This window comes from Eumetopias jubatus, unplaced genomic scaffold (genome assembly GCF_037043125.1).
Source record: "Eumetopias jubatus isolate StellerSeaLion01/CBP00866 unplaced genomic scaffold, mEumJub1_p1.0 scaffold_7, whole genome shotgun sequence".
NCBI classification, from domain to species: Eukaryota; Metazoa; Chordata; class Mammalia; order Carnivora; family Otariidae; genus Eumetopias; species Eumetopias jubatus.
The window spans coordinates 25,854,016-25,998,194 of NW_028274813.1; the positions used below are offsets into that span (position 1 = coordinate 25,854,016).

The 144,179-nt window shown below is 42.3% G+C and overlaps 1 protein-coding gene across 12 annotated transcripts; it reads right to left on the reverse strand.

Moving 5' to 3' along the window:
• Positions 1 to 23,773: 23,773 nt before the first annotated feature.
• Positions 23,774 to 95,513, reverse strand: GPATCH2L (G-patch domain containing 2 like). Of its 12 annotated transcripts, XM_088024503.1 has the most exons (12): positions 95,443 to 95,513; positions 92,490 to 93,161; positions 76,897 to 76,961; positions 72,090 to 72,266; positions 70,345 to 70,424; positions 67,409 to 67,467; positions 64,427 to 64,481; positions 62,519 to 62,604; positions 50,313 to 50,407; positions 45,991 to 46,087; positions 45,141 to 45,227; positions 44,410 to 44,495 (listed from the first exon to the last, which is right to left on the reverse strand). In XM_088024503.1, the coding sequence occupies exons 2-11, from the start codon at positions 93,149 to 93,151 to the stop codon at positions 45,179 to 45,181; spliced, it is 1,425 nt and encodes a 474-aa protein (XP_087880629.1). In that variant the 5' UTR covers positions 93,152 to 93,161; positions 95,443 to 95,513; the 3' UTR covers positions 44,410 to 44,495; positions 45,141 to 45,178. The 12 variants fall into 12 exon arrangements, 10 of the variants coding, with proteins under 10 accessions (XP_027953204.1, XP_087880627.1, XP_087880625.1 ...); XM_028097403.2 differs by lacking the exons at positions 44,410 to 44,495; positions 45,141 to 45,227; positions 45,991 to 46,087 and adding exons at positions 23,774 to 24,598; positions 36,961 to 37,055; XM_088024501.1 differs by lacking the exons at positions 44,410 to 44,495; positions 45,141 to 45,227; positions 45,991 to 46,087; positions 64,427 to 64,481 and adding exons at positions 23,774 to 24,598; positions 36,961 to 37,055; positions 64,538 to 64,577.
• Between the last annotated feature and the right edge of the window lie 48,666 nt (positions 95,514 to 144,179).

The following is a 144,179-nucleotide window of genomic DNA, read 5'->3' on the forward strand; positions in this document are numbered from 1 at the left end:
TGCCGCTACCACAGGTTGGAATGCTAAAAATTGGTGTTTGGTAGAACATTCTTTAGCAGTTTAAAGAATAAAGACATATCAACCACAGAAATAAAGCGGACTTTCTAAATTTATCTACTTTTGATCCAAGACCAAACTAGATATGTCAATTATGATCCATGCACTAGGCATTTCCTCAGGTCCTGGTGGCCTTTTATTGCTTACTGGGTGTGACAGGTTCATGACACCTAGTTAATACATTGGGCAGGAAATCCTAAACCTACTGGTAGCTAACATAGGATAAACCACAGGTATACCTACCTCTCTAAAACTCAGTCAATAAACACATTTGTAAAAATATTCCACAAAATGAAGACTGATCTGCAGGTTCCAGTGGAAAAACCCAACTACAAAGGTGTGTGTTCTTGTGCCTTCCTCATGCCTCTACCCTATTTAATATTTTCATGGTGAGCACAGAAGGGGTGGCTCATGTCTAATTCTGTCTTTTGATGCCTGGCGGGAGCTCAGGATGTGCAACTATCTTTATAAGCAACCTTCACAAGCACACTTGTTTAAAAAATAATCAACTGGGACTCTGGTTAGAGTAATGCTTAGCTATTGAGGACTAAAGAAAGGCAAAGTGGAGATTAATACAAAATATATTAAGTAGCTAAAATGAAGAGGCAATTGGATAGCTGGCTATCTGAGGACCACCTTTATTTTGAGAAGTGCATAAGATTTGTAGGACAACACACCTTCAAGTGATGATTCAAATGGCATAAATCACCAAATTCACAAATGACAGGATCTGATCTTTGTATGTTTTCTGATCTCTGTATGGTTCTATATATCACACAGGGCTTTGAAGTATATATTTGGAACCAAGCAACATACATAGAAACTGACTTCAGCTAAAAATCAATTTCTGGCTTACTGATCAGTTTTTAAGAAAATTATCTGACACGGGTATATATAAGCTGTAGGAGGTGTAGTAAAAAGAAGACATGATAAAACAGTGTATTGACCTGGCCTTTTCCAACCTCAGCCACCTCCAACACCCACACCTAGCCCTCACCTCAAAATCCTTGCTACTTGATACTCTCAACCAAACTCATTAACTACTAATACTCCCGGTTCTGCATAGCCATGACCAGTGCTACACTCTGTGGTTGCTCCTTCGGAGTATGTCTTTAACTCTTACCATACAACACAAGTCCTGCAGGAAGATTTAAACATCCACACAAAGAGGATTAGGATTTCTATTCCTATTTACTCAAGTAGTCCAGGACTCTGCTTCTTAGCAACTATAGTTCCACTCTTGGGCCAAGAACTAGCATGAGTCCTTTCTTGGTTCTTCAGGGCAAATGATGAGCAACTACAAAGAATTTTTTCATATGACAAGTATTGAAAACGCTGACCAACTCAACACTGATGACTGATGGCACACTGATAATAAATCGCCCTTTCCCAAAGCTGTGGGAATCTTGACTCTGTGCATGCGTGTTCAGGAGTTACCCTGCAATGTGGCCAAGGACTGTGCAGATACCAGATAGCTTAGCACTTCTAGGCCCTGGACTAGAAGTCCCCAGTGAACCCTGGGAATGTGCTAATGGAAGCTTATGAATATGAAATTTCAGTAATCCTTAATAACCTTCTTAGGACCAATCAAGATTGAAACAAACTGTAGTACACATTTTAGTGCGTAATCCTGTGATTAAAAAAAAAAATTTTTTTTTCCCTGGGGTGCCTGGCTGCCTCCGTTTCAGTGGAGCATTGCGACTCTTCATCTCAGGGTTGTGAGTTCAAGCCCCACGCTCGGTATGGAGCCTACTGAGCATTAGGAGGTTAACTAATTAATCAGTTAGCTAATTAGTTTTAACTTAATTAGTTTAATTTAGTTAATTAGTTTTAAATTAATTAAATTAATTAATTTAAAAAATGAAACACCAAACAAACAAAAATAAATTCCCCAACACTGTAATGTTTCCCTTTACAGAAATTCCGAAATTTGTTTCTAGTTTGGGGAGACAGTTCACAGAAGAGCAGCATTAATATCACTTTGCAAACCAATTTCTTTCTAAAGTTTGAATGAGGAAAAGCATGCAGGAAAAGGTAGTTTGTTGAAAACAGAAATGATTCTAGGAAAATCAATACCACATCTAAGAGCCTTGGCCTGGCAGCTTTTACTGGACTGTTCTCACACAAAAATCTTGTTTTTCTTCTCCAATCATCCTAACCTGGCTCATCTTCCCCCATTCCAGCACTATGGAAGAAAGAAACCCCTTTCTTTATTAAGGACTCTTCCTTACAAAGGCCTGCTTCCATTTTGTCAACTACCATGAGAAAGAATTCCAGAACTTCCAGAATTCAGACCAAGGGCAACTGAACTACACCCATGGATGAATCCATTGTTGACCCAAATTCCAAATGGGAATTGGGATCCCCAGCCACTCCCAGCTGGCCTCATACCCTTTGTGACCCCAGCATAGCATGTTTGACAGTTGGCTTGCTATATTTAGTTCCATTACATACAGTATGGAGATATATAAGTACACACACGTATGTGTATATGTGTATGTACATACATATAATTATATAATGATTATTTGTTAAGTACCCATTATGTGCAAAGTAGGAGAGGACAGGGACAAGAGAGTATACAAGAGAATATGAGCATAAGAGTAGGGATACAAAGATGAATTTAAAAGACAACAGCTGTGGGGCTGGCTGGCTCAGTTGGAGGAGCCTGCAACTCTTGATCTTGGGGTTGTAAGTTCGAGCCCCACACTGGGTATAGAGATTACTTAAAAATAAATAAATAAAACTTAAAAAAAAAGACAACAGCTGAAAAACCATTTGGCAATATATGTATCAAAATTGAGTACATACTCGGCTCTGTGACCCATCACTCCAACCCCTAGGTATGTGTACGTTCACTAAAAGAATGTACGAGAATGTTCAAATAGCTACACTATTTGTAATAGCCACAAACTGTACACAACCTAGATATCCATCAACAGTATAATGAACATATTAATTGTGGGCTATTTATACAATAGAATATATATCTCAGTGGTGAACAACTGATACATACAACAAAATGGATGAATCTCACAGACATAATAATAAGCAAAAGAAGCCAGACTAAAAGGGTATGTGCTATGTTTCCATTTGCACAAAGTTTAAAAACAGGCAAAACTGTTCCATGTTGTCAGAAATAAGAATAGTGGTTACCCTGGGAGGAAGGGACGAGGGATTAAATTGGAGCAGGCACAAGAATGGCTTCCAGGGTGCTGATTAATGTACCTTTTCTTTCTTTTATTTTTTTGTGGTTTTATACCTTTATTTGACAATCAGCGATTAGTTCTCATCCACATTAACTGTCTGTAGATTTTTGAAAGTGGTGACAGGTACATAGGTAACCAGTATGTAGAGCTTGTCTGGTGAATCTTCATCCTCATTACGTTTTCTGGACAACCACACACAGATATGGTATGGAACATTCCTTATTCCTTTGGCCCAGACAGCTTTGTTGAGCCTGGTGTCAATGCGCACCGTCTCCAATGTACCATTTCTTGATCTGGGTGCTGGTTATTCAGAGGTGTTACTTTGTGAACATTCATTAAGCTAGAACTTGGACTTCATGTATTTTTATTAAAAAGATTTTATTTTTTTACTTTTTAAAATAAAAATAGTATACATCTAAGATGTACAACATGATGTTTCATATACATATCCATAGTGAAATGATTACTGGCTAAGCTAATTAACATATTCATCTCCTCACAGTTACCATTTTTTAATGGGTGGTGAAAGCATCTGAAATCTATTGTCTTAGCAAATTTCCAGTATATAATACAGTATTATTAAGTATAGTCATCATGCTGTACACTAGATCTCTAAACTTACTCATCTTTTATAACTGAAGCTTTGTAACCTTTGATCAATATCTCTCCCTTTCCCCCATCTTCCCACTCCTGATAACCATGGTTCTACTCTCTACCTCAGTATATTTGAACTAAAAGATTCCACTTAGAAGTGAGATCATGAGACATTTGTCTTTCTGTGTCTGGCTTATTTCACTTAGCATAATGTCCTTCAGTTTCATAAATGTCGTTGCAAATGTTGCAAAAGAAAGATCTTCTTTTTAAGGCTGCATAATATTCCGTCATGTGTGTGTGTGTGTGTGTGTGTGTGTGATCATTTATCTACTCAACTGTTGACGAACACTTAGGTTGTTTCCATATCTTGGCTATTGTGAATAATGCTGCAATAAACATGGGGGTGCAGATATCTCTCCAAGGTACCGATTTCATTTACTTTTGGTACATACCCTAAAGAGGGACTGCTGATCATATTGTAGTTCTATTTTAAATTTTTGAGGAATCTCTACACAGTTTTCAATAATGGCTGTACTAATTTACATCTCCACCAACAGTGCACAAGCGTTCCCTTTTCTCCACATCTGCACCAGTACTTACCATCTTTTTTTTTTTTCATAACAACTTTCCTAACAGATGTGAGGTGATATTTCATTGTGGTTTTTATTCAAATTTCCCTGATGATTAGTGATGTTGAGAATCTTTTCAAATGTCTGTCGGCCATTTGATGTCTTCTTTGGAAAAATGTCTATTAAGGTCCCTTGTCCATTTTTTAATCAAGTTGGGGTTTTTTGCTACTGAGTTGTATGAATTCTTTATAAATTTGAGATATTAACCCCATTTAGATATATGATTTGTGGGGTGCCTGGCTGACTCAATAAGTAGAGCATGTGACTCTCAATCTCAGGGTCATGAGTTCAAGCCCCATGTTGGACATGGAGCCTACTTAAAGAAATAGATATATGATTTGTAAATATTTTCTTTCAATCTATATGTTGCCTTTTCATTTTGTTGATTGTTTCCTTTGCTGGGCAGACACATGTTAGTTTGATGTAGTCCCACTTGTTTATTGTTGCCTATGTTGCCTGAGCTTTAGGTGTCATGTCCAAAAAATCATTACCAAGGCTGATGTCAAGGAAATTTTTCCCTGTATTTTCTTTTAGAAGTTTTATGGTTTCAGGTCTTATATTTAAGTCTTTAATCTATTTTGAGTTTATTTTTGTGTATGGTGTAAGATGAGGGTCCAATTTCATTCTTTTGCATGTGGATATCCAGTTTTTCCAACAGCATTTGTTGAAGAAACCATCCTTTCCCCATTGTGGCCTTGTCAAAAATCAGTTGACCATAAAACTTGGGTTTATTTCTGGGCTCTCTAGTCTGTTCCAATGTTCTATGTGTCTGGTGTTATGCCGGTACCATATTGTCTGGATTACTATAGTTTTGTAGTATAATTTGAAATCAGGAAGTATGCTGCCACCAACTTAGTTCTTCCTTCTTGAGATTGTTTCAGCTATTCAGAGCCTTTTGTGATTCCATACAAATTTTAGAATTGTTTTTCTATTTCTGTGAAAAATGTCACTGGAATTTTGATAGGGATTGCATTGAATGCTTGTATCACTTTGGGTGGTACAGGCATTTTAACAATATTAATTCTTCCAATCCATGAACCCAGGATATCTTTCCATTTATCTATGACTTCAGTTTCTTTCATCATCTTATAGTTTTCAGTGTACAGATCTTTTACTCCCTTGGTTAAATTTGTTCCTAAGTATTTCACTCTTTCTTTTGCTTTTTTTTTTTTAATTATGTTCAGTTAGTTAACATATAGTAAGTACATCATTACTTTTTGATGTAGTGTTCAGCGATTCATTAGTTGTATATAACACCCAGTGCTCATCACAACACATGCCCTCCTTGATACCCATCTACGTATTTTACTCTTGATGCTATCATAAATGGGATTATTTTCTTGATTTCCTTTCTAGATCATTGTTGGTATAAAGAAATGCAACTGATTTTTGTATGTTGATTTTGTATTCTGTAATTTTACTGAATTTATTTATTAGTTCTAGCCATTGTTTTTTTTTTTATGGGGTCTTCAGGGTTTTCTACATATAGGATCATGTCATCTGCAAATAAAAGCAGTTTTAATTTTTCCTTTCTGACCCAGATGCCTTTTATTTCTTTTTCTTGCTTGATTGCTCTTGCTAGTACTTCCAGTGTTGTGTTGAATAAAAATGGCAAGAGTGCATCCTTGCCTTATACTGGAACTAGAAGAAAAGTTTTCAGTTTTCCCCATTGCTTATGATGTCAGTTGTGGGCTTTTCATAAATGGCCTTTATTATGTTGAGGAAACTTTCCTTCTATATCTATTTTGTTGAGAGTTTTTATCATAATTGGATGCTGAATTTTGTCAAATGCTTTTTCTTAACATACTGAGATGACCGTGTGGTTTTTATCTTTCATTCTGTTAATGTGGTATATCACATCATTTGATTTGCATATGTTAAACAAATCTTGCATCTCAGGGATAAATCTCATTTGGTCATGTTTATAATCTTTTTTATGTGTTGTTAAATTTGGTTTGCTAGTATTTTATTGAATATTTTACATCTATATTTATCAGAGATAGTGGTCTATAGTGCTTTTTTCTTGTGGTGTCTTCATCTGGCTTTGGTATCAGAGTGATGCTGGCCTCATAAAATGAGTTTGGTAGTATTCCCTCTACTTCTATTTTTTAGAAGAGTTTAAGAAGGATTAGTATTCATTCTTTGAATGTTTGGTAGAATTCAGCCATGAAGCCATCTAGCCCTGGGTTTTTCTTTATTGGGAGTAGGAATGTGTATTCTGCTGCTGGAAGAAAAGTTCTGTATATGTCTATTAGGTCCGTTTGGTCTATAGTGTTGTTCAAGTCCATTGTTTCATTCTTGATTTTCTGTCTTGATATTCTGTGCATTATTGAAAGTGGGGTATTGGAAGTCTCTTATTATTATTGTACTGCCGTCAATTTCTCTTTTCAGATCTATCAATATTTGTTTTTATACACTTAGGTGTATAAAAACACTTAGGTGCTCTGATGTTGGGTGTATATATATATTTACAATTGTTATATCTTTCTGTTGAAATGATCCTTTTATCATTATATAATGGCCTTCTTTTCCTCTAAAGACAATTTTTGTTTTTTTTTAACTTTTAATTTTTTTAATTAACATATAATGTATTATTTGTTTCAGGGTACAGGTCTGTGATTCATCAGTCTTGCACAATTCACAGCGCTCACCATAGCACATACCCTCCCCAATGTCCATCACCCAGCCACCCCATCCCTCCCACCCCCACCACTCCAGCAGCCCTCAGTTTGTTTCCTGAGATTAAGACTCTCTTATGGTTTGTGTCCCTACTTTGTCTGATATAAGTATAACCACTCCTGCTTACTTTTTGTTACTGCCGCGTGGACTATCCTTTCTATTCCTTCACTTTCAGTTTATGTGTGTCTTTAAATCTAAAGTGAGTTTCTTATAAACAGTATACATTTGGATATTGGTTTTTTATCTATTCAAACATTCTGTATCTTTTTATTGAGGAGTTTAGTCCATTTCCAATTAAAGTAATTAGTGATAAGAAAGGATTTACAATTGCCATTTTTATTTTTTTATTGTTTTAAAGATTTTATTTATTTATTTGAGAGAGAGAGAATGAGAGAGAGAGAGAGAGCACAAGAGGGGGGAGGGTCAGAGGGAGAAGCAGGCTCCCCACCGAGCAGAGAACCCAATGTGGGACTCGATCCTGGGACTCCAGGATCATGACCTGAGCTGAAGGCAGTTGCCCAACCAACTGAGCCACCCAGGTGCCCCTACTATTGCTATTTTTAAAACAATTTTCTGTTTGTCTTATAGTTCTTTTGTCCCTCTTTCTCTCATGCTGCCTTCCTTTTAAAGCAAAATATTTTATTATTATTATTATTGATAGGTTTCAATTCCTTCCTCTTTTTCTTTTGTGTAACTTCTATAGATATTTTCTCTGTGGTTTCCAAGGGGCTCTTTATCTTTTTCTGTATGTATGTCTTACTTCCATAAAAATATAATCTCTTCACTCCAGATTATAACAGAATACAAGGAAAAATGAGTACAGTGATAATTTTAATATTGGTCGTAAAGAGTATCATCACCAAGTTTTTGTACTAATCAGGGCATTTTCAGCTGCAAGTGACAACAAAACCAATCTAACTGATTTAATCTAGAATATCTAAAAGAGGACTTCATATACCATGAAGTTCAGAGATAGGGCAATAACAAGATGGCCAATTCATGGTCTGACAAAATCATAAAGGACACAGGTTCTTCCTATCTTGTGTTCATCCATCCTTGGGCTAGCTCCCTTTATGTTTATAAGATAGTTGCCATGATTCTGGAAATCATACCCATACAGATAATGTCCAGCAGAACTGTTCCTTCCATAATATCTTTTTATTTTAAAATATTTATTTTAATCTTTATTTTAAAAAGCCTTTCCCAGAATGCAGACATTGCCTCCTTATTCATTGGCCAGAATTTTATCACATGACTACTCCTGCATTAGTCACTGAAAAGGGCGTTGGGACCACTATGGATGGCTTCAACTAATCAGGGTTTGCAAGAGTCAAAATGAGAAATGATAAGGGAAACTAAACCAGGACTCTGCCAGCATGAGCAAAGAGGAAAGACTACCGGGTAGGCAGCAAACAGAGGCACAAAGCACAGTGGAGGTTTGGATGATGGGAGAAACATCTGGTTGAGACTAAAAATAGTTTCATGAAGAAGGTGACTTTAGGGATAGGACCTGGAGGATACAGGACTTTTAAAGGTGGAGATAAGAGCTAGGGAGTAATTTCAGACTAGTTGGCAAAGGTATGGAAGTCTGAGGGGTGTTTGAGGCACAGCAAATAATGCAGTTGGGTCTGTTTAGGAGATTTGTGGGAGATAATGTAGAAGGGTCTTGGTCACCTAACTGAGCGATGAGAACTTAATATGAGGTAATGAAGAGTCACTGAAAGTTTCTTTTAAGGAATGTGACAGGATCAGAATCTCAGCAGTGGTGTTATAAAGGTCTGCCTTATTGTAATGTACTAGTTTTACATCATTGTGTAACAAATTATCTCAAATTGTAGTGCCCTAAAATAACAAATTTTTGCATACTACCCAGAGAATCTATAGATTCAATGTAATCTCTATCAAAATACCAACAGCATTTTTCACAGATTTAGAACAAATAATCCCCAAATTTGTATGGAACCACAAGACTCCAAATAGCCAATGCAATCTTGAGAAAGGACAAAACTGGAGGTATCACAATCCCAGATTTCAAGATATACTTCAAAGTTGTAGTAATCAAAATAGTATTGTACTGGTGCAAAAACAGAACAGAATAGAGACCCAGAAATAAACCTATGCTTATATGGTCAATTAATCTATAACAAAGGAGGCAAGAATATACAATGATGGAAAAGACAGTCTCCTCAACAAATGGTGTTGGAAAATTGGACAGCTACATGTAAAAGAATGAAACTGGACTTTCTTATACCACACACAAAAATAAACTCAAAATGGATTTAGGGCCTAAATGTGAGACCTGAAGCCATAAAACTCCTAGAAGAAAATATAGGCAGAAATTTCTTTGACATTGGCCTTGCAACATTTTTCTAGATATGTTTCCTTGAGCAAGGGAAACAGAAGCAAACATAAACTATGGGACTACAACAAAATAAAAAGCTTTTGCACAGTGAAAGAAACCATCAACAAAATGAAAAGGCAACCTATTAAAGGGGAGAAGATACTCACAAACAAACTTTTATTATCTCACAGTTTCTGTGGGTCAAGAATTTGGAAAGAGCTTACCTGGGCAGTTGTGTCTCGTGGTCTCTCACTGAGGTTGCGGTCAAAACATTTTCTGGAATTGTAGTCATTTGAAGGTTTGACTGGGGCCGGAGGGCCCATTTCCAATGGTGGCTCACTCACAGGCTGTTGGCAGGAAACTTGAGTTCCTTGCCACATAAGGCTGCTTGAGCGTCCTCACAACACGGCAGCTGGCTTCCCCCAGACTGAATGATCCTAGGAGGTGGGGAAGGAGGAAGGAAGCTGCAAAGTTTTTATAACTCACCTTCAAAAGTTATCAAGTTTCAGGTAAAATATTACTTCTGCCATGTTCTGCTCATTGTAAGAGAGTCACTACGTAGAGCCTACACCCAAAGAATGGCAAATTAAGCTTCATTCTCTGAAGGGCGAGTATCAAAGAATTTAGTGGACATATTTTAAAACCACCACAGGTAGGTATTGATTCCCTGCTCTTGACTTGACTGGCACCAGTAGCAGAACCACAGAAGATTTATCAGTAAAGATGGCAAAGTAGTCCAAAGACTGCAAGGTGTTATGGGGCTAAGAAATTTCATCCCTGCTTGCTCTTTGTCCTCCCGAAACCCTATTTGGTTGGTGACAGTGGCCAGACTCTGTCCAAAATGGACTCTGACTAGCAAGTGATTTTAGTTTCAGATGACAGTGTTGGGAAAGGAGCCTGAATCTTTACCCAACAAAATAGATTTTTTAGTCTGCCACCTGCCTTGATATACTTATTTTTAACACACACATGAATAATGTTATCTCTCTAATTTTCAGGACATTCTCAAGCATTTGAGTGGCACCACATGTTACTTTGCCCAAATGAGAACTGTGGAAAAACCCAAGAGTAGTCAGTATAGAATAGTATGGTATAGTATAGTGTAGGGAATCGTACAGAATAGTATAGTTTAGTATAGAATGGTATAGTGTGGTATGGGATGGTATAGGATAGAATAGTATGTGCACGCTCACAGTCTAAACTTTTACTTCCTTATAACTCCAGTGTGAGCTCCTTTGAACCCCACCCAGCCAGATCTCTAGTTTGGGTTCAGATTATTCATATTATTAGCCAAAAGACAAAGCTACTTCTGCCTGGCTTGGGATGAAAAATCAGATGGGAACTCCCGGTGGACAACAACTGGTTCCTCAACCTAGGATGGTTTAGGGGAAAGGAAATGAAAGGAAGTCTCTTTAAAGCAGTGGTTCTCAAAGTGTGCTCCCTAGACAAATAGCGACAGCACCACCTAGAAACCTGTAAGAAACACAAAGTCTCAGACCCATCCCAGACCTGCTCAGTCAGAAACTCTGGAGGTGGGGCCCAGCTGTCTTAACAAGGCTTTCAGGAGCTTTTTATGCATGCTTAAATTTGAAAATCACTTCTTAGAAAAATCCTATGCCCAACACACTGCATTTAATTTAATGATAACTTGGTGTGAAAATGAATAAAGGAAACCTGATTTAAAATGGAGTCAGTGGGGTACCTGGGTGGCTCAGTTGGTTAATCGTCTGACTCTTGATTTCAGCTCAGGTCATGACCTCAGGGTGGTGGGATTGAGCCCTGAATCAGGCTCCACACCCAACTTAAGATTCTCTCTCTCCCTCTCCCTCTGCCTCACCCCTCCACCCCATGTGCACACTTTCTCAGTCTCTCTCTCAAAAAAAAATGGAGTCAAGAAGCCATGAAGGGAGAGCTCCCACACACATATCATTCATTTCAACTAACATGACCAGCAGGAAAAAAGATTTCCACATGCCTCAATAACAGCAAACTACCCACCACTTGCAGCTGAGAGAAACCATCACAACCTCAAACTCATTCTCCTCCAGCAAACTTATTTTCAAAACAACCCTCCCCAATCTCCTTCCAGAACCTAATGAAAGCTAGCCTCTCCCCTCTCTGTCTCTTTGGATGTGCCTATGGTTCACCATAGTTTGCTTATCCTGAATTGCAATTCCCTTGCTATTCCCAAATAAACTCATCTTTGTTTAATTAAATTACCGTTTATTTAAGGTTGACATTGGTAAAGTAGTTGGCTGGACACTTTCATTTATTCTTGTTCATGCACAAACACACAATCGCAGAAACACACACAGAGAGATCAGAACACACACAGCACAATGATGCCGATAACCGCTGAGTCAGCTGCAAGAACCCAGGTTCCTTGACTCCAGAAAGTGGAAAATGTCTAGAGTTCTTTCAAGAAGAAGAGTAAGGGTGAGGGAGAAGAGGAGGAGGGGGGGGGAGGAGAAAAAAATGGTGTATTTTTAAACTTGAGTCCATAAGACATCAGTTCTTTCTACAGACAATCACAGAACACAAACACCAGTGATCTTCACAGCAACCTTAAGAAAGTCAAACATTTTAAATAATTTTATGCGCCATAAAACTCAACATTATTGATGGCATTGTTCACATCTTTAAGAGAATAAACATCCCAACAGAGATATGTCTGGTACTTCAGAACTTTCTCCCAAACTACAGATGGTACCCAACTTAGGATGGCTCAACTTATAATTTTTTTGACAACGAAGGTGAGAAAGTGATATGTATTCAGTAGAAACCATGCTTCAGATTTTGAATTTTGATCTTTTCCCAGGCTAGCAACACTTTCTCATGATGCTGGGCAGTGACAGCGAGCCATAGCTGCCGGTCAGCCACAGGATAATTAGGGTTACAAGCAACAGACTGACCATTCTATAACCACACACCATTCTGTGTTTCACTTTCAGTTCATCATTCAATAAATTACGTGAGATATTTGGGGAACCTGGGTGGCTCAGTCAGTTGAGTTTGTGACTTGATTTCAGCTCACCTCATGTGAGATCGAGCCCCACAATGGGCTCCACACTCAGTGGGGAGTCTGCTTCTCTCCCTCTCCTTCTGCCCCTGCCTTCTTCCCCCACCACCTTCACTCTCTCTCTCTCAAATAAATAAATCTTTAAAAAATTACATGAGATATTTAACACCTTGTTATAAAATAGTCGTTGTGTTACATGATTTTGCCCAACTGCAGGCTAATGTAACTGTTCTGAGCACATTTAAGGCAGGCTAGGCTGAGCTATGATGTTTGGTAGGTTGGGTGGATTAAATGCATTTTCAACTTACAATATTTTGAACTTATGAAGGGTTTATTGGGATGTAACCCCATCATAAGTTGAAGGATCTCTGTGGTTTTCTTTTTAACTTGTACACACCATGAAGGGAATTGTTGACTATGCTTCCTTCTTCCAGAGAACTCAAAACCAAATTAGCAAGTGAACATCAATCAGCCTTTAGCATAAGAGCCTCACGAGGCTGTCTCATTTTTCCTGCTTTTGTTTCCTCTGCCTGGCATTCCTCCTTACCATCTACCTTGCTGTAGCATTCATATTTTTGTCAGATATTTCCAATCCTTTTAGGAATGAGGCTGGCAATAAGAAAATAAATTTAAAGTGTGTGTGGGGAGGTGAGGGGGGTATAGTTTCTTTCCTCAAGCAAACTAAAAACCTGAGGGCAGAGGCAGAGTGACAGCCATCAGTCCAGTGGGGCCTTCTCTGCTGAACCACAGCCGGGGTGGGGTAGGCACTGCAGTAAGGGTCAGCTTCTGAAAAAGCAGGAGCGGAGAGGGTAAGAACAGCTGTTCATGGCAGAAAAGCTCTTTGCACAAGTTGTTTCCTGAGGTTAGGAAAGGGGGCGGGAGAGGAAATTGAGGTCTGGCTTCTCTGTCTCATGAGTTGGACCTATTTCTGTCCTCAGTCTTCTCATTTTAAAATGAAATCAGCATCCACACAGAATTGGCAAACCTGATGCGGGCCACCCAGATCCCAGGCATCTCTCCCTTTACGTGTAATAATGCACAAGCTACAGATAGAGATCACCCTGATTCCACTCTGCTCAGAGTTCCCGGGGAGACAGGCCAGCAGTCTGGGGACAGGAAATTATAGAGAGAGTTAGGGACACCTGGTGCAGGCTCATTGCAAAAGTCAGAGAATACTTACTCTTTCGATTTCCTATCTAGTTGGGAATAGATCAAGGGTATTCTTGGGTAGCTACTTTGGAAGGACTTCCTTCAGCTTCAAGGCAGGCTTATTAGAAAGGAATTGGGAATCAGCCACAGAGCAGGGGCTGTGTGGAGCTGCCCACGCCACCAGCCAGCAGTGCCTCCCAGGAAAATTTCCATAAATAGCTCCATCAGGACTGCAGTGTCAACCTTGACCAGTCACTTTTGAGCCCAGTTACATCCATAATGACACTTCTCCACCTTCCCTTTCCCCTCAGAACATGACAGATGAGGGGCTTCATGGAACAAGTCTCTGAGCTGTGATGGGAATCCGTCTCGCTTCATTGCAGGAAAAATATATATCCCTGAACAGCTGTGAGGAATTCTTTCATTATTCATCTGCAATCTTACCACTAGCCCTTGCTTCCTCTTTTTACAGTAAAAAATGAAAACAGATTAAATGGCATACTCTGACAATGATTGCTTTTAAACACCCAGGCTGGAATAAAGGAGGTGGTAGAGAGAACGTGAGAACAGAGGGTTTGTGGAGCCCTGGGCTGTGGAGACAGAGGAGAATGGCCCCTGCTGGCTGGAAGGACAAGGAAGTTTGCCAGGGTGGCCTCTCTGCCTGGTGACCACACAGGGTCAGAAAAAGGCTTCAGGGTTATGTCCCACTCAAAAGCTTTTTGTTTGGAGCAATTTACAACCATCCAGTATATATCCTGGGGATGCTGTGTCTAGACGAGAAGGTAAATTTTATCAAAGGCAGAAACAGCCATGAGGCAAATAAAGTGGAGAAAGACACCCAAAAGCCATCTGTTCAGTGTTGTCCATATTACAGAAGGAACTACTAGGTCTATTGAGAAGATTCAGACCCTTAGGAGGGCTCCCATGAGGGGACTTACCCTCCAGAAACTCACCCTGAGGTCAGCTAAGCAAGTTGAGAGGAGATGATGTGGGAAGGCTCAGGAATGGCTTGAGGTGATGCTGGAGTATACCACAGTTGCCTGGCTAGACAGAGGGCCTGACCAACTCATGTAATGCAGATGTGGGCACAAACCATCTCAAGAGGCATTGGGGTGGTGGTGGAGTTTGGCCATCTGGTCAATGGCTGGAAGACCTACTCAACTAAAAGCAGAATATCTGACCAGTGCCTAACTAGCCTTCTTATGTATTCACTCAATCAATTCAACATTGGTTTAGAGCACAGCTGCTCCCTTCATTTCTATGCCACTTAATTACCACAAACTCAGCAACCCTAAGCAACATACATTCATAATCTGTAGTTTCTGTAGGTTAGAAGGCTACACACAGGTTGGCTGAGTTCTCTGCTTAAGGGTCTCATAATCCAGGTGTTGGCTGGGGCTGCGGTCTCATCAGAGGCTTCACTGAGAAAAGATCTGCTTTCTTTTTTTTAAGATTTTATTTATTTGAGAGAGAGAGAATGAGAGATAGAGAGCACGAGAGGGAAGAGGGTCAGAGGGAGAAGCAGACTCCCCACTGAGCAGGGAGCCCGATGTGGGACTCGATCCCGGGACTCCAGGATCATGACCTGAGCCGAACGCAGTCCCTTAACCAACTGAGCCACCCAGGCGCCCAAGATCTGCTTTCAAGGTCCCACAGATTTTCCTTGTAGTTGCCAGACTGAGGGTTTCAGGTTCTTTTTTTTTTTTTTAAGATTTTATTTGACTGAGAGAAAAAGAGCACAAGCAGGGGGAGTGGCAGGCAGGGGGAGTGGCAGGCAGAGGGAGAAGCAGGCTCCCTGCTAAGTAAGCAAGGAGCCCAATGTGGGGCTCAATCCCAGGACCCTGGGATCATGACCTGAGCTGAAGGCAGATGCTTAACCAACTGAGCCACCCAGATGCCCCGGGTTTCAGGTTCTTGCTGGAATCTACCCTCAGCTTCTAGAGAGTCCTCACTCATAGTTCCTTGCCACATGAGCTTCTCCAACTGGGTCACTTACTTCATAGCAGCCTGTTTCTTCAAAGCCAGCAAAAGGGAGAGGGAGAGGGGGAGGGAGAGAGAGGCTGCTAGCAAGATGGGGTCTTACATAATATAATCATGGATGTGACATCTCATCACCTTTGCCATATTCTATCGGTTAGAAGGAAGTCACAGTCAAGAGGAGGGGATTACATAAAGAAGCAGATACCAGGAGGCAGGGGTCACGGGAACATCTTAGAGCCTGTCTACCACATCTACTGTGAGCCAGACTCAGTTTTAGGCACCAGGCATACAGCAGTGAACAAGTCCTATCTTAAAAGGGAAGTAGTGAGGGGCAGGGAAGGAAGGGAGGGAGGGAGAGGGGGAATCTATCTGTAAATTAAAGGTCACATGTTAAAGATATCTCTACAAATCTCAGTATCTGGACCTCATTTGGATTCTGATTTTTTATTTTATTGTTATGTTAATCACCATACATTACATCATTAGTTTTTTATCTTTTTATTGTTATGTTAATCACCATACATCACTAGTTTTTGAGGTTGTGTTCCATGATTCATTGTTTGTGTATAACACCCAGTGCTCCATTCAATATGTGCCCTCTTTAATACCCATCACAAGGCTAACCCATCCCCCCCACCCCCTCTGATTTCTTTTTAAAGATTTTATTTATTTATTTGAGATAGAGAGAGCACAAGCAGGGGGAAGAGCAGGCAGAGGGAGAAGCAGGCTTCCCGCTGAGGAAGGAGTCCAATGTGGGGCTCGATCCCAGGACCCTGGGATCATAACCTGAGCTGAAGGCAGACGTTTAACCGACTGAGCCACCCAGGCATCCCTGGATTCTGATTTTTTTAACATAAAAAAGTCTCTGATAATTATGAAACCATTGGAAATTTGATTATCAGCTGGATATTTGATGACATTAAGAAATTACTGTTAATTTTAACTGTATGATAATTGTATTTGTGGTCTTTTAATAAAGAGTCCTTAGTTTTTAGAATTTCTTATTGAAATAATAAAGAAAAAATAATATCTCTAGGAGAGTTTCTTTAAAAAACTATGGGAGTGAGGGGTGCTTGAGTGGCTCAGTCGGTTAAACGTCCGACTCTTGATTTCGGCTCAGGTCATGATCCCAGGGGTTGTGAGATGGAGCCCTGCATTGGGCTCTGCACTGGGCGTGGAGCCTGCTTAAGATTCTCTCCTCCTTCTCTCTCTGCCCTTTCCCGCCCACCCCAATCCCCATGCTCTCTCTCTTAAACAAAAAAAACTACAGGAGTGAGAGAAGGTGGAGATATCGATGAGGTAGAATTCCCAGGGGTTGGTGGTGGTGGGGTTGGGATGATGGGCATATGGGAGCTCATAAGCTATTCTGTCAACTTTTGTGGGTGCTCAAAATCCTGTATAACAAAAGCTTTAAAAATAAACATATTGGTATATACCCTTAATAGTAATCATAGAAATGCAAATGAAAACCTTGTGATACCACTTTGTGTCTATCAAATTGCCAGAAAAAAAATTTTTTTTTAGTGACAATATCCATTGCAAGTGAGAATGTGATAAAAAGATATTCTGATGTATTGTTGAAAGGGGGTGGGATATAAATTGGTATGCTCTTCAGAAAGCATTCTGATATGTGTCAAGAGTGTTAAAAATGTTCATATCCTTTGATCCAATAATTCCATTTCTGGAAATGCACTCTAAAGAAATAGCCTTCAAAGTGAACAGCTTATGCACAAAGGTATTTACTACAGAATGTATAATAGAGAATTCACCTTACCCAAAGAACAGTCTAGTCTTTGCCCTCAGCTTTGGGAAGTGATCCCTAGGTGCCTGGAAGGTCCTGCCTGATAAGAATGTCTTTGTTTACCTGGAGTCCTCGGCCACTAGACAGTCTAACATTGTGATTTATGATGGGGGTGTTGGACCATGTTTGTATCCAGTCTATATCTGGAGGGGCTGGAGGCTAAAGATCAGCCACACAGGTAGTCAACCATGGAATTCCAATAAAAACTTTGGACATCAAGGCTTAGGAGAGCTTCCATGGTTAACCATACTTACTTCACACATGTTGTCACACATTATTGCTGGAAAAGTAATGCTGTCTATGACTACATGGGGAAAGAACAACTCCACGTCTGGAACTTCCCTGAAATCTCTTCCCATGGCTGTTTTCATCTGTATCTTTTAACTGTAATAAATAAATCATAGCCATGAATATGATAGCTACCAATGAGTTCTGTGAGTCCCTCTAGTGAATTATCAGAATTCAGGGCAGGCGTGGGAACTCCCAAACTTACAAGTGGTGTCACAAGTGAAGGTAGTCTTGTAAACTGTTCCTAACTTTCTGGAATCAGAAATGAGGGCAGGGTACCTGGGTGGCTCAGTCAGTTAAGCGTCTGACTTTTGATTTCGGCCCAGGTCATGATCTCAGGGTTGTGAAATCAAGCCCCACATCAGAATGCACACTGGGTATGGAGCCTGCTTAAGATTCTCTCTCTCTCTCTCCCTTTCCTGCTGCCCCTCTCCCTCTGCCCTTCCCCCTTGCCCCACTCTCTCTCTCAAAAAAAAAAAAGGCTTAAAAAGAAATGAGGGCAGTCTTATGGATTATGCCCCCTCTAACTTTGCATGGGCTATTTACAAAATAAAAAAAAATTCCTGGGAACAACAGAATAATAGTTCAATAATAGCAGTACTATGTATTTCACATATGCAATGTTATGCAGGCATTAAATACAGTACTTATAAAGAAATTATATATTAATGGCAGAGGCTATGTAACATGTCCAATGCAAAATACTTGATGCATAGTATTATTACTATATATATGTCAATATTGAAATACATGTAGAATAATGTCTAAATGAATTATACCAAAATGCCAATGAGTAGCTGTTTTGGGGTGCTAAAATTAAAAAAATTTTGTATATCTCTAAACTTTTCAAATGGTCTACAGTATGCCAATATGTATAACTTACTTTGATAATCAGAAATGTGTGTGTATGTGTGGGTATGTGTATTTAGTTTCTAAATTTTAGCAAAATTTAGATTTTGCTATCAGCAGCGATGGTTCCATAGCATAAGAAAGATAGCTCTTGATTGGACAACTCTCAAAGGCGCAAACCTATGAAACGAAAGATGTCACCAAAAGGAAAGGGAGATGCAATGCAAGGAGATCTAAGCAGCTGCAGGTGTTCTGACAAGCAAAAATTTAGAGGGTGGAGAGAAGAAACACAGAACCAAGGACCTACAGAGCAGGGAGCAGGAAGCGCAGAGAACAGTGACAGGCAGTGCTAGGGAAGAGATGTTCATGATAGCAGTTCGTGAGTCTCTAACAGTTCAGATGGCCTGGCAAACCCTTCGGATCACTTCCAGGTTAGTACTAACTAAGGCTGTAGTCCTTGATCGAGGCAAAGGGATCTTGAATTGATAAGAGTGCTCAAGACACTTCCCCAAATAATGCACCTATTCTCATGGGATTCTGTCCTCCAAAATCTTGGCAGAGTGGAATGTGAACAAAAACTAATAAACAAGATGGGTTTTGGTTTAAAGAGTGTCAGAAGGCTGAAGCCAGCAATGAGTTGAAGTGTGCAAAAAAAAAAAAAGAGCCAAAAGCATCAAAAATGGCTTCTGCTTTTTATTTTTTTTAAGACTTTATTTTTATTTATTTGACAGGGAGAGATACAGCGAGAGAGGGAACACAAGCAGAGGGGGTGGGAGAGGGAGAAGCAGGCCTCCCGCCGAGCAGGGAGCCCGATGTGGGGCTCAATGTGGGGCTCGATCCCAGGACCCTGGGATCATGACCTGAGCTGAAGGCAGATGCTTAATGACTGAGCCACCCAGGCACCCCAGCTTCTGCTTTTTAAAGTTAAGTTTAGGGCCAGTTGGAAAACAGAGATGATAGGAGCCACTATTTAGGAATGGTGGTGATTTTTATCAGAAAGAAGGCAGAACTTCTACACCCCTAGTTTGCTTCCATCTTTTCTGTCAAATAACATCTTCTACCATGAAATGGGTAACACAAATGTTGATAAGAGTGAATTAAAGTCCTGAGTGAAGAGATTATAAAAAGTGCACCTGTTCCCTAGCTACTCTAATGAATTAAAGTTGCTTACCTCAGTGAATTACTTTCCAGGATGCTGATAACCCTTGCAAATGGGATTGCTAAATTATTGTCAGGGATCTTAGAGGCAGCCAGGAATACAGAAGATTCTAGAAGATGGAGGTTGGGGCTTTTATAACAAAGTGCAGCCTAGATATAATGCATTACATTTCACTAAGCATTTTCACACAAATTCTTGTTTGTTCTTTGCAATAAACAGTATGGGTGGATCAAATTAGAGAATAAATGCTAAATGGTAAAGCCCCAAACAGAGGTTTGGAATTGTAAGTAGGAAAGATACCATTATTCCACCCATCTTATAGATAAAGACACTAAGATTCAAATAGACTTGCCCAAGGTCCCATTGCTAGTTCATTTTGCAAATACAGGGGCTTATTACTGACACCCATGCAAGAGTTTTAAATTCTAAATAGCCTCCAAAAGCACTCAGAAAACAAAATGGCAAACACTAGGATGTTATATGGATTCACTTACAAAACACACACACTTGACATCATTTCTATCTTTGCCATGATTATTAGACTCTTGGATATGGTATATCTGTAATTCAGCAAAGGATTTCCAAATCCCCTCCCATCAGGCACAATGTTGGGCTGTTCCTTAATGGATGGAAGAAGGATGTCAGAAGAGGTGCCAACCAGGAAACCCAGAAAATTGTGTTCATGGGGCTAGAACCTGAGCCAGGATAGGCTGGGTCAGAGCCTGGTAACTCTTAAAATTTGTATCTCATTTTTCTTACAGTTATATTGCTATAAGCGATAGACTCTTCATCCATTGACGGGAAACAGTGGAGTTTCCCAGGAAAGTATCAGTGAACTCGAAGAACTGACAGGAAGGAGGAGTGGCAGGGTAAGGATGGGCAGAACTTAGCTGGCTAGAAGAATGGTCTTGTCAGGGCACCCCCCCCTGGAATGTGTGCATTTGATGTTGTCTCTTGCTGTTGGAGGCTGTCCTAACACCAATCTACTCAAGATTAGAAGTTTGGGACAGTGAATCCCACTGCTTTTTTATTTTAAAAGCATTATTTGAAAACAAGTCCAAGGGATGTCTTCTGAAGCCAGCAAAGTGAGTCTTTGGCTAAGTGGACACAAGTACAGAAAATGGAAGTGGATGCTTCCCACTTATTTCTGAGGTGAAGGGTGGGGGATTGGGCAGGGACAGGGAGGCTACTCAAGGAGTTTGAAAGGGGAAGGGTCACTGGCATGCTTCTAAGCCAGAGCCTTTGATGAATGACCAAATATAAGGGTTAAATCTAAAGGGGCTTAACAGGATTGTGAATGGCAGAGAATCAGGAGATGGGAACCAAGTGGAAACTGGGTCTAAGTGAAAGAAGTGGGAGCATATGGAGAGGGTACTAGGGTAATGGCCATGAGCACCATAACAGATTTTCGTTAATGTAAGGAAATGCCTTCTAAGAGTTGAGCTTTCTGACAATGGATGAACAATATTGGGAGGCAGCAGCATTCAGGCAGCCATTGAGTTTACCGGGAAAATTGTAACAAATTCACATGTCAGATGGGGAATAGGACTGGACCACAGATTTAAGTCCCTGTTAATTCTGAATTTCTGTGATTCTGTTGCAAAACAGTAAACACATAGCCTTCTTTTGACTGCAAGCACAGCATCCATCATGTTAGGGAACATCAATCCATTATGTAACCCAGAAATTAAAGGTCAGTAAAGCCGCAACTAAGCTGCCATGTTGATAGTTAGCCAAGCTCCTGACACAAGAGTTCAAAGACACTGCAGTCTTGTTTTTCTTGATGTGCATGGAGAGTTTGCAATCACCTGGCTGTGGGTTGCAGCCCTCTGGATGGAAAGCATGTCTGAGTCAGTGCCTGTGTCAGGAGACAGATGGAAGCTGACCACATGACCCCTGGTCCCACATCCATTCCACCAAATGGAGAGACATGACAAGCCTTTTATTTTCAGGACAGAACACCATTGATTATTCCCTGTTAATGCTTCCCTGTCGATGGCGGGCAGGGACTAGAGGGAAATGGAAGGATGTGATATCCGGGCCCCCCAAAGGGAAAATCAATGTGATACGGTTTGTATTTCATCCTAGGATAACCTCTTTCTCTGAGTGCCAACCCACAGGCCACTGTTTCTCTCCCCACCAACTCCTCCAGACATTGTCACATCCTCTTACACTCACCAAAGGACAGGGAGGGAGAAGAGAGGACAGGAGGGAAGGACCAGGTGCTCAGAATTATTAAACTCTGCTTTCATTCTCTTTCAGGAATTTACAGTCACTAACAGGCTACAGGATGCACAGAGACTTCCTCAGCAGGTTCAGATCAGAGGGGAAGAGCCTACTAAGTCAGCCGAAGAAACCCTTGTCTGACTTATTACAGATGCATCCAGCAGTCAGCTCATCTCAAAGGATGACCTTGGAAAACCGACAACCTAGAAACTGCATGCCCCCTGGCACAATGCTGAAAGTTACAAGTTCAGAGAAAGAGGCAAAGACTTGTATTGCAGGGAGGTGAGAGGCAGGAAGCAACCTTTGTGTACACACACACACAGACACACACACACACACACACCCCAAACACCGAAAGTGTTTATGTTCCTCCCTCCCCAAAAGGAGCCCAACATTTGAAACAAAATGCTTGAGGATCTTGGATCTAACAGAAAGGGGAATTTTTGTTCCCTCTGGGGTCTCAGGATAAAGTTAAAGCAATACTACTTTATTGTCTTAGAAGTGGGGATGCAACCAGTAATACCTTGATACCTAGAGCCATACTCACTTTTGGTTCCAGACAGGGCATTTTATTAGCATTTTAACTCCTCAGTATTGCAGCCCCATAGACCCACAAAGTGGTGTTGCTTCTGGAAAGCTCTAGGATTATCTATTGCTATAGATAGATAGATAGATAGATATCCCTTCATGTAGGAGTTACCCCAGGAGAAATGAATTGACTTTTCTCCACTTACCTTACTCCCTGGGGCCGAGAATCATGAGCTGAACTCTCTGCCGGGAACGGCTGGACCAGGTGACCGCCAGGGGGCTTTCCAACTCTCTGACTCCGCGTCGGGTCCCTGTGGTACAGACCAGAGTGGCGGGACAGAGGGTCTGTTTTCTGCTTGTAGGGAGAATGGAGCAACTCGTGTTTTGCATACCTACACGGTGTGTATAACCAATTCCACTACAGTTATAGCAGTATGCTTTCCAGTGCCCTGCTATATGTATAGGATTGTAGGTGTTAAAAACATGAGTTAAAAAAAGAAAAAAATAAATACACAAAACAAAACAAACAAAACATGAGCTTTTTCATAACTTAGAGGAAAAGCTTGTATTCGAGCAGAAATGGGATTAATTCTGTTACTCGTTTCACAAATGACTTATAAATTATGCTACCAGTGAGGCTGGGGAACATGAACATCCTAGAAGAGTCTTGAGGCAGTGTCTCTACACATTCTTCTCCGCATGAGGGATCTGCTTCATGCCTTGGACTCTACCCCCCTCAGCTGATCACAGTCATTTGCACCTGGGTCCTTCTCCCCAGCTCCTCTGGGGCTCCATCAGCTTCACTTCCCCGCCACCAGGGCTCATCCTCTACTCCACATTGATCAGACAAGTGCCCAGGACCTTTGAGTTTGGGGGGAGGGGTGCTAAAGACATCTATGGGCAGTCAATTAGTCCCATACCAGGGATATCCTGCAGGGAGGAACATATCCTCATCAGAACAGATACTGGCCAGAAGACTCAGGGGCAGGGTCCCACTGTGGCCTTTGCTGTAGAAGTTCCTTTTCAAACAATGTGGCAAATTATATATGGCCCCATGGCCTATTCAGAAAGAAAATGCCAGGAGTTCTCAAGGATCCCCAAACCGCAGGGAGGGAGGACACTTCAGACAGCCTAGGAGCAAGGGCCTTGTCCAGTACTTCGTGCCCAGGTCCTGAGCTTAATGGGGAAATGAGATATATACATGCCCTGCTCTGGGCTCTCAGACATACCCATCAGACACACAAAAACACCTATGTTCACATACATTTTTGTTTGATTGTTTTGTGTTGTTTTTATTGAATACAACATACTTCCAGAGAAATGCACAGTCATAAATATACAGCTCAATGAATCTTCATAAAGAGAACATACCCACTAAACAAAGGCAAGATTACCAAAACTTCCAGGGGCCCTCTGTCCTTCAGTTAATCACTCACACCTACAGGCAAGCATGCTCCTTACTTCTAACAGCAAATTTCATTTTGCTTGTTCTTCACCTCATATAAATGGAATCACACATATATTCTCATGTATCTGGCTGCTTTGCTCAACCTTTGTTTCTGAGATTCATCCATGTTGTTGCATGTGGTTTGTTAATCCTCATTTCTATACGGCATTCCATTGTATGAATATATCACAGTTTATGAATTCATTCTGTTGATGGGCACTTGTATATTTTTAGTTTGGTCTTATGTGTATAGAGCTGCTATGTGCACTTAAGTATGGTGCACAGAGGTTTACATTTCTATTGAATATATACTGAAGAGTGAAACTGCTAGGTGGTTGGGTTTGCACCTGTTCAGCTTTAAAGGATATTGTCAAATAACTTTCCGAGGCGGCTGTACCAATGTACATCTTGCCAGGTTTAGGGGAGGACCTGTTGCTCCACATCCTTACCAGTACTTGGTGTTGTCAATCTTTTTAATTTTCAGCCATTCTGTTGAGTGTGTCATGGTGGCATTGTGGTTTCAATCTGCAGTTCACGAATGACTAATGACGTTTAACACTTTGTCATACATTTATCGGCCACTTGGATATCCTCTTCTGTGATGTTTCGTCCAGGTCACTTCCCCATTATTCTGTTGGATTACCTGTTTGTTTTAATTGATTTGTAGCAGTTTTAAAAACAGATTCTGGAGGCAAGTCCCTTGTCAGATCTTTGCATTACAGGTATAATCTCCCACCCTGTGGCTGGCTTTTTTATTCTCAAAGGGGTCTTTTAACTGTAATGTAATCCAATGCATCAATATCTTTCTGGGTAACACTTTTTATATTTCAAGAAATCTTACCCTACTTCAAGGTATCGGAGATATTTTCCTTTTTTTTTCTGGATGTTTTATTGTTTTACCTTTCCACCTTTATTTTTTTTAAAAGATTATTTATTTGAGAGTGAGGAAGAGAGCAGGGTGGAGGGGCAGAAAGAGAGGGAGAGAGAGTCTTAAGCAGACTCCATACTGAGCATGGAGCCTGATTCCGGGCTTGATCTCACGACCCTGAGATCACAATCTCAGCCAAAACCAAGAGTCGGTTGCTTAACCAACCGCACCACCCAGGCACCCCACCCTTTCCCCTTTATGATGCAATCTTTATGGAACTGGTTTCATTTAAGTAGTGAAAAGAGGGATTAAGATTTATATTGCAAATGAATATCCAACTGAGTAAGCACCATTTACTGAAAAGGTCATCTACTCCTTACTGCACAATCGAGTCACCTTTGTCCTTAGCCAAATGACTGTATGTGTATGTGTATGAATCTGCTTCTGATCTATTTTGTGCCATTAGTGTATCTATGTCTGCACCAATAATATGACATAGTACTATAGCTTTATAAGAAGTCTTGATACCTAGTGGTGTAAGTCTTCCAGCTTTGTTCCTTCAAGAATGTCTGCTCTATTCTTGGTCTTTAACGTTTTTTTCTTTTTCTTTTTTAAGTAATCTCTATGCCCAACGTGGGGCTTGAACTCACCACCCAAGATCAAGAGTCCCATGCTCTACTAACTGAGCCAGCCAGGTGCCCTGGTCTTTAACCTTTTTACATAAATGTTACAACTAGCTTGTTAGTTGCACCGCCCCACTACCCCAAAAGAAACCCAAAATGCTGTGATTTTGACTAGGATTGCATTCCTTCTATAGACTAATTTGGAAAGAGTTGACATTTGAGCTTTTCAATTCATGAACACAGCAAATCTCTCATTTAGGTCTTTTTAATTTTCTCTCAATAATGTTTTCTCTGTAAAGGCCTTGCACATCTTTCATTAGATATATTCTCAGCTATTTTATATCTTTAATGCTATTGTAAATGGTATTTTAAAATTTCATTTTGTTTATTGTTTATTCATATTCTGTTCATAGTATTTACAAAATACAGTATTATAGTATATATATATATACATAGTAATATATATACCTTGAATTTGGGGACTTTGCTATATTTATATATTTCTAATACTCCTAATAAACATAGATTCTTTAGGATTTTCCACATAAACAATCATATCATCTGCAAATAAAGAGTTTATCTTCTCCTTTTCAGTCTTTATAACCTTTTTTTCTTGCCTTATTACAACAGTTATAGTCTCTAGAACAATACTGAATATAAGTATGATTAGGAGGTATTCCCAATCTCAAGGAGAAAGCCTTCAATATTTTGCTATAACTATGATGTTTTTCTGTAAGATTTTTATAGATGGATCTTTACCAGTTTAAGAACATTTCCTTCCATTTAGGTTTGTTGAGTATTTATCAAGAATAAGTATTTGATTTTATTAAAGGTTTTTTCTACATCATTCTATTGAGATGATCTCATTATTTTTCTCCTTTATTATGCTAATTTGGTTAAATACACTAATTTTTTTTAAAGATTTTATTTATTTGACAGAGAGAGAGACAGCCAGAGAGGGAACACAAGCAGGGGGAGTGGAAGAGGGAGCCCAATGCGGGACTCGCTCCCAGGACCCTGAGATCATGATCTGAGCTGAAGGCAGATGCTTAACGACTGAGCCACCCAGGCGCCCCTACACTAATTTTTAAATTGAGATATAATTCATATACCATAATGTTCATCCTTTTAAAGTGGAATTCAGGGTTTTCAGTATATTCATAAAGCTGTGCAACGGTCATCAGTATCTAATTCCAAAACATTTTAATCAGTCCCAGAAACCCACTCCAATCCCATTGTTAGTCACTCCCTATTACCCTCTTTCCCCAGCCTCTGATAGCCACTAATCTACCTTCTGGCTACATAGATTTGCCTATTCTGGACACTTCATTTATAAGTGGAATCATATAGTATGTGGCTTTTGTGTCAGACTTCCTTCACTTAGCATAATGTTCTTATAGTTCATCCATGTAGCATGAATCAGCATTTCATTCTTTACCATGGCCAAACAATAGTCCTTCATATGGACATACCACATTTTCTTTATCAATTCATTAGTAGGACATCTGAGTTGTTTCCACTTTTTGGCTATTATGAATAATGCTGCTACGAACAAAGGGACATAGATTTTTAATTCTGGGTCATATGATAACCTGCATTTAACTTTTGGAAGAACTATCAAACTGTTTTCCCAAGTGGCTATACCATTTTACATTCCCAACAGCAATTTATGAAAGCTCCAATTTCTTGACATCCTTGTCAACACTTGTTATTGTATTTTTTTAAGGATTTTTTTTTTTTTTAAAGTAATCTCTATACCCAATGTGTGGCTCAAATTTATAACCCGGAGATTAAATGTTGCATGTTCCACTGACCAAGCCAGACAGGCATCCCTGTATTTTTTCTTGTTTTTTTTTGTTTCCTTTTTTTTTTTTATTAGTTTAAGGGTAGAATGTAATGATTCATCAGTTGTGTATACACCCAGTGCTCATTACATCAAGTGCCCTCCTTAATGCCCATCACCCAGTTACACCATCCCCCCGACTCTCCTCCCCTCCAGCAACCCTAAGTTTGTTTCCTAGAGTTAATAGTCTCTTATGGTTCTATTATTGTCTTCTTTGTGGGTGTGAAGTAGTATTTCATTGTGATTTTGATTTGCATTTCCCTAATGAGTAACGATGTTGAACATCTTCTCATGTGCTTATTGGTCATCTGTATCTCTTCTTTGGAGAAATGTTTATTCAAATCCTTTGCCTACCTTTTTTAAAAGATTTAAGAGAGGCAGTGCGCATGCACGTACATATGTGTGCATGCATGCGTGTGCACGCGGTCAGGAAGGGGGCAGAGAAAGAGAGAGAGAGAGAATCCTCAAGCAGATGCCCCGCTGAGGGCGGAGACTGACATGAGGCTGGATCCCAGGATCCAAAGATCATGACCTGAGCCAAAATTAAGAGTTGTACGCTTAACTGGCTGAGCCACCCAGGCGCTCCTCCCTTTGCCTATTTTTTAGTTGGGTTGTTTATCTTCTTGTTGTTTAGTTCTAAAAATTATTCATATATTCTGGATATTAGACTCTTATCAGGTATATGAGTTACAAATATTTTCTCCTACTCTGTGGGTTGTTTTTTCTTTTTCTTGTTATGGTCTTTTGAAGCACAAAAGTTTACATTTTTGATAAGTTCAGTTTATCTATTTTTATTTTGGTTGCTTGTGCTTTTTGTATCATAAGTAAGAAATCATTGCCTAATGAAAGATCATGAAGATTTATACTTGTATTTTCTCCTACTGAGTTTTATATTTTAGTTCTTACATTTAGGTTTTTTATCCATTTTAAATTTTTGCATGTGGAGTATGAAGAGATCCAACCTCATTTTCTTTCATGTGGATATCCAGCTGTCCCAGAACCACCTGTTGAAAACACTGCTTGATTTTTGTAATATTAAGCCAACATTGTATTCCTGAAATAAATTACATCATTGGACTCCACTTACTAATATTCTGTTTAGGGTATTTGTTAAGTATGTTCAGGAGAGGTATTGGTCTATAATTTTCATTTCTTGTAATGTACTTGTCACCCTTTGGCATTAAAATTATGGTGGCCTTAAAATGAGTTGCGAATTGTTTGTTCTTTTTCTATGATTTGAAAGAGTTTGTGTAAGATTAGTTTCATTCCATTAAATGTTTAGAAGAATTTGCTTAGTGAAGAAATCTGGACCTGGAAATTTCTTTATGGGAAAGTTTTAGTTATAGATTCAATTTCTTAGCTATAAAACATTCAGATTTTCAATTTCCTCTTCAGCTGGGAAACTGTTTTCATAGAAATTCCATTTCATGTAGATTTTCAGATTTATTGGTATAAAGTTCTTCATAATATCTACTTAGAATATCAGTAACTTGTACCTTTTTTCTTATTTGTTTGATCTAGTAGTTTTTTTCTTGCTAGCAGTTTATCAATTTTATTAGTTTTTTCAAAAAACCCAGCTCTGGATTTGATTTTTCTTATATACTCTTTTCTTTTTCATTAAGTTCTGCTATTACCTTTATTATTTTCTTTTCTATTTTCAGATTTAATTTCCTATTCTTTCTCTACTTTTTCAGATAGAAACTTAGAATGATTTTTAGCCTTTCTTTTCTTTTATTATATGCAGATTTAAAGAAACAAATTTCCCTTTAAGTACAGCTTTAGCTTTGTTCTTCAAGTTTTGATATATCATTATTTTTATTATAATTTAGTTCAAAATATTGTCAATGTGATTTTTTTTGAATTATTGGTTATATGGAAGTATATTGCTTAATTTCCAAATATTTGAGGAGTTTCTGGTTATCTTTTTGTTATTGATTTCTACCTTAATCCCACTTTGGTCAGAGAACATATTTTGGATGATTTCACTCTTTGGAATGTGTTGGGACTTGTTTTAAGGACGAGCATATGGCAAATTTTGGTAAATGTTCCACAGGCACTTGGAAAGAACACATATCCCGACAATGCTGGTTGTAGTACGCTATGGGCATCAGTTAGATTAAAGGTATTACTTATGTTTAAATCTTCCATATTGTTAATGATTTTTTCACTGTACTATCAATTAGTTACAGTTCTGTATTTTTGCTTTCTGTTTTGAAACTAAAGTACTAGGTGCATCAAAATACAAAATTATTATGCCTTCTTGGTAGATTTTTTTATTTTTAGGAACTGTCCTTCTGTATCTTTAGTAATGCTTCTTGACTTAAATTTATTTTGACTGATATTGTATAGCTACATCTGCCTCCTTTAAGTTAGCCCTTGGTTGGTGTACATTTTTCCATTCTTTTACTTTCAATCTTTGTCTTTACACTTAAAAAGTGTGACTTCTTGGGACGCCTGGGTGGCTCAGTCATTAAGCATCTGCCTTTGGCTCAGGTCATGATTCTAGGATCCTGGGATCGAGCCCCACATCAGGCTCCCCGCATCGGGCTCCCTGCTCAGGCTCCCTGCTCAGCGGGAAGCCTGCTTCTCCCTCTCCCATTCCTCCTACTTGTATTCCCTCTCTCACTGTCTCTCTCTGTGTCAAATAAAATAAAATCTTTAAAAATAGATAAAGTGTGCCTCCTGAAAGCAATATATAGTTAGGTTTTAAAAAATATTTTTCCATGTGGTAAGCAGCCTCTTTAAGAAGATCCCAAATGATCCCTGCCTTCTGTATTCGAGCCCTTATATAATCTCTTCCCCAGAGTGTACACTGAAACTAACTCACCACTAGTGAATTCTAATGATCAGCCACGTTCATAGGTCATTTTGTATGTAATACAAGTTTATTTATATGAAAAATTCCTAGGATTGTTGGGTTAAAAGATGTAATGTACCTTTGTAATTTTGATAGATATTACCAGCCTCCACAGTTTGTACAAATTTATGCAATGTGTGAAAGTGCCTATTTAACCACATGCTCACTGTTATAGTGTGTTATCAAGCTTTATTATTTTTGATAGGTGAGAAATTTATCTTATTACAAGTGAGGCTCAGCATATTTTCATATGCTTAAGAGTCATTTGTATTTTCTCTTCTATGAAATGTCTGTTAATTTCTTTTGCCCATCTAATTTATTAAATTCTTATTTTGTTTCTACATTTTGGTTAGTCCTTTTTAGTTTCTAGGCTGACAATCCAATTATCTTCAGCAAGTTATAATTTTATCCTCTCTTCTTAATTTCTTTACCTTTAATTTCTTTCTCTTGTCTAATTGTTTTGTCTATGTCCTGAAGAACAATTTTAAATAATGGTGATGATTAAGTGGACATCCTTGTCTTGTTTCTGATTTTAATGAAATTGTTTCTCTAATTCTCAATTAAGCATGGTGGTGGCTTTGGATTGAGATAAATATATTTTATCATATTAAGGAAACACCCAGCTAGTCTTAATATTAAATGATCCTTGTGTTCCTAAAATAAACCTCACTTAGTCAAGGTAAATTACTCTTATCTGGAGCAAGCCTGACTGGGTTCAAATCCTAGAACCATAACTGAGTTCAGGCAGAATACTCTCCTTTTGACTCAGTTTCCTTCTCTGAAACATGGGGATGGTAAGAATAACTATCGCATTCGGTTGTTAAAATCAAAAACAAAAAGTTGAGCATCTTTCCACGGTACTACTGTACTACTGGTTTAATATCGTACAATTAAACCGCTGATCAATTTAAAAATTATCCTGGTATATAGTGTGAGGAAGAGATCTGATGGGCTATCCAGTTATCCCAACACCATTCATTCTGAAAATTTAAAAAAATTTTTTTAAAGTAAACTCTACCTCCAACATGGGGCTCGAACTCCCAACCCCAAGATCAAAAGTCACATGCTCTTTCGACTGAGCCAGCCAGGTGCCCCTCCACACCATTCATTTTTATAGTCCATCTTTCGCCCCCCCCCCCACTGATTTCAGACACTACCTTAATTGTATCCTGAATTTCTGTATGCAGTTGGGTCTATTTCTGAATTTTCTATTGTGTTCCATTGGTCAGTTTGTCTATTCAGGTACCCGTACCACACTTTCAGTATTAAAGACTATATGCTTTAATATCCTTTCCCTTCCAGTTTTCTTAGGCTAGTCTTGCTCATTTGGTCTTCCAAATAAACTTTATAAGCCAGAGACATTTCCACCATTGTGGTGGGTCACGCAAAATCTTTCTACGAAGAATATACAGTCTTAGATTTCAAACTACTGACTAGATGATTAGTGTTACAGGACCAATCGAGTTTTCCACTTCTTCTGATTGAGTTTTGATAAATTATCTTTCTGGAAATGTGTCCGTTTTGTTTAAGCTTTCAAATTTACTGGCTAAAGTTTTTCATGGTATTACTTTACTATCTTCTAGATCTCTTCTGTATTTATAACTATGTGTCCCTTTTTTTCCTAATATTGTTAGTGCCTTCTCCATCTTTTCTTAATTATGTTAAAGTTTTGCTTATTTTGTCATAGTTTTTGTTGATTTTTCAATCATATGTTTATTTCATTAAATTTAGATCTTATCACTATTATTTTATTAATTTTACCTTCTCTGGGTTTATTCTGTTGTTCTTTTACTAACTGCAAGTAGAATGTTTAGCTCATCAATTTTCAGTCCTTTCTTCTTCTCTGACTTAAACATTTCAGACCATAGGTTTTCCTCAAATTACCCCGTTAGCTGCATCTCAAGAGGGTTAATGAAAATAGAATTTTCATATAATTCAGTTCTACTTTCCAATATCTGTTAAGACTTTTTCAGTGGTTCATTAGTTTAGATATGCTATGAAATTTCCAAATATATTAGCAAATTCATTTTTTATTACTGACTTAAATTTTTCATCGTGATTACAGAGTGTGGTCTATGTGTCTCTAACCTTTGGAATTCACTGAGGTTTGCTTTATGGCTTAAGAGTCAATTTTTGTAATGTTCAATCTGTGCTTGAAAATAATGTATAATTCTTCAAATTGTTAGGCGTGATATTCTTTTCATGTCTGCTAGACCATAAGATTATACTATTTAAATATTCTGTATTCATAACAATTTCTGTCCACTTGTCATTATCAACAACTAAAGAAGACATTTTAAACTTAGTTTTGCCCATTTTTGTTTATGTATACTGAGGCTCTGTTATCAAGCTTAGTTGAAAATGAGTATGTCTTTCCGGCAAATCGAACCACTTATCAGTTATTGAGCCAACGTTTGTTATTTCATAGAGATTATCTTTACTTTCTCTGATTATCTTCCTCTTATATTTTTTCCATCCTTTCACTTTCAATCTTCCTATGACTAAGTTTTGGATGTATCTCTTATAAACAGCATATAAATGGATATTTAAAATCTAGCATTATTGACCTTATCTTTCAACTGGAGGGTCTAGTTCATTAATGCTTATAACTAATAAAGTTGAATTCTTTTACCATTTTATCTTATTTTGTGCCTTTTCTCACCTTTCCAGTTTATTGTCTTTTTACCATTTCTTTTCCCCCATATTAGCTTCAATGCTGTATTCTCTATATTTATTCTTTTAATGGTTACCCCAAATATTTTACCATGTCTACTTACCTAAGGCCCCAAATTAATAAGATTCTTTAACTCCTCCTGAACAACTGAAGGGCAATAGGACACTGTAACTCTCATCACCCCTTTTCAAAATTACGTGTTTTTGTTGCCTGGTGTTTTGAAGCCTTTCTTTTATTTCGTGAAATATATTTAAAACATTTAGTTTATACTGTGTGCCAATAAGCACCATATCTAATGTGTTTGAGTCTGATTCTCCTGCATGTTGTTTCTAATGATTCTCACTCACAGTTTGTTTCCTTCTTTCGTTTGTGGTTGTGACCTGTGAGCGACCCATATTCTTTATAACTATCTGTGGTAGTTCTTTGATACCGCGACTTAAGTTTCATTCCTCCTGAGAGAATTTGTGTTTGCATCTGCTAGTCATCTAAGGTTACTACCGACCTGGGTCCACTGTAAATTAAATTCCCATTTGCAGTATTTTGGACCACACCAGTAGAATAAACTTAGGCCATAAGCCTCTAGAAGGGACAACTCGTTAAACATTTTTAGGTTAAAACAAACTTTTCCTCCACCCATGGCCAAGGTCAAGAAAGGCCTTGCTGTTATTTCTGCTTGGTGGGTTTACTTAGTATTGATGCTTACGCTGTGAGTGTTGCACTTTGAGGGGCCCCACTTTGTAGGAGATCTTAGGCTAAACTCCCTGCATTGAGCAGGCCCGGCTTTATCTCCTACACTCATCACAGTCACCATGACAGAGGCTCAAGGGGGCCAGGTCTCTGCAGATACTTTCAGAGTGAATAATGGCTTTCATCTCACTTGTTGCCCAAAGTTGAGCTTTCACAGCACTTTTGACCTCTATAGGTTCTTTCATTCCTTGTTACTGTTCAGTGCATTTAGAATTTTTTTTTTACTCTTGAGGATCAATGATAAAACTCACCTAAAAAGTAAAAGAATTCAGTAAGGTAGCAGAATATAAAACTAGTATACAAAAATCAAAAGTCTTCCTATATAAGAACAATAACCAAGTAGAAGACATAATGGCAGAGAAAACCCCATTAGCAGCAACAAAGATGGAATACTAGGAGATAAACCTAACAAGAAATGCATAATACCTATCCAAGGAAAAATTTGAATCAGTCCTGAAAAGGCACAAAAATAGACATGAACAAATGGAAATACATCCCCCATTTGCAGATAATTTGGATAACTCAACATTGTAAAGATGTCAGTTCTCCCTAAGTGCGCTAGTAAATGTAATGCAATCTCAGTTAGACATGTTGATACTAAAGTTTATATGGAAAAACAAACATGTAAGAAGAGCCAGGAAAACACTGGAGAAGAAAAACTGTCAGAGGACTAGCTCTATCAGACATTTAAACATACTATAAAGTTTCAGTTATTGAAAACAATGTGCCACTGTGCACAAGCAAACAGACCAGTGAATAGAATCGAAGGCTCAGAAACAGACCCAAGTACATATGGATCCTGGATTGAATCCTTAACCAGAAAAAGGACATTACAGGGAAAACGGGTGACACTGAACTAAGTAGGTAGTTTAGTTAATAGGATTGTGTCAATGTTAGTTTCCTGGTTTCGATAATCGTACCATGGTTATGTAAGCTGTTAACATTAGAAGCTGAAAGAAGGACATATGGCGACAGTCTATACTATTTTTACAACTTTCCTGTAAGTCTAAACTTATTTCAAACTAAAAGATTTTTTTAAAAAAGGTTTTAAATCAAGAGCTCCAAAGAATGTAGTCAAGAGGCTCTGAGTCACACTAATGTGGAACACCAGAAAAAGGGCCATACATTACCACTGTTGGCCCAAACCACTACATTCGTTCCATTTTACAGAGTTCAGCTACATATAGCATGGTATTAATGAGACCAAAATCATGGGATCAATGCTTTGTATGGGACAGCTGCATTTATTCTATGGACACTTTCTGCAGCATTGAGATTGCAAAGATTTGCAAAGTCCCCCCATCTAAAGAGTATAGATTCATCAACACAAATTTACTGTGGCTACTGAGGAAAAAAAGCCCCAAATGCATAATTTAGAGTGGCAACTCTGCTACTGAAGAACAGTACTAGGGATTAAGACTACCACATTGTGCATTAAATTCTACCAAGATAAGGCGGTTTAAGGGGAATAACCTCAGACTGGCATCATGATAAAACACACGAAGAATTCAGTCAGTCATGGTGCAAACTGATTATTTCCAATTCAGCTTAATCTACTCCTAAGCATGTCAGTAGCTCCTACAAAGAGAGAGATCTGGTTGTATTTCCCAGGGAGGTGATGGAGGAGCTGGAAACCTGTTCACATCTCAGTTCCAGCTTTGTCTGCAAAATGGGCCAGTTGCAGTAGGCTTTCCAGGACTATACAGCAGAGGAATACTGTGACAGCTCTCCGAATCAACAAGCAAGCCAGGTGACACAGGGTCCTTCACTGTCTCCTGCCTGCTTCTCCCTGCTCCTATATGCTGTCAGCCATACCAAAATACTTGCAGTGCCCTGTACAAACCATGCTCTTTATGCTAGGTGGCCTCATCCTCTCTTCTTTACCTAACTTCTGTTCATCCGCCAACACCTGGTCCAGTATTTTTTAAATCCTCCCAAGATACCCTGGTATTCTTTCTCAAAGTTTATCATTCTACGTTGTAATATTTGCTTTGTCTCTTCCTCAGAAGACCATGAATATCATGACAACAGGAATGCCCTCCTCTTTGTACATTCAGCAGCTAGCACGGTGCTTGATATAAAATGTGTTCTACTCACATCTACTGAGTGAAGGGACATTTATAAAGGCCAAAACCATTCAGACGGCTATCTTGCCAGCAGCTCTATAACATGTTTAGCAAGATGTTCAGAACAGTTCATCACTAACATTAAAAATTCACAGTACATGTCCTTCTGGCTTAGGGATCCATTTTGTATTGGCCTACAAAGGACAGTATCTGTTTATTGCCATAGATTTGGTAGACTTTATTGACTTTTGCTCTGGTCACTTCCAAAACCAAGAATAGGTCATTTTAAGAAGATGCCACAGAAACTGCCCATCTTCTTTCAGTGATGTAGGCACAGAGAAGAGATGAGCCCATTCATAGTTGCTTTGATAGAGAAACAGCCCACCAGGAGCTACAGGTAAATGGGGTAAAAGGGTGTCACAAGACACCCAGTTCCAGGCCCAGTGGCACCCAGTTTATTTCAGATACACATGGTCACCAACAGTTCATTTATATTGTGAAAAGGGCAGCACAGGGTGTTACTGGGAACAGAAAGTCTAGCACCAAACAGACTTGGAGCTTGAATGCTGCCTTACACTGATTAGCTATGTAACTTTGAGCAAGTTAATCTCTAACTATAAGCATATTTCATTGCTTTAAAACAGATATAAATTTACCTACCTTAGAGTTGTTGAAGATTGAGATGCTGTTGACAAATGGCATATAATAATAATCACTCAGTATAGTCATTATTACTGTCATTAGGGGCTCTGGAAAGGGTCAGACTGGTTTCATGCAGAGTGTATCTAAGGACCTTAGGCAGCAGCCACCTTCCCCAAAAGGTCCCTGAGGAAGACTGGCTTAGTGAGTGCTTAATACACGTTTGTTGAATCAGTAAATAGGACAATGGCCCTCGTGGACCTTTGTTATTCTTATCAGTTGTCCAGCACCTGAACTGTTCTTCTATGTTTGAGGAATTCATCCAACCCCAACAGAAGCTACACATTCCAGATAACCTCATTCTCACTTCCTGCAGCTCGGACATAAGCACATGGGTACTAATCAGATCCATTCATCCCAGACTCTGAAACAGAAATTAGTGATTCAGGGAAGTCAAGAACACACAGGATCCCTTCTGGTGAGGGTGGAACCCCCACATATAGTTCCAGAGGTACCATGTAATGATAGTAATAAAGTAGAAAATCAAGTTCCACCTTAGTATTAGAGCTAGAGCTTGAAACCCCAGTAAATATTCTCTAATAAAGTAAGATTCAACGCGGTACCAAAGGTCAAAAATTGGTGAGGAAATGAGTCTGTCTCACCCCCTAAACCCAAACTAAACTCTTACCAGCAGCAGAAAGTAAAAAACTGAAGCGAGCACTAGATGGGGGTAGCCTCCTTGCATGTAGAAGTGGGCCCAGGTCTCCTTACCAGTCCAAGATCCTGGATAGGAGAAAGCAGAAGAGGGACCACAGTTCAAGCCTGACTTTTTATGAATGGCAACTCCAAGAGTACATATGGGTGATCCATCTTAGAATCTGACTAATGTGGTTAGCAACCTTCCTATCTCAGTGGACCTAGAGGAGGGACAAACAGAAACAAAGAGAAACAAAGGAAGAAGCAGAAACCTTGAGCATGATTTCCCGTACGTCTACAATGATTAAGGAATGTAAATACTTCACTCTAAGTCCATGCTTTAAGTCAGTGCATTGGGTGGTATGGCAAAGGAACTCATTAGTACACAGGTGTTAACTGATGTATTGGAGGTGAAGAAAGGGACATTCAGTCTGTGTTGGACTGACCTACTAACCAATTTGCCCACCTGTGGAGACTGAAAAAGCAAAGTGGAGGAAAAAATCAGGAGAGAGCAAGGTCAGAACAGGCAGAATTCCAAAAAGGAAGTGGTTATATAGTATGAAGTCATAAGCATCAACCGAAGGGCTGAATTTTGACAACTGGAAATCACTGGTGAACCCAGCAAAAACAACTTTAATGGTTGAGGAGTATAGCAAAACCAGGTTTTGGCATGGTGGTTCTCAGCCCCAGCTGCACCACTGTTTTTAAAAAGAATGAAGCCTGTCCCACCTCCCCATTCTGATGTAATTGGTCTGTAGTTCAGTTGGGGGAATTAGGATTCTTTAAAATCTCCCCAGGTGGTCCTAATGTGCAGCCAGGGCTAAAAACCAATGCTTCAGTGGACTGAGAATTAATGAACAGGAAGTGTAAGTGAGGGCAGTATTTTAGTGGTAGTAAAGGGGTATTTTCGTTTCAAGAGGGAATCTTTAAACATGTTCAAATGCAAGCTGTACGTGCCAGGAGTGAGAAGCTGTAGCTAGACTGAGCAAGGCATCTGATCAAAGGAGAGGGACTGAGGGCATGGAAGGGATTTGTGTTGGGCAGGACAAGCACTTACATGGAAGAGGTGAGGAAGGGTTGTATGTAAGGGTGTACAATGGGAGACTCCTGTCTAATGCTTTATTACCTGTTAGGGGGTGGGGGAGATTAGCTGCTGAGGCTGAGAAGGTGGGGGTAAAAAGAGTTTGAAATGGCCACAGTCTGCAATAGCTACTGACAACAGAATTGGGATATATACTGAGAGCAGTTTAAAGTGTTGGCATGATTTTGGGGTGGTAGAAATTTGCATAATCATGACGTTGTTCATGGAGAAATACATGGCCCAGTGGGAGGAGCAAGTGGTAGAATCTACACATAGTGAAATGGGTTGATTTCAGTCCAAGCCACCAAGGCCATTTGTTAAGTTCTGATATTTCTTTTTCAATTAAAAACATTTAAATGAGGGATCTGCAAGGGTCAGAACTCACTTCTAGAGAAAGAAAACATTAATTTTCATAATTTACATCTTAAAAATCTTTTTACATTCCCATACCTTGAAAGCATCTAGTAACAACATTTTTGGCCAGAGGTATTTTTTAACTGGTTTTCAATATGGAAAAGAAAAATTACATGGTGTTTTAAAAGACTGCAAAAATTGAAAGGAGAGCTTAAGGCTTACACATGTGTTAATCATGTTTTTTGCTTTCTGTAATAATTACGATGTTTTAACATTAAAAAACCTTTCTGGCTGGGAAAAAAACCCACCTCTCCCAGGGCTAGCTGATTCTTAGAAAGATAGCAAAGGACTCAGCCAGCAGCTTGTCTTCGATGTGCAAACTAACCAGGTACGATGAAGCCATACCCCCTCCATCTGACCTGTTACACTCCAGGAAGCAATCATCCCAGGGCCAGGTACCAGGCAACCAGAGACTAGATTATAGCCCAAAGGCCCCAGAATTAGTTGAACTAGCCATTTCTAGACTGTTCACCCTGCCCTGCTTTGCCTTCTTAGAGGAAACCCCAATAAAGGCTCTGGCCTAAACTACTGCTTGCTTCAGTCTTCTGCCTCCTGACCCAAACCTGGTGCCGTCCTGTGGTCCTGCGTGGCAAGCCGTGCCTCATTTCCAGGGGAACTGTAACTACAAACTTTTCTTTCGGTGGCACAGACCTCTCCGTGCCCTCACTTAATCACCTTTATAAATCAAGCCCCGGGCACAAAACAAGATGAACACCTGAGAAATACCAGAGAACTCCTCTTTGGCCACACAAATTCCCAGAGAAAACTTGGGTTTGTGGGCTTAAGTCATAAATTAGAGCCTAGCCCAATTCATACAAATAAAACCTAAAGAAAAAGTGGTTGTGATTTCATTTCAAAGCTTTTAGGATTAGAGTACCATATTCTGAAACACTGAATCCATGAATCAGACAAAAAAAAAACAGAACATGCTGTTGCTATTGGCCACCAAGCCCTGCAGAATCACTGAAATGTAAAACAAAGACAATAGGGTGTGATTAAGTGGATCACTGAAAATTGATTTTTACATGCTCTGAAGTACCGAGATTAAGTCCTAGCAAAAGATCACCAATAACGCAACAAGTATTTATTACACAATACTATGTACTCAGGGTGGTTTTTTCTTCCAATTATTTTCATTTCTGTGAGCCATACCTTAAAGACTTCATCATTATTATGCTGGAAAATACACATTTTCCCAGGAAACGAAGATGTAATGAACAAGTATCATGAAATCATGGATAGCAGTATCTTACACAAATGTTTTACTATCTGTTGTGAAAAATGACTATCACTCACAGACTAAAAATTCATTGTTATATTTTAATCCACTTTAAAGGTTGTTTCCATCCATCTAAATATGGCCTTGATGGCAATTTTCTCCACATCATTCTTTCTCAATATTTCCAGATCTTTTAGGGGCTTTAGGGAAAAAGGATGGGAAATAAAGACATTAACAGTTTCTGCAAAGAATCGTATACAAAACATGTCTATACTTATGGAGGGAAAAGCACCTCAGAGCTTAGGGGGATGCCAATATGTTAAAACACTTAGGTACAGCAAAACCTGTGGTTCTCAAAACATCCGCGTGCATCAGAGTCCCCCGGAGGCCTCGTGAGACTGCCCGGCCCACCCTCAGTTTCCAATTCGGGTGGGGTCTGGTGGGGGCAAGTATGTGCTGCTGCCGGTGGTCGAGGAGCCCCAGCACCCCTGCTCTAAGCCTCTCCCCTTCTCTTCCTCATGCCTTCTCACTTCTGGACTTTGCCAAGATTGCTTTCCCTGGCCAACGTCTTCGGGATCTGCCTCATTCTTCAATACTGTACTTGAAAAGTTTTTATTCCAAAAACTTGGCAATTTTAGAGTTTATCATGTCTATTTGCAGTGGCAGGAAAATTTCTCCTTTTGGCCATAAGTTTATTTTGCCGGGCTTGTTAAGAACCTTTCAATCCACACTCTTCAGCAGGATCATTCATTTTCCTTGCTTCTTTCCCATGTTGCTGTTTCCAGGCATTTGACATTCATCTGTTTGGGGATCTTAATGTAGTTTTGTGAAAGCATCTCTGGGCCACTATAGCAGAACCCACCGATTCCCTCACCTTCTCCCTCTGTGCCATTTCCTGATGGGGTAGGAGCCCATCCTGACTGCTGCCACCATCTGTAACTCTACTAGCTGGCACGACCGGAGCGGGAGATAAGGAAATACTGACAAGTAAGACAGCTCAAGCATTAACAAAGGAAGCAGCTGACACCAAGAGCAAACTGCTTTTACCATCCCTGCCGCCACCCCGTGAATCATGACGTATCCTGTAAACTGTGCCCTGGACCAGACCGCATCCACAGCCGCTAGAGTAAGCACTCTGTTCTCACGCCGGCTCACAGAAGGTGCACCGGACCTACGGAACACTGACCGCGGCTCCTAATGCTGAGATTTCTACAAAGCATTCTCCCCGGGAAACAAAAAGTATATGGCCCACACCACGGTAATGAGGCCAAACTAAAGAAAAGACCTGAAATGAATCAAACATCCCCCGGAGCCCAAGTAAAGAGGCCATCACATGGGCAATGACACTGCGAGCCTAACTCCTTCTCTTGTTCAGCTACAAGTGACCTCTGTGCTAGCTCTGCTCCTGAGGCTCCAGAACCTCCAATGCTGTGGTCTAGACTGCGTTTCTGATGCCGAAATGCAAAAAGATAGATCACAGTCCTCTATGTGGGATTCATAAGTAGTTTAATTACCTATTGTTAGTGTGGAGCTTTACTCATTAGCAAAGGATGCCACAAGCATCACGGAACAAGAAATTTTGTTTCAGCTTTTGGTCATTTTGCTGCCAAAATGGCCTTGTTTGCAGCCTGCTTCACAGCCCAGCAAAACAAAATTTTCAATTGCATTTGATTTCAAAAGAATTCAAGGTTAAATGTGCCTTATTGATCAAGCACGCACCACTCAATAAAGATCACACTCTGCCTCTCCTAAATTTGGCACCATGTAAACAGCTAATTCCCTCTTCTGCACGGTTCTTACCAAAAAGCAACACAAGGGTTTTGATGCAAATGAACTTGTTCCCTTTAAAATGCTGCATCTGAAAAATAATCTCAAATTCCCTGAAACTCATAAGCAAAACTAATTTCTATGAATGATGCTCATGTAAGTGGATAATGTCTTGACTTTTGCTCCTGTGGAAAATACAGAAGATTAGGATTCAGACAGGCAGACTGTGTAGCCAGCTAGGATAAATCAGAAGCCTGAAATAAGTAAGAACTGTGGAACTCGGCTTCAGTTACTACTTCTAGGCAGATCAAATACACACGAGCTCAATGATTATCCTCAAAGGAAGTCATGCTATCAGTTTTTTCAAGAGACTACAAAACCTGATTTTGAAATTGTATCTTTTGTTGAAAGGTAACAGACTTTACTCAATGTATGACATCATACACTTTGCTATATAAAAAAGAAATTTAAAATTTATGATTCAAAAAACACTCAATTCCAAGGTTATTCCTCTGGAACTGACTCATATAGAAAACAAGCAAAGTAAGTTGGTTAATAATTCTGTCAGCATGCTCATGCAGCAGCTTAAAATGAGGAGCACAATTTACAACCCTGTGTTGCAAGGTATTAATAGCTATTTCCTAGGCAATTAATTTTCTTCCCCACTTATTACAGGCAGATATGGCATTTTGGGATAATCCCCATGGGATGTATTCAAAATATGTAGAAAAGCATGCCCAAGAAAGATGATAAACATTCATGACACACTGTTTCAAAATTATGGGTCTCAGAGTGACTCAGGTCTACCAAGGAAAATCAAAAGATTATAACCCAGGGCAGAGGAAGTCCAAAAGTCTGGGATTTTAGTCTTGGCTTGATCATGTGATTTTTGGGCAAGTCGCTAAACTCTGTGACCATTCTTCTCTCTCTAAAATGGCAGTACATCCTAGCGATGTTTAAAATGTAAATAAAGTCATATATATAAATTATTTGTAATCACAGGTAGAAAGGAGAATTGCCAGGCAACAAGATTCTATCTGAACTGTGGAGATCTGAATAGGTCATGATCACAGGACCCATCTCTGCAAGAGCCAGAGCTTAGTGCAAAGAAAATAAAATTATGTCCATGGATTTTTTCCCCTTGAATCCAACAAATATGTTAGAAATGTGTCTTAGGACATGATGGGAACTAGGTAAGAATGCACATATGACAATAAAACCCCCCTTCATCAATAAAACAATTTGGTAGTGCCATTTTATTTTTTTATTTTATTTCAACAGGCACTTTTATTTTCTATACTGCTCTGGATGCAGCCCCAGTGGACAAAAGGAGAACTAGGGGTGGCTCCTGGGGATGCTGGTTTGGCTTTAATGCTACTCCTCATTTCATAATCTCCATGTGCCCCTCCCTCTACCAGACTCCTTGTTATGGACAATTGACGTGTTCTCCCTCTTAAAGAAAGCGCCATTTAAATTAGCTTCAAGTCCCCCCTTCCAACTAGATTCACATCCACCCATCAACAAGGAAATCCTGGAGTTAGCACTGATAGTTAAGGACTATCATTTTTAAAGGGAACACGACAGAGCAGCCGACCCTCACATGGTGTATGAGGAAAAGGGACAGCTGCACTTCAGGGAAAGGAGGCTCTGTCCCACTCGGCACCTAATTCAAGCACAGAAGATATCCAGGGGCAGGGCTGGGAGTTCCTCTGGAACGTTACCAGAGAAGTGGGCACTTAAGAGAACAGTTTCTCTGTATTTCAGAGCAAATGTACTCAATTCGTACAAAAAAGAACCCTTCTGTCAACCAGGCCACAAATGACAGACACTCTGGATAATACTTTTTTAGAAAGGGTGGCTTTTCTCCAGCAGCTCCAGGCAGTCACTTATTCCTCATTTTGACAAAGTAGCATCCAACTTCAGGCATGGCCGTATATATAACGCCACATGCAGCTGAGCCGTCATAAACACGCCAAGTATAAAGGTGTGTCAAAAAGACATTTTTCTCCCCAAAGTATGTCCCCGAGAAGCCATTATTATAATAGAGTGTGAATTTCTGCTGCAGGTTATTGACCTATAAGCTAACAATAAAAAGTCCCATTTCATACATAAAAGCTTACACTGTGACATGAAGTATTAAGACACAATCCACTGACTATTTTAAGTTTGCTGAACAACGAAACCATTTCTTCATTACATTATGAATGTACATATCCTCCTGTGGGAGAACACCAACTCTGGAGATGAGGCAAAGTACAGTCCAGCTGCCGGAGATCCCATGAGGCCATCCAGAAAAATGGAAGAAGCTCCCACTGTTCGTGTTGCTGGTGTCTCCTCCGAGGCTCCCAAATGAGAACTTGGTGAATTTGGCTTATTGGCACTCTCAGTGAATCAAGACCAGGCTCAAAGGCAAACTCTATCTCCTGTAAACACAATTCCACACACAGGTCTCAACTCTGTTTACATCTGTCTAGAACTGGCTACAAATTTGGGACTTCCTCAAATGATATTAAAAGCTCTACATGTAAAGTATGCAAAAGGAGTTACTAGTTTTTCAAGAAAAGAGACATACCTGCAAAAAGCAACAGCTCTGTAAACGGAACTGTAGGTAGCTGTTGGGACAACGACAGCAATGTAACAAATATAGCATAGGATGACCTTTTTTTAAAAAAATTGTTGCTGCAATACTTTACTAACTTTAAAAAAAAAACAGATTTCCACAACATGATTTTCTACGAGAAAGAGTCCACTGCTTTGTTTGAAAGAAGGGTCATCCTGGCAATGAAAGGACTGGGAATGTCAATTACAATACACAAGACTGCGGTACCAAGTCTGGGATGCGTTTCACAACACCCAGTAGCTCCTGGTGGGTGGAATCCTGCTCTCTAGCTGTATCCAGGGCTCTTTTCTGGTGGCATTTTAAAAAACGTAGCTGCAGCTGAGTCAGTAGCTTTCTCTGTGGCAGAGGTCCTGATCAACCACTCAGGGTTTGGAGATTTCTGGACCTGCGATGCTGGTGTAGTTGGTTCCACTACATCCACGTGAACTGGTAAGGTGGTTACAATAAAAGGAAGGAAGAAAAGATCAAGGGGAGACAAATTAGAATCAGAGACACTTCACTGCACAATTCTCTGAATGCTTTTATTTTATAACCTATGAACCCAAGGGGCCACATAAGGTTTTTTTTTTTCTTTCCAAAAAAAAAATAAAGGCAAGATTTCAGTGAGAGTATTTCTCTACCTGAGAAAATGGGTTTAACTGAACAAATAAATAAATGCAGTCGTACAAATTCATAATGCAGTCATGATCACTTATTGAGCACTTATGAGCCAGGCACTGTGCTATGTAAATAAACCAGAATCTGTTTTTTTCTAATGCAAACCCTTCAAGTAGGAACTGTCATCTCCATATTCTGGATCAAAAAAGTGAGGCAGAGAGACAGCAGATACATTGCTCAGGGACACAACAGGGCTGGTTAAGTAGCAAGATTCAAACTGAGATACTAGACTTCAAGCCCTAGGCTCTATTACCACCCCATGCCTCCAGTAACACAGTATTTCCAATAAAAAGCATATCATAAGAAAAATCACACAATCAGGCCCAGTGTTTTTCAACAAGGACACCAAAGACATTCTGGACATGATCACCATTGCTTGTGCAGGGCTGGTCCTGTGTATTTTAGGACACTTACCATTCTGGACCCCATCCACTGAATGCCAAAAGCACTCCTCAGTCATTGTGATGACCAAACACTGTCCTCCCATTTCCAAATGCCCTCCTGAGCAGAGAGGTACAAACCACCATCATGCCCACTCTGTTGAGAGTGAACGAATATACACCAAAAAACAGCAAATCTAGGCAATTTTCGTTTTTACCTTGTCACTCAATTAATTCCACTCCTAGGAATGTAATTAGAATAGTAATTTTCAAGTTGTGGGTCACAAAATCAATTTAGTAGGCCATGACCAGTACTTTTTTTCTTAATGGAAAGGAATAGGATATATCGGAGTGAACCCAAGAATTTATTTCAGATTTACATGTACACTCACATACATATTCGAACATGAATTTCTTACTGAGTTACTGCAAAAAAAAAAAAAAATCTGTAGGCTATTACTGTATGGCACACATATAAGAGCTTCTTGAGGGCAACAGTTTTCAAGCATTTTGGAACCTCAACCACAGCAGCAAAAAATACATTTGACACCACAACCCAAATCTCTGTCTCTCTCCCTCTCACACAAACACGCGCACAAGCACTCACTCACTCATATTTAGCTGAAAATAAGTTTCATAAAACTGTATTTACCATTACTATATGGTATTCAACCACAGTGGGGAAAATCCCTTAACCTAAGAAAACTGGGGTTTTTTTGCTCTATATTTTTTACTATGGTAAAACACACATAACACAAAATTTACCAATTTAATAATTTTTATGTGTACAGTTCCATGGCATTAAGTACATTCACACTGCTGTACAAGCATCACCACCATCCATATCCAGAACTTCTTCACTCTCCCAAAAGGAAATACTGTACCTGTTAAATAGTAACTGCCGCTCTCCTCCTTCCCCAGCCCTGGCAACCATTATTCTGCTGTCTCCACATATTTGACCATTTGAGGTACCTCCTATAACTGGAATCATATAGGATTTATCCTTCCGTGTCTGGCTTATTTCACCTAGTATTATGTCTTCATCCATGCTATAGCATGTCAAAGTTTCCTTCCTTTTCAAGGCCAAATAATACTCCCCTGTATGTATAAACCACATTTTGTTTATTGATTTATCCAGTAATGGACACTTGGGTCACTTCCACTTTTTAGCTCTTGTGAATAATGCTAATAGGAACATGGATGTACAAATATCTGTTTGAATCCATGCTTTCAATTCTTTTGGGTATATACTTAGAAGCGGAATTGCTGGCTCATATGGTAGTTTTATGTTTACAATTGTGAGGCGCCACCACCCTGCGTCCCATAGCGGCTGCACTATTTCACATTCCCACCGCCAATGCCCAAGGGTTCCGATTTCTCTCCATCTTTCCTAACATTTGTTGTTTCCTGGTCCTTGATACAGCCATCCTAAGGACTGTGAAGTGGCCCAGAAACACTTTTGCACATATTCTCCCAAAGACCAATGCAGTATTTTTGAAGGAGCATAAAATGGGATATAATCCAAATGTCCATCAGGAATGTTTAATTATAATATACTCAGCATAGTTATACAATGGAATACCATTTGTATATGGTGGTAAAAAAAAAAAAAAGGATTTTGGCGGGACAAAAACAAATGAATCTCAAAACATAACTGGCTGAAACTTCTAACTTATAAAGTAAGACATTCCATTTACACAAGCCTCCAAAAAATGCTAACTAGACAATGTATTGCTTAGAGAGCTATATGTCTGTTAAAGCTAGCTGAAAAAATCCCCAAAGAATGATAAATGATTAACAAAAAACCATATTCACGTAACCAAAAAACTGTATGAGGACAATGGTTACCTATGAGGACAGTGGGAAAATTTTAAAGGCGATGTCCATGTTCTTAAAGTGGATGGTAGGTACATGGATATTTGCTATATTGTTTTTCTTGACACCTTATCCATCTTCTATAAATGTTCTTTTATAACCATTCAATATTTACTAAAAAACATTTTTAACTTTAAAAGCCATTTGAATTTTAAAAAGGGGCAGTAAGAAAAAAGTAAAAAGGGGCAGTAAGAATCTGCCTTATGACACCTGAGGCAAGGGCTAACCTACAATGGAACTACTGAATCCAATCACAGGGTTAGAATAATTTTTAGAATAACTGTTTCAACTTTAAGATTCCATTCACTTATTCAAACAAGAAATATCTAGTGAGATCATTCTCTGTGCTGAGTACTATTTTAGATGCTCAGGGTACAGAAGTGAGCAAAACAGATAAAAATTTCGGCTCTCACAAACACATCTCTAGCATCACTGGCCTGGTATTTGGAATCTGATGTAACTAACAGATTAACTGCTGAGTACCCTTCCAACTGATGCTCTAAGGACACATACCCTATCCCAGAGACAGGAAGGTCAGAGGAGGCTTGGGGGATGGCCAAAATAGTAAGGGCTCTGAATACAATGTCTTATCATCCCCCAATTCTCCTTTACCTAAAGGCCGTGGGTTTAATTTTTGAAGGAATGGGATTTGTACACCAAACTCCATTCTTGTCATTCTAATCAAGAAAAATCATCTCATGGAAATGAAATCTGGTTTTCATTTGAGTTTCTTATGCTTCTTATAGCCACTTAATCTCAAATCTTAGAGAAAATAACCCATTTTTTCTTTTCCAACTACATTCTTTAAGAGCACATAGAGCCAATTCACTTCAGCAGGAGGTATAGACCTTCCCTGTTCTGGTGTTACTGAAACAGAAGCAGATTTTTACATGGTTACTCGCTAAAATCCAAGGGTGGCTCTGTGTACCAGATACCTGTGTAGGTTATAAAGTCATAGAAGGAAGGGGAGTGGAGATAAAAAGAAGAAAATAAAGGTGCTATGCTTTCAAGAAGGATCTACTTAACGACCCTAATGAAAAGGTCTTTTCCCCTGGCCTTTCCTGAGTGTTAATATAAAAAGACAAGGAAGACAAGCTACTCCTTTCTGCTCTTCACCTCTCTAGCCTTATTAATACCTTTAAATTCAGTCAATCTCAACTCAAAACTTTCCACCGGGGGGGAGGGGAAAAGGGAAAAGATTTGTGGCTGCATGTTTAAGAAAGAAGCTGAATTCATCACAGTGACAGGGGAGAGTGTTGGCAGAGATCTGAGCTATTTATTCTTTTAGGAAAATCCTATAAAGAATGACACAAGGAAGCCTCTATCTGCAGTCTTGTTCATCACACTGGTGAAGAGTCCGATAACAGATGTACGCAGTAGCGTGATTTAGTGCCAGGAGCTGGCCCCTGATGTGTATTAATACAGCGGCAAAGCGGAACGCACCTCTCTTCATCACTCATTTCTATAAAAGAGGTGGAATCCGAGATGGCCCGATGTGAGGCAGAGCAAGCCCATTTGTTCTACTGACTGATGGTGCGGGCTCAGGCTGTGTCCTTCACCTCCATGGGGCACTCAGGTTGTGGATAGAAAAAACAGAAAATGTTCAGTGAGGCAGACCTTAGTCAACAAGTGAGAGGAGGAGCTGGGCTCAGGAGGAGACGTGCTGAATGCCCAAACCGCATTGAATCCCTCCCAGTGACAGTTCCTGCTGTGAGTGTGCAACAAGGTTTTTAAACTCTTCTCAACAGTTCCTGTCTTATGAACAATTAAAAGTTAAAAATAGAAGCTAGATATTGAGGGGGGAAAAAAGAACAAAAGATACAAGAGGGGAGACTGTTGTAATGCTTCCAATACCATAGGCAGGATTTTGATGCAGTCACAGTTCGGAACCAGTGCTATCTTATACAACACAGAACATCTGAAGTGTGTAACAGCGCACCTCTCGAAGTCAGAGGGAAACTGATTTGACCTTGGCTCTGCAATTTATCATCCATGTGACCTTGGAGAAGTGATTTAACCTCAGTAAGCCTCAATTTTGTCATGTGTAAACTGTTAATAAAAACATCTACCTTTTAAAGTTGTTGCAAAGATTAAATGAAATAATGCATGCAAAGTAATAAGCTCAGGCCAGCCATGTCCATGCAGAAATCACTGGAAAAAATTTACTATAATTATCAGACCTGTGATTAAGATTGTCCAGTAAGAACCATTATCAAGCAGTCACCCCAAACAGAAACTGAAAGAGGTCGATTTTAAGGTATGCTGAAACTTACTAAGTTAAGGGAGAGAGAGTTCCCTATCTCTCTGAGGTCTATTCTTCACTCATCAACTGCTTTGATCTATGTAATATATAGTATTTTCTGAAGAAAATAAAATAATCTGTGATATACTCAATTTCCTCAGAGTGAATTCACTATCATCAAGAAAATAACCGTATTTCTGATAGGTCCTACAAACAGATATGATCTTTTCATCCAGAGCAATTTATCCTCAACTGTACTGAAATAACACAAAAATTTCCTGATTACCGATTATGTTTAACTGTCTTCTCCTAACTCCAAAGAAAAATGCCTACAAACATCCAATATTCTTTCTGATATAAATAATGACTACCCCCCATTTTTTAAGGATAAGTAAAGGGCATAAATCATAAGCATACAGCTCAATGAATTTTTACATATGCATATACCCATGTAATTCCTACCCAGTTGATGACAAAGAGCATTTCCCAGAAGACTTCTGATTATGTCGTCTCCTGGTCACTACCCCTCACCAAAGATAACCACTATTTCAGTTTCCAACCAACTGGTTTTAGCCAGAAAACTGAAAGGTTTTAACTTGAAAAACAGTTTTTAATTAGAAATTTCAAGACTAGTAGAGTATTAGTACTCTACTACACATAGTAACAGTGAGAACATATTGTACCATGTGCCAAGTAAAAAAGTAAATAAACCTATGTGGCTCCCTGGCTACTGACTAAAACCGCCACCCTAACTGGATTTTCATGACCACAGACCTAATTTCCTCTCTGTGCTAGAACAAAAGCACAGATGACTGAAGATTGCTGATTATAGAATACCAGGATTCAAACTCAAAAAAGCCACATGACACAGTGAAAAAACACAGACTTCAGGGTTAGAGGGAACTAGGTTTGGATTCTTAAAATGTGTGTGACCTTGGGCAAATTACATCTCACATTCTTATTTTCCCAAGTAAAATGGGAATAAAATGACCTACCTTATCATAAAGGTTAGATGAAAAGGTATATAAAACGTAATTTAGTGCCTGACACACAGTAGGCGCTCAATAAATGGTAACTACATACAGTTACCTGCATTTGGGCTGGACAGAGATGCTGTGGCCACAGGCTTCCGTTTCCTCTTGATGTCACGTGAACATGGGGGTCCCAAGTGTATGTTTGCCTGTCTGCAGATACAAGAAAGAAAAAACATTGTTTTCATCTTGAATTCTTATTGTAAGACATTATGTTCAGCCCAGATAAAATCCTTGACCCATTACAGACATACACTAACAAGACAGGCACCGTTCTTTGTCATCAAGTGTCAAATACAAGTTTATTCAGGATTAATCATAACTCATTCTTTATGCACAATATATACCCATTTTAAACTTTTTACCTAATTTCAGAATAGCAGACACTCAAGATTAATTTCAATAAATGTGTTTCATTACATGCTGATTTTTGTACAATTATTTTTCATAAAAACTTTAACTGCAATTGTTCTACACTCACTAATGAAATACCTACTCCCAAGTGGTAATATATTGAAAAGTTTAATGCTGCATGAACACAGATATTTGCATAGAATTTTAATAGGAATTTAACCCTTCTATCACTATAAATCTGGATTTTTAATAGTGTCTGTGTCACCAGTTAAATAAGTTTGATTTCTGTGATTTTTAAAAGTATTAATTACTTGCTAATAATATATTCCCTCATCTGAATATTCAACTTATTTTAAAAACAGTGGGTGTGCCAAAGCTGGAAAAAAGCAACAGATTGTCTGAAAGACAATGGACTTCACACTGCAACAGCTGGTACGCTATTTTAGTTGCCCACTTCCTCCTTCCTCAAGCTAGACGGATCCTGGGACGGCTGAGTGGCTCAGTCGGTTAAGTGTCTGCCTTCGGCTCAGGTCATGATCCCAGGGTCCTGGGATCGAGTCCAGCATCGGGCTCCTTGCTCAGTGGGGAGCCTGCTTCTCCCTCTGCCTGCCGCTCCCCCTGCTTGTGCTCTCGCTCACTCTCGCCTATGCTCTCTCTCTCTAGCAAATAAATAAATAAAATCTTTAAAAAAAAACAAAAACGAGATGGATCCTACCCCTGATTAAGGACCAAGTTGACTCTCACCTTTACACAAAGCCTTCCTTGAACAGTCAAGGCCTTACTGACCATGAATCATTATTTAACTGCTATACATATATCTTGTTTCCCTAATGAGACTTACTCTTGAGAACAGGGACCATGTTTACACTTCTTTCACAGTTTTCCATTGATCCACCAACCTCAGCACAAGGCACTTACCTGACGGCCATTAAATATCTATTGACAAGAACTGATACAAATGAATGAAAGTTCTACAAACCAAATAGTCAACGGTACACTTAAAAGTGGTTAAAATGGCAAATTCTATGTCATCTATATTTTACCACAATTTTTTTAAAAATAGTGAGAGTATGTACATATAAAAAAGAATCTAGTAAAATTATACCAGATGAACTCCTAATTGGTAGTCTTAGCTGGGGATTAAGTCTCATGGCTTAACGATCTTAAAACTAGAACCTCAGTCAAATCTCAGAGCACCTAGTTAGTGAACAAAGCACCAAGACAACCGCGGAATGGACAAACTTTCCTATTCAGAGGGCCCCTAATCTGGCAACTTCCACGGTTTAAAAGCATACATGTATACACATTATTTTCTCTACATGCAAAAGCTTAAGAATCAATTCACTTTATAAATGAGAAAAGGTAAGAATTTAACTGAAATCATAAGATTTTTGGAATGCAGAGAACACTACAATAGGCAGAGATTTACAGAATATAAAGCCCGTGCTTTGGAAAATTCCATCTAAGTCACTCTGTATTGATATCCCTCTCTTCTATATGGAAAAAGAGTTAACTTTTGAGTATCCCATGAATAGTTAATTCTGAACACCCAAAGTGAAATGTAAATATAAATGTATAAAGGAGAAAACAATTCATTTTTCATACCTTACCAAAGTCCTGGGAATAAATCAGCATGTTGATTTAATAGTAAGAAACACAGATGACAGAATATCAAAGGTAGAGAGGCCTTCAGCCTAAATGGAGAGAAGGTAATTCCCTTTGAAGCCAAAGACACAGACAGAAAAGAGAGTGATCCTACAAAATTTTGGTTTCTGTCAAAACAGAGAAATGTACAGAATAGGGCTTCCATCCTTTCCACAAATAAGCTACTTGAGTACACACAGATCCAAACTCAAAAACTGGCCACTTTGCTCTATTCCAATCATGCTTCTCCTGAAGTTCTTCAGAAAGAAAACAAGCCAAATAAAGGGTAACAGTATACATTCATGCTTCTTTCTTCTTTACCTTAAGCTTATATAATAACAGTATACATTCATGCTTCTTTCTTCTTTACCTTATAAAGGACTCTCCAAAACTTTTTAGATTAAATGTTAACATCCTTTCTTCAAACTAAACTACGTTATTAGATGTCAGGACAGTGGTTACCCTTGCGCTGTGGGGTAGAGGGGAGGAGGAACAGTGGCTAAACAAAGCACCAGGAGCTTTTGGGCTTCTTTCTGATAATGTTCTATTTCTGGATCTAGATGAGATGAGGGTTACTTGAATGTGACTTCATTATCCTTCATTAAGAATGAAGTTCAATTAAGGGGGGCGCCTGGGTGGCTCAGTCGCTGGACGAATGCCTTCGGCTTGGGTCATGATCCCAGGGTCCTGGGCTCGAGCCCCGTGCCGGGCTCCCTGCTCAGCGGGAAGCCTGCTTCTCCCTCTCCCACTCCCCCTGCTTGTGTTCCTGCCCTTGCTCTCTCTCTCTGTGTCAAATGAATAAAATCTTTAAAAAAAAAAAGTTTAATTAAGGGGCGCCTGGGTGGCTAGTCAGTTAAGCCATCTGCCTTTGGCTCAGGTCATGATCTTGGGATCATGAGATCAAGCCCCGCTTTGGGCTCCCTGCTCAGTGGGGAGTCTGCTTCTCCCTCTCCTTCTTCCCCTCCCCCCGCACTCGTGCTCTCTCTCAAATAAAATCTTTAAAAAAAAGTTTAATTTTAAAAAATGCAAAACAAAAAACAAAAACACTGCTTCTTCAAGATCAATGCAAAATGCTGAATTTTATGAGACAGATGCAAATGAAAAGTGTAAGAAAAGTACTCAAAGGAGAGTTTTAAGATATTAATTCTTAGAGCATCCACTTGGGCTGAAGGAAATAAATACTGCCTTTTATTTATACACCATTCATCATTTTCACAACTTTGCATGTTTGATAGAGGTCAGTAAGACAGTTAAGGGCCCTATTATTATCCCTCCTTTACTGACCTAGTCAGTAACATTTATCTCACATTTTTAAGAAATGGCACATTTGGGAATAAAAAGATGAAATCATTTATGTACGAAAATATTTAAATTTTTAATCATTTTAAATGGAAATATGGTGCTTTTTAAAATGTTTATTTATTTTAGTAAAATGGAAGTAAATATTAATTACCTACCATGAGGCATATAGATTATTACACTGCACTCACTACATCCTGCAGCGTCCTTAGGGGGCTGCTATGGACGCAAAGGCTCAGGTGGTCCTTCCCATGCCCCACCCCTCTGGGTCATAGTTCTCACATCCCCACTCTGCCCTGCCCAGTGATGGTAAGGGCTTCAGGGTTAATTGTCCCTACATTAAATGACCCCTGACTGCTAAGTCTCCAGCCTGTTACTTGTTTCTGTGGTAAATGATCTACTTCTACCACCCTATTCCCACTCTTTAATTGTTGGCCTGAACAGTTTAAATCCTTCAAATTTTGTAAATTCCTCTGGTGATAACTTAGGAAAGAACTGAAGGCTTTCTAAGGAACCCACGTAATGAAGCTTATGAAGTCAACCGCCTTATTTTGTCGTAAAAGTATGTATTTTTGTGTGGACTATTTCCTTTCTACTTAAAGAGCTATTTTGCTTCTTTCATTGTTCACTGCTTTTACTGAGGTGCTGAACAAAAGAGACAGTCTCGTCCCTAAAGGACCTCGTAGTCTAGTCCTATTTCCAGCCACACAGCTTTTCTAGTTATAGAATCTGGATAATAGAGAAACTGAGGCAAGGATAAAGAGAAGCCACGTTCATTCCTAAAACTCAGTTTAACGCTCCTTCCCTCTTAACACATTTCTCTTAGGACCGTTTCCAGACTGGAGAGCTATTTCATAAGAAGTTACATAACATCACACCTTAGGTCTGAGTACAGAAAGGATATTTGTCTCTCCCTACGTGCAAAGATCTGGGAAAGGAAGAAGAGAAACAGTTAAGTTATAAAGGACAGTAAGACATTTTCCTTCTTTTTGGTTTTAAGTGAACACTAGTAATGGTAGAGTTCACAGCTTGGGAAAATCTATTTTTCCCTTTGAGGGCTCTGTCTGCCTGGGAAGAACCTTGGAAACCAGAGAGGAAGAAGACCCAGAAGCCTGGAGACCCAGAGCCTGGGGAAAACACAGAGGAAGCTGAGTGCTTGGAGGAGGATTTAAAGGAGACAGGAAAAGGAACCTGCCACGCTGTATAGCACATTCTGAGCACGAGGACATCCTGTTCAGGAGTAATATCCATGCGGCATTGGAAGGGTCCCTTGTGTTATTTTGGGGAACCTGAGCATGGGAGTATGCACCTGCTGCGGCCACAGCTTCCTACTCAAGAGGCCGGTCCAATTTTCTTGTGTCCCCAAATAATTCCATACAATAACTACAGACATAAAGAATGAAAGAAAGTGAAATAAAAATAAAAAATTGACCTCCCCCACCTTCATTTTCACTTAGGAGTAGTTGGCTCCCCTCCTTCCCAATGTGTTATTTCTTTAATTTGTGTTATTTTGCTCAGACAGTATCTGTCTACTCTCACAAGATAGAAACTGAAGAGGGTCAACACACAAGCAGCTGTCACAAAGGGCAGGGGAAGTCGGAGCCTCCCCTTCTCACCAACACACATTGGGTAGAAAGGGTAGAAGATTTAATTCAATTTTTAAAAATTCTTTGTCAAGAACAGTATATAGTCGTTCCCGCACTGCAAATCATGTGCTGTGGTGTGGAGGGCGGGGATCTTTCAATTATGCAGGGAGCAGAAAGGCTAAGTATCAGTTAAGCTGAAATTTCTACCAAGTTAAAACTTCTTCTCAATTGGAGTGGCAATGGTTATCAGAATCCCGTAAGGAGATTTTTATGAAATATGCATGCCCAACCATGCTGGGGTGAGAAAAGAACCAGTATTATGCTTACTCTGAAATTTCTCCTCAGGGAATTCCGAGAAGCTTCTACCTGCTGTGAAAATTACTGAGTTAAAAAAAAATATATGCCAAATTCCCAAAGCCAACCTAGTTAATAAAAAAGATCTAAAAATTTAACCTAAAGAATAACAGAATGATTAAATGAAAATTAATTTAAATAAAAATGCTGTTCCCTAGTATACAAGCAATTACCCTAGAGAAAAGACATGCTACCCTGGTTCTGTTTCATCTGATCTGGGCCTTGGGGTTCTTGCGGCACTCCGCCTGTCACAGCCTAAGTACTCCCCCTAAACACACCACATTCTGCAGCACTGGCCGAAAGGAACTGATGAGGGGTGCAGGTGGGGGGTGGGGAGTGAGCATTAAGAGCAAAAAAATACATTCTTTAAAAATTCTTACTTCAGGAAGAGTAACTATATTCACAAATGTGAAGGTGAATGCTGAAGATTAGCAATTAATTGAAAGAGTATTCTGTATATCTACACATAAACACAACATTTCTATTTCACTTTTTAGTGCACGTAACAGAAAGATCAGGTGAGTTGTTAAAACTGCAGTGTTACTTAGGAAACTGGGCAGATCACTATGTCCCTGGGGCAGGAATGTACTTCTGGGGGAAAAAAATTACTTTGAGAAATACATGCATGTTTAATAGAACCAATGTTGGCAAAAAATAACTGAAGTGGCTGCTTTAGATTTAGAACAAAGATGTTTAGAATCACTCCTAAGGAGTGGAAACAGTCTTTACCTGCCAATGGCAAGCCAATTTAAGGAACAGTTCACCTTCAAAAACTTACTCATTTTAAAAACCCATTGAAAAGTTCACTTTTTTAATATGGGAAATAAAAATAAAATCTATTGTGAGAAGGTACTTGTTTGTTGTATTTTTTCTTAAGCACATACAAACAAGTAATACCAGGAAAAAAAATTATTGATTTTTCTAAGGACCAAAGGTCATACATATCATATATTCCAATTATTCTCCTTAATTACGAATCTATTCCCCTCAATTATTGCTAACACAAATTTCTGGAAGCCTACCCTGAGTAAAGCACTCTGCTGGATGTGGAAAGGGTACACAAAAGATGACTAAGCCGAGGGCCCGTCCCCCGGAGCTCACAACACAGTGAAGAAGGCCGATGTGTAAAGAACGAACAGATACAAGACACTGAGCTGTAATCAAGGAACAAAGTGCTAAGGTAAAAATGAATGAAAACAGGATTAAATCTTGGGAAGTAGAGAGGCCCCCTCCTCACAGGTGATTTTCTCTTCGGGGTTAACAGACATTTATGAAACACCCAGTAGGGGAATTATTTTCTCAGCTTTGCACACAGAGGAAAAGGGTCCAGGCCTGACACGAGCTGCAGCGAACGACAGAAAACCACTTCACAGTCAGAGGACAGGAGGAGGCTTATCTGACCGGAAGGGATCGCAGCAATTCCAACAGTGTTTTCACTCAAACCTAACCCTCAGCGGTCGGTGACAAACAGCTCACCAGCACCTGAAAATTCTCGGCACTCTCCTTCCCTTGGCCGGGCCGAGGTTGACAGATCATGGAGTGGTTTCGTGTCACCCGCAGGAGCACAAAAGTTCTTCATCGACTGGAAAGCTGGGTCTGTACAGTGGCCGGAGAGGAAAATGCTTTCATCACTCTGCTTAGTGCAGTAAGATGCCAGCCAGCTGAGAGGTGCTGTCAACAAGACCATCCAGGGCAGGACAAAAGACTCAAGAGCTGTGCACTTCTCTGGAAAGGAAGTTCCAGTAGGACTGGGCAGCTTTATGGACAATATCCCAGCAGAAACATTTCCTCACACATGGCCAAAACTAAGGAGCTACAGAGGGGGGCAGGGCTGCTGTGCATCAGAGTAGCCCCAGCAGGTACAGGACTAATAACAGGTTCTTTCCCCTAAGCCCTGAGGTGAAACCCGAGGCTGTTTACTATGGCTCCAAAGGTCAAAATTAATAGTGCAAAGTTAGTCTTCTTTTCGCTCTTTGAAACTCCTTGTCAAGTGGCACAACCAGCTGGGCACACAACTCTGATATGCAGATCATAACGTTTGTGAACAGATAAAATGAATTACAATGAGCACAGCCTATCATATTTCAACTCTCTGATGGGCAGGAAGGTCTCTCTTTTTTACCCAAACACTGTCCAAACGCCTCCTCTTATAGTCCATTTGAGGCTATTTAAGCACCTCAAGAATCTATACAACATCTCATTAGCAAATGACTCTGGAAGCCAACTTGAAGTTTATAAAACTGCAACTATCCTAAGGACAAGGTAGGGGTAGTGGGAATGTAACAAAAATAATCATATTAGCTTCCAGCATGCTAAGTAGTCAAATACATGATTTCATTTTGATCCCCACTAGCCCACTAAAAATGAGTATTTCCATTTTAAAGATAAGAAAATCGAGGTATAGGGATGTTAAGTCATTTGCCCAGATAAAGCCAAGATTCTTACTGGGGACTGCCTCACACTAATACCCACTAACGTGAGATTAAAAACTTAAAGAAGGAATAAACGGAAGTGGTGATACACCACCATATCACCACCCACGAGAGAGGAAAGGTAAGGAAAGTTGGAGAAAACTCAAAACTGCCACGAGACACTCAAAAACCACAACTGGTGACTTGTGCATCATACAGAGAGATGTAGCGTTTGATAAGTTCTAGTAATGGTTTTCTACAGCAATCATGGTAAGAAAAGCTATCCTTCACAATCAATAAATCTCTCATTTTGGGAAAAGCTGCCTCCAGCACTAGCTCTTATTACCATTCTAGAACTGTGTCCTTGACAGCAATACACTGCCGCTACCCAAACACCAATCACACCACCTGCTGCTTGAGCAGCAGCAATTCCTAAGGCCGATAACAAGTATTACTACTTTAATACAACATCCCAATACCAGCAACCAAAACAACCAAACCAAAACAGCTGGTTTACGAAGTTCATCCATGCACCCTGACAACTATCCAAACACCTACCCAGCAAGTCCGCCCATCAATCACTATGTGCCGGGCACTGTGCTAGACACTGACATTCTCTTCTTCACTTCAGAAGTCCTCCAAACTGAAGTCCACCATTCCACGTCCCATAAGAACTCATGCACCCAATACCAAATCACAGAGCTCATGCTGATTACAAAACGGGATTTCCTATTAAGAAAATTACAAAGCACCAGCCATAAAATTATATGCATTTAGGGCAACAGTTCGTAACCCTGGCTGCGTATTAGAGTCACTTAAAAATCATGCCAATGCTTGGGCCTCATCCCAGATCAGTTAAGTCAGAATCTTTGGGGTGGGGCTCAGCATGGCTATATTTTTATACCTTCTCAGGTGATTCAAAAGTGCAGTGAGAGTTGAAAAACACCAAATTTAAGTATTTCTAGGGTGGCAGTTCTGAAAACCTCACAACCCACAAATCTATTAGGTGGTACAAAGACCACAAAGACTCCCTCGCCCATCCATTGCACCTGCCATCTGGGGCTGTATTAAAATGATACATCAATAAAGTGTTTTCTTAAAATCATGGTCCCATCATTTCCTTGTTTATAGCAATTAAACACTAAACATGAGAGTCCCTGAGGTCACTCATGCCCTCCCCGCCCCCCCCCCCCCCCCGCCGTGAGCCCCAGGCCTCACTGTGAGAACCAGAGCTGACTGGCTCCAGCAGTGAAGAGGGTGGCTGAGGGGTCCTCAGTCTCCTGCAGTTGAGTGTTCCAGTGAGCGGAACAGGGATGTCCAGGCAGGAAGCAGCCTCAGCTCAGTAACCCGACAAGAGGAAACCTTCACAGTTCAGGCATGATTATCAAACTCTTTGTGCTCTTAAAGGAGAGTAATTATAGGCATGTGAAAAAAGGGAAGCACTCCCTGAGGAACTCTTCCTCACATGCTTCCCAAGAGGCACCAGGGCCATTAAAAATTCCATGATGAAGAGGAAAAACAGCCTGGGAACAGCCAGGAGGCAATACAGCAAATTAATACACCAGCCCTCCTCGGGGAAAGCTGTGATAAAACAGGAAACACTTCTCTCTTCGCAAAATAAAATTATACCACTAATGATAACATAGTCACCACACACACACACACACACCGTTCTAATGATAGGTGTGAAATTCCCAAGGCTGCCCAGACGCTTTGAAAGAAATCTTTTCCTACTACAAATAAAATGGAACAAGAAAAAGATAAAATTTCCATTCGAAACAGTTTTTAATACAGTCATTCACCTGCCTTTTCCCTGCCACCATGGCTCTTTAACATTCCTTGCTAGACACCAGGCTTTGTTAAACGGTGTCCACTCTGCAAAGCCAACCATCCAGCTCCGAAGCCCATCTTATCCTTCAGCCACACCCAAGCTAAATGGCTCCTTCTCAACTGACCCCTTGCTGGGCAGGGACCACCCTCCTCCCCAACTTCAAAGCAGTGAGAGGATGCCCTGAGGGCTCAGGGTTTCATCACCCACATTTTCTAAAAATTGCTTAGAGGTTGCTTCGGCAGACCATTTCCCACAGAGCCATGGCTGCCAAACTTTACTGACTGCTCCCTCATGAGTAAAACATTTGCACAAACACCCTTTATGTATGTAATACATATACATAAAACAAAAATATGTGCTACTGGATGTCTCTATGTACAATTTAAAACAAAAAACCATTTTTTAAGGATCAGATAAACTGAAATTTAAAAAATGGCTTCCCCAGGGCGCCTGGGTGGCTCAGTCGGTTAAGCGGCTGCCTTCAGCTCAGGTCATGATCCCAGGGTCCTGGGATCGAGGCCCCTGTCAGGCTCCCTGCTCCACGGAGAGCCTGCTTCTCCCTCTCCCTCTGCCTGCCACTCTGCCTATCCATGCTTTCTCTCTAGGTCTCTATCAAATAAATAAATAAAATAAAATAAAATAAAATAAAATAAAATCTTAAAAAAAGTCTTCCCCTACCCCCAAAGAATGTAACCCACTCTGTATCCACTGCCCTGGGAATGACATCAAGAAGGACAAAGATGAGCTAGAATTGTCCACATTCTCTCACCTTGTTTGTAGCAGTGGGCTAAAGCAATAAGCAGTATTTCCCTAGAGCTGACTGCACTGGAAGCACAGCCTAGACTTCCTCACATTTCCAAGTCTGACCACAAGCACTGCTGGCAGGAGAACGAAGACAATGACATGGACAGTAAGATACGTAACGAAACAAAAGCTGACGCCCACTCCAGGCAGCATGAGGCTTTAGAAGCAAGAGGAAACCTGATAAAAGCATGGATACTGATCTCAAAACAGTAAGGCACAGCTTTAGGTAACAGAAGTAAAGGGAGGAGGGCAAAGAATCCATTTTCTGCATCTGAGAGGATATGGGGCTATTCATATAATCTTCCCAAAGAGTATACACAGCCATTATTTCATGTGGGATTAAGACAAAAAGCTGGAGGACCGCTTTCCTATGCATTGAAATCTTGGGTCTTTCAAGACAGCTTGAGGATCACCACCTCTAAGAAAATTGAAGCCTCCCTTCTGGGCTCTGTATCATTCTGGTGTACATTTTTACACACCTGTCACTTCACACTGTACTGCTGATTTCCACGCCTGGCTTTCTCAAGAGAATGGAAGCTGCTGAGGGTAGTAGCTGAACAAAGAGCCTAGTGCACAGTATGGAGTCAGCAAGTGCTGAGTGAGTGAACGATGAACAAACAGCACACTACTGAAGAGAAAACCTTATGGAAGTAATTACTTTATTACTACTTGTCCAGTAGAAGGTTTGGCAGTTGGCAATAGGTTATGGGACAGAATTTATCATTACAGCCCATAGTGGAAGTTCTCATTGGATCTGTGAAAGGATAATTTCCTGTGCTTGCACACCAATTTATGAACATATCCACTTAAGAATGAATTAACAAAAGGAAAAAAAAAAAAAAACCCCACCACATCAGAACCTTGGAAAGAAATCCTTTGTGCCACTAGAAATAATAAAAGTTCTATGGTTCAGCCTATCAGCTCCTCTTTTGTGCACAATAACCCTGCTAGGGGATGCTACCAGTAACACCATGTTTACTTCCCATGTCATCTAACTCCAGAGGATTTCTATTGAAAAATGCAGGATTCATTCTGCCACATTGGCAAAGGATTCATTCTAACAAATACATACCGAATGTCTAGTAAGTGCCAGACACTATGTTAGGTGCTGGGGATATTATCAGGGAACAAGACTAAACAAAGTCCCCACACTATGAAGCTTATATCCTAGTGAGACAGGAGAAAAAAGTTGTGGGGGGGGAACCCAACAAGCAAATTCATTATAGACTGTGATAAAGCTTTAGCGGAAAGAAATCGATGAGCAGAGAGCAGTGGAGGTGGCCCCTTTAGATAGGATGGTCTGAGAGGTCCTCTCTGAGTTGAGATGAGAAGTAGCCAACCGTGAGAAGAGGCTTAGCATGGGACTCCAGACAAAGGGAACAAGTGTGAAGGTTCAGGGGCAGAAAAGGTTGCTATTTTTGATGAACAAAATGGAGCTGAGCTCCCTGGCACAGCTGGACCTCTACCCTAGTGAAGAGAAAGAAGTATAGGAAAGGAGGCTGGACATGCAGGCAGAAGGCAAATTACACAGAATTTTGCAGGTCAAGACAAGGACCATTAGTAATGTTCTTTGAAGATGGGGCTTTTAGCCGAAGAAATAGGAAATACAAGTCAGAAGACATAGGGACGCTTGGGTGGCTCAGCTGGTTAAGCATCTGACTCTTGATTTCAGCTCAGGTCTTGATCTCAGGGTTGTGAATTCAAGCCCCATGTTGTTAAAAAAACAAAAGAAGAATCCATGTTCTAATACAAGTCAGAAGACTTAGGTCACAATTGAGACTTAAATCACATACTAGCCATGTGATCATAGGAAAGATACTTCAACACTGCCTTGGTTTCTGTATCTGTAAAACATCTACTAGTCTCTAAAGGTTGTTGAAAGATCAAATTGGATATTATATACAAATATACTTTATAACTTAAAGAGTATTATAAAGGAAGGGTACTGTCTGGAAGAAAACCGTCACCAGAAGACAATTACCTGGCAGAGCAGTGTGCTGGTGAACATCTTCGGTGAGAGGCGTCAGTGAGAACATCCAAGGAGTAAAGGGGAGACAGAGGATTAAACTGCAGGAATAAATGAGATTATTTTAGAAAAGCTTATATGAAAAAGACCTGATCCTAAAGAGTGGCCTGCTGTTTGATTACTTTGCCCCTTTGACCGTTTGACTTTTACCATACCGCAGATACCATTCGGTAAAGTTGCAACCATGAATTTAGCATACTCATCCCGCACACCTCAAAAAAGACTATTCCTTGGTAAGTAACAATTTTTCAAAAACTTCTAATACATGACAATTACTTAAATGGCAGAAGATAGTACTTTCTATTTGACAAAACAGGAACTTACGCTATTATTAGTCCTTGTTCCTAAGAAAACTAGCATGAAATGACCTTTTATTTCCTTATCCTGGTCAATGTTTCCAGTAAATAACTGGTTAACACATACTAGCAGCCATTGTTAGTAGAAACAGAACTAGATTAAGAATACCTAACATTTAATTCCAGCCTACCCCTGAGTTGCCATACATTAAAAACTACATACTTCCTTTGAACTTTACTACCCTCATCTGTATAATGGACGTACTGTTTATCTTACCTATTTTACAGGATTGCTGTGGGGACTAAATTAAATACTGCTTTCAGTTTGTAATTCTAATTTCTCTTCTGTAAAACTTCTATTTATCTCAAAAGGTGGTTGTGAGGATCAAACTCGGATACAATATCAAAAAAATACCTTATTTTCTGTTTTCTAGCTTTCTGTGGACTTCTCCCAGAATAAATAATCCTTCCCCCAAATTTCAGTACTAAATATATCTTAAGACCAGAACTCTAAATGATAATTTCAAAAGAACTTACAAAGAAGTTTGACTCTGGGCAAATCGTTGAACTCTCATTTGTAAGTAACAGATCTGGACTAGATGATCACCGTAGGCCCTCTTCTGTCTTTCGATCCTCTGATGCAAACATGATCAGTACTCTGGTTTCCTGTCTCTCACATACCACCTTAATGACTTTGTATCTGCTCACCACCTGCACTATATTTACTCAGTATTTTTCTTCATACCAATTATTTTTACTCAACCTTGTCCTTACTATTTCTATGAAACAACAAGATTGATAGAATGATTATATTTTTTTCTAATACAAATTATAACTTAAAGTAATAATCATATGTCCACACACCATCTAAAATCATCTCCTAAGTACACACCAGTTAGGTGTACCACTGCTCTAGCTCATTTTGAAGTAGTAACTTCAAAAGGAAGGGTCCAAGTCTAAACTGTATGTCAATTTAGTAAGTCCTAAGGAGTCAAAACACAAAATAAAAACTGCTGAGCAACAGGACGCCTGAGATTTCTACCTACCAGTCTTCACCTATCTTATACCTAATCGAGACAAAGCAACCTCTATCCCCACAAAAATCAAAAGCTGCAAACATTAAAGGAACATACTGATAGCCACCGTCAGTAATTTTTAAATTATGACCCCTATAAAGGCCTAGATTTGCCAAGGGCCCTCTCCAGGGGCAGCCAGGGAAGAGACTAAGAGACTAAGCGGGCAAGGCTCTAAGGCCTTGACCCCACTTCACTCCCAGCAGCCCTCCCTCCTGTTTCTTATGTTCAGGTCTCACCACTGTACTTCTCAGTGTAGGATGCTGGTGCTAAACTGAACCATAAACCAACGAAGTTCATTCTGATTTCTTACTGCGAAGTTCAAAACTAAAATAAAAATAGGATCCCTATGAAATATGCATTACAAGTAATAAAGAGAAAAAAAAAACACAGTTGAACCTAAAAAAGGGAATTAGCTATAGTTCTTATCAATCAATATCAGATAATCTTAGACAACAGTCCTCTAAAAAAAAAACCATAACATAGGACCTTACCTCATGGGCACAAGCAGAAATGTGAGGAAAATCAGAAGCCAATGCTTTATTCTTTCTAAAGAAAAGGAAATCAAATGATAAAATAAAGATGACAAAGAAAAGCGATCTTACCTGATTTCGTTCTCTTTTCCCAGCTGATGGTAACCAGAAACTAAAGAGAGGGAGAGAACAACAGAAAGAAAATAAAAGCAGCAACTGGAAATTACAGAGGAGGAGCAGAAAAAAAGATGCTGGGGTAACGAAGAACGAACTGGGGAAAAGAAGGAACTGAAGGAGGAAAGGAGAGGGATGGTAAATGTATACAAACGTTTTTTGTGAAAAATAACTCTCCAAAGGAAAAAGCCTTATAATGAAATGTAAAACACTGGACTCTCTAAAAACAAACCCACCAACATACTCTCACCTGTGTAGTGACAACAGGATCCCCAAATTCAACAAGAACACAAAACATACTCACAAATGACAAACTTGACCAGGCTAATGAGTATAGTATCAGAACTAGATATTAACCATGAAGTACACAGGGGACATCAAATAGCCAACCATGTTAGGGGACAAGGCTCTCACAAGAAAGGGGGGATACTTTTCCTATAACACAGACTCTCCAGTTGTATGTCCACAGTAGTGAAGACAAAAAGATATTTCTCTAGATAGAGGTCTAAAAATGGGAAAAGCAGCCTAGAGGAGAATACAGAGGCATTCTGAACAAAAAAAATTTTAAGAGACAGAAAAATTAGCTTAAAATATAACATTCTGTAAAGGAAGAAGTAAAACTATCAGTTTGCAGATGACATGATGCCATACATAGAAAACCCTAAGGACTCCATCAAAAAACTGTTAGAACTGATAAATGAATTCAGCAAAGCTGCAGGATACAAAATCAACGTACAGAATCTGTTGTGTTTCTCTACACTAATAATGAACTATCAGAAAGAGAAATGAGAAAATAGTCCCATTTACAATTATATTAAAAAGAATAAAATACCCAGGAATAAATTTAACTGAGGAGGTGAAAGACCTGAACACTGAAAACTACAAGACACTGATGAAAGAAACTGAAGACACAAATAAACGAAAAGATATTCTGTGCTCATGGACTGGAAGAATTAACACTGTTAAACTGTCCATACTACCCAAAGCAACCTACAGATTCAAGTCCCAATGGCATACTTCACAGGGCTAGAACAAATAATTCTAAAAATTTGTATGGAACCAAAAAAGACCCCGCATACCCACAGCAGTCTTGAGAAAGAACAAAGCTGGAGGTATCATGCTCCCTGGTTTCCAATTATATTACAAAGCTATAGTAACCAAAATACTAAGGTATGGGCATAAAAACAGACACATAGATTAATGGAACAGAAGAGAGAGCCTAGAAATAAACCCATGCAAACATGGTCAATTAATTTACAACAAAAGAGGCCAGAATATATAATGGGGAAAAGACAGACTCTTCAATAAGTGATATTGGGAAAACTGAACAGTCACACACAAACGAAGTAAACTAGATCACTATCATACCATACACAAAAATTAATTCAAAATAAATAGATTAAGGACTTGAATGTAGAACTTGAAAGCATAAAATTCCTAGAAGAACACATAGGTGGTAAGCTCCTTGCCATGGGTCTCTTTTGATATTTTTTTGGGGGGGGGGTGTCTGATTCCAAAGGCAAGGGAAACAAAAACAAAAATAAATGGGACATCAGACTAAAAAGCTTCTGTGCAGCAAAGGAAATTATCAATAAAACAAAAAGGCAACCTACTGAATGGGAGAAGATATTGCAATTCATGTATCAGATAAAGGATTAACATCCAAAATATATAAAGAACTCACATAACTCAACAACAAAAAACCCCAAACAATTCAATTAAAATATGGGCAGAGGGCGTGAAGGACATTTCCCCAAAGACACACAGGCCCACAGGCACATGAAAAGATGCGCAATATCACTAATTTCAGAGAAATGAAAATCAAAACCACAATGAGATATCACCTCACACCTGTTAGAATGGCTATTATCAACAAAACAAGAAATAACAAGTGTTGTTGAGGATGTGAAGAAAAATGAATCTTAGTACACTGTTGGTGGGAATGTAAACTGGTGCAGCCACTGTGGAAAACAGTATGGAGATTCCTCAAAAAATTAAAAATAGATGTATCATATGATCCAGCTATTCCACTTCTGCATATTTATCCAACGAATATGAAAACATAACTTGAAAAGATATATACACCTCTATGTTCACTGAAGCATTATTTGCAATGGCCAAGATATGGAAACAACCTAAGTGTTCATCAACGGATAAAGAACATGTGGTGTATACAAAAATATACATACACACAATGGAATACTACTCCGTCATAAAAGAGAAGGAAATCTTGCCATTTGTGACAACATGGACAAACCCTGAGGGATTAGGTTAAATGAATAAATCAGAGAAAGAAGACAAATACTGTATGATATCATTTATATGTGGAAGCTAAAAACAAAACAAATGAAAGAATAAAACAAAACAAAACAAACTCATAGATACAAGGAATGGATTGGTGGTTCCCAGAGGAGAAGGGGGTTGAGGGGTGGGTGAAAGGGCTCCATTTCAAGCTGATGTATGGCACCTAGATTTATGGTGATCACTTTGTAGTGGACACAAATACTGAATTACAATGTTGTACACCTGAAACTTATGTAATGTTACACATCAATCCCAATCAATATAAATAAATAAATAGTAACATCCTAATTGGAGGCTACTTTTATAAAGCATCCATACATATAAACAGCAAAGAAATAAAAATTAGTCTAGAAAGGAAAAAAAATCACTCTCATGAGATTAAAGCATTAGCCATGTTAACTGTTGTAAAGTACAAATCTCTAAGATCTCATTCAGCTCAGATTTCTAGGTTCCTTCGTAAAACTTCCCTCTGCTTCCTACTCCAAGGAATGGGCTAGGATAATGAGTAAATATATAAGCACTTACTCCTTCTGCCGAGGGTCACTAATGATGTGGCCTATTCTCTCAGTACTTATGCTGGTCTCCTGCGAAGGCAAGGAAGACAAGAGTGTCATCTAACCACAGAAACAAAGTATGATCTGTCATCAAGTTCACACTTTCCCATAACTGTGCCAGCAACCTCAAAGGCACATGTCAAATGTCAATCTTAAAATCCAACAGCAAGTTTATTTCTTTTTATGGGAATCTATCTTAAAAGTGTTATGTTATTCTAGACTTATTTTTCTCTAGTGTTCCAAAAAAGTCATTACAAACCTTGTTTACTATAGATAGCATTTTAATAGTGAGTTATTAAAGTATATAGAACTTAACAGGCTGCACACCAACCTCCCCAGATCATACAATTACAGCCCCAATAGCCTTCATAATGGGAAATTTACCCAGTCCTCACTGGTAACACCTAATATCTGCTGACTAAAGGTACACATATTAAAGGAATTTATAACTTAAAAAACTGTTACCCTGTCTTATCTCTTAAGCATCATCTCTTAAAGTAAAGCAGAAGTTTGTACAAATTGGTTCTTAAATTTAGGGTTGCTAAGACTGTAATATGAAATCTTACCCATAACACCACAAGCAATTCAGAAACTAATCATCTCCAAAAAAACTGAAAAATGGCACAAGGCACTCACCCTTTATTTAACTTGAGTACATTTACAATGAATGTCTATCACAGTACCTGGGGAAGCGCACCAATGGTACATGAATAAGAGTTACGCACATCAGAGTAAATGTTAAAATGAGAGCGCATAAGTCATGGGCATGAATGTCAAGAACGTGAAGCCTGTTACTCAAACACATTTGTTACTGGGCAAATATTATGATCGGTATTCATTTATGTGTGTGGATTAGCCTAAAATATTAGGGTACAACTGACTATAGAAAAATTAATTTGAGGTCAGATTCTGGGCGGGAGTGGTGCTAAATGAAAAGGTTTCACATACTGTATTCTTCACATTCTTCATCCATTACACACATGCCTCCTGGTCACAGACACAGCCATAATAGTGGGGCCAAGGGAAAGGACGGGTGAAAAATGAGCTATTTGTTACTGCAGAAAAATTATTAACTTAAAGGGCCGTAATGTTTAAATTTACAGTTTATTACTGTGTAAATTACAAGCAGTACTTTGCGTAATTAGCAGTTCGTTGGCAGGGAGCTGTGAATGAAACTCATTATTTATGATTACAATTTAGAAAAAGAGAAGAGAGGTGGGGGAAGGGAAAGAAGGGGGGCAGAACATTGACCTCTGCTACAAATGACAAATATCCCTTTAAGGTGATGAAGATGAATTAAACAAGTAAATATTATCCTATTCATTTGAAATTCTTAGAGGCACATCCAACAGGCCCTAGAGTTTCGTTCCAGGCAAGCTAAAGGGAGCCTTCAAGACGAACTGATTTACTTCCATGGAGGTAGAAGGCTCTTATTTTACAGGAGCTGAAACAAAGTAAGGTAGATAGTAGGTAGAACATTATCTTTCAAGTCTAACTGACAAAGAGAAAAAGTAAAACCATCTCTCTGTTCCCTATTCCCAACCTCCTGCCTCCCTCCACCTTACATATTCCTACCCTATTAGCTGTCCTGTTAACTAAGAATAAACTCCCAGAACAGTGAAAGCAGCATTTTAATGTCTGTGAAATCAATGAGGCAAAAGAAAAAGGTATCATTCTTCCAATATCAAATGTCTTTCTAATTAAGAGACTTGAAATTGAATTTAAAGATTAAAAATATCTGAGTTCATCTGGAAATAAATAGCTTCATTTCTTTTACATAGCTAAAATTTCAGAAAACGGTTCCTTATTTCAACTACAAAACAGTAGCGCTTTGAGGGTAGCCAGGCTGTGGCTGTGATCCCTACGTACCTGGCCTGGCACAGAGCCTGACACAGAGTAGGCATTCTAAATGTTTATGCAGCGACCGCATTAATGCTCTGAAATTGCCCTTTGCCCACCACCATCCTCTCTAACTAGGTATGAGCCCCATTCTTAACCTACCTTCTATCTCAAGCTAGAGTAAAAAATTAGTTAAATTTTTAGGGGCACCTGGGTGATTCAGTTAAGTGTCTGCCTTCAGCTCAAGTCATGATCCCAGAATCCTGGGATTAAGTGGTTCCCTGCTCAGGAGGAGTCTGCTCATCCCTCTCCCTTTACCCCTCCCCCCCACTTGTGCTCTCTCTCAAATTAATAAATAATCTTCAAAAAAATTAATAATTTTAAAAGATAAAAGAGAAGTACAGCTGGGTTCAACCCTCTCTTCTGCGACTTCTATCTGGGTAATATCAGACATTACCTAGCTTCTTTGAACCCAAGTTTTCCTCATCTGCTAAGTGGGAATATCACCTGTTCTATAAGGCTGTTAGGAGGATTAAATGAACTGAGTGCCCAGTACAGTCCCTGACAAAGGCAGAACTGAATAAATGGTAGAGAGTCCTCCCAAGTGGCCAAGGAGAAGCTTTTGAAATCTGGTAACAGGTTTTCTTTCCAGTTTTTTACTTTTTAATGAATTCTAGAATAAAAGACCAAAGTGAGGACAGAAGAAGCATTCATGAATTCAAGAGTTATAAAGAAGCCAAGAGTATTTTAATTTCTACAATAATAATATAAGGTTAATCAAAAGAATAGAAGAGACAAGAGCAGGCCTGTAGATTTATAGACAAACTGTCGTAACAGTATTTGCTTTGTCAAAACTTATGTACGAGTTCAGCTTCATCTTTTACGTGTGTATCCATTTATAGCCTCCATTAAGGTTCACTCTTATGAACTTGCAAAATATTTCAGTTGGCTTAATTTACTCCAAGGAATTCTGCAGCACCTCTGCTTATCAACAGGGTACACAAATCCCACAGGGATTATTGTCCTGCCAGTCTCCCAGTGAGCCCAGTAGACAGTAAGAGCAGTCACCTTCCCAACAAGCCGTCTTCGGCCCTTTCTGAGGCATCGAGCTGCAGCTCCAGGCAGACGATTCAAGCGGGCATGGTATCCTAAAAAAAAGAAGAAAGTCCTCAGAAATGGAATGCAGAAGATTCATTAGCAATGATAGGCTTCTAGTACACCAAAGGCCTTCCTCCCCAGGATCTTACTAGACTAACTCCCTCTTTTTTTTTTTTACTTCTTTTTAAATTTTTTATTGTTGTTAATCACCATATATTACATCATTAGTTTTTGATGTAGTGTTCCATGATTCATTGTTGGTGCATAGACTGACTCTTAAACTAGTATCACTAGTCTTTTTGCCAAGGATTTATTATTCTGTCTTTGCAGTATGATCTTAAGTGTGTCTTTACCTCTGACCTAGGCATCTTCACCTAGAAAGGAGGGATAATCACTCGCTCAGTCCTATCATCCAGGGCTGATGTGAAGACTCAATGAAATAGCCCAGCGAAGGTACTTTATAAACTGAAAACACTACACAAATAAAAGGCATTATCAACAATTTCTAATTACAAATTAAATGCTAGTTATTATTTCAAAAACATTTAAGTCATTAGAATAATAGTAAAACATTAGAATAATAGTAATAATAGCCTGTATAGTATAGTCCCATTTTTCTAATTGCTGTATGTATTCTATACATAAAAAACACAACTGGAAGAATCCACACCCAAGTGTTAACAATGACACTGTCTCTGGGTATGGAATTACAGGCCATTTTAAATTGTTCTTCCTGTTCTTATTTGTGTGCATTTTAAGTGGTCCGTAAAGAACTTTCAGAAATTGTCGCTGAAATGTTTGAGGCATGTTATTAAGATAGCAAATTTGTGCTTCAGCCAGGCAATAATCTTTACCAAGAGCCAACTGTTTTGAGAAGGACTTTCAATCACCCAAATTTATCATAACAAAATGCTATAGGAGTTTACAGCTCTGGGCACAATTCTGTCCACCAACAGATGCCCAACAAATACTTGATAAATGACTGATTGATTACTGGGCACCCCAGAATCATAAATTTATAGAGCTAAGAGAAACCCCTGAAACAGTTTGCTCAAAGCCGTAATTATTTTAAGTGATGACCCCCATATCCCAAGGAAATGAAGTGACTCTGTCAGTCAGAGCTAGAAGACAGTACCTCAGAGTATTATCACCCCAGTTCCTTCCCCCTGTCCTAGGCTCTTTCCACTCTACCCTGCTATATCATAAGTAAAGGAAAAGCAAAAGGAAAGGATGTATTTGTGTTTAAGTCCACAATAATAGAATAAAATAAAATTATTTAAGGAATTATTTTAAAATCATCCAATTAAAAAAATGTCATTATACCTTGTATGTGAATGTTCTTACTGAAATCTGCTCTCTTCCAAGATCCAATACTTCAGGCTCCCACTGAGCACTCCATAGCCCATCGGTTTCACAGCAGGTAAGCAGCAGTGACACGCTGCTAGGCTTCCTAAATCTGGCACAAATGGCAATAGCAAGCTGAAGGAATGCCCTGCTAACAGATATCCCAAGAGTCTCCATGGGTTGATTTAGGTACGAATGGAGAACCTCAAGCTTTGAGACTCACCCTTGAATCTTCTAGAAAAATCCCTGGACTAGCTTCAAAATTCACATAGTTAATGCATGCTTAGAGGCATGAGTATGCTTGCCATGGGATGATTCTCCCCAAAGAGAACCATAAAAATGTGAAGTGTATTTTGGTCTCCAGAACTTACCTCTTTGAGCTGGTCGAGAAGGTAAAAGGAATGTGGAATCGGAAAGTTTATCCAGTCCAGAATCCATTCTTTCTACTTCAGGGCAATGATCAGGAGCCCACTTCGGCAGAAGATTAGGGACAGTGAATCCTGGGACACATTCTCCCTCATAGAACCAATCACTCTGCTCATCGTCCCCTAAAGTAAAAAGATGGTATCGTTAAGTTGGAATTTTAACATGTTCTATGGAAAACCAAACGGGAGGATGATTTCTCAGAGCTATAGATTTGATTATACTTTTTAAATAAAATCAAAGTACAAAAAAATTGTTTTGATCCTTCTTTTTTATCTGTATTATGATGAAAACTAGAGTGTCAAACTAGTTTCACATAAATGTCATACTGTGGTACACTGGACTTTTTTTGAGAGTAAAAAACTAATAAAGCTACCATTTACTAAACCCTTACCACCTATGAGGGTCCATGCTAAAAATCTGTCAGTATACTATCTCTTCTAAACCCTACACTAATTTCAACTTATAAATGAAGCAATTAAAGCCCAGAGAAGGCAAGATCAAGTTAGTAAATGATGAAGCCAAGGTTTGAACCTAAAGCCTGACTAACTCCAAAGCCTTTAACACAAAAATAAGTTGCCTCTTCTGTACCATTCTGTGGTATAAATGGACTTGGGGGTTCACAGCCCACAAATGTTTCTCAATTCAAAACTAGCTATTCCAGAGGGATGTTATATTTGCATTTCTCATAATAGGTGAATTAAAAATGTATACCTATACCTCAATTCTTCCTTGGTACCCCATTAATGCGACAGAAAAATCATCTTGACACTAGCAATCCAAGCAACCAGGAAAAAACTAACCACAGGGACAAGCAATATAATCCCCCACGGCTTGTCATAAAGTTACACCATTTCCCCAAGGCCAGATTCTTCATCAGTGACAAAGTCAAGACTAGACACATATAGCCAGACTCTTGGCTCAAACCTCTTTCTACTGGCTAGGATGACAGCATCTCAGTTTGCAAGAGAACTTGTTCCTACCCACAAAAAGTAGTACGACAGACAACTTTAGGTCTGCCACTCCATACTCCTTTCAAAATAGCAAGGATGAAGGGAATTACTACAAGAACATCTAAAGAATTCACGGTGTATTCATTCTCTAATATATGCCGGATCCCAAGGAAAACTGCTCAGGCCATGTTAAGCACATGAAGTATCAGATTCATGGGCCACTGACATGGGCCAGGATAATGATAACTCTTAACTCACGTTGGAGATCTCTAAAAGAGAAAATGAAAATGCCCGTAAAAAAGTTACTCAAAGTGTTCCCTTATAAAAACACACCACCAACAGCTGTTTCTCTAGACAGTGGTTCTCAAACTTCAATGTACATCAAAAGGAGCAGAAAGTGTTGTCAGAACAGACTGCTGGGTCCTACCCCCAAAAGTTTCTGATTCTGGTCCGGGAAGGATCAAAAATTTACATTTCTAACAAGTTCCCTAAGTGATGCTAAGCTGATTTCAGAACCACATTTTAAGAATCACTACCCTCACCAAACCATGTACACAAGATGAACTAAAGACAGGCTTCAGAATTAAGAACGATTAGTTTCTCTGCATGTCAATATATTAATTCCTTTCTTATTCGTAAGCATTCCTTAGGCCATTTATTAAAACAGGATAGTTAGCTAGATCGTATTTCCTGAAGACTAATGGCATCCCATAATGGCATTTTTTTGGTTCTCAAGCATTCACTCAAGATTTCTGGCAATATAAAAAGGGACTCACTGCATTGGAGGAAACCTTGTGAAGTCATCTAGACCAGGAGTCCCCAACCCTGGGTTCGCTAGGATGCATGATACAGCAGCTCCCCCAAAAGACTACTGGCCAGAGAATAAGGAAGAGGCTGATGGGTCAGGCTCCGGACTTCTGCTCCTCTTGCTTTAACCAAAATAGGTTTAGCTGTTTTATAATCTGAGGTTCTATGTCTAATTCTGTTTGAGGGAGAAGAAGGAGAATTTCCCTCTTATCTGGCTTTCCCAGGAACTAATTATTAAAGAGTTTACTATATGCCAGGCAATGTGTTACCCACTGTAGTTTCAAATAATAAAAAAAAAATTCCTGTCTTGGAAGGCTTCAATAGAAAAGACACACATCTATAAACAATAACGTCATATGGTAAGTGATAAGAAAGCACTAAGTACAGAGAAAGAAAGAGTAAGGGTTCTAGGAGATGAGACCTGCACGGAGTGTTTATCAGTCGGAATCCTCAGGAAATGCACACACATTTAAATGGGATAATCGAGACTTTAATGAAGTGACTATTTACAAAAGTGTAGACAGTATTAACAGAAACCAATAAGGGATGGTGAAGCACCCTGGAGCCAGCACAGTGGGGAATCTTTACCCTTCCTAAACCTGAAGCAGCAAGGAGAAAGAATGGTTATCAGAGACCAGAGAGAAAACTGAGGTTATAGAAGGCTGCCGAACAGAAAGGGAGCCAAGGAAAGCGACAATCCAATGTGGTAGACTGCATTATTGTTTCCAACTCTTCACTACCTCCCTATGATAATACATCCATGCCTTTTGCCTTTTATCATGAAATTCCAGAGCCTTCCCCTTGAGGCAGAGCATACTTCCTCATCCCACTGATACCTGGCTTGTCATATAACTTGCTTTAGGTAGTAGAACATTAGCAGATGTGACTCAAGCACAAGCTTTAAATACGTATGTATGCTCTGGTTTGGTCACTTAGCATTCACGTTTTCCAGCAAGAGAAGCCCATGCCACACAGAGCCTCTAGGAGAGGTCCCATGATAAGATACGCTGAGTAGATACAAACCTAATTTAAAGTCTAGAGACCAGCTGAGCTCAAGTTAGATCAGCTGAACCACAGCCAACGCCCAGCCCCACAGCAAGAAATAAATGTGGTAAACCACTGAAATTCTGGGGCTGTTAAACAGTATTATCATGATAAAAACTTGCCTAATACACTCAATATCATTCACCTCCCTCCCTCCCTCCACTCCTCTGCTAATGCCTCCTATTGGCCAAACCCCATAAGAAATTGAGAGCAAAAGACCCCACTGATTCAGTCTATAAATATGCCCTGGAGGGGCAAAAGGAAAACTGTGTCTCGGCGGATGACCCACCATTCAAGAAAAGGTAAGGATGAGATTTCTGGCAAAGACACGAGCATAAAAAAAGACATGGAAGCAGAAAATTAACATAGCTTTGTGCTGAGAACTCCAAGAATCTAATCATCAGAATGCATGAAGTTGAGACAGAGAGGAAAGCTGGGGCTATAGAATATTCTAAAATCTTCCATCATAAACCAAAGATTCCTTACCAGTAGAAAGGTTTTTCCAAAGGCCCAACACTTAATCTGTCCACACTTTCTTAAACCTCTGGATAATTACACATCATAGTCTTTAAGACACACATTGTGAGGGGCGCCTGGGTGTCTCAGGTCAGTTAAGTGTCTGCCTTCCCCGCAGGTCATGATCCCTGAGTCCTGGGATGGAGCCCTGTGTCAGGCTCCCTGCTCAGCACCCAGAAGCTGAGCAGGGAGCCTGCTTCTCCCTCTCTTCCCGCTCATGCTCTCTGCCGCTATCTCTGTGTCTTGCTCAAATACATAAATAAAATCTTAAAAAAGAGAGAGAGACACATTGTGATACTCCATAGAACAGTATAAAAGCAAAGAAAAAGCAAAATTTGTAATTCTGAATAGTATGCACTGGTTTATTCATGGAAAGACAACCAGACTTCCCTGGTATGAGACAAAAGAATCAAGACCTTAGCTGCACCCTACCTGGGAGTATACACACACAGCCTCTAATGACACATAGCTCCCTCAGGATCAGAAAGGGATAGAAATGTACTCACAACCTCTATTACAGGAGGAAGCTCAGCAACTCCATTCATGCCCACGACTCTGAGGCACCTGAGGCACAGGTCAGATACCCTGCCCCATGATCTCTCTCCAAAATCAGAAGTTGGATCCTGAGTGTCACAGTCCCAGGATTCCTTCAGTTACTAGGGAGCCTATCTGGATCAACCTGGACATATAGCCATTGTGCTTCCGTCCTTCAGTTACTTAAACCTTAAAGAAAAATCACTGGATCTCAGAGCTAAAAGGGACTTTAGACATCTACAAATCCCTTATTTAGATTATCAGAACTACAGTCCAAAGGAGCTATATGAAATTATTATTGGTACACAATTAGTGTGGTCCTAAGCAAGTGCACAGGATAAAACAAAGTTTCAAATTACTGTTTAGGCTATAAAGATAAAGAACTGGTAATTAACATATACCAGCCTTATTCACAGTGCTCTATGCTAAACTTCAGGAGTTTTAACATTATAAAGAAGATGTTTTCTATAATATATTCATCTAGAACACTATGCTCATTTATAAGTAAGGTTATAAAAATAAATTCTTATGTAAAAATAAGAATGTCTTAATATCCAAAAAGTATAATACAGAAGGATATTTTTTGGTTCTAATAAAGTTAGCAACTTCCTCAAGGCCCATCCTTGAGACTATATTCCCCTAATCAATGATTCTCAAAGTCTGAACTACCTGCATAAAAATCACTGCAGGTACTTATGAAAAATTCAGATTCCAGGGGCCAACTCTAGACCTATTTGATTTCTAGGAGCTCAGGAATTTTAACAGGTGGCCTTCAAATGCTCTAAAGTTTGAGAACCACTGCCATAAACCACCACCATATTCTCAAGTGAGTCACTCCTCTAATCATTAGAATCTCCCCAGAAATACCAAACCAACAGCCCAAAGCTGGGATCAAGATTACCTTGCCGTCCTTCATCGTTGGTAAAGAGCCCTGTGTCACTGCTGCTACACACACTGCTGGTTTCACTGGAAAAAAAGAGTCAAACACAAGAGAACACATCAGCTCCTGTGAAAAACACAGCAGTGCCCGTTCTGATTTTCAAATCTAACATCCCAAGTTTCCCTGATTTCACTGCAGCTCATTAGCCAATCACAAATGTAAATTTCATAATTAGGCCAAAGAGGAGAGCTTATTTTCCCGTAAAACAAAAGGAAAACTCTAAAACTTTTGCTTATATTTCAAAGTACTTTATAAACATCTAAAGTCACTCAGTTAGGTTAGCATTAGAAAGTTATTTATTAAGGCTCACAGAAGTAATCTCAACCTGTCTGGGTATATCAAACACCACAAATTTATCAACCCATTTTATTTATAAATACTGTCAATTATCAGTTTCAAACGAAGCTATCCAACTTTAAGACATCTAACATCTATCAAGTTTTCTCCCCATTTACACAACAGCTAACAAAAATCCATGAACAGAAAAAAAGTCAGTATGAAGACATGTATCATATGACCTCACTGATATGAGGAATTCTTAATCTCAGGAAAAAAACTGAGGGTTGCTGGAGTGGTGGGGGGGGAGGGAGGGGGTGGCTGGGTGATAGACATTGGGGAGGGTATGTGCTATGGTGAGTGCTGTGAATTGTGCAAGAATGTTGAATCACAGATCTGTACCTCTGAAACATAATGCAATATATGTTAAGAAAAAAAAATGAAGATAGCAGGAGGGGAAGAATGAAGGGGGGAAATCAGAGGGGGTGACAAACCATGAGAGATGACGGACTCTGAAAAACAAACTGAGGGTTCTAGAGGGGAGGGGGGTGGGGGGATAGGTTAGCCTGGTGACGGGTATTAAAGAGGGCACGTTCTGCGTGGAGCACTGGGTATTATGCACAAACAATGAATCATGGAACACTACATCAAAAACTAATGATGTAATGTATGGTGATTAACATAACAATAAAAAATTTAAAGAGGAAAAAAAAAAAGTCAGTATGACCAAAGTTATATTTTCTAAATTTAATGTCTTCCTGATATGAAGTGGGTAAAACAACACTCATTTTCAAAACAAAAGGTTAAAAGTATAAAAATATTATTTATAAAAATATAAAAACAAACTCCATTTGAACCCACTGAAATAAAACTTTTGCCCTATAGAATTCTGTTCAACTGGCTGCATTTCCCAAGCTATCACTAACAATCGATTCTGCCTCTTCTTATGCTGCATTTCTTCTGCCTAATCTTCATTAAATTTGATTGATCTGGTTCAAGAAAAATTTCTCTATTCTTTACAATATGAACTATTTTCTTGAGTGGGAGTGTTTCCTTCCAAGCTAGCCAATTTTTTTCACCTACTCTACAAGCTGGAAGAAACCAAAGCAAGGAAGAAACATTCTCATCATACTGCATAAGGAATAGGCTTGGCAAAATCCCAGTCTACATTTCTGGATCAAAAATCTGAAAATATTTTGTATTTTGCAACATTTCCAAGTATCTTGCCAACACTAAATCCTTAAAATGCTGATTAAATTAAGTAGCAATGCCTTCTTCACTTAAGTTTATCTCTGAATAGATCCAAGAAATTTGCTGCAGCAAGAGCCAATAAAATGTACTCGATTTCTTCAAAGGTTCTTTCATTTTATTTTCTTCTCTACTTGTAAGTGGGAACTTTCTCAGGTGTCATTCCAAGAAATGTCTCACAAAACTATATGACCGGATTCTGATGGATTTAGAATCTTCAAAGAGCTCTGTAGTAAAATCCAGAAGATATCCCCACTGAGTTCTGCACTCTTCCTACTGCTGAGTTCAAGGAACTGTGCCTGCTGAATGTAACGGTGTTATTTTTGTGCTTTTAGCAAATTCCTAAGGGTATCAGTGGTCTAACTCCCTTGAGTCTTACTACACGTTCTCTCATATTACTACTTTATTATCCTCATCTGGCCTCAAAGATAAAAGCAAATTTGACATTTTTTAACTCCTCTTGAGTGGAGTAAGGAGTGCTTAAAAAGCACCTTAGGCCATGGAACAGATACTTTAGCCCACCATCATGCCATATACTTTATTAGTTAGCAATATCACTAACTGAGATTTAGGGATCGGGAAACAACAGCCCGCCACCTATTTTTGCGATGACCTGTGAGCTAAGAATGATTTTTACAGTTTAAATGATTGGAGGTTAAAAAAAAAAAAAAATCATTTTGTGACATGTGGGAATGATACGAAATTCAAATTTCAGTGTCCATAAATAAAGTTTTATTGGAACACAGCCACAGTTATTCATTTACATATCATCAACGGCTGCTTTCACACTACAACTGCAAAGTTGAGCAGCTCCAACACTGAACATACCACACACAAGTCCCTAGAATATTTACTATCTGGTCTTTACAGAGGAAATTTGCTGATTCCAGCTCTACATGTATTACAAGTTCTACTCAAGTATTTAGTATTAAAAAATTAAAACTGTTTGCTTTATTACAAAATCTATCAGTTCTTTTCCCCATTCATTTCCAGTCACCTATAAGTACTACAAGCTACAGTGCTTCCTTGATCCTTTTTTGCATGGATTCCATTCTCTCCTCATATTCTAAACAAAGGGGGCAAACTCAAAGAAATCTGCTGGATCAAGAAAGGTGTTGGTAACCTAAAGCCTTCCGCACATTTCCTATTTTTGTCAACAGCATTTCAGAAGACTCACTGTTTTTGAAAAAGCTTGGATTAAACTTGTCTAAGCTTTCCATACATAGTTAATTCGAGGAATGGCAATGTCACAGAAATATCATCAGAACTTTAAGACTATGATCAAGGGAGACAGATATTTTCTTCATAAAGAAAATCTGTCTTACAGAATGCTTATTACACAAAAGTATCACCAGTCTACTGGTATCTGGAAATGACTATTTCATTAGACAGCATCTGCTAATTCTATTTACTCTCTCAGAAGGACTTGCGTTGTGGAAATCTAATCATATGTAAGAAATTGTTAGCATAACTTGGTGAAAACAGAAGTGGGAACTTTGTGGCATGTACTATGATACAGCATGCCAAAATGTAGTGCTAGCTAGAAAGTAGAAGCAAATATTTCCCCTTCCAAGTTATAGGCCAAAGTCGTCCAGTCCTACAGACTTCATTCACTTCTGGCTCAGAGGTCATGACTTCTTTGAAAAAAATCAGGTTGGTGGGACTTTAATAACGATTTAGTCAACTACAAAATGTTAAGTTAGCTAATTAAACAGAATGTTTAATGTCTAATTAAAACTAAGCTCATATCTTTCAATAAACACAAGTTTCTTTTAGCACCTTTGTAGTTAAAAGATGTCAGAATCCTACATGTTTTTCTTATTCCAAAACATTCAAATTGGTTTATAACTTTTTTGCTATGAGTATGTTAACCAGGCAAGGAGAAAAAGCTCTGCTCCTCATTTTTGTAAGAAAAAAGTATGATCCTACCTTTAGCGTCCACTCTACTTGTGGTGCTCCGAAGCTTAGTCAGGAAGACAGAAACTTAGCCTTTATTAATCCTCAGAAAAAGTAACTAGACAAAACCCACAAAGATAGCAGGTGTGAAATCTTGTCTTTTCCTAAAATGGCAGCAATAGAGGCATCAATGCCTCCTGTCTTTGCCTTGAGAGCTGTTCTGTACTCCCTGTTCTCACATGATTCTAACTATAAATAGTTCGCATACAAAAAAAAAAATCTTCCTAGAATATCTCTAAAATTTCTAAAAATGTATTAACCCTACAAATAATTTATACATCATTCAAAAAATTCAATCCCAAATTGAGGCAATAAGAAGTTTCTCACAGAAAAAGGAGGAAGAATTCCTACCCCCATTTCTCCTAAGCTTTCACTCATTCCCTTAGTAAGCAATTATTTACCATACACCAGAAACCACTCTAAAGTGGTCAAAGAAACATGTCAGTAACAACATAAAGGTGTTATGTTGTTATTAAAAACCTAGTCCAGACTACGGGAGAAGGCTGTGAAAACAGAGAAAGAAGAATGCTTTCCAATGAATAATACTCTGCAAATAAGGGGGTGGGCAAGCCTACAATTTAACCTTACGACACTGAGGAAACCACCCCATTTCAGAAGCCAGAAAACACCTCAAAAGCACTCCTCTGTGAGTAAAAATAGTAATAATATATAACACTTCTCTACAGTGGTTTTCACTAAAAAATGTTCCCACACTTAATTCAGCAGCATAGCCACCACTTTAAGTAAGACACAAATAAAGTTAAAGCCTGGGTTTTAGACCACCAAATGTGTTACCTAATTATTATAATATTGTCAGAAAAGCAACTGAGCCACATCCAACTGAAATAACGGATATGTAAAGGAAGTCACCCTAACCTGCAGTTCCAGAAGCTTTCCTCCGGCACCATTTTATAATGAAAACTTTTGAACATATGAAAAAGTTGAAAGAAGTTCCAGTTACCACTCACACTCCATCACATCTACTGACATCACACACAGCAATTAACATTTTGTTTTTTTTCTGTTTTATCACACATCTATATATCTAACCTTCCCACCTGGGCATCTTTGTAATTCAAGGCACTCTTGGTAGACCAGATGACTGGGCATGGCATCTACTCTCAGAGAACTAGATTATCATAGGAATCAAGCTTAACAAAACACTACTGATACCCCTCAGTGACTTGAATAATTAATTCCAGGGCAAACACTCTTAGCCAAACACTGTCTATACCTTGGTATAAACTTTAAAATGCTATCATCTGAACTATTTTTCTTTCCAAATTCTGAAAATGAACTGTTTGCCCTTTTGAGGAGCAATTAAAGGGTATTTTTTCAAGTTAGCAAAAACTCTCAGTTAAAAAGTTTTAAAAAACTGGGCGCCTGAGTGGCTCAGTTGGTTAAGCGACTGCCTTCGGCTCAGGTCATGATCTCGGGGTCCTGGGATTGAGCCCTGCATCGGGCTCCCTGCTGAGCGGGAAGCCTGCTTCTCCCTTTCCCACTTCCCCTGCTTGTGTTCCCTCTCTCGCTGTTTCTGTCAAATAAATAGATAAAATCTTTTAAAAAAAAAGTTTTAAAAACTACAGTATTTTTATTCTACAGAAGAGATCAGTGTTTTGGTCTTACTAAGTTTTCTAAATTTGATACTCATCCTTGTTGGTAAAAGCAAAGTCAATGAAGTGAAAACCCTATCTTAGCACTTAGAAACAACACAGTAGCTCTCAACTCAAAGCAATTTTACCCCCTTCATCGCCCCCACCCCACCCTCACCCCCACCCTGCACCCACAGGGTCATCTGGCAATGTCTGGAGAAACATTCTGTCAGGACTTGGGAGCACTGGAGGGCAAGTTGCTATCCTACTGGCATCTGTTGAGTAGAGGCCAGGGATGCTGCTAAACATCCTACAATGCACAGGGCAGCCCTCACAACAGAGAATTATCTGGCTCAAAGTTGAGAACCCTCATCTATAGTGATGAACAAACTACAAGATGGAGTGGGCAGGGCATCATGTTAAAGGAAACACCACTTCAGAGGAGGAGAGGAGGCTGTGCACTTCTGCTGGATAAAACCAGCCTTCAGGGACAGAGGTCAACAACCCATAGTAGCAACAATGTCATTCTCTTGCCAGGGCCTCAGAGAGTCTGAGGCCTCTGGATCCCAGGAATCATGAGAAGGTAGCTGGACCTTCAAGCCAACTGGTAAACTGACTCAAGTAGTACAGATGGCCCCTCCCTGCCTGGCCCAGGCAGAAAGAAGAGCCCATAGAGAGAAGAGGCGGAGTAAGAGGGAAAGATGTTGCTCATTTCAATGTCCCCAAGGCCTAGAAGAGCAGCTGGCACAAAACAGGCATTCAGCAAATGCTACATAAATGGAATGAACTCCTTCAGATCAACTCTGCTGCTTCCCCTTCTATAGCCTTTGTGGCATGTCTCTAATCCTATTTCCCGCATGTAAGACGTGGATGGGTTGTTTTGAGGATGTGATGACATGAGGCATGTGAACCCACTTTGTGAATTCTAGAGCATTATACAGGGGCAAAGGATGAAAGATTCAAAAGCTACATCGAGGGTGCTAATTCTTGTATGTGTCCATTATTATTTTAGAAGTTAATAGCAGTAACTTCCTGACAGTCTTTTTATTAAAATAGTAATGTCAATTCTATAGGACTCTCAATCATACTTCCATAAAGAAAAAAAATTCTATGGGACTCAAATCTATTTTCATTTTGGAATGGAAAAATAAATGTGGCCTATGAAATCTAGTATTTTCCCTGGGTTTCATTCAAGAGAGGCAGACACAGCCCTGAGCAGATATCCAAACCACAAGTGTCTCAAGAAGGAGTTTGGTACTTGAATTGAGTTTAAGAAAATTATTAATACAGAAGGCTACTGTTAATTATTAATACGAGTTAAGTCTACTACAGGCCCAGCAAAGTACTAAGTACTTTATATTCGTTATTACATTTCTTCTCCCCAAAACTACGAGGTAACTATGTCAACCTCATATTACAAATGAAGGAGTGAGGCTTAGAGAGGTCAAGCAACTTGCCCAACATTGCACAGCAAATAAGCATCAGAGCCAGGGTGGTGTATCTCCAAAGCCCATGTGCTCACTGAACGGCCATCAAAACACAGATGGTGCAGAGAGATTCATTTGCCAAGTAATTCCACGTTTCCCTCTTCGTGAGATACTTTTTCAATTCAGCATTTCTCATTTTCATTCTCCTGAAAATGCTTACAGATTAACTGAACTTGGGAAAGAGTGTTTCTTTGCTTTTTGCTACGTAAAACATTCAGACACAGAGGAAGCTCTAGCTGTGCTTTGACTATACTGCGTATCAGCTAAAAATGCATCAAACATGCCGACACCAAGAAAACTAATCAGGAACTCACTTTGAAAAAAAGCTCTCCCTCTTGAAGCACCTTGGTGGCACAGTCGGTTAAGCATCCCACTCTTGGTTCTGGCTCAGGTTGTGATCTCAGGGTCCTGAGACTGAGCCCCACGCTGGGTTCCAGGCTCCAGGCTCCGTGCTCAGCATGGCATACGCTTGGGTTTCTCTCTCCCTCCCCCTCTCCCCCCTGCACTCTTTCCCTCTCTCTAAAATAATCTTAAAAAACAAAACAAAACAAAAGCTCTCCCTCTTAATGCCATATCGTGAATTTTAAAAATAAACATTCATCTTCAGTATACATACTTAAAATACAACAGAATATAATCTCAGTGATCTATACCCTTGCTCGCCATTTGAGTTCCTCCTAAATGCTCTTCCTTTGAAATCAAAGTAAAAACATTCCCCCAAATTCTGGGGAAATATTACTCTGAGAATACCATTCCTCAAACTAGCTTCATATTAACTCAGAAGAAAATCCCAGAAGATGGGGAGACATCTGTGGTAACAAGACTGTCAGATGACTCCCAGTGACCCCAGATGACTTCCAATGATCCCAGCTGCCTGGTATTTCCCACTCTGGTTGATCTGTGTAACCAACAGCATAGGCAGAAGTAATGGTAGGTCACTTCTGAGATTAGGTTATAAAAGACTGTGGCTTCCATCTTGGGCACTCAGGGAGGGCCGGCATGCTCTCTCTCTCTCCTGCTCTCTCAAATCATTCCCTCTAGGGAAAAGCCAACTCTGGTGTCTTGAGGACACTAAGAGCTCTGTGGAGCGGCCCACATGGAAAGGAACGGAGACTCTCAGTCCAACAGTTTAGAAGGAATTGAAATCTGCCAACAGCCCTCTGAGCTTGGAAGTAGATCCTTCAGCCCCAGTTGTGCCTTGAAACAACTGTAGCCAGGGCCAACAATTTGCAACAATACAAGAGTCTGAACCTGAACCACCCAGCTATGCTGTTCCCAGATTCCTGACTTCAGGAATTGGAAATGTTTGTTGCTTAAAGCTACTAAACTGCAGGGCAGTTTTTTCTGCAGCAATAAATAATATAGCATTTTTATGAATTCTTTTTTGAAAATAATTCCCTACTTAGATTCTAGCCCTAACAAGAAGCTTCTAGTTTCAAATAAGACAAATCTCTCTGAATTGTCATAACTGGAAGAAAAAAACATAGTTTGTCCTCTGACCTGACAGCTTGCTGGTTCTTTCGTATTCCTAATCACAGAGAACTGCAAATTTAGAGCTGAATGAGAGTAGTTTATACCTGTCTCAATTAAAATAAAGAGGTATAGAATTAGTTTATCACCTATAATCAAAAAGCTGATTATCAGTAAGTTAACACCTGGGTTCCTTACCCATTGATTTTTTTTTTTTTTAAAGTAGCCCAAAAACATCTTTGCTCAATTTTTTTCCTGGGTCAAGGTGGTACATTTACAACCACATATAATCAGAGTCTAAAAAGTAAACTACATCCACAAATGGACCTTGCATTTGTGAACAAAGATCTGACTACAGAGCAAGGAGCAAGGCTCTCGCTACCTACCTTCAGCATCGGTTTGGCACTGCTGATGTAGACTTCAGAGTCTAAAAGTAAACATGACTGAGGGAGAGGTTTTTCAGAAAAATATCTCACATCAACTGCAAAATTACTCTCACAATAAGTTATAAGAATGTATAATGAAGGAGTTTGTTTTTTGGTTTCAATTAGAGGACACCATGAAAGAAAACCACCTCCCTGGTTTCACAGGCTCATTAATGCAGCCCGTGCAATCAGGTATACTTTGTAAAGGTAATGATTTTCCTCAGGGCTCTGCTATTGCGCTGGGGGGCTATGCCTTAGAGAAACCCACCCATCCTTTTAAGACTTAACCTTTTCTTAGTGCTAAGAGAGATTCACCTTTAGTTAGATGAAATGTCTTTTCAGAGTAAAATTTGAAGAGCATACATTCTGAGACCTGAATGTCTGAGAATGTCTTTCTGCTGCCTTTCCATATGAACTCTATCTAAGCTATATATAAAATTCAGGGAGGAGTGGGAGAGCAACCTTTCCCCCACTCAAAATTCTAAAAGGCAACTGTAGCCCCTCACATTTAGTACTGTAGGGATAAATGCTGGCCTTGTTTTCATCCCTTTTAAGATTGTTGTTTTTTTTTTAAAGATTTTATTGGTCAGAGAGGGAGGGAGAACACAAGCAGGGGGAGTGGCAGGCAGAGGGAGAAGCAAGCTCCCCGCAGAGCAAGAAAAGATTGTTCTTTATACCTGTTCTGCCCTGACCACCAATGCAGAATGCAAAATTTTGCAAGGATATGTCTAGGCAGATGTGTCTTTTCATTTGTTTTTTCCTTTTAATCTTTATACTTAATTTTTTTCAACCCAGGAACACTTTTTCTCTTTAGTTGTATTCTCAAGATCATTATTCTATTGCAATATGCTTCAATTTCTTTCTTTGGAATATTTACTCAGACTGGGCCTCTATCTTCTGTCCTCCAGATATATCAACTTCTCATTTTTACATCCTCTCTCCTTTTGGAAGGGCTTCCAAAGTTTTCCACATCAACTCAATTTTCAGCAAAATGAACTGTCCTGTTTTAACACTGGAATTACATTTCAAATTTCCCTACAATTCTCCTCCCATACTACTGGGTTTTCAAATAGCCACCTTGCCCTTATGACTTACTGCTTCTGTTTCAAAGTGAAACAAATCAGTCGGAGAAAGACAAATATCATATGATTTCACTCATATGTGGAATTCAAGAAACCGAACAGATGAACATAGGGCAAGGGGTGGAAAAAAAGAGAGGGAGGCAAACCATATGAGCCTGTTAAAGAACTGAGGGTTGCTGGAGGGGAGGTGGGTAGGAAGTGGGCTAAATGGTGATGGGTATTAAGGAGGGCACTTGTGATGAACACTAGGTGTTATATGTAATTGATGAGTCACTTCCTGAAACCAATATTACACTTTATGTTAACTAACTAGAATTTAAATAAAAACTTTAAAACAAACCAACAAAAACCAACCAAACAAAAACAAAGTGACTATGTCTTCTTGCATCCTAAAGAAGATTCTCTAAAATGTTCTTCTGGTTTTCATTGGCAATCATTTCCTCTGAACTTTCAGGATGATGTTCCTTTTCCCTTATTCTGCAGAACTTGCTCAAAGGCCTCTTGTTGAGAACTGGTTTACCTAGAATCTAGTTATTTGTCAATAGAAAGGGTGTGTAAATTATGCCTGGTCCCATTCTCTGTTCCCTTGGACATGGGAAACCTGCTCTTCTCACATCTGCAACTGGCCAAGACAATGTGCAGAGCCACTGGCCTAATGCCCAGTGTCACTGGTAGGTTTTTCTCTCATACAGCTATGTTGGACTAAGACAGGATCTTCTCTCACTGCTTTATTCTGACCCCATTCCAAGAGTCTGAAATATATAAGGGTATATAAAACATTAAAATTTCTAGAACGCACCACTAAGAGTGATTTTTTTTTTTTTCTTCTCTGCCCATGCCAACAGTAAACTTTATTCTTGGAGAATATATTTCCCAGGATTCAATTTGCCGTGACTGCCTCCTACCCCAAACACAAATGCACACACAGAAAACACTAATTCCCTATCCAAGTGTATTCTGGGAGTTAGAGCCTCCAAATAAAGACTGAAAGATACCGACTGGGAAGTACAGTAGCTCCCCCTTATCCACGGCAGACTTCTAAGACTCCCAGTGGATGCCTGAGACTGTATAGTATTTAACCCTATATAGACCATGTTTTTTCCTATACGTACATATCTGTGATTAAGCTTTACTTATAAATTAAGCAAAGTAAAAGATAAGCAATAACTAATAATAAAATAGCACAAGAGAGTATAATAAAAGTTTTATGGATGCAGTCTCTTCCTCTCAAAATATCTCACTATTCTCACCCTTCTTCTTAGGATCACGTGAGAGGATAAAATGCCTACGGCACGCAATGAAGTGAAGTGGATGACGCAGGCGTTGGTGAGGTTGTTAGGCTACTCCAACTACTTCTGATGTGGCAGGAGGAGGGTCATGTGCTTCCAGACTGCCCCTGACTGCGGGGAACTGAAACCACAGAAAGAAACTGTGGATAAGAGGGGACTACTGTAAAGGAAGGAACAACACTCCAGCTCAAGCTGCAGCTGCCTGATTTTCTGACTGAAATGGACCTTGCATTTGTGAACAAAGATCTGACTACAGAGCAAGGAGGAAGGCTCTGGCTACCTACCTTCAGCATCGGTTTGGCACTGCTGAAGTGGGCTTCCAACCGCACATCTATCAGCCTTGTGGTTTGAGGAAATCTTGGCAAGAGGCCAACTCTAGGTCCTAGGTTCTGATGATGTGAGTTTACAACGTTTTATGTCTTTGTAAGTATTTTAGTAGGCAGCTCACGCTGCTTATCAGATGCTTTTTAAAATATAAAGTTGCAATGATGCGCTGGAATGAGGCTGTGACTGAAAAGAATGACAGAATCTCAGTGTCGGAGGGAGCTGAAAGATCATGCAGTGCAACCTCTCCAACTCTACACTAACTCAGTATGTGGTCACCAAGGCCCAGGCTTGAACCCCTTCAGTGACCTAGAGCTCATCACCTCGTGAAACAATTCATTTCATTTTTAGAATGCAAATTTTTAGAATGTTAGTGAGGCAACATTTAACTCTCTGTGCTTTCTGAGTCCTACCACTGTCCTCTAGAGTCACACAAAATAATCGGAACACATTTCTTTCAAGAGACAGATCTTCAAATACAGTAGTATCAAATCCACCTCCCAAGCTGTCTTTCTCAGTTGTTCCTAAGGATATATACTAGCAGAACTTGGAGTAAATCTATGTAAGCACACCACCACGGTACCTATTTAATACTCTCAAATGCAACAGTACCATTTGCAACAATGGTAAAGGTACTCTTGGTCAGCATCCCGTTATGGAATGGGAAACAAAACAACCTCAACCTACCATGTATATTCTTTCCCACAGTTCCAGTAGCCTCTGATTAATGAGCTCCACTTGCAAAAGAAGCTACTTACCTTAACCATGAAATAATGAATGCTATTGATCCAACAAGCTACTGCTATAGAGTGTTACTGATCACCCAATCTTTGGTTAAAATGGTCCTCATTTAGCAATTTCACTGTCACAAACACCTGGAGCAAAGCATGCTCATAATTAAAGAGTTTGGGGAGTTAAAATGAAAGGTGATGGACAGAGATCTCAGCTTTCTCCCATTTATTCTTGCTTCTGAGCTATTGTTTGTGTCAGAAGGGATATTGATTTTCTATAAAAATAAGAAAACAAGAGGCACCAAGGGGCCGCAGAAGGTCAGCCTGGGCTGGAGAAGGAGGGGGGAGGTTTAGCACTCTATCTCTGTCACTTGCCTTCCAAGAGAAGGGAATATTTTCTTTCCTGTGAGATCGGCCTCTAATACATCACCTTAGGAAGGCTCCTGACTGAGACTTCAGGTCAACACCAAACCAATTCACTTATAAAAGAACAGAAGCTAAACTATATTCAAGGGGAACAAACAAATGATATGTTAGTGGAGAACAGAGCAAAATTAGGCTATGAATCACCTAATAGCTGCTATATAGACAATATGAATACAGTAAAAACTAACTTTACAAAAGAACTGCTCCATTTTAGAATGGAACACACATACACAGGAAAATATTAAAATAACAACTGATCTTTTTGTAGGTATAAAATACTATTACATCATAACCACTTTCAGTTCCTTAGAACTTCTAAGGGATTGGTTGGTGTAGAATTGAATGAAGAACAGAAAAAGAGAAGTAAAAAGAATTATTGGTCAAACTTAAGACTATTCCATGGTTAATTAGTAAAGTGAGTTTAAGGAAATGAGAAATAAAGCTCTCCGGGGGAGACATAACACTTTCAAACCTAAAACATATGACACACATTTTTTTAAAAGAATTCTTTCTACTGACAAGGCTAAATTAAGCTTAATGATCACCTTCATCCTAATAATTTTACAAGCTGAATCATACAGACTGACAATCTTTTTTTTTTTTTAAAGATTTTATTTATTTATTTGAGACAGAGAGAGAATGAGAGAGAGAGAGCACATGAGAGGGGGGAGGGTCAGAGGGAGAAGCAGACTCTCTGCTGAGAGCAGGGAGCCCGATGCGGGACTCGATCCCGGGACTCCAGGATCATGACCTGAGCCGAAGGCAGTCGCTTAACCAACTGAGCCACCCAGGCGCCCGAGACTGTCAATCTTTAATACCACTGATAAAAAGTAAAGTTCTAGGGGCGCCTGGGTGGCTCGGTTGGTTGAGCGTCTGCCTTCGGCTCAGGTCACGATCCTGGAGTCCAGGATCAAGTCCTGCATCAGGCTCCCTGCTCAGCAGGGAGTCTGTTTCTCCCTCTGCCCCTCACCTGGCTCATGTTCTCTCTCTCAAATAAATAAATAAAATCTTTAAATAATAATAATAATTGAGGGAAGAAGATTTTAGTTCCATCTTACTTGAGAGACTGAATATAACTTGCAGTCACCTCTCTTTCTCCATAGAGTAGATTTAGGGTGAAAAAATACAGAGCACTTCTGCTCATAACTACAGATGAAGGAACATAAGTCGAGGCATATTTAAGACTCCTAAATGATTAGATTCTAAAGAATTATTCTCATTTTAGGTCTGCTACTACTCAACCTATTATTCCCAGATAGCTACAAGGACTTGGGCATCCATGTTATTAAAGAACTCTTGAAGTCATGGACCAGGCAGATAGCACAAATGGGGGGTAACAAGGTCTTCTCAATTTGAAAAGAATAAGAATTTCCTAAGAATTGCTGCCTACTTCAACTTATCAAAGCTCTCATATAACTAGAATGTTTATTATTACAACCTGACTATAACATGCAATAGAAGTGTCTGGGGTAAGAAGGAACTGGAAAGACTGAAGTGCCTCACTGCTAGATTACTTACAGACTCTGTATCTGGAACCATTCTTGGACTGTTACCTTAAGAGTAGACAGAATCAGTCTCTTCACCTACAATTACTTCATAATTTAACAAGAAATTCTGGGGAAAAAAATATACACAAGCTATCATCGCAAAAAACAATTTTTAACAATCACTATTTTCAACAGTAAATTATTTGGTATACAGGTTTGATACCAAAACAAACTTAAAATGCCTCAAATGAGGGTTTTGATATTGTAAAAGGCCATTAAGTTGACTAAACATTTATTTGATTAAAAATAACAATAAACAAACCCTTTATAACCCAAAATCATACATATAAATTGGGCAAATAGGTCTTAGGATATACATTAAAGGAAAATTAGGGAAGCCAAATTATAAGCCTATCTGGTTGTGCAGAGTGGCAAATATACAGTTAGTCAGAAAAACTGTTAAAACTGGGTTAAAAATCACCCATTAAAGGTACAGGGATAAACACCTAAGCAGCTTTCCCTGTTACTGACATAGCTTCACCTCATAGTTCCTACGATTTATGTCTTTGTTTTTCAGACAAACTTCAAAAAAGGAAAGTCCTAAGAAAGGCCACACATTCTACAGGTGTAAAACTACGATGAGACGGAAAAAGAGCCATGGAAAAGGCACACTTAAAGGGCGGCAAAACGTGGTGGTTAAGTGGTTAAGTATGAACTTCGGAATCAGGTTCAATTCCTAGTTTTGCCACTGGGTGACCTTAGGCAAATTATCTAAATGCTATTAACCTCCATCTCCTCTTCTATAAAATACGAACAGCTGTGCCTACCATACAGTGGAGTTCTGAACATTCAACTGGGAAAAGGCAGCACCCATAGAGGCATTTGCTTTGATACTATGAAAGGGATGGGAACAATGCAGGGATGCCAAATATCCTGTAAAGCATGGGACAGTCCCTGACCACAAAGAATCGCCCCATCCAAAATACCAAGAGCATCTTCCTTGAGAAACAGATATCATGCTGATATTAAGAATAATACTGAAGTATCAAGGTGGGGATTATCAATGTTCCTAGGACTATCTGAGATACAGAAAACAAAGTCACCGAAAACTACACTGCCATTTTAAACATACACCCAACAGATCCAAATGTTTCTGGCTCGATGACATTTGTTATAAGACTAATGGGATTCAGTACTGTTATTTTCAAAGCCCACCATGTGTTCAGACAACCTGAATGTCAGCCATAAAAAATCAGCTCCATACAGTCAAACTGGAAGGAGCAGACAAAAGAATTATAGCCCAGTATCTAAAGCCATGACTCTTGATGGGGAAAGGCAGTTTACCAGGAAAACACACAAACTCCATGTGCCTCGCACCAGCATTTTCTCACGTACACAAACACACCCCCCAGCCTCTGCTGAGACCCTCGTTCTAACAACATCTACAACATCTACATATGATCTACATGGCATAAACAGCAGTAAATTGTTTTTAAAATAAAATTCATGGTTACGCATGTGAAGTACACATTTTAAACCACTTTTAGAAACAAATGTGTTTCATTATATGTAGCCTCCTTGACGCGGGGAAACACAATGATGAATGTACTGTAAAAAGCTAGAGATAAACCCTAAGCTGATTGCTTAAAGGAGGGCTACAAAGTAAACATTACAGTGGCTACTCCGGAAAGAAAGCTGAACTCATCAAGACTGTGGATTTGCACTTGGGGTAAAAATAACCCTGAGTAAGGGAGTTCTCACCATTCTGACATGTTCTCATCAGAGCCCTGTTTTTGTTCATCTGCTTCACACTCCATCCTTTCTTTCCTTCCTGTTTTGCTTAGGAAAGTCCTATTTTCTGCTGACTCACACAACCCATGACCTGAGGAGGTCCAGGGAGTATTCTCTTTCCAGCGGGACAGACGCTGCTTCTTAGCAGACTTGAACCTGCAGCCTCTCTCATAGCTCCAATCTGACACCTTGAGCTTCTGCTGGAGGCTGGCAGCCACCTCTGATGTCACTCGCTTCACCTTCCGCCGGCGCCGGAGCGGTCGACATGGTGCATTTTCGGTAAAGGAGTCAGATTCGTGCCAAGAGTGCTGCTTACTCTTAACCATGGCATTGAGAGCTGGGTGCCGTTTGGCTACCATTGTGTCATCAGAGTCACTAAAATTGGCAACAGGGGCCATTTCTCGACAGTCCTTAACGGCCTCATCGAGACTGGACTCAGAGGCCTCACTGTAGCAGCAGGTATGCTCTGCCAGGTGAGTGAAGTCTGAACGGCGCTTGCGGCCTCTCCTTTTGCGAAGCTGCCGCCTCTGCTGGCGAGGGCTCAGGGCCATCTCCTCCCACAGCTCACCAAGCTTATTCTGCTCAGATGTCTGCTCCAAGGCTGAGGCTAAGTCATGTACCAGCTCATCCATGAGGCCACATCTGCCAAAAGAAAGTTCAGGAAAAAAGAAAAAGAAAGCCTGAATAAGATTCTGTTGTTTACAATAGTTTTATAAAATATATCATGGCACTAGAGAATCCACCCTAGCTACAGAAAACAAAGTCACCTTTCATCTGGCTACACGTAAGACTCTGTTCCTCCCATCCACGCACCCTTAAGCCACCAAAAATAGGTGTTTGGCCCTTGTTAGGTACCTCAAGTAAACATGTTCTTAAAGCACAAAAAAATCACTCACCAGATCACAACTAGGATATTTGCAAAAATGAGCAAACCCAGGGAAATAAATCTTTCCCCCTTTTCCCCAATTAAACTTATCACTAAATTATCTGATGATAAAATCCAAAAAGATTAGAGAAAGTCTCATTAGACAAGAGCAGAAAAACACACAACTTCAAAACCATGGATAAAGAACTATTCCATGCTCTGGGGTTACTGATAGGAATGCCTGCTTGTGTTCCCTCTCTCACTGTGTCTCTCTCTTGTCAAATAAATAATCAAAATCTTAAAAAAAAATTAAAAAAAAGAATACTTCTGGAAGGGAGGAGAAAGACAACTTAGTGACACACCTTAGGGACCACTGCTTGCAGTTTTAGTAATCCAAGAAATTGTAGTGACCCAGATGTGTACCCTGAATGGAAAAAAGAGACTAAGTCTGCACCCATTCTGGTCCCAAATACCACCTGGAAGCTAGTAGGGAAGGAAATTTACCGGGTATGTCATATATTTTTTAACAATTAGCAACTTTTTAGCTCTTTTCCTATCCTTCAGAAAATTAAGTGATCATAAGTATGTGCTTTAGTATCACTCACACAAAAGCAGGCTATAAGGGAGGCTGAAAGGACACGGATAGATGGAGTCTCTAAGATTTCTAGCTAACCGCTTTCTTAATTTTTATATTCATTCTTGTCAAACCCTCATACTTCAGGGGTCACTTCAGAGGCAAACCTAAGGGATGAGAGCAGTAGGAGAAATTTTCAAAACGACCTTTTAAAGGGAAAGGTCTAATATAATTTATACAACTCCTTATTAAATACGTATTAATTTAGCATCTTCTCCCTAGCCCTTGTTAAGCCCAATTTCAAGTCCATAATTAGAATTTAAAACTGTGTGGCGCCACTCTTAGACCGCATTTCCATTCATGCAGTTTACATTCCACAAAGGACTTTCTAAAACCTATTTTCATGCTGTCCTATGCCAAAGAATTCAAAGGCAAGAAAACAGTAGGCTGGCTTATGTGCCACATGGGTGGGAGCAATGGGAACACCTAGTTCCAAAACTACCAACCAAACAAAACGTCTCAAAGTTTCAAAAGCCACACAACATAAAATGACCAAGTCCCTTTAAGCAATACGAAGCAGTTTAAAACGCCCTGACTGGGGTTTGGGAGACAACTGCCCCTAAGACCAAAAGAGATGTAGGGACAGCACGTCTAAACCTACTTCCTTAATAAAGAACTACTGCTTTAAAAACTCAGGCAGAACTGTACCCTTTAACGTGGAACAACGTTACAGAACCACTTGCAGCTATTTGTGCAGAATCCTTTCCTATCGAAAGGACTGCAATTCGAACAGTTGGTGACAGAACCCTGAGCTTCCCACACCGTCAGTCTCGGATGCACACTCCGAGAGGACCCCCTTGTCCAGCAAGCACTCGAGGAGAGGAAAGGTAAGCCACGCAAAGAAAAGAACGGGAAACGGATAGAAGTTTAAAAAAAAAAAAAAAAAAAAAGGCAGGCGTACGGTCGGAGCGAAAGACGGGGTTGCGAGGAGCTGGGACGGAGGCAGGCGGCAGGAAGCAACTTCTCATTTGGGCTCACCGGGGCAGGGAGTCAGCCCTTCTCGGGCAGAAACTGCAAAAAAAAAAAAAGTCCTGGCGACTGAACTCCCTCCGTGATCAGGGGTCGCAACATGGCCACAGATGTGAGAAAGAGCTTGTTTGGAAGGACTCCCCCACGCCCCGGCCCGCCCCCGAAGACTAGGGCGAACACGGCTCGGGACACCAAGCCCTCACGCCGTCGTATGCCCAAAAGAGCCAGAAAGAAGAAAGGAGAAGAGGTGACTGTCGCCCCGGAGACGCCCGAACCTGGTTCCCCGGGATGGGGTCGATGGGCCCCGAAAAACAAGGCCCAGCCACCCTCGCCCCTCCCGCCAACCTCCGCAGCCCCGTGGCGGCTATGGCCCCTCGGCCTTGGCCGGTAGTCCCGATCCCCGCTGGCGCCGGCCCCCGGGACCCCGACCCTCTCAACCCACTCCTCCCCCTCACCAGCTGCCGCAGCCACCTCCAATGGCCGCCGCTTTTGGGGCCGAGTCTCCCCGCCGGGGTTTCCCTTTCTGACCTCATTTCCTGTCTGGGCCGGAGGGGTGGGGCAGTGGTGGAGTGGGAGGGGCTAGCTGCTCGGGAAGGCCCGCCCCTGCCCAGCGCTTCCGGTCCGTGGCCGCGCCCACTTCCGTCCCACGGAGGGCGGGGCCTTGGAGAAGCCGGGAACAGGGGTTGGGGGCCCCAGGGGGCGGTGGTTAAGGGCGGGCGGGGTAAGGGATGATGTCCACATCTGGGAAAGGACACCCCTCCCCAGTCTGGCCTCGTCTGCCTTGGGAACGTCAAGAAACAGGGCACTAGGGAGGGACCTCCGCCTCGCCCTTGTTTGCTGACCTACTTTTATAAAGGGTGTGTGAAATTGAGAGGAAATGTATCCTCATTCTTGACTGTGAGAGCTGGCACAACTATTAGCCGGGTACCTTTGAAGTGAATTACTCAGTCTTGCAAATACAGATGCCTTGAGCAACAAAACAAGTAAAGTACTATTGGATTAAAACTCTGTAAAATTAATACCCATGACTCTATAGTGACATAAGTAAACTAATGATATGAATACTGACATGAATAAAATAATAAACAGGGAAGAGAAATCTCTGGAGCAGAAAAATTCCAAAGAATTTCTGTAGATAATTCATCCTGAAATAAAACTCCCAACTCCTTGAATGTGGGCTATGTGTAGTGACTTCCTTCTAAAGAGTACAGCATGGAAAGAGGGCAAATGAGTGTAGTGGAGACACTAGGCAAGCTCTACCTCAGCCAGGTGATCAAGGTTAACATGAACAGTGATAAATCATGTTGATCCTATGTAGGCTAGCTATGATATGATGAAAGTGGCATTTTATCTCTATGATACTTTCCTTCCAAACCCCATAAACCCAGTCTAATCAAGAGAAAAAAATCAGACAAACCCCAATTGAGGGACGTTCTACAGAATGCTTGACCAGTATTCCTCAAAATTGTTAAGGGCAAAAAAAGTCAAGGAAAGTCTGAGAAATTGTCACAGCCAAGAAGAGTCTAAGGAAATGTGACAACAAAATGTAGTGTGGTATCCTAGGTGGGATACTGGAACAGAAAAAGGACCTTAGGTAAAAACTAAAGAAACCTGGATAAACTATGGACTTTAGTTAATAATAATGCCTCAGTGTTGGTTCATTAATTGTGACAAATGTTCTATGTTAATGTAAGATGTTAATAGGGGAACTGAGTATGGGGTGTACAGGAACTGTCTGTAGTACCTTTGTAATTTTTCTGCATGCCTAACAGTAGTCTAAAATAAAAAGGTTATTTTTTAAAATGCACCTGCCTTTTGACCCAGAAATTCTGCCTCTAAGGAATTTTATTCTGAAGAAAAATTGGAAATTGGTACAAAAATTTTAAATTGTGGAGAGAGGGATGAGAAGACTAGAAAAATAAATCCTACAACAGGGATTAGTTGTTTAAATTATGGTACATCTATGGGATGGAATACCTCTGAAGCCTTTTAAAATTGATGTGGAAGAATATTTAATGAATGAAAAGTCATCAGTTTCTGCTTGTGTACATTTCTGCATGACTGTTTTACTTCAATAAAAAGGTTATTCCAAAAATGTAGAGTATGGCTGTATTCATGTGTATAGGAAATTAAATCGTACTTGCCTAGGAATATGACTAAAATGATACACTAGACATCACTGAAAATAGTTCCGTTATAAATGACTATATCTTCTACCTGTTATTTTTATGGATTTTCAGAATTTTCTTTCTTTTTTTTAAAAGATTTTATTTATTTGAGAGAGAAAGTGTGTGAGAGAGAGGAAGCACGAGCAGGGGGAAGAAGCAGAGGGAGAAGCAGACTCCCCGCAGAGCAGGGAGCCCAATGTGGGGCTCAATCCCAGGACCCTGGGATCATGACCTGAGCTGAAGGCAGATGCTTAACCGACTGAGCCACCCAGGCGCCCCTTTTCAGAATTTTCTATAGATGAAACTTACTATGTAAAGAATTAAGGGAAGAGGCAAGGAGGACTGAGGTCTGGAGCCAGCATGACTAAGAGAGTGGTCAGGACCATTTGCACAGCTAGAGAAGTCAAGAAAAGAAACAGATTTGGTGAGAAATTGAGTAATTCCATTTTGGACACACTGAATTTGTAACTCACGGGAGAGAAAGAAATATTCAAAGGTTGTCCACAGCCATCAGCCCTCTTTTCTGCTTAAGTGAAGTTCTCTCCCACAAGCGACCTAAGTGTCCACTGATAAATAGATTTTTTAAAAAGATGTGGTGTACACACACACACACACACACACACACACACATACATACACACAATGGAATATTAGGCAGCCTTTAAAAAGTATGAGATGGTACCATTTGCAACAACATGGATGGACATAGAGGGTATTAGGCTAAGTGAGGTAAGAAAGACTGAGAAAGACAAATACCATATGATTTCACTCCAATGTGGAATCTAAAAAAAAAAAAAATGAATAAACAAATAAAAAGCAGAATCAGACCTACAGAGAACAAACTGATGGTTGCCTAGGGGTAAGGAAAAGATGGGTTAAGGGAGTGGGAGATACAGATCTTCAGCTATGGAATGAATGAGTCATGGGAATAAAAGGCACAGCAAAGAGAATATAGTCAATAATATTGTAATAGTGTTGTATAGTGACAGATGGTAAGCTGCACTTGGGGTGAGCATAGCATAACATACAGAGAAGTTGAATCATTATGTTGTACACCTGAAACTAATATAATACTGTGTGTCAACTATATTCAAATGAAAAATTTAATAAATAAAATAAAACTATGAACAAAAATTCTCTCTCACACATCATGGCATCTCCCATGATCTCAGTTACCTCAATCAGCTCTGAAAGCTCCTGTATTTCTTGAAATCCAGCTTTTATTTTCAGCTTTCTGCTGGCTATCTCCCCTGCTTTACTCCACCAGCATCTCCAGTTTAAGACATCAAGACAAAGCTTAGTTTCTTCCATAGTCCCTACCAAATCTTCCCCTTCTTCACTGTTCCCTGTTTGGGAAATGTCACCATCACCATGCAGTCACCCAGGTGAGATGCCTCAAAGTCATTTTTAGTTCCTGCTTCTTTCTTATACCCCTTTATCTAGTTAAATGCCAAGGCTCATGGATTTTACTTTTATAGTACTCTTGCGTTCACTCTCCCTGTTTTGCTTTCTCCATGCCATTGGCCTGGGTAGGTAACCACTCTTCTGGATGGTCTGTCCCCAAACAAGTCATTCTCTACACTGGCAGTAGAGTGAGATTCCCAAAACACAATTTCACCTCATCCATCTTTCACTACCTCCTGCATCATACTTGAGCACACCAGATCACTTGCTATTTCTTTTTTCTTTTTAAGGTTTTATTTATTTTTTTATTTGAGAGAGAGAGAGAGAACATGAGTGCGGCAGGGGCAGAGAGACAGGGAGAAATTCCCAAGCAGACTCCATGCTGAGCACAAAGGCTGATGTGGGACTCTATCTCACGACCCGGGATCATGACCTGAGCTGAAATCAAGAGTCAGATGCTTAACCGACTGAGCCAACCAGGCACCCCTCACTTGCTATTTCTTGAACACCGCTAAGATTTAGGGTGATTTAGAGACTGAATGCCTATGTCACCTCCATGAAGCTTTCTCTTTTGGGCTCTCTCAGCACCTTCTGACATCTTAACTAGAGCATTTGCTCCATTCAACCTTGAATTAGAGCCAGTTATGTGCAAGTTTGCCTCCCCAACTAAATTACTCATTCAACAAATATATACCGAGCACCTATGACAAGCTCCAGCAATAGAGCTGTGTGAACACAAATGAAGCTAATCCCATTGCCCCAGAGATCCTGTCCCAGCCATTGTATTCTCATCAATGCCAGAACAAAGCTTTGCATGTGGTAGGTGCCCACTAACTATTGTCAATTAAAAAAAAACAAAAAACAAATATTTGCTTACCAAATGCTGGAACAGGAAATTAGAAGCAATTGCCTCCATCTTAAGAGAAAATTTAAATAAAAGCTCCCACCTTCAAGTGATGATGGTTGTCAGAGGCAAGACCACACACAAAGAAAAAGTATGGCAAGAGAAGCGTATGGGGTTGAAGGAGACAGCTCAAAAAGAACGAGAGCATCTGAAAAGAACCAGTGTACAGAAGCCAGAAAAGGGAGAAATTTAAGAAAAAAGAGAACCAAAAGGAAAATTGGTGAGGAATAGTTCTAAGGAAAGGCCATCACACTTGGTGACTAAAATCATTGATGACATGGAGTTTTGGGCAGACTGCAAACAGATGACAGAGGCAGGAGGGAAGCCAAGAGTAAAACTCCAGAACTGTCTAGCTGTGTCCAGAGCTAACTGCTTAACTTCTTTGAGCGCTTGCTTCCCCATCTGTGAAATGGAGACAAGAATAGAATGTACACATCTCTCCAGTGGAGATTAAATGACATAATGAATGCAAACCGTTTAACACAGAACCCAACACAGATTAAGTGCTCCAAAAAATTAGTGGTTACTGAGAAGAGGAAGAGAGTCTAGTCAACAAGTTGCCCTCTATTGACCATTAAAGCAAAACTGTTGGTTGAATGAGAAAATCACCAGCTGAAAAGGATCTACACATAGAAAAAATAATAGGTCTCTCCCTCCTGTGTCCCTGTGTCCTTCCCATAAGACAAACACACACACACACACACACACACACACACACACGGGAAAAGCACCTCTGCAGCTGGTTCATTAGATTCCCTGCAGTTACAATAAACTGAGAATTCTCATCATGGCCTTAACAGCCTATGATCTGGCCCCTGCCTATGTCTCGGCTTCATCTTGACTCCCTTCCCCATGCTCACACTACCAGCCCACCAGGCGCTCTCTCCCTGCACCCCCCAGGGCCTTGGTAAGCACTGTCCTGCAACCAAGAATACCTGTCTATGGGGCTTTGCAGGCATGGGTCGGGGGATCCCCTCATCTTTGAAGTCTCAGCTAAAATGTCACCTTCACATAGAGAACTTTCCTAACACCATCCAAAGGAATTCTATTCCCCTAGCCATTTTCTATCTCATCATCCTCCTTATTCCCTTGTGGCTTATATCATAATCCAACATTACCTTGTTTATTTGATGTATACTTGGTTATCTTGTGTCACCTCCCACTAGAACATAAATATCATAAGAAAGGGGACATTGTCTTTCTTTTTGCCTTTCTATCTCCTGGGCACAGTTTGATGAAGGCAGGAATTCCTCATCCTCTCATCTCCACAATGTTTTTCCATGTCCCCTTTTCCTTGCTCTAATCATCACTAAACTGATCCAAGACATTCCAGAATCTTTCCAGAATTGTTTTCCAACAGCCACTGGAGAGATGTTACTAATACAAGCAGTGTCCACCAAGGACAGCAGGAAGTGACAGCATTTACTTGAAAAATGAATGACTCCCGGCAACTGGCCCTCCTCTCTGGCCCCAGCACTCTTTCTGCTTTGCATTACAAGAAACCTCCCTGGATGCTGGGATGGGAGTGTGGGGCAGGTGTCCACCACCCCGTGGCATCAATGGCAACAGAAACAGAACTCCCACAGAGCATACCAGGTGAGGGGACAGTGGGAGAGATTGTTCTGTATCCAGAGCAGGTAGCCACAGGGCATTAGGTGGCAGAGGTTTGCCAAATTCCTCCTATGCCATGCCTTTCATACTCTCTCATGTACCCTTCTCAATTACAGAATTTTGAGATTCTGTTGAGGTAACATTTACTGAAGGCTTACTATAGATGTTTGTATTAGTTTTCTATTTCTGCTATAACAAATTGCCACAAGCTTAAAATAATGTACCCACATGGATAATCCAGGACAGTCATCCCATCTCAAGGTCTTTAACTTTAATCATAACTGCACAGTTCACATATTTATCCAGTATATTATCCCCATTTCAGAGATGAGGAAACTGAAATGTTTAGAGGCTAGTGAGTTTACCTAAACCCACACATCTAAAAAATGATAGAGCCAAGACCCATCTGTGCAGGTAACAAGGGACTGAAGCAACCAAACCCAGATTACTCACTCCCTATGCTTGGCTGAGTTTGTTCTTACGTGGAATGCATTGGAAGGAAAGAAGAGCAAGAAGCTGGAGTGCTCAGATGACTGGGCCAAGGCAGCTGAAGTTGGTTCTGGTCTAGCTGGGTTCCTGTGGTGGTGCGACCCACAGTTTAGAATATTTACATTTAATATGATTATTTGTATGGTTAATGTGTTAGTTTGCTAGGGCTGTCATAGCAAAGTACCACAGTCTTGGTGGCTTAAACAACAGATTCTCCCAGTTCCAGAGACTTGAAATCTAAGATCAAGCTATTGGTAGGTTTGGTTTCTCCCGAACGCTCTATCCTTGGTTTATAGATGGCTGTCTTCTCTCTGTGCCTTCACATTGTCTTCCTCCTCTATTTATGTATCAAATTCCAAACTCCTTTTATAAGGACATCAGGCAAAGTGGATGGGGGCCCATACTAACAACCGGATTTTAACTTAATTGCCTCTTAAAGACCCTTTAACCAAATATAGTCACATTCTGAGGTACATCAACACATGGATTTGCATGAGATACAATTCAGCCAGTTAAGAGTTAGGTTTAAACCTACCACCTTGCTTTTTATTTTCTATTTGTCCCATCTGTTCTTTTGTTCTTTTTTCCCTCCTTTTCTTCCTTCTTTTGGATTGAGTGTATTTTATTGTTTTATTTTATTTCCATTGTTAGCTTATTCGTTATACTTCTGTTGTATATTTTTAGTGGTTGCTTTAGGGTTTCTAATATACATCTTTAGCTCATCTCGGTATGTCTTCCAGTAATACTGTAACACTTTATGCCTAGTACAAAAAGCTTACAACAGTATCCTTCCATTTCTTCTCTCCCAGCCTTCGTGCTATTGTCATATATTTTACTGCTACATGTGGCAGAAATCCCACAAGACATTGTTATTTGTTTGCCTTACACAGTTATCATTTAAAGAGATTTTCAAAATAAGGAAAATGATAATTTTACAAATACCATTTTTGGTGCCAAATACCATTCCTCTGAAGAGATCCAGATTTCTGTGTGGTGTCATTTTCCTCCTGCCTAAGGTATTTAATTAACATTTCTTGTAGCTCTGGTATGTTGGTGGTGATTCTTCAGGTTTGCCTGAGAAAGTCTTTATATTGTCTTCATTTGGGGGGAACATGTTCGCTGAGTATAGAATCCTAGCTTAATGGCATTTTTCTTTCATTACCTTAATGCTATTGCTTCATTGTCTTTTGGCTCACATTATTTCTGAGATAAAGTCTACTGTCAGTCTTACCATTTTCCCTCTATGTGTGACATGTCTTTATTCTGTTGCTGCTGTTAAGATTTTCTCTAGCACTAGTTTTTTTTTTTTAAAGATTTTATTTATTTGACAGAGAGAGACACAGTGAGAGAGGGAACACAAGCAGGAGGAGTGGGAGAGGGAGAAGCAGGCCTCCCGCGGAGCAGGGAGCCCGATGCGGGGCTCGATCCCAGGACCCCGGGATCATGACCTGAGCTGAAGGCAGACGCTTAACGACTGAGCCACCCAGGTGCCCCTCTCTAGCACTAGTTTTAAGTAATTTGACTATGATGGGTCTTAGTGTCATCATGTTTCTTGTCCTTGGGATTCATGGAGCTTCTTGGATCTATGGGTTTATAATTTTCATTGAATTTGGAAACTTTGGGGCCATTATTTATTCAAATATTTTTCTCCTCTCACTTCCTTTCTACTTCTGGGACTCCAATTACATGTATTTGAGGTCACTTTAAGTTGTTCTTTTGTTCTTTTTCTTTTTCGTTTCGTTCTTCTGTTTTTTTTTTTCCTGTTTTATTTTGAATGGTTTATATTCCTATGTCTTCAAAGTCATAATGTTTCCTTCTGAAGTGTCTAACATGTTGTTAATTCTACCCAATATATTTTTTTTATCTCAGATTCTGTATTTTTATAGAAGTTAGGCCTTGAAAAAAATCTTCCATGTATCTCTTTAATATGCTCATGTTTCTTTCTACTTTGTTAAACACACAAAATGTAGTATGTAGTAATTTTTATTTTTTTATTGTTTTTCTTATTGATTTTTAATACTTACTGAAAGATTTTTATTGATTGCTTTTCTTTACATTATTGTTATATTCTCCTGCTTCTTTGTGCCTGGTAATTTTTTACTGTTTTCCAGACATGACTAATTTTACCTTGTTGGAAACTAGAAATTTTTGTATTCCTTAAATTATTTAGGATGGGAGAGTAAAAACGGTTCCTATTACTCTTTTAATGCAAGAAGCAGAAGTCCTAGGCCTTGTATTACGTTGAGAATCTTTTTTTTTGCACCAGAATGTTTTTTTATTTATATGTTTTTAAATTAAAATTGTATATATTTAAGATGTACATGATTTGATGTACATATTCATAGTGAAATGATTACTACAATCAAGCTAATTAACATATCATCTCCTCTCATAGTTACCAATTTTTTGCATGATAAGTACACCTAAAATCTCGCTAGCACATTTCCAGTGTTCAATACGGTATTATTAAAGTATAGTCATCGTGCTTCTCTATTAGATCTGTAGACTTATTCATCCTATATAACTGCAACTTTGCACCCTTTGACCACCACCATTTCCCCAGTCCTCACCACCTCCCAAAAGTCGCTAGCAACCACCATTTTAGTTTCTGATTCTATGAGTTCAAAATTTTTTTTTATTCCACTTATAAGTGAGATCATACATTATTTGTCTTTCTCTATCTGGCTTATTTCACTTAGCATAATGGCCTCCAGGTTCATCCATGTTGCCACAAATGGAGGGATTTCTTTCCTTCTAATGGCTAAAAACATTCCATTTTTATGTATATATGAGATCTTTTTACTCATTTCATCTGTCAACAGGCACTTGGATTGTTTCCTGTCTTGGCTACTATGAATAATATTGCAATGAACATGGATATGCAAATAAGTCTTCTTATAAGATCCTGATTTTATTTCTTTTGAACATTTACCCAAAAGTGGGATTGCAGGATCATATGGAAGTTCTATTTTCACTCTTTCTGGAAACTCCCTACTGTTTTCTTCAATGGCTGTGCCAATTTACATTCTCACCAATAATGTATAAAGCTTCTCTTTCCTCCACATCTTCACCAACATGTGTTATCCCTTGTCTTTTTGATAGTAGACATCCTAACAGATGTGAGGTGGTATCTCATTGTGCTTTTGATTTGCATTTCCCTGATGATTTGTGATGTAAGCAAAAAAAATATCTGTTTGACCTTTGTATGTTTTCTTTTGAGAACTGTCTATGCAGTTTCTTTGCTCATTTTTTAATCAGGTTGTTTGTTTTTTTGCTACTGAGTTGAGTTCCTTCTATATTTTCTATATTATTCTTTATCAAATGTATGATTTGCAAATATTTCCTCCCATTTTATAGATTGTCCCCTTACTCTGTTGACTGTGTCCTTCATTTTGCAGAAGCTTTTTGGTTTGATGCAATCCCATTGGTCTATTTTTGCTTTTGTTGGTTGTGGTGTTTGGTGTGATATCCAAAGAATTATTGCCCAGACTAATGTCAAGAAGTTTTGTTCCTGGTTTTTTGTTTTTGTTTTTTTTCCTAATAGTTTTATGGTTTCAGGTCTTACATTTAAGTCTTTAATCCATTTTGAGTTTAATCTTGTTGTTGATGCTTTTTAAGATTTTATTTTTAAGCAATCTCCACACCCAACATGGGGCACAAACTCACAACCGTGTGATCAAGAGTCACATGCTCTACCAACTGAGCCAGCCAGGCACCCTGAGTTTAATTTTGTGTATGGAATGAGATAATGGTTCAGTTTCGTCCTTCTGCATGTGAAAAACCAGTATCCCCAGCACCATTTGTTGAAGACCCTCCTTTTGCCATCATGGTTTCTTGGCAACTTTGTTGAAGATCGATTGACCGTGAGTGTGTGGATTTATTTCTGAGCTCTCTGTTCTGTTCCTTTGATCTATGTGTCTCTTTTTATGCTAGTACCATGCTGCTTTGATTACTGTACCTTGCAGTATACTTTGAAATTAGATAATGTGATGCCTCAAACTTTGTTCTTCTTGCTCAAGAGTCCTTTGAATATTCATGGTCTTTTGTGGTTCCATATGATACACTGAGAATCTTGAGACAAGATGAGAAATAGTTTTATCTTTCAATTCAGCAAGTTCTGGGACCTTTATATTCCCTACACATTCTGTTGACAAACAATTGTTTTCTTTTTTTAGTTCATCTTTCTCATATTTGCTTAGTAAGAGCCAGCTGATCCTTTCAACATTCCACCTGGAAATCTCATTACTTAAATCCATAAGTTCATTAAGTACTTTTTCTACCTTCCAAATTACCTCAGACAACAGTTTTATTGATTGATTCACCATACATAATACAGGTCACCTTTTGTCCAACCTGCTCTAGTAGTTTCTGTATCATCTTTTCTGGACTCCACTCGCTTTCCCATCCCAAAGCCAGTGCTATGTATCTTAGGGTTAGGTTTTGTTTTGATTTTGGTTTTGGCAACATCAAACTTCTAGGCACCAATTTGTGTATTGGCTATCTACTTTGCCGTGATGCTGCCTCACAAGCCACCTCAATCATTTAGTTGCTTAAAACAACATCTACTGATTATTTCTCACAAGTCCATAAGCTTTCTAGAAAGCCTTGCCCATCCGGGCTAGGACTGGCAGATTGGCTAGGTTTGCTCATGTATTTTCAGTCAATTGGAGGGCTGACTGTTTTAGTATATCCTTGTCTAGGACAACTCGGCACTCCTCAGCATGTCTCCCACATGCCTCCAGCAGGCTGTCACAGTCACACTTGCATGACCAGAGGCAAGTCATGGCGTGTTCTTATGACTGTGGTAATGTCCCAAGAAAGGTACGCAGAGAGGTACACATTCTGAGATAGAAACACACAGTGCTTTTTCATGCCTTTGCTTAAACCAAGCTGGCCAAAGCTAGTGATGTGGCTGGGCCGGGAGTCCGTGTGGAAAGGTACTAACAGTGGGTGTAGAACAGGGAGGCATGAAAAACCAAGGAAAGTTATGCAATCAGTCTATCCTACCCTGTGAAGCAGGTATCAGTATATGATCATTGTCCCCATTTTACAGATAGGAAACTAAGGCACAGAGAGGTTAAGTAACTTGCCCAAGGTCTCGGCTCACGTGTGGTGGAGTCTGGGTTTGAACACGGGTGATTTGGCTGTGGAGTCCCTCTGCACAATGCTGGGCTGCCCTCCCGGAATAGGTCAGGGCGTTAGATGAACTTCTAACCCATCTGGATAATGGGTCATCCAGCCTCCTCCTGGGGTCTTCTAAGGATGGCAAGCTCATTCCTCCCTAGCTCAGCCATGATCCCCGGGCATCAGCCAAAAGCCCCAAACCTCCAAGGTCTGGCTGCCAGGGGTCAAAGGGGGAGGCTCCTGCCGGTCCCCACTTCCAGCCCTCCAGCGCCAGTGGCCACAGTGAAGTCTGTCAGGGGTTAAAGGCAAGGAAGGGAGAAACAAAAGAAGGAATAAAGTCAAGAAATGTGCCACGAAGCTTCTCGCAGCGCGGAGCAGAGAAAGTCATTTCCAACTTCTTTCATCTCCTAGATGAAGCCACTAAATAAAGGGGCAAAGCGGCGAACACAAGGGCTTTTAATCTGTCTCATCTCCTTCATAATAACTGCAAATTTTCCCTGGGCCCCTGGGAGTGAGCCTCTTCCCTGCGCTCGGCCTTATCTCCCCCTCCACATTTCGCCGGCGCCGCGCAGCTCCCCGCGCGCGCTGCCCGGGCCGTCCCGCCGAGGCCGGGGGGAGCCGGCGCTCCCCGCCGCATTGTTCGGGCGGCCCGGGGCTCGCAGGAGGGATGAAGGCCAGTCAAAGGGAAGCGGGCTCGCCGCGGCTTCATTAACGGCGGCCTTTCAGCGGCGCGCATATCAGAGCCAGGCCTTTTCAGAGGCGCTAATTAGCAATTTGGAGCCTTTCCCCCTCTGGAGAGGCGCCTTCAATCTAACAAGTGGGAACGGCGCTGGCGCTCCCTTTTTTCTTGCACTTAATATTTATTGTTTTCCATTGCTCCCTCTCCGTCTCTCCTCCTCCCCGCCCGCCGCCGCATTGTCCCTCTCACCGCCACCAGATAAGGCCTATGGGCGGGGGGCGGGGGGGGGGGGACGCGCCATTAATCACTCTTTTAATTCTCTGCTAATGATAACTTTCTCGCAGCGAGAGAAGTTAATCTTTCTTGGATGTTGAGAGAAAGGGGAGAGCTGGGACCGAGTGGGGGTCGGGGGAACGCCGAGGGCTACCGGGATGACTGGGGGGAGGGGGGCGACTCGAATGCCCCCCTCCCCCCGCCCCGTTCCCCAACTTTCCCGCCTGACCTGTTGGCGTTACACGGAGAGGCTCTCCTTCTACCAACCCCCCTCTGCCCAGCAGCGACGTTTCCCAACCTATAGAAAGAATTCAACTTATTCTTCAAAGTTCGGCTCAGAGGCCACCTCCTCAGTAAAGCCCACCCCGATGGTCCTGTCCTGTCTGAATTTCCCTCCTTCTTCCATCTGAAATCCCATAGCACCTCACTCACCACTTTTCTGGTGAATTCTGCCCATATCACCGTGGCCCATATTACAGCTGGAGTGCACAGACCACCAAATCTTTAAAATGTGTCCGTCCTCCATAGGACAGTAAATGTTTGTTGAATGAACGGATCAACACGTTCTTGACTGCCACAGGGGCCTATAACTTTTTTTCTTTTTTTTTTTTTACTTCTTTATGGAACATATGAATAAGACTTGCTACCTACCAAGTACTATTCTAAGTATTTAGTAATATTCATTCATCTCATCCTCCTAACAACCCTTTGAGGCAGCTGTGATCACCCTTTTCCAGATGAGGAAACCAAGGCACAGAGAAGTGAGGTAACTTGCCTGTGGTCACAGAGCTGTTAAGTAGCACAGCTGCATTCAAACCCAGGCTGTATGGCTCCAGGGTCTGTGTTCTCATACCCACTTTGCTAGGATATGATCTTGGCTTCCACCAAGGCGCCTGCCTCCCTACTTGGATGGTGGAACGGGCTGGGAAGGAGGCACAACACAAAAGTCTAGGCAGGCGCAGAAGGTAGGGTAAAGGCAAATAAGCCAGGCCCACACAACAGCCAGATCTGACACCTCATGTTTTGCTTTTAGCCACAAAGCAAGCACTATCCGTGGTGGCCTCAAGACAATGGCCGTCACCCCCCCACCCCCCCAACCTGTTCTCCTTCTCACCCCCCGGCCCACTCCACTCACTGAGGCAACAAGAGCAAAATTCCCAACAAACTCTGTGTTCTGCTCTACAGAAGTCGAGTGGAGTGCCCTGGAGAGGGAGGGAGGGCAGCAGAGCCCCCGAAAATCCCCTCCAAATTATAAACATATCCTCTTTAAGTACATTTCTAAGGATAACATTTGTATTACTCTGTCCTGTGCCTGCAGATAGGGCCGTGCGTATCTCCTCCATCTCCCCTCCTTTCTCCCCACTCTGCTGGGAGCGGTCCCTATCTGGAGCGACGCTGGCAGTCGGCTTCCCTGCAATTGTTTCGATCGAAGGGAAAAATTAATTTCTGCCTATCGTTAATTGAGAGAATTGTGTGGAGGGCGAGGGAAGGGGAGGGGGGAGGAGAGGAAGGAAGAAGGCGGAGGGGAGCAATCGTGTTATTAACCGTGTCCCTTTCATAAGCAAATATTCTGATTGCCATCAGTGAGATGAGAGGCTCATTAATGCAGGAAGCAGAGAGGTGATTAGAGAACTTTCAAGAGCTATTGAGCTAAGCGGGAGGGAGGGTAGCGGGGATCTGGAGACCAGGGGAATTTGGGGAGGACAGGGCTGGAGGGAAAGCCACTGGCCTTTTCAATTCAGTGGGCTTTCCTCCTCTTCGGTCCTGCTCAGCGCCTTTCCCAGTACTCATTTACAAAGAAGTCCCGAAGCCATCTGCTTCAGTTGCAAAGAATGCACAAGAAAAGTGAGTAAAAACTTCACAAAAGTCACATCTTCTTTAAAGACTCCATCTGCCCTGATGCTAAACCGGTAGCCTGCAGTCAAATTTCCTAGCCCCCAAAGAGGTCTAATAGCACACGTTTTTAAAATTATGTCATTATCTTTACAAGATCGTCTCTACGCTCTGATTTGCCAGCCCCCAGAGTTCCTATTTATTGACCTCATCCTGCCTCATCTGTTTATGTCCCGGCCTGGTCTGTGCTGCCATTTGTGTCGGCAGCCCCTGGACAGAGCTGAGAGCTGCTGGCGGCCCTGGGGGGGCCCGGGGATTGAGAGGGAGGGATGCGGGGAGGAGGCAGGCACGTGGGGTGGTGGCAGGAGTAGCCCACCTCTGATTTCGGCCATAGCTGTGCCGCTCAGGTCCACGTGAACCCATCCAAAGCAAACCCGCCTCAAGAAGCACTATGTTTGTCTCCAGTTTTCTGCGCTGGAGACTTCTCCAAGAAGAAGATGCTCAGCAGTACCCCTCACGTGATGCACAAGTGCAGTGGAGGGGCATAGGAGAGTTTATGCCCCCAGGGGCAGCCCTTAGTCAATGGTGGGGGGGCAAGAACCTCTGGACAAATACCCCAGGCTTTCCAGACGGCTGATTCTGGGGGGTGTTCTGTACCCAGCTCAGAAGGCCTGGGGGAGTCAAGCCCCACTCCTGTAATAGCCCTCTGGATAACACACTCTTGAATTGGTTTTTCCTTCTTATTGGCCTCACTTTCTCCACCCCTCACCCCTGTTTCCTGGGGTCAGCTCTCACACTATCTGCGCCCAAATCTGCTCAAGCTCTGCTCTAGGTGGAGCTCAGGTGCTGGGACAAAGCCACGGGGGGAGCCAGAGACGACAACACCTGAAACTGACACTATGTGCCGTGGTCAGGGACAGCCAAGTGTGTGGCCCCATGGCAGTACACAGCACAGCGCAATGGCTCACTTCCCAGGCTGTGGCCAGCCACCACACCAGGGCTCAGGGTGTTTCAGACACTGCGAAGCCTTTTCGGGGTGCTTCCGAACCCCTCCCAACTTTCTTTCCCACATGTGGACATGATAAAGTCCCCACGACAAATAGGAACCCTGCCCAGTCTTTCCTCACACTGGGGGCCTTTAGCTCCCAGAATCGATCCCAATGCCTGGTTTCAAATTAGATGCTCCCAGCTGGAGGCACAAAGAGGGGCCAGGCTGCCTGTGGAAAAGGAATCTGGGGGAGAGACAACTGACTCAGGGCTCAGGGGACTCCCAGGGAGCTCTGCTTGCTCTATTCCCAACCCCCACACCCAAAGGGATTCTCTTCTGGGAGCCAAATACTCCCTCCCACCCTTGTTCTGCCCTGAAAGTGGGAGAACCACCAGCAAAGAGACCAAAGCCAAAAATAGGCCAAGGAAAGAACTGGAAAGAGGAAAAGTAGAAAAGAAAAAGGAGAAAAGAGAGAGAAAAAAGAGAGAGAGAGAGAGGCACTTGGAGATTTTCAGAACAATCTCCATTCTGTACGGTGCTTTCTGTTTAAAAAAATGAAAAAGGAATGATGGAGAAGGGGAGAGAGTCAGACAAGTTTAATGATGTGTGTTCAAAGCTCAGATTGGAAAAATGACAGAGAAAAGCAGCCTGTTTCGGCACTAATAAATTGTTCTCTGCCGTAAGAGGCGCCTGTCGCGGCATTAATACAGGCCCCTAATACATGGGTCAGGGTTAAGTAATTCTCTCCGGCAACTTAAGCGAATAATGAAGCTGGCAGCGGCTGGTGGTGCGGTGGGAGAGATGGTCTATGCCTCCGGCACTTTGTCTTCATTTATTATGCCAGCGGCGGCGCGGACGGGAAGCCTCCGCCGAGGAGATATCGCTTCATTTCGGCAAGGTAATGAAAGCCGGGTTGGGGGGAGGATAAACCAATTTGCCGGCTGACACTGGAAGGAGTGATTTGCGGACTCAAGAAGGGGAGAGGCGGGCCCAGGCACAAGGAGGCACAAGGCTAAACAAACCGGAGTGGGCCTGGGCCCTTCCACTGTGCAGAGACCTCCCAGGGGCAGGGGCACCGAGTGGGGACAGGTGGGTCAAGCTGGGGGAAGAACAAAACGGAGGACCCACGTGAGTGGGAAGGTGGGTGGAAGGACCCGCGAGGAGTGAGGGGAAGGAACAGAGAACAGGCCAAGGAAAGAAAGGTCACAGAGGTATTGGGCCAAGGCTCGGGAATGAAGCATTACAGGGAAGAAAAGAAAGCGAGACAGAAGTATGGGGTACAGTTAAAGGTCAAGGCTCGCCTGGCAGAGAGTGGTGGATGGGACTTACAGGAGGAAAGTGTATGTTGGCTGCTAACTAACTCGAAATATCTGGAACTAAGCTGTCTTTGAATGGAGAGTCTGAAGTTCCCCCGGGACACTCTGACAGTCAGACCGTTTGGTGATTTCTTCCTCTATGGACAGCGTGGGCCAGTTTGGTCATCAGAATCACTTCTGGCAGCTTCTGTCCTCCAGTGATATCCTCAGGCAGCAATCTGAATTTAAGGGCAGAAGGCCGGAGGTTGACACTGGGGAGTAAGTTGAGGTGCTATCCCAAGCCTGGAGTATCTCTTCTCTCCAAATCACTGCAAGAGCACCCCCCCCACACACACAGAGTTCTGCCTTAAAATTAGGGGGACACCCTCCTCTAGGTCAGATGCTCAGTTGAGTCTCCCTTGCAGTTGAGTCCTCCCTCCAGGAATCTGGCTCAGTTACAAATTGTCATTCTTCTCTGCCAGATGGGAGTAGGTAGGAGAGCAGGATAGAATAGGTGAAGGGACCTACTTCTGCCAGTTCTCACAGAATGTTGGTAACCATGTCTTGTATGCACTTCAAGGTCACACCTGAACCAGACAGAACACTCATAGGAGCAGGTATGACCCCAGGGATCTAGACATGGTTAGGAAAAGGAACATTGCTCCGTTACTTTCCCAAACCCTCTTTCCTTCCTTTCAGAACCAAGACCTTTGGACAGCTCCAGCCAGAGCTCAAGCCAGAGCTCCAGCCAGCCAACTAAACAAGATTTCTTCCCCTATTATCACGTTTTCAAGTTCCCAAAGATCCATTCTTACCCCTCCCCCCAACATCAAGGCGAGGAGATCTTCAGCAATCAATAAGTGGAGAGGAGTCTCAACTTCCCCACCCTCCTCTTGCCAATAAGCACTTCTCTCCCTGTTGCCCTACACCCAATCCTCCTCCTTATTCCCTGCCACCGCCCCCCCAACTCCCAAGTAATGCTGCCACTTTTCTCCCCTGATGTGGGTTAAGGATTTCCAATAAGGACCAAGTATTTGAAGCTTAACACTGCAGTCTCTGGAGGAGCCAGGCCAATTTCACACTAATCTAACCCATGAAGGGAGAGAGCATCGGAAGCAAAAATTACATCAAAGAGAAGTTAATGCCGAGAAGCAGGCGACATAAAAAGGAGCTGCTTTCAGTTTCAAATGACTATACCAATCTGGATTAAGAGATCAGCCTGCCGAATGCCCATATCACCATTTGTGTGCCCAGGCACCAGGCAGAATGAAGCCTTGTCCTCAGGGGACACTCTGATTGGGGGTCAGAAGAGAAAATGAAGCTTCCACCCTAACTTCACACTCAGTGACATGGGACATGCCCTGGACTATGGGCTTTTGAGAAAAAGAAAAAAAAAGTTAAAGAGCTATAAGAAAAAAGACAAGAAGGAAGCATATCAAAATGCTAGCTTTGTCTTTAGGTGATTTTTCCCCTCCCTATTGCTCCAAATTTTCTGTAATAAAGTTATATTACTTCCATAGTAACAAAAATAAAATAGATGTTTAAACAGCAATGGAAACTCAATGTTTTTCTCTCCATCTGGAATTTATATTTCCAGGCATTTTCCTTGGCACAGCACTTAGCACAGTTATGTTTATGTGTGAAAAAGCGCTTTATAAATGTGCTGAGGATTATGGAGGGATGGGGGCTATAGATTCATACACTAATTCTGTGATAGAAACGTCAGCTTGAGAAGTTCGTAACACTTTAAGTCCTCCTTTCTCACAGGATATGGGGGCTCGGTATGGTTGGACTCAGCCCTTTGCATACAGCCTCGCTGAAAACCACTGACTGAATGTATAGTAAAGGAATGAATAAAAAGCAAAACAAATTCATTTGACCACATTTCATTTGACCACAGACAGAACTGCTCCAGAGTAGTCAATTTAAATCTATCCCTCTTCCCTGTAGGGCCCCACTGCTCCCTTCTAAGCACATGCCCCCGCTGGTGCCCGAGACAGGATTCCTTTCCCGTTCGTATGCTCCCAGTGTGGCAATGGTTGCCTGGGCAGCCAGTACCCCCGGCCCTGAGACCACCATCTTTCCCAGTCTGCCCACTGCTGGGCTTCCTCCCACTCCTTGAGCCTGAAACGCACTGACCTGAAAGTCCCCTGACCCTGGGGAATGACCCACAGGATAAAGAAGAGGAGAGGCAGCAAAAGCAAGTGGACCTAGCCTGCAGCGCCCCTGGAGAGGAGCCGCCAGTCATCCAGTTTTAAGTGGAGCTGGAGTGAAACCAGCCTGCCCACCCCTCCTCCTGTCCACCCCCAGGCGGCAGCCTGACAAGTGTAAATCCCAGAATGAATGAAGGCACCCGGCCTCATGGAGCCGGTGTCTCTGTGTGCATCTCCACACTGATTGACTTGTAGCCTCTGCGAGGCTGACTCTATCAGCTCCTCGGCGCCTCCAATTCCAGGTGTGATTTAGTTTGGAGATGAGAGGTGACAGTTAACATTGGTACTCGTCACTGTAGATCAGACGCAGTCACGCTGTCTTCCCCCTCCCCTCATCCCTGGCCCGCCTCGCTCGGTCCTCTGAGACAGACACACCGCGGTCAGAGCACTGGCTCGGGCCACCGCCCAGCAAGCGCAGCCCACGCCTTTTCTTCCCCGCTCCTTTCTGCCCTTCACATTCCCGAGGGTTTCCTCCAAGCCCAGTGCCTTCTTCTGGCCTGACCCCAAATGGCTCCAGCATCCTTGTCTTTCCAGGGAAGGCTGAGAGGTTTTTATTTTCACCGCCTCTCCATCTTCCCTCTCCTGGTTAGCCCAGCCTCTGGGAGCCCTCGGTCCCCGCTGGCCTTTGGTTCAGGATCCCCTGCAGGTGATGGAGGCAGGCTCACTGGGCTAACCCCTTCCTCAACAGGGGGACGATTTTCGTTTTCTTTCTTTTACTTTTTCATTGAGGTATAACTTACACAAAATGCACAATTAGGTGTAGGGTGCAGTTACTTTTTACAGACACAAGCACTCCTGTGGCCATCACCCAGATCAAGCTATAGAGCAATTCTAGCATGCCGACTGCCTCCCTCATGTGTCCATCCTCCGGGCAAGGAGACGTTTAAGAACAAAAACACTTGCTAAAAGGAGGCCCGGATTAGATGTGAGTGAAATCCCCTGGGCCTGGAGGATCCAGAAGAGTCTAGAAGGTTGTGTGTGCAGAGGGAGTGGCTCTGTGCCAGATCCGGGAAGTACACGGCCTGGGAAAGCCAACATGGCAGAGTGACTTCTGACTTGGTGCTCATATCCACAGCCATGTCCTGTGCTTTGAATAGTGAGGTTGCAGAAGTGGAGATCTCAAAGGCTACTTGGTCAGACCCCACCACCAAGCAGGACCACATCCCAAACCACGTTGGCCTTTCCAGTTTCCAAGGAGTCACCCGTGTTTTGGCAATTATGGGACCTTGTTCAGTGGGGCAGTTTCTTCTTCCTCCAGACCCAATCTCTCTTTCTTCTCTTGAAGTGCATTTCATTCATTCAACAGGCCTCTAGTAAGGGTCTGGTGCAGGTAAGCCCCGCAGGCTTATCCACGCAGAGACCAGGAAGATGTGGTCCTTCTTAAACAGCCTCTAGCCTTGCAGGAGGAATGGACATGACCCCCAATTCAACAGAGCAAACAAGGTAAGTGCTCTGTTTGGAGACTGGCAAAGAACTAGAGAGGAAACAGTAGTTAATTCGATCTATAGAGGATGGAAGAGCACTGGAAAAGGCAAATATGGCAAATATTTCAATTATGGCAGAGTAGTGGGGACAAGAAACCTTGCCAATCTTGCAGTTCTTAATTGCCTGGGCACCCATCCCAAGGGTGTGCCTATCTGTGACCTGCCTAGGTTTATGCTGCTGAGGATAAGTGGAGATCTCAAAGGCTACTTGGCATAAACCTAGGCAGGTCGCAGATAGGCACACCCTTGGGATGGCCCAAACTGCACTGGCACCATGGAAATTCTTTTTTTCATGCAACCCCTAATTACTGGATGACGAACAAAGCAGATGAGGTCCTTGTCCTCACAGAACTTACAGGAAGAAGACAGATAATCAGTACGATAATTTTAGGTTGCGGTCATGCAACAAGGGGACTGGATCTTTTTATTGAGGTACAACACACATGCAGTAAAATGCACAGATTTTGGTGCACAGCTCAATGAATATTTATATATGTATACATTCAGCAGTGTGCTGGTAAATGTTTAACTGACTCTTTAGGAGAAAAAAAAAAGCCCTGATGGTAACTTTGCCAATTACCATGGTGTAAATTCCATCATGGCCAATTTCAAGTCACTAACGTGATGTCACTGCATGCAGAGCTGGGAAGATTCACACAACTAGCTCATACGAGCAGGTGGGAGCCAGTTTTGAGTTGGATCCACAGCCCCTCTGTATACTATATATATATATGTGTGTGTATATATATATATACACACACACACACACACACTCATGTATTCGAATCAAGATATGGAAGAGTTCTAGTGCTCTAGAAGAATCTATCATGCCCCCTCACCATCAAGGGGAGATGTTTTTAATTATATCTTTTTAAATAAAAACTGTATCTATTTAAGGTGTTCAACATGATCTGATATTCACATACACAGTGATTACTACAGTCAAGCTAATTAACACGTCATCTCCTCACACAGTTACCGTTTTGTGTGTGATGAGTACACCTTACACCTCCTCTCTTGGCAAATTTCCAGCGTTCAGTACAGTATTATTAGGTACAGTTATCATGTCTGTACATTAGATCACTAGACTCATTCTTCCCACGTAACTGCAACTTTGTACCCTTTGACCAACATCTCCCAAAGAGAAGTTCTTAAGAGTAAAAATCTTGTTGGAAGAACACCTGGATGAGATTTGGACAAAGTCCCTCAGGCCATGGAGGACCCAGAAGAATCTAGAAGGTCGGTAAGGGGGTGGTTCCTTGGATAAGTAACCACTCCTTTCTAGGCTTCTAGAAAGTGCAGCATGGAACAAGATGAGGGATTTCAACCCTGCAACCCTCAGAGTCCTAAGGGATGCCCAGTGTTGATGCAGGGACCATTGATAAGGGGGCTCCAGGAGGGGGCGTGGGCAGGCCTCTGGACACCCCACTCCTCTATTCAGCTTCACTGGCTCTGCTGATGTCTGTTTCATGTACTGGATTTCTGTACAGGATTTCACTCGAGGAAAAAGTTCTGCAAGTATAGTCTGTGCTCCCCTTGATGCTCCAAGTGGTCTCTGTAGCACTAACATGCCCTGATTCTCTGACCCCATGACCTTCTTCACTTCCTCCACCTTCCCTGAGCCCTGCACTGGGCTGGGAATAGTGTTCCTACCTTCTCAACAGGAAATACCCCTATCTTTCCCCCCCAACTCCCCCCCCAACACTCTTATTCTGACTTCATGCCTATCTGCCTTTGCAGCTGCTGAGAATGCAGATTCCCGACCTTGGGGTCCTCTATCGCCTTGGATACTGCTTGGGGGCAGGGAAGCCTTTGGAGTTCTCCAGGGTAAAAGTGGAAGAACAGGGCTAACGCCATCCTCTTCCTCCAACCCAAGCCAAGGACCCTAAAAATACTTGGATTGACCTCACCATTGTTCACACATGAGGAAGAGAGCTGCTCTGACATCAGAGAGCTGGCCTGGCCCTCGCAGGTAGACTGTGGTGCTCCCTGATGACTGTAAACAATTTCACGGAACACCAACATCAGACAAAGCCACTCTGACTGTGATGAATCAAGGTGAAAACAAGACTGCTTCAAGATCATGTCTGAACATAGACAAAAACAAGAACATTATCCAAAGCATAAAATGACCAACTACTCCCCTATGCGGGCTCCCTGGATGATGGCTGCTTCTTTACCAATTATAGCTTTAACCTAGAGCTATTCCTGTTTTCTTCTAGATAAGCATCATTAAAAATACCCAACCACGGCATTGCTCCAACTTCCTGACGGCATCCCGCCCAGAGCTTATTCTGTGAACTTAGGCAAATCTCCCATCCCGGAGAGCCTCCTGTCTCCCTCTGTCAAAATGCAGGCAGGGTCCCCCTGAGGATTAAAACAATAACACCTGCAAAAACCCTACATACAATGGAGGCCCAAGTGCTTCCTTACTGTGCTTCCTTCTTTGGACCTTTGAGCCAGTTCCAAATTCAACCTCCTCCCAATTCTCCCTTCTTGAAGCTCGCAAGGCCACCAGGAAGACCTAGGACCAGCGGCATTCCAAGCGTGGGGCAATGAGCACAGTCTGTCCGGGTGCAAGCAATAAAGGGTGCACTGTCTTAAAGAATTTAAGAACAATCATGAGAATGATTGAAAGTCAATCTGCTTTTTATCACTAACATGCCCTAGCAATTCTAAACCATGCCAGTGATAAAAACACTCTTCCCTAAAAAAACTTCCCTAAATGCCTGCATTCAGGATGGGCTATTTCCCCACCCTACCCTTGGTACACCTCTGGGTAGGAATTCTAGTTGGTACAAGTGTATCTGCTCCACTAAAGGGTCTTTCCTTGGGCTTTGGGGAGGCGGGGGGGCTAGCAGGAAGCAGGGAGCTGAGGGAGATAAGAGAGTCATCTATTACTGCATAACAAACCATCCCAAAGTAACATGGCTTAAAACAACAACCACCTTATGGCTTATGATGTTGGGGGTTGGCTGAGCAGCTCTCAGCCAGGAGAGCACAGCCCTGCTCCATGTGCTTTGGCTGGACTTGGCCTATGGCTGCAATGTGGGCCAGAGGATCCAAAGTGACCTCCTTCTCATGACTGGCCCCTGCGGTGGGATGGCAGGAACACTGGGACTTTCTCTCCTCCCGCTCTTTCATCCTCTAGGCCTTTCTTTGCACGTAACTTTTCTTCTTTCCTTTTTTCTTTTCTTCTCTTTTTCTGCACATAACTTTTCTAAGAGGATGACCCAGACTTCTTTCAAGGTGGCTCCGAAACCCCAAGAGAGCAAAAGTGGAAGTCAGAAGGCATTTTCAGCCCCAGGCCTAGAACTTGCGCAGCCTCACTTTTGCTACAAGTCACAGGCCAGTCCAGATTCAATATGAGAGGGAACCCAGGGGCATGCGAATTCAGAGGGGCCTGATACGTGACTCAGCCAGGCGCCATCGTGAAGCTGGGACTCTCCTGCGTTCAGGGAGTCGCCGACCCTAGCTGACCTGGCTGTGCAGCTGAGGATTCTCTCTGATGCCTTCCTCACCCCAGCACACAGACTTTGGGCAAGGCCTGGCTTCCCCAGGGCCCTTTCGAGCCCACCTTCCAGAATAACATTTTCTGACCTTTTCTAACTCCCATGAGAACTCACCGTCAGGACTGACTGACCATACTGAGCTGCGCTCGCTGTCATTCAGTGTGCTGAGTCCCGGCCAGTCCAGGGCCTGTCCCTCCCACCTCACAGGCAGCCGGAGGGGTCTTCTGGAACGGCTGTCTTGGTGAAACTTCCAGGCATTACAGCAAGTTGGGGAGGGAGAGGTTTTGGAGCAGGTGGGGGCTTGGCATCTCCTGAGTCACCACCCATGTGGCTCCGTGCCCCTGACTGATGAAATGCCAGTGGGAAGTGCCACACTGTCCAGGCAACTAGTGAACCCTCAGCCCCAGACATTTTGGGGAGTTTTCTTTTCAGTTACCTCCTCAGCGGGCTCTGTCTGTACCTTTCCTCCATACTTCCTGGCAAAGGGAGTAACAATTACGCAGGCAAGTAGGGCTTCCTCTGTCCTAGGCGCCGCGCCTTGGGCTTGGGGAACTGTCTCCCTGCAGGGATGGGCTGCCATCCAGGGGACCCTCAGGTGTATGCCTGCCCTTGTGCGGGAAGCTCACCTGGGAGGCCCACTGCATGCAGCCCGTTCCGGCAGGTCCCTCCAGCCCCTCTTAGCGTTGCCACCCTCCCCCGCTCTGAGCTGCACCCAAGTGTGTATATCTATTATGAGAAGGGGGAGAGCCGGCCAGCAGTATGTCATGGGAGTGATAATTACATCCCCAACTCCCATCATGCCGTCTGTTGCTGACCTCTCACCCTTCCCTTCCTTCAATCACCCCCCGGCATCACTCACTCTGACAGAGCAGCAGCACAGGCCCTGTGACCTGTCAGCCCGGGGACATGACTTATAGGGCCTCGCAGGTGGACAAAGGGAAGGGAGATAGGCCACATAAATCTCCCCAGTGAATAAAAGAGAGTAATGGAGTGCGCTCCCCAGGACTGCGCTAGCAGATTCCCGTGGTCTTGTTATTTGGCGCAGAGTTACGGTGATGAGGAAGTGGCCCAGGCTGACGTGTGGGTCCCAATCAACCTTGCCAAAGCCAGCAGCCTCCACACAAGTCCCAATGTCATATCCACCCTGATGTCCCTGGGGAGAATGGGACGAGCGAGGGCAGCAGGACTGCGGATGTCAGCTCCCAGGCTGGTTTACTGCATACAAGGGGAGGGAAGGAAGGAGGAAGAACCAGGCTCAAACCAAGCAACCCCTGGCCTGGCCCCTCCTAGATGGGGTTCTCTGAGCAGCTCCATCAGGAGGAGCTTCATTCCAGGCAGTAGAAAGGACAGGAGCATCACCCGGACTGCAGATCTCCCCAATTTCTAGAGAGAGCCTGGAGTGGTGCTTCTAGTCACCTGGACAGTAGGCATCGAAGGGAAGACTTCATGAGTTGTGTGCAGGACTTATCAGGGCCTTTCCAAGCTTCACTGGTTAGCATCAGGGGACCTGTCCCCACTAAGGCATCTGAGAATGAATAGGAATCTGATAGCCTAAAACCCTGAGCTAGGCAGGCATGTCCACCTTCCACAGATGGATCCTTGAGTTGGTATGAATTGATACTTCTGAAACACACTCGTTCATAAGACACCAGCCAGCTTCCAAGTCCTTCTTTACCTATTCATCTAGCCATGGGGCTGCAAACTGGGCCCCATAAGCCAGATATGGCCCCACAGATGTCTTTTATGTGTTCTGCAGTTGTTTTTGTCAAATCAGAACTTGTATTTCTTCAGACAGGGCAGGCTCCTTCCAGGACACCCTCACAGACACCTGTCATCTCGCTCTGTCCCAGGTCCATCATTTACATCACCTGCCTCTTCCCCATAGGGAGCCTGACCCCTGAGCATGTCCCCGCTACCCAGGCACAGCTCCTGGGTGGTCCTGCTCAGACCCTCCATCCTGCTTGCAGCCCTTTCCCACTTCACCACCCACTGCCAACCTCTCCCATCTATCTGGATGTTGCACTCATGTCCTCAAACCCTTTGTAGCTTTTACTGTACCTGAGCCTCACGATACCTCCCTGAGAGAGCAGGTAGCAACATCCCCACTTGGGAAGATGGAAAACATGAATCAGAGGGGCTAACTGGCCTGCTTTGGGCCCTACAGCTGGTCAATGAGAGATGAGGACCCAAAGATTATGATTCCAGATGTCTCTTTCCACCAGACCATAATTCTACTGAATTGTTGCCTCCACCACACCCAAATGTACATTTAAAGTTGAATCATCATATTTCAGAGTTCAAGGGCTATTTGGTCCAATTCTCTACCCTATGAACAAAGAGCCTTCGTGATAACCCCAACGTAGGTGTTCCTACAGTCCCTGCTGGCACCTTCTGGGGCCAAAGAGCTCACTACCTCAGAGGGATGGCTTGTTCCATCCTCGGGCAGCACCTGTCCTTAGAAAATTCTCATCTTCCTGGAGCCCAGATCCATGAGGTCCTCTTACTACCACCATTGGCTCTTCTGCTCTCCTCAGGACCCACATGGAAAAGTCTCATTAACTTTAAGAATTTGAAAACCCTTTGTCAGGCCAAACAGACTCAGTTGCTATGTCAGTCAGAAGCACAAAGGACAAAATCCTAACCCCAAAGGGAACTGATTGGTTCATGAAACTGGCAAAATCCAGTGTAAGGCGCTTATGGATCCCAAGGGTTCAAACAACATTTTCAGGAACGTGTCCCCCTTTCTTGCCTCTGCCTTCCTCCTCATTGACACTTCTTCGGCAGACACTCCCCACGTGGCAGCCCTTGGCAGACTCAGCCTAGGTCCCACCAGCTCAGCAAATGTGGCAGAAAAAGAGCTCTTCTTTCCCAGTAGTTCCAGAAAAGTCCATAGACAGGGCTCTCTTTGACTGGGCTTGGATCATATGTCCACCCCTGACCCAGTCCCTGTGTCCAGGAAGATACAAATCTTGGAATGGTCAGGCCTGAGTCATATACCCACCACTGGCAGTTGGTCCCACCTACCTGAGGTGCGCAGTGAGGTGGGGTGGGTACCCTAAGGGAAATCATAGCGCTCTTTCTAGAACAAGGGAGAATGGAAGTTGGACCAAAGCAACCACTGTCATGGTTTGGAGGCCTATCCCGTCCCGATCACCCTCCCTGTGTGCTTCCTCGTGTGTTGCTATTTCTCTGTGGGGTGTAGTTCAAAGAGGGGAACCCAATCTCCCACGTGTGGTATCAACTGTGAAAAGTGGGCCTCAGGTATGCCCCATTTCCATCACACATGAAGGGTCCCATTTGCTCTTACGTGACCACACTGCAGTTCTGGCTCCCTGAGCCTGGAGGCCACCTGTCACAGGTACTGCCATGTAGCTACCAATCTCCCCCTGTGTGTTAGCACCACAGAGGTTTTTAAACAAAGGTGCATGGTTTCATATGTCATCCTGTTCAATCTTAGCTAGATAGTTTGAGCCCCAGGATTGCAGCCTGTTGGAATCACCTAACATAGGATCGCTTTGGCCATCCTAAACTATGTGTATGGCTATGTGTTTCCTACCCAAGTCTTAGATTTTTAAAAAAAACTTAATAAGACAGGATTAAGAGCAGAGCCCTGTGGCCTGCCACTAGACACTCCATCTAGGCTGACATCAATCCAATGACAGAATAGCAACAGCACCTATCTCCTAAGATTGCCGTGATGATTAAATGAGTTGATATTTGTAAAGTTCTTAGAACAGGGCCTGGCACATGGTAAATAATAGATAGGAAAGTGTTTGCTAAACAAACAAACAGCTGGGACTTGATCGATCAAAAAAGGTGGACTAAAACTGTGCTATTCTTCAACCCACATTTCTCTATCAGGCCCCAAGTCTCTTGTGATAGGTTTTCTTGAACACCTTGCAATATAAGAATGTGGTATCTCTGGTTTTCGTCTCATCAATCTTACAAAACAGGGAAAGTGAGTTTGGCTGGTATGAGCAACGCTGGCCCCTTGTGACCCACACACCTTTCTAGGAGCTCCAAATCCATCTATTTGATAAGCACACTGTTCTAAAACTGTCTGGGGAGTATCAATCTTACTAATAAAGAATGTGTAGCACCACCTATTGGAAATTTGAAACAATATGGTATTAGTGTCGCCTTAGAGTCAAAGTTCTACTCAATCAGGAAGAGTAAATTCAGTCAGTTGAGTGTCTGACTCTTGATTTTAGCTCAGGTTGTGTTCTCAGGGTTGTGGGATCAAGCCCCACATCAGGCTCCATGCTCAGCGAGGAATCTGCTCAGCATTCTCTCTCTCCCTTCCTCTGCCCTTTCCCCCACTCCTGCTCTCTCTCTCCTAAAATGAATGAATAAGATCTCAAAAAAAAAAGAGTAAATTTAGTTTTCTTGAGGCCCAAAACAACAATCCCCAACCAAAGTCAGAACCCTTCTCTTGATCACTTTCCAAGCTAAGCCATGGCCTCTAGAACTAAAAGAATACTCCTGAATCAGTTAAAAATGCTGTGACCTACAAGTAGCAGAACACTCAGCCAATAGCCTGCGTACCAAGAAGTCCAGATGCAGATCTTAGTGTTGGTTTAGCAGCTTAACCATATATCAAGGATCCAACTCTTTTTCTGTTCTGCTGTCATTGGCTGTTGGTTTATGCCTCACGGTCACAAGATTGCTACTACAGTTCCAGACATTGTGGCCTTCTTTGAGGCACAAAGAAAGGGGAAAGATCAGCACCAATGAATTCTCTTCTCTAACTTTTTCCTATGGGGAAGCAAATATATATTTTACAGAAGTCCCTAGTACACTTCCCCTTTGTACATTATTAGCCAGAAAAAGGTCACATGGCTACCCCTAGGTACAAACGAGGCTAGGAACAAGATTATCTATACTGTGCAGTGAGTGGTGGCAAGGGGTAAGTGCGTTAGGAATGGTTGCTAGGTGGCCAACAAACAAATCCATGGCAAGATTATAGTCCTATCTAGCCAACCCTCACAGCCCAGATGTTAGCACTGGTAGTAGTAAGCTTGAATTCATCTGGTCCAGCTCCCATATCATTTGGCTATGACAAAACAGGTGCCTGAAGAGAAAGACTTGCCCAACACCAAATAGCTAGTTCAGCTAGTAGCTGAACAGTGTCTTCATCCATAAATGAGAACAATACATCTTAGTCAAGACTAGTGTTCCCCAGAGAAATGATACAGATATATACATATAAATAGGTATGGATACCTATCTCTATCTATCTATCTAAGAGATTAAGAAACTGATTTTAAGGAATTGGCTTATACAATCATGGGGCCTGGCAAGTCTGAAATCTATAGAGGAGGCCAGCAGCCTGGAAATTCAGATAAGAGTGGATGTTGGAGATTTGAGTCCCAGTTCTTCAGGGCAGCAGGCTGGAAACTCAGGCAGGATTTCTTTTTCTTTCTTTCTTTCTTTCTTTCTTTCTTTCTTTCTTTCTTTCTTTCTTTCTTTCTTTCTTTCTTTCTTTCTTTCTTTCTTTCTTTCTTTCTTTCTTTCTTTCTTTCTTCTTTCTTTCTTTCTTTCTTTCTTTCTTTCTTTTTCTTTCTTTCTTTCTTTCTTTCTTTCTTTCTTTCTTTCTTTCTTCTTTTTCTTTTTTTCTTTCTTTCTTTCTTTCCTTCTTTCCTTCTTTCTTTCTTTTTTTAATGATTTATTTATTTGAGAGAGAGAGTGCATGCATGAGCATGAGTGGGAGGGCAGAGGGAGAGAGAATCTCAAGCAGACGCCACACTGAGTGTGGAGCCCGACGTGGGCCTTGATCTCACGATCCTGAGATCAGGACCAGAGCCCAAACCAAGAGTCAGACGCTTAACCAACTGCACCACCCAGGTGCCCCTCAGGCAGGATTTCTATGTTGCAGTTTGGAGAATTTCTTCTTTGGGAAATGTCAGTCTTAAGGCCCTCGTCGTATTGGATGAGGGCCCATGTTAGGGAGAGTTATATGTTTTACTCAAAGTCTATTTATTTAAGTGTTGATCACATCTAAAAAATGCCTTCACAGCAACATCTAGGCTGGTGTTGACTAGACAACTGGGCCGGCACAGCTTCACCAAGTTGTTTCTTTCGTGAAAAAAATGACTGAGACGCTAAGAGCGCCAGGAATGGAGAAAGTCTGGGCACCTCCGTTCTTTCTTCTACCCCACCACCCTTCTCACTGTTGCGCCTGATGCTTGTCCACACCCGAGCTTCCTGAAAGACATCAGGAAGCGTAAGGAGCTGGGTGAGTCTTCATTGATTCAATGACCGAATACATCTGTTCAATGCAAGGCCCTTTCTTTCAGTGGGATGGAGACAGAAGAGGACTTTAACGGGCGGTGGGGTGAGACTGACCAGTGGTAAAGGGGGTGGGGACTGGTGCTGTAGACTGAGCTGAAACTGTAGGAATCCAAGGAGTAGTCAAGCAACACCCTGGGTAGAACATTCCAGGTGAAATCGGGAGTCAGGCCAGTGGGGCCAGTCGGTCATCCTGCCTAGCCCTAGGGACAAGCCCAAAACTGGGGTCCCCTTCTCTCTCACCTGGATGCTGAGCAGAGTTCTCTCCATCATCCCTTCACCAGCTCAAGCATGGTCAGGCTCAGCTGAATGGCCCCGTTCTTGTTTGGAAAGGGCTTGCCACACAGTCCTAGGGCGAGAGAGGGAGATAGGGAGACCCTCCCTCTCTAGCCCCACCAGCTGGGCCAGGGCCTCTGAAGAGCTGCAGTGCACGGCCCCCCGCCCCCCCCCATCTGCCGGTTAACCATGATGGAAGCTGCTGTCAGTGTGCAGCGACAGTAATAAACACTCTTCTTAATAACACAGGGTGTACCTCTTATTAAAATGAATGGACTCCCACGGCGCAGCCTGGGGCTGCACGGCTGGCAGCCAGACGGGGACAGCAGCCCTCAACTGGAGCAGTTTATCTGCTGTAATTACTGGCAGGACAATGCGGTGGGGGCTTCTGGAGCAGGCTGGAATGGACCCAGGCCCGGGCCAAGCTCAGAGATCCATTCACACATTTGGACATGTCCCCATAGAAGGATCTCAGGATCCCCCCAGACCTCATACCCAAAATATACCTTCCCACACCCAAGGCAGTATATGCGCACCTATCCAGGGACATACACATACGTACACACACATCTGGAGCTGACATGGGACCCCTCTGAAGGGACCCATGTCTGCCTGATGTGACAAAAAACAGCAAGAGGGACTGCTCTCACTGACGGCCCGGTGCCACAGGTATGGGGGAGAAATGGGGTCATACACATAAATAAGGCTCAGAGAACACACACACAGCTGCACAGGGCACCAGGAACCAGGTGCCTACCTTCTTGGCAGTATTTAAGATCAGGGAGACACAGGTCTCTATAAAGACCTCATGAGATCACAGAATCATAGGCATATGCTCTGTGGCTTCGTGGCATTTAGCAGAATTATAATTCATCATTTTTAAGATTTGTTATTTAGTTTGTTGAAGGAATGAGTGAATTAGGATTTGTTTATTTGACAGAGAGAGAGAGCACAAGCAGGGGGAGGGGCAGGCAGAGGGAGAAGCAGACTCCCTGTTGAGCAGGAAGCCAGTCTTGGCGCTCGATCCCAGAACCCGGGGATGAGGATCTGAGCCAAAGACAGGTGCTTAACTGACTGAGCCACCCAGGCATCCCAGGAATGAGTGAATTAGTGACTTAACCAGAAGTTTCGCAGGGGAACATGATGAGGTGTGCGGGCCTTTCTGAGAATTCATGCACACAAGCAGAAACACACATGAAAACAGATACTCAGGCACAGATACATGCACATACACAAACACATACACATGTAGATGGACACAAACAAATGTTCACACATGCACACACACACACACTCACTCACATCTGACACACCCCTTTCTCTGGCTGGCTCAGTCACAGTGTTAGAAATAAAAACACTGGGGGCGCCTGGGTGTCGCAGTCATTAAGCATCTGCCGTCAGCTCAGGTCATGACCTCACGGTCCTGGGATAGAGTCCCACATCCGTCTCCCTGCTCAGTGGGGAGTCTGCTTCTCCCTTTCCTTCTACCCCTCCCCTCTGCTCATGCTCTCTATCGCTCTCTCTCTCTCTCTAAGAAATAAATAAAATCTTTAAAAAAAGAAAGAAAGAAACACACTGTGAGCTCATGCAGGTGTTGAGACCCACCCGCCAAGACTTTGCTTTTTAAGTTACCTTTCCTCTTGAGAAGGGAGGGAAAAGTGTGCTGTGAAGACATGAGAGAGCTGAGACAAAAGGACGCGGGGCCCAGAGCTTTCCTTCCCTGTGGCCCTGACTCAGGCCCCTGGCAGCCCAGCCTGCTCATGACTATGTTGAGGCCCCATCAGGCAGAGACCCGCCACCGCCGACAAAGCCAGTATTTCCTTGCTCACAAGGACCCTGAGACCCCTCCTAGGAATCCTCCTGCAAAGCAGTGGTTTTCAACTCCACTGTGCCCAGGGCTTTATAGAAGTTCCAATTCAGAGATGTGGGGAGGCTGAGAAAGTGTGTGTGTGTATGTGTGTGTACACACGTGTGTAGGTGGGTGTGCATGTGCCTTTGGTGCAGAGGGGGCTGGACTTCCTACCCTGCCAGTTGGAGCAACTCTCCTTTTCCATCTCCTTTTCCGATACTGAGATTACATAAAAGAACTTGCACAAAGGGTTCTACGGTTTACAAAGACACAGAAATTAAGAACCGCTGGACTAGCCTAAGAATGACCACATCTTGCTCATCTCAGCCCAAGTTGGACAACATCAGAAGTCATATGGATGAGGTCTTGACTAACGAAATGCTAATAGAACCAGTCATTTCAAGGCTTTGCTGAGTACCTCCTCTGCGCCAGGCGCGGCAAGGCACTTTCGAGAGACCATTTCATCAAATCCCCCATCGACTGTATCACCATCTCCAGTTTATAATGGAACACATAGAGAGTAAGTAACAGTATCAGGATTCACAGACAGGCCATCTGACGCCAGAGCCCAAGTTCCCTATCAGTGCACAACACTGCCTTTGGAGGAAGCAAATGCATGAACTCGACTTCATGAGCCCACACTGCAACCAGCTGAGTTCACCAGCCTGTTCTTGGAAGCTGTTCCTTACAAATGAGGTGCGGAGTGGGGAGGGATGCTTTCACACTAGCCTCCTAGAAGTGATGGATGGCTGCAGTGGGGGGCACTGGCCACATGCCTCACACAGCCATTGGGCTGCACTTCTGCTTCTAACTTTGGAGGACTAGCTTGTATTTGGCCAACCAGGCCTCCAAGAACAACTAGTAAAGCTGGATTTAAAAACAGAAAATATACAACGTGGATGAATCTTGAGGACATTATGCTAAGTGAAATAAGCCAGTCACATAAAGACAAATACTGCATGATTCTACTCCTATGACGTACCTACGGTAGTCGAATTTACAGAGTTTCAGTTTGGGGAGATAAAGAGTTCTGGAGATTGGTTGTACAACAATGCAAATGTACTCAATGCTACTAAACTGTACGCTCAAAAATGATTAAAATGGTTACATATGTATACAATATAGTAGGAGCACCTAATGTAATAATATTTATAACATAGTATCAATGAAAATATAATAATAATTAGAAGCACCTAAATATATAAAGCAAATATTAACAGACCTAAAGGGAGAAATAGACAGCAATACAATATTAGTGGGGGACTTTATTAACCCCACATATATCAATGGATAGATCATCCACACAAAAAATCAATTAGAAAACATCAGCCTTACATGACAGATTAGACCAGATGGACTTGACAGGTATATACAGAACATTCCATCCAAAAGCAACAGTGCACATGGAACATTCTCCAGGAGAGATGATATGTTAGGCTACAAAACGAGTCTTAACAAATTTAAGAAGATTGACATCATATCAGGCATCCCTTCCAACCACAATGGCATGAAACTAGAAATCAATCACAAGAAGAAAATTGGAAAATTCACAAATATATGGAGACTAAACAACATGCTACTGAACCACCAATGGGTCAATGAAAGAAGAATAAAAATACCTTGAGAAAATAAAAATGTAAATACAACATGTCAAAACTTAGGCGATGCAGCAAAACAGTTCTAAGAGGGAAGTTCATAGCAGTAAATGCTGACATCAAGAAACACGAAAATTTTCAAATAAACAACCTAACTTTACTTCAATGAACTAGAAAAAGAGGAACAAAGTCCAAGTTAGTAGAAGGAAGAAAATAGCAAAGATCAGAGCAGAAATAAATAAAATAGAGACTAAAAAGATAATAGAAAAGATAAAAAAAAAAACCTAAGAGCTGGTTCTTTAAAAGATAAACAAAATTGACAAAACTTCAGCTAGATTCACCAAGAAAAAAGAGAGAAAACTCAAATGAATAAAATCAGAAATGAAAGAGGAGACATTACACCTGATACCACAGAAATACAAAGGATTATAAGAGATCACCATGAACAACTATATGCCAACATTTGGGACAACCAAGAAGAAATGGATAAATTCTTAGAAACATATAACCTACCATTGTCATGAATGAATCATGAACAAATAGAAAATGTGAACAGACTGATTAGCAATAAGGAGATTGAATCAGTAATCAAAAACCTCCCAACCAACAAAAGTCCAGGACCAGATGGCTTCATTGGCAAACTCTACCAAACGTTTAAAGAAGAATTAACACCAATCCTTCTCAAACTCTTCCAAAACTCAGAAGAAAAGAGAACACTTCCAAACTCATATTATGAGGACAGATTACCCTGAAAAGAAAGGGAAGAAAAGAAAATTACAGGCCAATATCCCCAGTGAACATAAATATAAAAATTGTCAACAAAATATTAAGCAAACCAAATTCAACAATACACTATGCACCATGGTCAAGTGGGATTTATCCCAGGGATGCAAGGATGGTTCAAAATCCTCAAATCAGTCGATGTGATAACCACATTAACAACATGAAGAATAAAAATCATATGATCATCCCAGTAGATGCAGAAAAAGCATTTGACGAAATTCAACATACATTTATGATTAAAAACTCTCAACCAAGTGGGTAATAGAGGAAATGTACCTCAACATAATAAAGGCCATATGCGACAAGCCCACAGCTAACACACTCGCTGGTGAAAGGCTGACAAAGTTTCTCCTCTATGATCAAGAACAAGACAAGGATGCCCACTCTCACCAGTTTTATTCAACACAGTAGCGGAAGTCCTAGCCAGAGCAATTAGGCAAGAAAAAGAAATAAAAGGCATCCAAATTGGAAAGGAAGAAATAAAACTGTCCCTGTCTGCAGATGACATGATAGTGTATATGGAAAACACTAAAGACTCCATCAAAAAATTGTTAGAACTAACACGGTAAAATTCAGTGAAGTTGCAGGATATAAAATCAATATATAAAAATCTGTTGTGTTTCTATACACTAATGAAGAACTACCAGAAAGAGAAATTAAGACAATCCCATTTACATCTGCATCAAAAAGAATAAAATACCTAGAAATAAGTTTAACTGAGGAGGTGCCAGACCTGGAAATTGAAATAACCCAAGTGTCCATCAATGAATGAATGGATAAAGGAAATGTGATAGATATATAAAATATTCTGTTGTCATAAAAAAGAATAAAATCTTGCCATTTGTGACAACATGAGTGGACTCTGAGGGCATTATGCTGAGTGAAATAAGTCAGAGAGAGAAAGATAAATACCATAGATCTCACTTATATGTGAAATCACTAACAAAAACAAAAAGAAGCTCATAGATACAGAGAACAGAGGCAAGGGGCGGGGGGAGAGGGTGGGCAAAATGGGTGAAGGGAGCCAAAAGGATAAACTTCCAGTTATAAAATAAATAAGCCATGGAGATGTAACGTACAGCATGGCAACTCTGGTTAATAACACTGTACTGGGTATATGAAAGTTGCTAAGAGAATAAATCTTAAAAGTTCTCGTCACAAAAAAAATTCTGTAACTACATATGGTGATGGATGTTTAGTAACTAGACTTTGTTAACAAATATTGAATCATTATGTTATACACCTGCAAATAATACAACGTTGTAGGTCAATTATACCTCAATTAAAAAAAGAGAAAGAAAAAAGGATTAAAATGTTCAAGATGTGTATTTTAGCATAAGTGCAAATGGAACGAAGGGTCTGGAACAGTTAGGCCTGCAGGCAGTGTCCCCAGAGACGGTACGGTTGTAGGTGTGGAGACCTCAGCCCTCCTGCAGCCACCACACACCCTGCAGCCTCACCCAACCCTCCCAGACTCCCCCTCCACCCCGAGCAATGGACAGGTCAGCCTTCAGTTGAGGGTGGCATTGCATTTGCACATCTCCAAAATCACCCACTCCTCCCCCTTCTCCCCTTCCTCTTTTCCCCTCTCTCTCCTCTCCCCACAGTTTCTCAGCCATGGCCTATCCGCTTTCCCCAAGCCACAGTTGTGAACAGCTGGTGTCCTCCTCTGACTCTCTGGCTCCGTGTTTCTAACTACGCTTAACTTGGCCCCCCCATAGGAACCACTTCCCCTCCAAGCCAAAGCAGGGCCAGCCCAAAATCACTGTTCCCATCCCAGCTCAGGTGGTTCCAGGCCAGCTTCTGGGGGTCGGTCATGAGGTGGTGGGGCCCAGAATTATGGGGACGGTAATGATTGCAAAATGACAAGCACCTGGTGCACACCATGGGAAAGGGTTTTACGTCCATTATTTCATTTCACGCTCACAACAAAGCTACGGTGGTAGCGGTAGCCCCCTTTTACAGATGAGCACACCGAAGCTCCGGGTGATTACACGAGATGCCCGCGGTCCCAACCCCCTTGGTTTCCCTCCCATGAGGAAAGAGGAGAGTAGGCGTCTGCTTTTAGAATATAGAATAGGGACAGTAATGACCTCTGTCATTCCTTTGGGCAACGGTGGTGGCTGGTGTGGAAAAGTGGCTGAGCAACCCTCACTGCCATCCCAGCTTGCCCAGCTGAGGGCCCCCATGGCTGGGCCCATCAACTCTGGGTCACGGGGACAACAGTGCCTCTGAATATGCCTAATGAACAGTTGGCCACTGGGCCAGCCATGGTGGGACCAAGGCCCAGGGAAAGTTCTGGAGTGAACCCCACTTTGAACTCTCCGATATTTGTATCCAGGTGGCTTCGGGGGAACACCTTGGATGGAACAGGAAGTTGAGAAGGAAGATGTGGGTTGGCATGGGGCAAAGGGCAGTCTCACCTATTTTGCATGGACAGTGGGAACAACCGAAGTTGCCGTTGTTTGAGCCAGACACCTGCTCTGGGGTTCTACGTCCTTGTTACTAACCTTGGGATCCCTTGGCATCACCTGGGAACTTATTAGACATGAAGGCTCTCAGCAACACCCCCCCCCCGGCCCCCGCAGATCTGCGGAGCAGGAATCTGCATTTTAACAAGATCCCATGGGGATTCGGACCCTGTTTTACGGTCCTTAGCACCACATCCCCAGGAAGTGGGATTTTTCTCCTTTGGGATTTTACAGCTGAGGAAACTGAGGCCCAGAGAGGTGGAGTTCGTTGCCCAAGGTCAGAGGCAGGAAACGGCAGTGCTGCAATTTGAGCCCAGGGCAGGATGGCTTCCGAACTAAGAAAGAAGTGATGGGAGGTTTCTGAGCTAAGTCGCTGATTCTGAGCTTTTGATTCTTATTTGCCCGCTCGCACAGCTGCTCTGCTTGGCCCTCCTGACATCACAGGTGGCCAGAGGGGCAGCCCCGCTCCCAGTGAGTCAGAGACTTTTCTCCCACCTGCCCCCGGGGCCGGGGCAGGATCGTGTCTCCCAGTCCTCCGCCTTAGGAAGCCACAGAGCTATGCCGGGGTCCACCAGCAGCATCTCAGCCCACGGGGCTGCAGCCCACGACGCATCTCATTCCGAATCCCTCAATCTTTCCCATTAGCTGAGATTGCGGGTTCAGAGCACAAACATCGCCGCCTGTCACTGGCGCTGCACATCAGCCAGCAGCTGGGAATGGTCTCGTCTCTTTCAATCCATCACGCAGGGTTTCTAGCACTTGTTCCCAGACTGCTACTCTCCGCGCCCATCCCCAGGCGCGGCCCAGGGGATTTGCTGAGCTGCCAGGTGTCGGAGGAGGAGCGGGAGAGCAGGCTGGAGCACTGTGACCCTAAGCGGAGGGCAGGGACCTCTCAGGCCCGGAGCCCAGCAATGCCTGGAGAGCCCGGCCTACTCCACAAGCTGCCACACAGGAAGTGGATGAGGGGGCAGGGAGGGCAGCGGGGGCCGAAGAGCCAGAGGCCTCCTCCACCACTCCCCAGGCCTGTGATCTATGTTTGCTTCTCTGAAGATGCACTCACTGTGGCTAGAACTGCAGATCTTGGGGCCCCACCCCTGGGCATTCTGACTCAGCACATCTGGGGCGGGCCTGAGAATCTGCATTTTAACAGGGCTGTTCCATGTGATTCTGAGGCAGCTGGTCCCTGAACACCCAAATTTTGACACTTTCCTGATGGAGCACTGATGTATCAGTTAGGTTAGGCTAAGTTGCACTGTCGTAACAAATAGCTCCCAAACCTCAGTGGCTTAAAACAAAAGCGATCCATTTCTGGCTCCAGCTGCCCGCCCTCCACAAGTTGGCAGGGAGGCTCTGTTCGCTGACATTACTCAGAGACCCAGGCTGACAGAATCCCATCTCAACCAGAGTCCTGTGATCACGATGCCAGTGAGGAGCAGAGTGGGAGGGTCTCCCAACAGCAAGGAAATGCTCCAGCCTCAAAACAACACAGAGCATGTCTGCCCACAACCCAACGGCCAGAACTAATCATAGGGCTGCCGAACTTCAAGGGGGGCAGAGAAAGATAATGCTCCCACATGCCAGGAAAGAGAGAGGCATGGGACGCGGGCGAGCAGGTGGAAGGCCTGCCACAAGCCCTGAGGCCCAAAGCCCACTCCTTGCCTGGTGAAACCTTGACCCACTGCTGTTATAGACCTGGGCCCACCCTGAACTTCCGTAGCACCTTATAATCTTCCAAGTTTATTCACATGCGTTACCACACTGTTGATGCTTGCTACAGCAGAATTATTTACACCTGTAAATTATTTATATTCTATCCACCTTTTATTCGTATATCATATCATATCATTACTATGTTCACTTGGCTTTCAGAGCAGCCAAGAGAGTAGCCTAAAGCCTCACAGTTAGTTATAGGGAAGGACTGAGTTTAGTGCTCAGGTGTTCTGGCTCCTAGTCCAGTGACCTTTCATCAGGCTCCGGCCGAGTCAGGGCTGGGACAGGTCGTGTCCATGAACTTTGTGCTTCATGGTTTGGGTTTGGCCTCCCCTGGGAGCTGCCTCCCTGCGCTTCTTGGAAGTCTTACGTTCGGTCTGCATAGGTCCAACCCCTATGCTCCTGGCAGCCCCACAGACATAACTGCTTTTCTTTCTCTTCCATCGACAGGGAGAAGAGAGACTCCCTCAGCCCCAAACTACCAGCCACCTCTCCATCCTCACTTCAGCTCACCCCCATAAGCCTGGCAGACAAAACACATGCCAGCATTCAATTGCAAGGGCAGTGGGGAACACAGGTGAAGCAATGAGTGGTGTGTCTGAGAAGCTAAGTAGGGTTGCTGTGGGATGTTAGGGCAGGCGAGTCGGGGGGAAGCTGGGGCTGGGGGTGGGGCGACTTGTCCAACCTTTGGAAAACTAAGGGGATGAAAAATGGCCTAGGTTTGACTCTGATTTTTACTGTCTCACTGTATAACCCGGGCTAGAGGGGATAAGTGAAAACAAGACAACCTGGTTACACAATCCACGTTGTGTAAGGCCTCGACTGTTCTCAGAGCCCTCAGGAAACTGTGCACATCCTGACACATAGGGGACCCAGGGCCCAGCCTCACACTTTGGTCACTTGTATACTTTTCACCTTAAAAGAAGTTTGCACCCTCCAAATATGCTTTTAATTTTTTCCTGGAAAAAAATGCTGCAACCCTGGGACTCAGGGGCCCCCAGATCCACCCAGCCACTCCATACTCTTCACCCCAAGACCTCATTTTCCCTTTTCTGTTTTTACTGTGCACCCCACTCCCGCCTCAGGTAGTAAAGACTGGGGTGGAGAGGGGTGAGGTTGAGCCTGCTGACCCTCTCCCCGGGAGCTCACATGGTGTCTGGCCTCAGGTTGTGAAGCTGCACAGAGACTGATGGGGGTCAGGAAGTGACAGGGAGACAGATTTCAAGTCCAAAGACTTGGGATGGAGTCCCTCACTCAGTGATTTCCTACCTATGTGGGCTTGGAAAATCTCTTACTCCCACCAACTTCCTTATCTATAAAACAGGACAATAATAAGTCTATTTTCTAAGACTTTTTAGTTCATTCATCCAAGAAATATTTATTGAGCACCTACTATGTGCCAGGTACTATTCTAGGAGCTGGCGGAACAGGAGAGAGCAACATGGAGCCCCTGTGCTCACAGGGCTTTAATCATTGGGGGGTGGGGACTGGGCAGAGTAGGCAATAGTTAAGGATTACAGCTCTGGTAACTGCCATGAAGGTGATAACCAGGATGATAAGATAAATGGTAACCAGTTGAAACTAGGGGGTGGCTAATTTAGACTAGGAAGTCAGAGAATACCTCTCTGAGGAGGTGACACTTGAGCTCAGACTAAAGGGCAGGTGAAGATCTGGGGCAGTACATTCAGGATGAGGGAAGTGCAAAGGCCCCGTGGCAGGAAAGGGCTTGGCAGGCACAGGGGGTGGCCAGTGTGGCTGGAGAAGAGACAGTGCCGAGTGAGGACACCCCTGGGAGAAAATTGAGCTCTAACATAGGTCATAGTGAACAAGCTTGGGAACTAGTAGGTGAAATCCAGGCCTCTTGCCTTGCATTTCATCCCCTCAGACTTGCTCCCCACTACAACTGGCTCAGGGGGAGCCAGAAAGTATTAAACAGAAACCTGGGCTAGCCAGGCCACCCTGGGACCACCTGAGCCCTCCCACCTGCATCCAGGCAAGCTCAGGTACTTGGTTGATCTGGCTTATTGGGGGTAACAGGTCAGGCCCCTCAGACCCAGAGATGTTCAGAAGGGGTGGTGTTCTCACTTCTGGCAAAGTAGGCCTGAATGCACCCTCATGGCAGGAGACACTTGGAGTCCCCTATGCACTCAGCAGCCTCACTTCTGCCCTCCAGACTACACATACAGAGGAAGAATGACCTCTAGCGATGGATGCCCTGCAGAGAGCTTAGCACCCAGCTGGTTGCCACTGGGACCCTGCTTCAGGAACCCAGGGTGGGGACTGTGGACGCAAGGTGGGGCAAGGCTGCACTGGACCTGAGGATCCACAAAACGGCCTGTGGACCCGGAGCCCAAGCTGTTCTCCAAGGTGTGGGAAACAGCCTGGAGCCCTGGAAAGGGCACTCAGCCGGCTTTAGGAGCCCTGCTGGGAGTCCAGGCTCTGCCTCTGGTTGGCTGGGTAGCCGAGGGGGCTGAAACTCTCCCAGGCTCAGCTTCTCTGTCTAGGCTTTCCAATATCTCCTTGTGTCTTCCATCAAGACTCACGGTAGGTCTTGGTCTCTCCGTTTTGAAATAAAGATGTGGGGTCACGTGACAGGGCTCTAAAGGCTAGGAGCCGAGAGTCAAGTCAAGATCGGTCAAATCCAAAGTCCACCCCTTTCCACTATGCCTCATGCTTCCTCTGCCTGGACCTCACCAGGGAACCAGCACCTCTCAGGAAACCGGTGAGCTCCCAGGGCAAGGCTGGCCTTCAGGAGTCCTATTGATGGCTGCTCGCTCTAGGAGGCAGGGCCAGCTCAGTACGAGTGAGCAGCAGGCCCGTGTGTGCGGGGTCCACACATGTGCAGGATTTGTGTGTGTGCTGAGTCCATGTGTGTGCAGGGTCCGTGTGTGAGCAAGGTCTCTGTGTGTGCAGGAGTTGGCTTGGCCCCCACAAGGGCCTTCCCAGTCCTGCTAGGCCTCTTCCTTTTGTTCCTGCACAGGAGTTTGCACAACCCCCACTTTAGGATAGGAGGGAAGGGGTAGAAGGACTTCTCTGCTCCCCTAGATTTGGGCCTCACATTCGTTTGCATTTCCGTCTGCAGAGCTGAAGACCTTGACCGTTAAAAACCCCTCTAAGGTCCTGCGCACCAATCCCTGGTGCTGGAGTCTTCTTTACCCCATCCAGCTTCATTCGGGTGGGAGGCCTCCAGTGGTGGAGACTCACTGCCACCATCACCATGTTCCGTTCCAATTGGGGGCGTCTGTATTCCCACAAAATTCCTCTTTATACTAAGCTGTCACCTGCCTCCACCGAACTTTGAACCACTGATTCTAACTTCCTTCTGAAAGTCATACATGATAAATTCATGGAGCCTTTCGTGTGATACCTTTGAAAACACCTATTGAAGACTCTTCTGCAGGACAAATAGCCCCAGTTCCTTTGAACACTCCTCATATATAGCACCTTGTCTGGATACTCCCTCGTCCTGGTCCCCTGCCGCCAACTTGTCTCTCTGATCCAGCTCACTCGCCAAACACTTGGGAAAACTATATGTGAAGTGGACTCATTATGATAAATAAACCTGGGGGGAGAAAGCCCATGAACATAAGACAATTGTTCCACATATGCCACATGTTCCTACAAAATAGGGGGAAACACTGGAATTAATCACTTTAGAAATAGCTGAAATAGTACGGTTTCTTATTTCTGTTGATTCAGCCCTCCCAAGCTTTCAGCAACAGTCTACTATTTTATCTAGTTAATATATGGTTGCTTAATGAAAAGAGAAGGTGGGGAGAGCAAGAGAGACAGAGAATCCTGTTGCCTTGTGTTCCCCACCCCATCCCCCATCCATTGGCCAACCAGACACTAAAGCATACATTCAATTCAGTACATATTTATGGAGAATTTGGGGGCCTTGGAGCTTCTGGCTCACCTCCCTTTGGGGAGTAAATTCTTGAACTGCCCTGATGTGAAGTGACCAGATTTTCAGAGTGGAAAAGAAGCCCAGTCGTTGACTAGTGGACGATTTTTAAAAGGGAATTTTAATTCCTTTCTATTTTGGTATCTGTACACCAATTCCCTTCTGGGGAACCAGCCCCCCCATACCCTGAGGCCCCGTGCTCGGAGGGCCCCAACACCCATGGAGCGCAGGTAACCAGTCCCAGCTTCCCATCCCGGACCGAGCAATCGAGTCTTGAATGGGCACATGGCCCAGTGGGAGGTGGAGGCGCACAGTGAGTCTATTTCTGGGAATCTGAAAAGAAGCTCTTCCCAGTGGATTTGAGGACCTAGAGCTGGACGCATTACAGCCAACTTGTGCCGATGGAGCGAATGGGGCTGTAGCCCGTTAGCAACCATCCCCAGGAGAATCTCGTTGTCCTGCCTCTGTGTGTTCTGGCGTAGGAAGTTCTAGGGGCTGGTCTCTGTTCCCTGACCCAGCCTGCTTCCCCTCACTGCCGCCCACCTGGATCTCTGGGGCTCCTACGTGACAGTTGCCTGAAGCCATTCCCCTCCCATGGTGGGCCGGAAGACCAGAGCCCTTTATGGCCCATGACCAGAGCCTCCAGATCAAAAGCCGTGCCCACATCTGACCAGCCTGTGTGCTCCAACGGCTCAGTCACTGGGATCGGGGATTTGCAATGCATGCTTTCCGCAAAGGTCTGAAATGCTTTGTCTACAAAGGGAGCTGGGTCCTGATTGAACACACAAAACCTGAGCTTGGTACTGGCTCCTAGGTGAAGAGATTCGCCTTGCATCTTAAAGGGCCAGCTGCACAGGCCCAAATGCAGGCCTCCTAGTGTCCTCTTATGGTTCTTAGACCTGAAGGCAAGAAAGGCAAAGAAAGATAGGGCTAAACTCTGAGGCCAAGTGCAGTGGGACCTGGAGGAAGGAGCTCCTGGGGTGTGGTAGCCTGAGGGGGGCGCTCGGACTCTGGAGGTGACCCAGGCACTCCCCCCTCCGCACTCCTGCCCTGCTGCCTGAGTCCACAGGCGAGAATTGGCTGTCCCAACCCAGCAGAGTGACGGAGGGGATTTGCTCAGGCTGGGTCGAGACAGGGAGAGTGTGCCTGCTGGGATCAGGTTTTGGGAAGGGATGGGACAATTTATGAGCCCTCCAACATTTCTGGGCCTTAGACATACAAGGAAACACCTTCTCAGCGATTTCTCAGTTGGAGGCACCTTCCTCCCCAGCTGCCAGTCACAAGCATGTCCGTGCATGAGGCACACATCAGGCCATTCCCAGGCCAGAGCTGAAGCCACCGCTCACTTCATTCATGCAATAAATTTGTATCTAGCAGCTATGGTGTGCCCTTCCTAGGAGCTGGGGAGATACAGTGAACAGACAAAATCCCTGTTCTTAGGACAGCTGTGTTCTATGGAGGGAGTCAAACAATAAATAATCAATAAGAAAATATCTAATAATAGGGGCGCCTGGGTGGCTCAGTCGTTAAGTGTCTGCCTTTGGCTCACGTCATGATCCCAGGGTCCTGGGATCGAGCCCCGCATAGGGCTTTCTGCTTAGCGGGAAGCCTGCTTCCCCCTCTCCCACTCCCCTTGCTTGTGTTCCCTCTCTCACTGTGTCTCTCTCTGTCAGATAAATAAATAAAATCTTTAAAAAAAAGAAAATAATAATAATAATAATAGGTGTTATGCAGGAAATTTAAATGGGGTAAAGTGGCAGTGACTGACTAGGGGACTCGCCTGGCTGGTCAGGAAATCTAAATTTTTTTTTTTTTAAGAGAGAGAGTGCAAACAGGGAGAGGGGCAGAGAGATAAGGAGAGAGAGAATCTTAAGCAGACTCCATGCTCGGTGCAGAGCCCGACATGGGGCTCAATCTCACAACCCTGAGATCGTGACATGAGCTGAAATCAAGCATCAGACACTTAACCGACTGAGCCACCCAGGCACCCCTCTACGGCTGACTTAAAAATCCACATTCCCTGGTGCACCTGGATGGCTCAGTCAGTTAAGCATCTGACTCTTGTTCTCAGGGTTGTGAGTTCAAGCCCCACGCTGGGCATGGAGCCTACTTAAAAAAAAAAAAAATACAAGTCAGCCTTAGGAAGATCAAGGGATGAACATTCTGGATAGAGGGATGGGCTAGTGCAAAGGCCCTGGGGTGAAAAGATGCTTGACATGTTGAAGGAACAATTACCGAATAAACAGTATCTTGCATTTACTCAGCGCTCACGTGCCAGGCAATGTTCTAAGCCCTTTATGTTTCATTTATTTCTCACAGCCACCTTCTGGAGTAAGGACTTTATCATCCCCACTTTACAGATGGCAAGGAGACATAGAGAGTTTGCCTGAGATCATCCAACGAATAAACGGCAAAGTTGAGATCCAGATCTGGCCAGTCTGACTCTAGAGTGTGTGCAGCCAAGGGGGTGGAGGGAAACCAGAGCTTACATTGTCATGGCAACCAGGAGGAGGCTATCTGAGGAGGCAGCAAGAGGTCAGTGGTCACCCGTGTTGAATGCTGCAGAAAGGCCAAGTACGGGGAACACAGAGAAGCGATCGTGGCTTGGCCTCAGGGGTGGGGGTGGGGCTACTGGTGGCCTGGAGAGGAGCAGTTTCAACGGAACGGAGGGCTCGGAAACCCCGCTGGAGTAGGATGGGAGAACGGTGTCAGATGGGCAAGCGGAGGCAGCAAATCTGGTTGGCTCTGAGGAGCAGGGAAATGAGCCCTAGGCTAGGAGTCCAAAGCCCCTCTGCCTCCCTGCAACTAGCCCTGTGATTGTGGACAAGGGGTCTGACTTTTCTGAGCCTCAGTTTCATCATCTGTAAAATGGGGCTGATGTTATTACCTACTTTGCAGGACTGCAATGAAGTATCCGATGAAAGATAGAAAAGTGCTTCGAAAACCACACAGCCCGGTGAAGAGAGAAGATATTTCAGGGCTCTCGAATGGCTTCCCTCACGCCGGAGTGGGGATTTGCTCCCCTCCCTCTTTCTCTGCTTTAACCATCTGTCTCTGCAGTCTGAAATCTGTTCCACCTGACCCCTAGCTGACCAGAGCCTTCCCTCTCCCTCTGTCCTGCCACAGCCTTCTCCTCACAGTCCTGGCTTGGCTCTGGGGGGCTCAGTTGAATATGCAAATGTCTCCCCAACCAGCTGGTGTCTGCCTCCCAGAAACACATGTTCCGAAGCCCCTCTGCCTCACCGGGGAGGGGGGCAAGAGCCTCTGCCGCTCCACAGCCTAGAGAGGACACATGGCTGGGCAAGGAACGACACAGCCAGCAGATGGGGAAGGGCTGCTAGGCGTGCACAGAGGGCCGGCGAGAGGACCCGTGGGCAGGGATGAAGACAGCAGAGTGTCGGGGGCGTGGCTGCACACCACGAGAGCACACAGCCCACGGGGAGGCATTCACCCCTACCAACCCACCTACCGGGCTTCTTGGTAACAATCCGAGGCCTCACAATTCTAATGGGTTTTGCAAAACTAGCCCTGCCTAAATTAAAAAATATCTATCATAAAACACTTAAGGCCTTTAAAAAGTTATCAAGGATAACCTTTCAGCTTAAGAAATCACACATTTTTTTTTTCAAATTCAAGTGAAGGCCCTTGGCCACCCCTCTCCATGGGCACTACTGAGCGCTCCGGAGACCTGCCACCCTGAATTCAGTGTTTGTCATCCCTGCGAATTCCTTTAGACGTTTACCGTGTATGAACACATCATCCCTAAACCAAAGGTACTGTTGTTTTGTATGTTTTACATTTCTATATAAATGGCCAGCACGTAGTTCGTCTTCTTTCACAAATTGCTCTTTTGGCTCCATGTTATATTTATGGGATTCAAGCATGTTGTCAACTCACTCACCTTCACTGCGTTCTTGCCCAGATTTTTCAATAGCACCCTGGTCCCCTGACAGACAGCACACTCAGTCTGTGGCCTTGATCCTCTGGTCTCCACTCGCCCCGTCCCCTTAAGCCCGGTCACAGACTCCAAGGGAAACTGGCCGAAAATCTCAAGCTAAGACCCGAGGTTTGTGTCTCTCTGTAGTTGATGGTCCTGTGAAGGCCCCGGGGGAGGAAGCCCCTGGTGCAGGGGGGCAGTAGAAATCTTCCCACGCATTTAATCCTCACACGATCCCATGGGGCAAATGCTATTACTTCCGCCACTTTCCAAGGGATGGATCTAAGGCACAGAAGGTTGAAGGAACTCGCCCAAGGTCACCAGTTATGGAGCCAGGACTCGGACCTGTGAAACCACAGCTGTGCCCCATTGTGCACCCCAAGTCTCATCACGTGTGCCCCTCCCTGTTGGTCAGGTGATGGTCACCTCTGGGGCCCTGGGGTTCGGTGCTTCCAGAGCCTGAAAACACGGCTAACTTGGTACCAAAAGAGCCCCGTAAACACCTCCGGCACAGACAAAGGAGCAGACAATGTGGGACCCGAGAGTCCTGCTTTCAAGTCCCGGTGTAGGCTGCCATGAGCCCCGCTTCCTGAGAGCAGGGGCACCGGGACGCAGGGGCAGCTTTGGACTGTGGCTCTTCGCGTGTGATGGGCCTTGTTCTGGTTTATTTGGAAAAACGGATGGATAGAGTAAGGGGACATCAAGACTTTTGAACTAGATGGTTTCTGAGATCTCCTCCATCCCCCAAGTTTGTGGGGCTCTAAAGCAGAAGTTGGCAAACACTTTCTGTAAAGGCCTAGAAAGTAAATATTTGAGGCTTTGGGGACCATACAGTCTCTCATGACTGGTCAGCTCTGCCAGGGTAGCATGCAGCCACGGACAATACATAAACAGATGGGTGTGGCTGTGTGCCAATGAAACTATATTTACAGACACTGAAATCTGAATTTCATATCGTTTTCACTTGTCATGAAATACTATTTTTCCTCTGATTCCCCCCCCCCCCCAACCATTTAATAGAAAAACCTTTCTTAGCTCTCAGCTTAGTGAAAATGGGTGGTGGGCTGGACTTGCTGACCCCTGCTGGATAAGGAAAAGGCTGGTTTGGGAGGCCAGAAGTCCTGGGTTTGAATTATGGAATTATAGCTCTGCCCTTTTCAAGCTGTGCAATCATGAGCAAGTACATAACCTCTCTGAACCCCATTTCCTCTTTGGTACAATGGTGATACCACCATCTACTGCCAGCATGCAGGGATGAGATGAGTCAAGAGCATATAACCAGCTCCTGAAAGCAGAAGTGGTCCTTAGGGATGTTAGCAGGGATTCTTCCCCACAAGGCCCTTCCAAGCTGAAAAGTCCAAGACACTGTTGGCCCTTTCCATCCTTTCCTCCTGCCTCCTTCCTCTGTCCCCCAGCCCTGGCTAAACTCTGTTACCCAGAGCCTGCTCCTCTGATGGCCCAAGTCATGCACCACGAAGGGCCCAGGATCAGCGTGCGCCTCACCAGCCATCCTGGGACCCTATGGCCCTGCCCTGAGAGGGGTGCCAAGACTTTTGGGCAGGGGAGAAATTCACAGTGCTCAGACCAGACATCCAGAACTTGAAAAGTTCTCCGTTCCTCTTTTTCTACAGCATTTGTTCGGGGCTGCTCTTGACTGGGTGGTTCCAGATGACAGATCTCTAGGATATACCAGGACTCTGGCTTCTGCATGAATTGAGAGTCCCCTTGTGTCACCAACATGACCAATGGCAAAAGGGTAATGGTCTTAAGAATGGAAGGAAGACACCGGAGTTGGGCAACACAGAGCTGTGAGCATCCCAACCCCAGGGCCTGGTGGTGGGCAGGGCAGAGCCTCCAAGAAAGAACCAAGGGCAAAGACCGGCATGCAAATTCCATTCCTTGAGCTATGTGTCATCTAGATTCTGGCCTCGCTGGGAAAGGGAAACAGCTGGAGCTCCTCTCTTTGGTACTTTCGAGCATACATTATGCATGTCCGGGCAAGGGAGGGAGAGGATGCAGGGCAAGGAGCATCACCAGCAAGTATCCTCCTGTAGCTCACCGTCTGTGATAGCTTATCAGGGCTGCCACACCCAAGTACCACAGATGGGGTGGCCTAAACAGCAGAAAGTACTTTCTGACACACAGTCTGGAGGCTGGAAGTCCAAGATCAAGGAGTCGGCAGGGTTGGTTTCTCCTGAGGCCTCTCTCCTTGGCTTGCAGATGGCCACCTGCTCAGTGTGTCCTCATGTGGTCTCTCCTCTGTAATGAGCATCCCTGATGTCCCTTCTTCTACTTCTAAGGACCCCAGTCCTATTGGATTAGGGTCCACACATTCCACCTCATTTTACCTTAATCACCTCTTCAAAGGCCCTGTCTCCAAATACAGTCTCATTCTGAGATAG

What these genes read in the sequence shown, in the direction of transcription:
- GPATCH2L (XM_028097403.2), bottom strand. Translation starts at nt 93,151, where the DNA reads ATGGATGAGCTGGTACATGACTTAGCCTCAGCCTTGGAGCAGACATCT. An exon ending in GAAGACGGCTTGTTGGGAAG is followed by an intron (nt 67,468 to 70,344) that starts GTGACTGCTCTT and finishes TTGCCTTCGCAG; the next exon opens with GAGACCAGCATAAGTACTGA. An exon ending in TTTCTGCTTGTGCCCATGAG is followed by an intron (nt 62,605 to 64,426) that starts GTAAGGTCCTAT and finishes TTATTCCTGCAG; the next exon opens with TTTAATCCTCTGTCTCCCCT.